Here is a 144,179-nt window from a genome sequence, read left to right on the forward strand (position 1 = left end):
GCACTGGATGTTATTACCATAAAATCAGCACTTTTCTGTTAGAAGGTGTCAGCATTTATTTGGATGTGTGCAACAAACTGACACATGTGCTCCTTTTATTAGTCTCTCGACTTTCATCTTCCTTCATCTGTGGAGTTATTCTTCATGCACATTAATGGAGGATGTGTTGGATGTGTATCAGCTTATGATCTGCAAAATCAGTGACCTTTGCTGATCTCAGGGAAATTGTGATGTACAATAAAAGGCATTACGTTATGCAGACCTAAGGAGGAAGAACTGATGTGGTAATGTCATGGCAATACTTGTTTAGAAACCATCATTTAATCAATGTTCATTTAACTTTCTTTTCATCAAAGAATCCTGTATCACCGGATTCATTTCCACAAAAATGTTAAGCAGCACACCTGTTTTATATAATGATAATAAAAAATGTTACCTGAGCACCAAATCAGGATATTAGAATGATTTCTGAAAGATGTGACACACTAAAGACTGGAGAAATAATGCTGAACATGTAGATTTGCCATCACAGGAATAAATTACTAACATTATTTCAAAATATATTCAAATTGAAAACAATTCTTTTAATTTGTAACAATAGTTCACAATTGTACTGTTTTTACTGTATTTTTGATTAAATAAATGCAGTCTGGCATAAGAGACTTCTTGCAAAAACATAATACATATATATTTAGACTGAGAATATATATATATATATATATATATATATGTATATATGTATATATATATATGTACTGTATATATATATATATATATATATATATATATATTGTTGTTTTTTTACTGCCAAATTTACCAATACTTTAACACTGTATGTCAGAACAGATAACACCATGTTCTAACCTTACAGGCTAAAGTCAAGGTAAACAGCTGTTTATATTGTGAATTGAAACACAAATATATCCTCTGTATTTTATTCTATTGTTACTAAGAAACAGCTGATTGAATTATGCAAATAGATAATTAGAAGATGACTCTTTTTTCTTTTTTTTTTTATTCATGGTGCTTTTTCTGTTCGTATATTTTGTATTTTCACATAATACATGGCAGCTATATTGCATATTTTTGTTATCTTGCAGTAATATCCTTTTGCAAATAAAGTCTTTATTGCAGCAATTCTGTCTCTGTCTTTGTTTTTTCATTATCCGTACATTCTATAAAGCACTCTGAGATGGGTCTTTTTTTATTGAATTTCTGCAGCAAAAGACCTAAACCCAACAAAACAAAAATGTAGAGAGGCTTCAAAAGAAACTGCAGTGCAAAACACAATATATGATCAATACAATATACTGTCTGTTGTATAAGGGCATACCTGACACATAATTCCATCTGATGTTAGTGTTTTTATGACATTGTGCTATGATTGACTAAATCTTCCTGTTGGACGAGAACATATGTTAGTGTTTTGAAAAATTATTTGATTTTGAGACATGTTTGCAGTGTTTTGGTAGACATAGCATTGTATTATTGTATTTTGAAAATTAGTGTTGGAGTTTAGTTTACAATGTGTGATTTTGAGCATGAAATTAACTGTTTTGCCAATTGCGTGTTGTAGGTGTGTTGGTGCGTTAAGAGTTTAGGAAATTTATTAAAAGTATTGAAAAAATTGTCATAGCGATTGTAAAAAACTGTATATACAGAGAAAACTAAAGAGATTAACTAGGCACACCTAAACTGAAGACTATTTAATCAATCTGCTAGGAGACAAACAGGCAGGGAACAGAGGAGAATATAAACTAATATAACATTAAAACCAAATAAGGCCAAATGTAAATTGATGTGTATGAAGCCATTGCCATTATATTGTGTTTAATTAGTAGATGCATGCTTGAAAGGACATCATTGACGTCTCATGCATGAAGTGCAAATGGTGTCATGGTAACACATTGTCCATAAATATGTTCTTGTGGAGTTTTTGTACACAAGTTGGAACTTGGGTGCATAAAAAGCAAAGTGAATAAACTGGAAAACACAAACTATCAAATACTTGACAATCATTGGAAACTCTCAAATATCTATATTTGCTAAAAAAAAACAAAAAAAACAAAAAAACAAACACAAATAGCAATTGTAGAAGACACACTTATTGTAATCTGGTAATCATGTGTAGGTGCTACACATGTAGGTGTTAAATATTATATATGTTCAACAGCAGATGCTTTAACAAAATTAATTTGGCTACAAGAATTAAAACAACTGAGAATATACAATGCTTGATGTTCCACCAACAAAAGTTTTACACAAAACACATCAAAATCAACTGTTGAGTAATGATATAAATAGGTTGAATGGTTCAATAACTAACTCAAAGAGTGTTACTATATACCTACTACCATAAAACTTACAGGAAGTCTGTTTTTCTGAACAAAACAGTGCTATAGGCCTACCAAAGATTACCATGGCAAAAAAAAAAAAAAAAAAATATATATATATATATATGTTGGTGTACCAGTGTCACGGTGTGGTGCAGACAGAAGACAAGGGAGAGTCAAGTTATAATGCAAACTTTTACTAACAATATAATCCAAACAGGTACAGATAGGCAGATATACACTTAATACAACAGAGATCAGACAAGGACAGACTGAACAGAACGGAACTAAATACAAACACTGATGAACACTGATTAACAGAACACAGGTGAGACAAATGACAATGACTAAACAGGTGATACAACTGAACTGATAACAAGAGTAACCATAGATACAAATGAGTGGTGGGAAAACGTGACTAAAGAAAACAAGACTGAGACAGAACACAACTGTGACAGTACTCCCCTCCACGCAAGGCACGTCCTTGCGCTGTTGGACCAACTGCGGAGGGAGGGAGCTCAGGAGGACAAAGAGTAGGTGAAGGGCAGACAGAAGGCAGGAGGGACCAGGGTGGAGCAGACCATGCAGGTGGCCAGGGCGGAGCAGACGGAGGGAGGAGCCATGGTGGAGAAAGGGCTGACGACTCCACGGAGCCGACTGATGGGGGCGAAGCAGGTGGGAGAGAAGACCACAGTGGAGCCGGAGAGCAGACGAGCCCAGGATCTGGTGGGACATGGCAAAGCCGCCGGCTCTGGCGACTGAGGTGCAGGCGGGGACACAGAAGGGTGCAGTGGAGATAGAGGGAGTGAGGACCTAAGAGGAACAAGAAGAGAGGGAGGAGTCCAATGGAGCCGGGGGGACGAAGGGACAAGACGTAGCCAGAGGAGTGCAGTCCAGAGGTGAGGGATCGTCAACGAGCGACCAAGGTGGATCCAGGGGGACGAGGGAGCCTGGCGAAACTTGTGAACTGATGGGCCATGGTGGAGCTGAGGGAGGTAGGAGCCAAGGTTGAGCTGATGGATCGACAGGCCGAGGTAGAGTCCCGGTCGCGGAGGTTGGAGGCGGAGACCAGGGATCCACCTACCAGGCTGGAGCTGCAGGCTGGCAGACCCACAGCGACCCCACCTCTCCGAAGGTTGTTTGAGGAGTTGAGGGGCTGACAGGCAGTGGCGGAAGGGTTGAGAGGTGGTAGATGGGAGAGGGAGGCTGGGTGGGAGTTCAGGAACAGACTCAGGAACAGATTTCAGGCTCGGGAACAGATTTCAGGCTCGGGAACAGATTTCAGGCTCGGGAACAGATTTCAGGCTCGGGAACAGATTTCAGGCTCGGGAACAGATTTCAGGCTCGGGAACCGATTCAGATACAGGCTCTGGGACAGAAGATACAGGCTAAGGGACAGAACACACAGGCTCGGGGACAGAAGACTCTGGACGGGCATCTCGGGTGGGTGGGTGGGGGGAGGGGGGGGCGAGACTCTGGACGGGTGGTCTCAGCGGGACGAGACTCTGGACGGGTGGTCTCGGTGGGACGAGACTCTGGAACAGGTCTGGGAATATGGACCGTCCTTGGGGCAGGAACAGGTCTGGGAACATGGACAGTCCTTGGGGCAGGAACAGGTCTGGGAACATGGACAGTCCTTGGGGCAGGAACAGGTCTAAAAACAGAACGGGGAACAGGAATTGGTGTGGCAGCGGCCATCCAGGCTGAGGGCTCAGGCGGTGAGGCGGTGGCCATCCTGGCCGAAGACGAGGACTCAGGCATGGCGGGCATGATGTGAAAAAGCCTTGGGTCTGGCTGTGTTCCGGATCGAGGCACCGGATGACGGTCTCACTCCAGTCCAGTCCAGTGGTGTCTGGGAGGTTGATTGGATGGTTGAATGTGGCCCCGATCCAGAACAAGGTGCTCAGGCTCACGTCATCAAGGGTGCTGGTGACGGCAAGGCGGCAAAAGTCCTTTGTAAAGGAAAAAAAAAGTTTTTGCTCTCCTGAGCCATGATGATAATAATATTTACCCTATCATCCATTTTGGTCCAATCTTCTGTCACGGTGTGGTGCAGGCAGAAGACGAGGGAGAACCAAAAGTTCTAATGCAAACTTTTACTAACAATATAATCCAAACAGATGCAGAAAAACCACACACACTTAATACAACAGAGATCAGGCAAGGACAGACTGAACAGAACGGAACTAAATACAAACACTGATGAACACTGATTAACAGAACACAGGTGAGACAAATGACAATAATGACTAAACAGGTGATACAACTGAACTGATAATGAGAGTAACCATAGATACAAATGAGTGGCGGGAAAACAGAACAGAAGACATGTGACTAAAGAAAACAAGACTCAGACAGAACACAACTGTGACATACAGACAATGTAAATGCCATTTTCATATGAATATGATAATCGTCAGTACCTTGTTGTTGTTGTTTAGCTGTTTTACCATGGTATTTTCTGAACCACCTTTAAACTATGTAATTAGCACAGTTCATTATAAAGGTAGTGCTGTAATATTGTTTTGTTCATGTTTTGTCTTGACAGTATATGCATCTTGTATGTGGTTTATTATTTTAATCACTCACTTTAATTGCTCATTATACTTAATAATTAATATTTTTTTCTCCCAATACACATTTTGGATGTTTCCCTGAACTGATTTTAACTTGAACCAGTCTTCTATATTTATACAATTCCTCACATATTATGGCAATGGTGATGAAAATAAAAATGTTTATTTCAATAGTTTTACACCAAGTGTCGTCAGACCAGAGCTGCACCCCTGCCCATCATTCTTAATGATCAGGAACTCATGTGCCCTGAAATTGCAAGATTTGGAGAAAATTTTTTCTGGAGCAAGTTAAATTAATTAGATTTAATTAAGAACTTAAATACAACTGGCCTTTGACTTGAGATGCTAGGCTTTGGCCCTCCCGTGACTAAATCCATAAAATGATCCTATGATGGGAACCATTAAAAAATTGTATACAGTATATGAAGAGTGTACAGAGGATGTGAAATGGACAATGAATGAACTGATGGATATTTCATCTAATTCGTTAGTAAATGTTGTACATTTTATTGGTGCAGAGATGAGTATGTGTATTTTGTAAAACGTTTGCAACTGCTTTTATCACTTAATTAGAAGCACCACATTGTGTTGTTACATAGTGACTACTAAACATACATGCTTATGCTCGTGTGGTCTTCACTTGAACACTTGAGTCAAATACAGGAAATGTCATGTAAGTATAGGCAAGTGGCCAAATACAAATACCGCAATTGTGGGTATTGGGACAGGCCCAAACAGTGGAAAGTCCAAGGGCTGATAGACTCTCAGCCAATCAAATTCAATGAATGGACCTAAATGTTGTCCAATGATACATTTAATTTTAGAAATAGATGTAATGTAACCAAAAACATAAAAATTGTGTAATAGTCTGGTTGCTTTACATTTCTAGTTGGCTGCATTGAATTTTATTTGAAGGCATTTATTATTATTATTATAACTATTAGTAGGAGTAGTAGCATTGTTTCTTTTCTCCTTATGACTTTAAATGCAGAAATACAAAATAGAATTTCTTACAAGATACGTATAAATAAATCTTACAAAACTGGAAAACATTTATTATTATTATTATAGATAATACAACAAAAGTGCAGTCCCCAATAGCACCTACTGCACCTTATTAGATTTATTAGAAACGTTTCACCCATATAAATCACATATAGCAAAACATATTGCTAGAAACACTAATGATTGCTCATAGATTTTTTTTTTATATTAGTACTGATTATTATTAATGACTTGCATGGCTAAGAATGAGAATTGAAACATGCACATCACACCCTCTCATCCTCCCTACACACGATTTTATTCCAAAGCTGTTGACATAGCACAAAGGCATGATCCTGTTTCTGTGTGTAACACTCTTTACACTAACACAGTGGCCATGGTCTGAAGCAACACTTTGCATATCAGTATTTGCACATACCAGGTGCACTGTGTAGAATGTTATGCTCATTAATGATTGCTTACACAATATAACATTTGCTATGCAACCTCTGTCTCCTTGATTCTAAAGGGAGAGTAGTTGTGTTCAACAAATTGAAGGTTTATGAGGTTTGTTTTGTTCTGAGACCTTGAATCAGGTTTTTAACTGAATCACAGTTTGAACTGTGGCACAAAATCTGGTCCTCCTGTAGAATTGAAAATAATCCAAGATATTTTAAATGAACAAAGATATTTGCTTGACTGTTTTTCTACCCCCTCTTCCTACCACAATGACCATTTGGAGTTCCTAAGGCGCAGAGGGGCTGATAGTGATCTAGGCCTGCAGGCCAAATGTTTGTACTTTGGGGGTCGATGAATTGTCACACCTTTAGTACAGTGGTGGAAGTGTAATTATCTGATTGGTCAGTTTGAATGTCTCACATTTGGGTTTTAGTCACATGGTCAAGGAAAGGATAAAACAAGATTGAAACTGTTGCTCTCTTTGATGCTCTGGCTCTCTTCTTCACTGCGTCCCTTTCTTGGGGCTCTCTCCTTTTGCCTCCTCTTCTCTCTCTCTCTCTCTCTCTCTCTCTCTCTCTCTCTCTCTCTCTCTCTCTCTCTCTCTCTCTCTCTCTCTCTCTCTCTCTCTCTCGCTCAGGTAATATTTTATATTCTGGGTATAATTAATGGTATAAGTTATCATCATCTCATACATCTATTTTGTAACTTTTTTAAGTGTAACCATAACCATATTTTGTCATTAAACCTGTTCAGTTACAACTAATGTGCTAAATAGTTTTGATTTGGTATTGACTTTGAAATGCTACATATTGCAATACAATATCGTCACTCTCTATAGCAACGCTCTCCCACAAATATTAAGCTATTGTAACTGCGCTTATTTCCGTCGTTGGTATAAGTGGCAGTGGGTGGTATAGACAAGAAATGTGCAGTTTTCTACCATCTTGCTAATAACGTTTCTTTAGTCATTCGGCAGTTCTTGCAGCTTGAACCACTTCCACCCTTACACTCCCTGCAGAACTGCCTATACTTTTACAAAAAGAGACTTTCCGGACCATCTGAAGCTGAAACTGAGGGTACGTTTATGTCTCATGTGCAGAAGACAACATTGCCAAAACAATCCCCATTCACACAGATCCACAAAAAAGACTACAAACGCTGTATTATGCTGCCAGAAGCAGTTGGCGATGTCACTTTGTAAAGAAACACTAATATGCATGCGCATGATGTCATTGTTTTAACAAATTCACATTTTGTAGTTTATATTTATTACTGTATTTAGTTGAAAACGGTGTCGCGTAAACGCCCCCTGACTCTTTTAGGATTTTCTGAGTGTATTCATGTTCCAGCTCAGCTTTTTATGTTTATTTAAAGTAAATTAAGCTTTCATGCATTTGTGGGATTGATCTTTTAAATCGACTACATTTTCTCTTTTTGAGAGTCATAATTCCCTTTAGGTCCCCAAGAGCCCTCCAGCCATAGATCTCTTGTATAAACAGAATTAGCCCTAGAAAAATCGACCGTGCTGTCCATGAGTTGTGTGATAGAATCAGAAACATCCATATCAGATTTTACTCATAACTAATGCTTATAGTGTCCAAGCAGCCGAGCATATAGGAACCTAACTGACAGTGATGTGTGAATGGAATATCTTCTAATGGCCCAGCGCAATCTTGGTTTCCCTGGTGACTTCTTTTTAGTAAGCAGCATTCAGTAACCTTTTATGACGTGACAAGCATGTTGCTGAAAAGCATTCCCTCACTTTAAATTACAATTACTTGTTTTTGCTCTTCCATCCCATCAAATGCCCAATTCTCCTTTCTAACTCTGGAATTTTATAACATCAAGGATTAGTGCTCTCCATTATACATTAAAAGCAAAATTATGTGTAAAAGTACTTCTGATTCAATTAAGGGAAAGGATGTCACAACACGTGCATGTAATACAATGAACTGATGACACAAATGAGAAAATCTTCATATCCTGGCACTATTCTTAACAGGTAATTCTATTTAAGAGATCGACCGGATTTGTCAGGTGAAATCAGTTGACATTGACTCCACCCACAGTGCTGAGCTTTATCTGCATAATGAGGCCATCATGCAGGCAGCGCTTTATTGATTTAGAGTCAAGCATTAAAGCATTTCCTGTGCCTGTAAAGCAGTGCTTGCTGATCACATGTCTGCCCTTTCCTGCGTCTTTGACAATGCTTTGTGAATTCAGCATGTGTTGGCTGTGTATTCACAAATTCGCTTTGTTCTAAATCAATGCAAGGGGCTTCACAATGACAGCATGGATATGAAAGAAAAAAAGGAAAGAGTTTCCATCAAAAGAGAAAGCAAGAAAGAAAAAGGAAGTGCATATAAGAGCATGGTGGGTGCTTTTGAGAAGACAGAATAGGATATAGTTTGAAAGTGACACAATTAGTTATTAGTTGTTTAACTGAAATTAATTTCTTATCTTTTAGATATGATAGCTACATACCAATTTAAGTCATAAAGTGGCAATCACAACCATTTTTATCTCTGTAACCACACGTTTTAGAACATACCTTAGTATTAGAGATTTTTTATGTGTCATATTGGATCATTTTTATTATGCAACTAATATCCCCTTCTTTAACATTTAGATTAGGCTATATTTTCTGTCATGCTCACTAAAGTAATTCTTCAAAAAACATACTGTCTAAACTCACTTTGCATCTAACATGGGTTAAAGCTCCAGGAAAGATCCAGTCAGGAAGTCATTTATCTCTGTATGGGAAGAAAATTAATATTATAATTTCCTGTAAATGTTTACAGTGAAGCCTGATGCTTAAGACACCTAAAGTACTTAAATCCAAGTGTATTAGCTGTATGACAGCACAGATTTATCCCAAATCACTTTTACTTATCAAGTCTTAAGGAAAGATTTCATTAGAAGCCCTGCTGTGTTTTTTTTACTGTTCCTTCACTTATGGTTTATGATGATGCCGTGAAAGACACAAACAAGCAGTCTCATCCAGGTTTATCCTTGTTTGGTAAAGGGAGCAATGTAATGAGCTGAGGTCTATGGCTCTCACACAAGCTCACAATGAGGGAGAGAGAAAGAAAATGTATTGGATATAGTTCCAGTCAAGAGATATTTATTTAATTGGTTTTTCATTGAAATGAAATCATATACAGTAGATAAACACAGGAGAAAGCATGTATAATGAATGGATGTCTAATAAAATAAATCAAAATATTTTAGCAGATAATTTATTACACTGTGATTACAAACCGTATGGCTCACAATGTTATTCAGTAGCCAGAATCTTTATACAGAATGGACAAAAACCACTAACACTTGAAAATTAAGATCAGCAAGTCCTCAACGTTTTATAGAAATAAAATCTTTATCTTGTCAGTATTCAATTTAAACAAACATATCTTGACCCCCCCTATTCTATTAACGAGAATTAGGCAGCAAGCTACAGTAGGTCTGCTCACAGTTATCGAAATACACATTTGAAAATAAAATATAATTTTTTTTGGTAAGATTTAAGAGAGTAGAAAATGATTGTATTACTATTTCTTATATACATACAAGGCACTAGTAGGAAATGTTTTTCAAGTCCAAATTACTTAAAAGATATCAGCTGCATCATGAATGTACCGCCTACCCAGGCAATGCCATATGGGAAACTAATTCGACAGAAAGCGGAAATATTTGACTGATAAATGCTCAAATACGGAGCAGAAGCAATAGTTTCATGAATTCTCTTGAATTATTATTACTAGAATCCATTACTAAGCATAAGTAATAAGATTCTCATTTATTGACGTGTACGTGTTGATTAAATCATCGATACAGAGACATGCTCTTGCTCTGATAAAGGTACATGTAACCGTCACAAAAGAGTCGCTTCGCCACACCTTCCATCTCTCGAGGCACTTGATTTGCCAGCTGAGCCAGAGACATATGTAGGTACTGGCCAACCTCTGGACATGCCCGCACTTCTGGGATGTTATAGCCATTGCTTTCACCTACAAACAGATAAGTTTGTGATTAACGTCCAAAAGTGTTGAACTCAATCCAAGCACATTCCACACACATTCACTTACCAACACGGTCAGCCATACTATCAAAGAAGATCCAGTCAGTATCCCGAGGTCCGTACTTGACGAAAGAGACGTAGTGGCTGGTCTCTATGCACAACACAGCAAACAGCTCTAGTTTCTCCCGTGGAGGAGTGCGTGGATCAGACCCTGAACTATGTGAGTAAGAGAAGCCCTGAGGAAGATGCAGGCTTCTGGTTTTGTGCCATCGACGCTGCTTGTGAGAGTGAACCTACATAAATAAATTCCAAGATAGTTTATGATTATGTTGCAATAAAAAGTAGGAAAAATATTTATTGTGAAATCTACAGGTCAAGTGGCATGCTTAAATGTGGTTTTAACAGTACCTTTTAACATTATTTTTTTTATAATCAACTGATTTTATTGCATATATATGATCAAGCCTATGAAGATGCCCCTAGGAAAGGACTGTATCTATGCAACATAAATGGTAAAGAATATTCAGATAAATGCAGAATGTTTGTTTAAAACCCTACCTGAGTGGAACATTTCACACAGAAATATTTGAATCCTGTATCACTAAACAATGTGTCTCTGAAGCACTCAGCACACTCTTCATTTGCTAGCTGACCACACAACACACACGGCTGAGGACCTAATGGACAAATGTGCATAAACACACACCTCAAATGACTTATAAGAACACATAGAAACCGGGAAATACATTAATAGGAAACCCCCGAGACATTCATATATGTGACCCTGGATCACAAAACCAGTCACAAGTCGCACAGGTAAATTTGTGGCAATTGCCAACAATACATTGTATGGGTCAAAATTATTGATTTTTCTTTTATGCCAAAAATCATTAGGATATTAAGTAAAGATCATGTTCCATGAAGATATTTTGTACATTTCCTACCGTAAATATACAAAACATTTATTTTTGTGAGTAAATGCAGCACAATCGTGAACATAAATGGACAACTTTAAAGGTGATTTTCTCAATGTTTCGATTGTTTTGCCCCTCAGATTCCAGATTTTCAAATAGTTGTATCTCGACCAAATATTGTCATATCCTAACAAACCAAACATCAATGGAAAGCTTATTTATTCAGCTTTCAGATGATGTATAAATCTCAATTTAAAAAAATTTACCCATGTGACTGCTTTTGTGGTCCAGGGTCACATTTGTATAAACGTTTAAGACAAGTTACCATCAACGAGAAGACCTGTGATGTCCAGTTCTATAGAAGGAATGATTTTTGGAAACATTTTGAAACTCTTCCCTGAGCGAGGCATAGTAAGAATCAGACAGGCAGGCACCTGGAGGAATAAGTAACAGTTTGAACATACAATAACTTACACATCTAGATTGTGGATCCATTTAAATTAGATTTCAAGAAAAACACATATAAGTTGTCTATCCATTTGGGTCACACCAGAAATATTTACGCAGAGAGAAACAGTACCATCTGCAGGTCATGCATTGAATGTCCACGCAAAATAGGACAAAATAAAGAACTGAAAGCAGAATCTCAAACACAAAACATGCAAAGAGACGAATGATACCTCTGCTAGTTTCAGACTGTTGCTGAAAAACGAATGTTCCAGTAGCTGTTGAACCGTCGGCAGGACTAAATGGTGGTTGTAATCCATAAAGATTTGGTAGTAGTAACAGCTTTGCTCTTTATGTCCATTTGCCGATGGGCTGCTGAAGGCAGATAAAGTGATACATACAAATATATTAAAACATAAACTTGTATAAACTAGAAGGCATTCTCTTGCCAAGACATATTTTGCAGAAGTAATCTAAAAATTAGTAGGAAACAAGAAACTGTTCACACTAACGGTTTATACACATACTGAAATATTTGTTGTTTTCAATGGGTAGTTGAAGGCTACACAGTAGGAACAGAGATTTGGTGTAATAATATATTGGGTAACACTTTATTTTACAGTGTCCTTGTTAGATATGTTACATGTACTTACCATAGTAATAACAGTAAATTATGCATAATTACACGCATCTAACCCTCAACCAAATCCTAATCCTATCCTAACCCTATAGTAAGTTACATGTAGTTAATTAATATTACTCAGTACTTAAATGTATAATTACACTGTAACAATGAAAACACTGTACACTGTAACAAAGCTTAAAATAAAATGTAACCATATATTGATACTTAAAGGGTTAGTTCACCCAAAAATGAAAATTATACCATAATTTACTCACCCTCAAGCCATCCTAGGTGCATGACTTTTTTCTTTCTGCCAAACACAATCGGAGTTATATTAAAAAATATCCTGCCTCTTCCAAGATTTATAATGGTAGTGAATGAACTCCAATGGTGTTTGGCTGAAAGAAGAAAGTCATATTCATCCGATCGTCACCAAATTCGGTCAGCATGATGTCAAGACACTGAGGATGCTAAATTGCGAGGGGATTTTTGATATCTCGGGTGAGTAAATTATGGGATAATTTTCATTTTTGGGTGAACTCACCCTAAGGGCATATTTACGCTTGGTCACTTCATGTGTTTTTACTCATCAGATAGCTTTAAACTGTTCATTTTCCATTTGGACACAAAAATGCATTTTGGAGGTCATTTACACCTGGTCTTTTCACAATCGGATAGCTATCTGATCAGAGAAAACGCATTAAGTGAACAGTTGTAAATAGGCCCTAAAATATTGCCAATTTTTTTTTTTAGTAGTGTTTATAATATAAATATATAATAGTTGGGATTATGTATTTGACACTACCTCAAAAAGTACAAAGAAAAATGTATGAAATCATGAAGGAAGCAGAATAGCTAGCCTAAATTCCGCAAGATTACCATCCCTATTCCCTACTAAAAAAAATCAATCAATGAAAAAGTGCCCCACCAGAGTTTAAGTGGTGGATCTAGAGAGAGAATCTCTTGCATGATGAGAGAGAGGAACTCTTCAGGATCTGCACACATCAAGAAAAACACTATGCTTAGTCCAATTCCATGAAACAGCCAAGAGATCTTTTATAGATAATGAGATATAAATAATTTGTGCAAACAGCTGTGTAATATTTTGGATCTGTGTTTTGATGACTTGCAGATAAATGTAAAGTTGGACATTTTCCTTCAATATTCTGTTTGAAATCTGACATAGTTAACAAAGCTGAATGCGGCTATGACATCAAGAAGAAAGCGTACCCTTCTCATCTGTGGTGTAAGTGGGGCAGCGTTCCCGATTTTGTAATTGCTTCCGAAGATTCATCACACTGCGTTCTGGTACAAAACCATGCCTGTAAATATGAGAGAATATGTGGTTATTCAAGCTCTCCCATTATGTATATATGTGACTGTGACTGAAACTTCTTTCAAATTTTAATTTTACAAAAAATGAAACCAAAAAAAAAAAAACATTTCAATACAAAGCTGAAATCTCACTTGCGGAGAGGATTGACAATGCTTTTCAGTAGGATGCTTTGAATGGTTGGATCTTGCGTGGACTTAAAAAGCAGAGAATCCAGAACTGATGAACAGGAAAACACACTGGATAAAAAAATAAAACAGATTTTTCTTTTGTAATTGCTTTTGGGGCGATTCACATCACACTTAATATTTGTGAAGTCTGTACATTGTATACATACTTTAAAGTGTATTCATATATTATGTACTTTATACAATTTTTAAAGGTTTTCTGTAAAGACATTGCATTTGCATGTAATCAGCAAAGTTTATAACTCTTTTCATCTTCAGCATAGGGTCTATAAGTTCTAACCTGAACAGGGCAGAGTCCATATAACAGGAGTTGCAGTGACCCTGAATGCCCTTCATCCGACCAATCAATTGCTTTGACACATCTTCTGTTCTAATAGGTGGTACATTCTCCTCTTCCACATATACAGATGCCTTATCTGTTACAGAAAAAAAAGAATGAGGCACAAAAGTTCCACAAGTTGCACTACAGTAGGTGATGACATATATTGTGGCCATAATCAACCAGTGCAGTCCTTGAAAATGTTTCACTTTCTACTGATAAACACCTGACACACCCATTTCAGGTGTGTTGTCTCATTAGATAATCAGGTCTTACCAGAGTTCCCATTAAACTCCTTCTCCTTTGCAGCAGAGAAACGATCATCAGGCCGACAAATTGACAGTTTCACAAATAAACCACTTTGAGGAGGACATTTAAAGTATTGTTTTCCTTTATATGTTCCATCACTCACTCCACTGCCGTCCTCCTAAGAACAAATACACAATTTTTTAAAAGAATACAACAATTGGCTGGCTAGTTTTCTTTTCTTTCAGAACTGCAGGAATTCCTCAAAGATGCCAACTGATAAAGTTTATAAAGAATATTATAGCCTACCACTTCCAGCAAAGCACTCTTCTCAGGATAATCAGGTAAATATCCAATCCAGCGTACAATTCCATAAGATATTTTTTTCCCCACAATAAACTGCACTAGGGAGCCAACAGAAATGTCTTCAGTATCAGGAACACCCCCCATCTCTGGGCTTTGAGAAGTGTCCATTTTTTCGGTTTCATCTGGTCACGAAAACAAAAAATGAAACAAAAGGAAAAGCATTTTTAGGAACTAACTCCATTATATTTAATGGATAAAAATAGTTGTTCATGTAAATGCCCATGCCCTAATACTTGTGTTATAAGTACATGTGGCAACACATACAGTACATATGTTACCTTTATTTAACAGCTCCTCTTTAATTACACAATCCAATGGGACTGATATCTCTCCTCCTTGCTTCCCCTCTTCATCTTTATCCTGAGAAGAGGAACGTTTTAGGAAATCATTCTGACCTTTTATTATAACACTGTACTAAAACTCATCTTTGTATGACAGATTGTTTTTTTATACACAAATCTTTACTTAATATTTAATAATCAGTGATGCAGATCTGTAATATTCTTTTAATTTAAATGTAGTTGACCAGTAACGTTAGTGCTATTTTTATGCTGCTGTTACATATCAAAATTTCCCTCATGGGATTAATAAAGTATTTCTAAGCCTGAGTTTTATCTTCAGCTCTAAGGAAAGTGTTCAATGAGAGTGTTACAGAAATATTTCGCTCAAATATAAAATTTCTGTTGTTATTTTATCACCCTCATGTGTGAAATTCTTCAAAATTTCTCCTTCTTTGTTTGACCGAACAAACAAAGTCAAACAGGCTTAGAACCACAGTAAGTTACTTTTGGGCAAACTATTCATTTGGATCACTCTAATGAGAGGTCAGTACTCACGGTAGATATGAGAACCATTTTACCATCTGGGCTGTCCTTTATAGCCATAACCATGCCATGGTGAGCATTTTTGTCACCAAAAAATGTTACTCTGTCTCCAACATTGAGAGGCTCAGTAGATGTCATGGATGGGGAAGACTGAGTAGGTAATGGTGGTGCTGAAGGTTTATGATCCACTGGTTTGATTCTTGTAAAAGGGGCAAAAATGCCTGAGTTTTTGGGACATGTGAAGTAGGGCTTGTGGAGGTAGGAACCATCATTTTGACCTTTTCCTGTATCTTCACCCTAAGAATAGAAGAGAATATAGGACTTTCATATTACCCTTAGTGGATAGTTTGTATTGCTCAACCTTTATTTTCTCTTTAACACAGCTACAGAAAAATTCTCACTCACACACACAAACTACTCACCTGCAGTTCCACCCCAAAGAAGACTCCTGTTATAGGATCAAAGCTACAAGATTTGACATTTCCAATGTATCGAATCACACCTTTGAGCCATTTCCCATTAAACTCCACATAAACCCGACAGTCTAAGGACAGATTTGAAGCCTCCTCTAAAGCCTTAGGGTCTTTCAGTGCAACCAGTCGCTCTATATTGGATTCAAGAGCCAGCAGTAATTCTGCTGATCTGAGTGTCAATGGTTTCAGTAGAAGTGCATCAATGTCTGTATGCATTGATCTGCCCATACGACCTACAGGTAAAAGGTTTGTGTTGTTTTCATTTTTCCATTCCACATATAGATCCTGATCAATGAAGCATATTTCACCAGCTTCTATGTACCCAATTGGCGGTTTTGCAATTATGATGAAGTATATATTCTTGTCGGCTGAAGCCATTTCTTATGTCACTTGGAAAACTGAAGTATTGTCAGGCTTTCAGGTTGACACCAGTGTTTCCAGAATGGGCAAGGGAGTCTTCAGTTATTTGCTCACTTCGAGCAAAGCTTATTCTTCCCGTACAGGAACGTCATTCAAATACCTCCAAGTTAACAAAAGTAAATGATTTAAAACAACTGCGCTGGTAGATAGGAAGAGCTGTGTAACGTTAGACACTTCCTGCAAAACAGTCAATAGTTAGAGATAGTCAGTTTTGTATGTTAATAGTTCATTGATAGCCTATAGCCTACCTATTGACCTGGTAGACTAACTTACATGGCTAATGAAGTTTTTAAATAGATGAACTACTCTAAAGCGACATCATTAAATGAATAATTCCCAATTAAATTGCAAAAACATCCGAGCTTATTATGCAAATTACTTACCGATGTCAGTTAGTACTTTCGATTTCTGTATCTAAAAATGAATCTCGTTAAAAACTGTCAATCTTCTTCCAAATAAGATATACAATTCAAAGGTTGGTAGAATAATGATGTGATTGTCGAAAGTTTAAGTCTAAATGAAACTACTCTCTAGACATATCGTCGGTATGTAAAGTTTCAAACAACCAGGCGCAGGTTTTTTTTTTTTTTTTAGCTCAAAACCAAAACTATAGAGTCATCTGTTGGAAGGCGTGTTGTGATTGGATGTTGCTTCTACACGTAATCACAGGCGTCGTCGCAGTTTTATGACAGCCGTGTTTTGGTGTGAAGATGGCTGAACGTGAAGCGCTAAAGAGAGAAATAGAGGAGCTGCAAAGTAAGTGTGATATTTTATTTATATATCGCTCTTTTAGCGTAATTCAACAGTGTTTTCAGCATTTCCCCAAACCCTACGTTCGTTATTAGCCACATTTAAATGAGGGTTCAGTAACAGTGTGGCTGATCTAACGGTTTTCACTAAAGCTAACTTAACGTTAACTGTTCTGTGCCTGGAGGAACACCCTTTGAGATGTTTATGTTTTTCTTCTCCATATGTTGATTTTCATTGTCCTCGCTGTTGGTAGTTATTTGCTGTAGAACATGTTCAGAAACTATACAGGGCAGTGGCAGAAACGACAGTGACACATGTCCCTTAAAAAATATATGATGAATGTCTCTGTTCGTTTCTGTTATTAACATTTGATATTTTTAATAATATTCTATTCTTTATAGTATTGTCTTCAGATTTCTGTCACATGTCTTTGCTTTCTTGGTAGCTGTTGAATATGTAGCCTAGCTAATAGAAAATAGTTTTGTTGAAACATTAATGGTTGAAAACGATGATCTCCTAAATTTGCAAACTTTGAAACCACAATTACATCAACATTTCTTGCCACATATAAGGCAAGGTATAGACCTTTAGTGACACATTAAATTAATCCAAAATATTCTAGCAGAGTGTTTATTGGCTAATTTGGCTTATGATTTATGCATATATTCTATAATTTTGGTTTAATGATTACATATGCTCTGCATTTGATTTTGTAGTTATCAACTATACTATTTTACAAAGTTGAAATTAATTTGAAGTATTTAGCATAAATTGATAGTTTACAAAAATTGCCATTGAAAATGGAAAGATACCATTAAAAAATCTATTCCAGGATATATATCTTGCATTGACTGACATTTATATTGTATCTTATCTTGTCAGTTGAGCTTGAGTTTAATCTCATGACTTTGAATGCCATCTAATTTCACACTTCTTGACTTTGCAGACCTCATTAATGACTATAAAAGCACTCACGGTGACATTCCCTCAAGCTCTGCCCAGTGGGATCATGCCAGACACGGTTCAAGGAGGGGCCAGAGTCAGGGTCATGCCTCACATTACACACAGTCAAGTTCATCAATGCCACAGCCGTATGTGCCTCATTCTTCTGGCAGCTGGAGGAAAACATACTCCCTTAACAACAAGACAAACAAGGCCGTTGTGAGTCATGAGTCTCACCCAGCTCTGGACCACCTGAACCAGCCTCCTCACCGCATCGCTACATCTGGAGCCACTGCTACTGGGGAGGATGTTGGACTTGTTGGGAATAACAGTGTTTTATTTAAAAAGTTGACAACAGAACAAACGAAGAGTAAATCTGCAACATATTCGCTCGGTGTCCAAAGTGATACTTCAAAGGAGAAGAAAAGTGACGCCAGTGGAAAAAGGACTGTTCTTATATCTGCAACAGAAAAAAACGATCATGGCTGTTCATCTACCAATGAATTAACTGACTCGACTTTATCATCAGAGCCTGAAAGGAAGATAAAACCCACTTTTAAATCATCCTCAGCTGTGAACAATCCCTCTATCCCTTCAACTGTTAAACTTCCAGCTCAAATTCAAGTCAAACCACACCTCCCCACTGCTGTCATATCCAATAGGACTGTCGTATTGTCATCAGCCAATAAAGATTCTTCTATGGCTTCTTCTACTTCTAACCTTCAGTCTCAGGCTTCATTGAGTCCCACAAAGCTCATTCAGTCTCAGGCTTCATTGAGTCCCACAAAGCTCATTCAGTCTGAGGCTTCCTCGAGTCCCGCAAAGCTCATTCAGTCTCAGGCTTCCTCGAGTCCCGCAAAGCTCATTCAGTCTCAGGCTTCCTCGAGTCCCGCAAAGCTCATTCAGTCTCAGGCTTCCTCGAGTCCCGCAAAGCTCATTCAGTCTCAGGCTTCCTCGAGTCCCGCAAAGCTCATTCAGTCTCAGGCTTCCTTGAGTCCCGCAAAGCCCCAGCTTAAGATAGACTCAACTCAGACACGTATAGCCTCGCCATGCCGTAAGAGATCTCGGTTTACTTGGGTGAAAAACCAAGAGATGGTAAACATAAAAAGCACACCTAAGCCAGTGAATTCTCTCTCCCCAGCCACTGAATCCTCTCCTGGTACAGCCACTGTCAGAAGAGTCTCCAGCTCCAACAAGAGGGTGTCTCGCAAGCCTTTGTCTCTCTCCCTTGGAGATCCTAAGACCTCAAAGTACACATGGGTGTCTTCATCTTGTTCCCTGTCAACAGCTGGGAAAGCAAATACTTCAACGAAAATGCTACGCAAGCCTCTTTCGCCCAAATCTCTTAAAATCCCTGTAAGAACCTCTCAAGGTGGACTGGAGGGACCCAAAAAAGAAAAGCGATACGGCACAACCTCGACAACTTCATCCAAAAAATCTAGAGCAGGGGGTGCTACTACATCCCATGCTGGAAATACTAGCCGCTATCGCTGGAAGGCGGCTGGGCAAAATGCGACAGCAAATGCTAGCTCAACTTCTAGGACTACCCATAAGAGCACAGTGTATCGATGGACCGCTAATAAGAATGCTCAAAAGGGGGAAAAGGGATCTGCTGTGTCCTCAAGCTCAGCCCGCATTAACCCTCCTACCACTCCACTGTCAGCTGGTGCCTTCAAGCTCAGGAGCCAAACCAAGATCATCAGAAAATCTGTTAGCAAGTGAGTTCTGCTTTAAGACCAGTTCACACTGCACCGACAGACGCCAACCAGCGGCAACAGACACATAGTCTGGTTTTGTTGGATCAGTGTTTTACACTTGTCGGTGTCTGTTGCCATTGGTCGGTGCTTGTTTCTACTGTTTGTCGTGTCGTGAAATATCTGAGGGGGCGTTTACCCTACAGCGTTTTTAACTAAAAACCAAAAACTTTTTATGCGTTTGGCCATTCATTAACACGATAGTTCTGGGGCCTGAAAACACAAACTTTTGAAAACGGGTATCAAAGTGCAAGTTTTTGAAAATTATACCATTATACTGTTTCCTTAAACTACAAAATCGCAAAATTGTGAAATCGGAAAAGAGAATTAGTTAAAGGTTGTATCAGCGATTTCAGGCCCAAAAAAAGCCCAAACATAAATGATCACATTCATCTAATCTTTCCCAACGATCCGCTAGCTGCTCGCCCCATAAGCAGTCCGTCAAAAAAACGCGTCTCTGTAGGCAGTCTAGGCTCTGAGATCTGCACACAAAAACAATTGGTTTCACCAACCACTCAAAACCAAAATAAATAGTGTTCCAACCAATCACCGACAGGGGGTGGGTGTTGTGAGGTTTTGCGCTCGTGTTCTCCGACTTTGCGTGTACCACCCCCTGTCGGTAATTGGTTGGAACACTATTTATTTTGGGTTTGAGTGGTTGGTGAAACCAATTGTTTTTGTGTGCCTAGGCTGCCTACAGAGACGCGTTTTTTTGACGGCCTGCTTATGGGGCGGGCAGCTAGCGGATCTTTGGGAAAGATTAGATGAATGTGATCATTTATGTTTGGGCCTGAAATCGCTGATACAACCTTTAAAACTGCGTAGTGTTTCTTTACAAAGTGACATCGCCAGCTACTGGCCTGGCATGCATACAGCGTTTTTAGTCGTTTTTGCGGATCTGTGTGAACGGGGTTCATTTTGACAACATTGTTGTCTGGATGCGCAAAAACGCAAAGGAAAAACATTTCCATTTTTAGTTCATCATTGTTGTTAAAATGTACCCTGAGAAATGACATACTATAATCTGGTGATTGTGTGCGTTTGTCAGCGTCTGTTGGTGTAGTGTGAATCGGCCTTTAAGATTGGAATGGAATGTTCCATAATGCACCGATATAAAAATTCTGGTGGCCCGATACTATAAACAGATCATTATTTTCATGTTATATCCAATATCTGCTAAATGCTTGATATTAAAAATGATATACTGTTTGACTAAATAAATTAAAAATAAAACGCTTAAAAAACTTAAATCACTTATTTTAAATGCTACAGATACCATTGCAATGTACAGTATGAACAGTTATTTGACTGTTATTAAACTTTATTTACTTTAACTATAAAATTGAAAACCTTATATATAATATAAAAAATAATATATATATATAAATCTATAAATATTTCATAGGCTGCGCTTTGTGAGTACAGTCTCTATAATTAGAGTTTTTACAAATTCTAAACGTATTTTGCAACATATTTTATCAAAAAGTGGGGGAAACCCTGTGTATTATATGACCCCTTTAAAGTCTAAAATGATTATTATTTGCAAATGTCACAGCTGGTTGCAGTATTGTTCTTAAAATGTCCTCTAGATGGCAGCATATAGTGTTTTAAATTTATTTTGCACTTCAATTGAACAAACTAAGGATACACTTATTTTTGTATTGACTTTTGTAACATAATAAAAATCATAATTTTCATAATTTTCATAATCATAATTCTTACAGCATTTAATGCATGTTTGTCTATATGCAGTCCCTCCTTAGAGAGAAGATACAGCCCTATTGTGGAGACTATAAGGAGCCGGTATTCTTTGTGGAGACGGACACATGCTCAGGTGAAGAGTCCAACCAATGGCAGGCGAGCACAGCCCAAAGTGCTGGTTTCATTTGGCAGACACAAGCTCCGCCGCCTCTCTCTCACCGCCACCTCATTAGGGACCTCAAGATCAGGTCAGTTACTATGACTGCACATTCACAAAATGCTTTGCAACTCTCAAAACGCAATGCAACTTTACCTCTGCCTTTTTAAATGAACAGATTTTGTTTTTACCCCCTCTGTGACTAATAGGCTTAATTAGTAATTAACGAAAACAATCTCTGGAAAATTAATTATCGCTGCTTTGTTTATATTCCTCTGAGAGGGGTTGAGATGGGCTTTATGTACCCTTGGAAACACAAACCTTCAGCATAGATTAACTGTACACTGGGGGGTACTGTTGTGAAAATAAAGTCTTAAATAGATGATAGCATGGAAATCTTTGCTTCTTCCTGTCCACCTCAGAGACTTGCCTGCACTGTCTAGATCAGTGGTACACAGAGTGCCCTCATGTCGCAGCCTGACCCTAGAATATAACACATTTTTCAAATTGTTATTTTTTCCATGTTTTTTCTTCTAATTTGTAATTTTAATTAGTTCAATATATCCCTATGGATATACCAGACATTTGCTTACCCTTTTATTGTTCTTACTACTTATGCATTTCTATTGTCTAAAATACACTACTCAACTTTTGCCCAGATTTTGTCATAATTTGCATTCTGGACATGTTGCCTAAAGACAGAGCCAGTCTTCAGATTTTGGGGGCTCGATGGTGTTTTAAGCCCCCATTGGCTGGCTCCTTAGAGGCAGCTAACCCTACCCTCAACCTTAAACCTACCCATCCCCTCGCTGCCTGGAAGGCGCCGCTGGGGGCTTAAAACACCAAACACCATTTTGGGCAGTCTGTATTTGACAGATTTTGCAAGAAAATTGCATAGTATATGATGGTCACAAGCTTGAGTTCTATCCACTATAATTCTGTTCAGTCAGAGGTTATCAAGCATGTCTGATATTTTGAGCCGATTTTATAACACATTCACTGCTTTTGTTGCATGTTTCCACGTGAGTTTGAATGAAAAGTCTGGTAGTTTGTGATCCTTAGTTGTTTAATGTATAATGTCCATTTAACTCTAACAATTTACAAAGCCAGGAAGTGTACAAAGCCTAGAGTTTAAAAACTGTTCAGATTTTAAATGTTGTGTAGCATGTTCCTGCCTTTAGAGTGAGCATTGGAACTAGGTAGTACTTGGATGTTCTGATTTGATCAGAGGTGGTAATGGGCTTTGTGAGCCACTATATTATATTATTTATGACTAGGCTTGCATTAAATATTGTGCATTATTGCTGCAAAATTCACAACTTCTCTACCATTGGTAGCTTTTGAACTGCAAATGTATGGCTTTTAACAGTCTTTAAAACTGTTTAACACATGTGACCGTATTTAGTCTCTGCAGAGGTTTTTCTTTTGTCTGAAATCTCCTAAAAGGGGAATATCATGAATTAAGTCTATTGTCTGACCAACAGAGGGCAGCATGATCTCAACAGCCTGATTGGTTTAAAAGGGAGTAGGTTTGGGTGTGATGGCCCGTATCCGCTGGGGATAGGTGGAGTTAATTAATTGCCCAATCGGGCCGTGATGGTGTACATGTGCCGATAGCGGGTAATTTGCAGCAGTGGCTCGCCGTATACGGCTACACTATCAAACCCTGCCAGCGCTCTCGCTCAGTAGATAAAAAGGAGCTAATGCGTAATTATCCCTTTGCAAATTGGATTGTTTTAACGAACTGGAGAATATAAGCCCAACCTGATGGAAAGCAATCACTGTTTTTACAGCCAACTCCACCCCATCCCTATGAAGGCAAACCGACAATCTCACTGTATTCTGTTTCTGCGCACATTAGAGTGTCAGTATCACTGCCTTCCTTTTCTATACCTGTAAATTTGCCTATGTCTCTCTGATATTATTGCCACCAAGGTTTTGAAATAGGAAGTTTTGTCTTGTTCCAGTCCAGCCAGGTGATGCATCTTTTTGGTTGGATATGAAGAGAGAGGGGCGAGCGGGAAAGACAGGGCGGGTGATGGAGGGGTTAGCCAGAGGGACTCTGTGCAGGAGATAAGAGTGGCTAATAAAGAGCAAATTGAATTACTAATGAGGAGAAAGAGGGCAGCCGCGTTAAAAACCACCACTAACTGCCTCTCCTCACTGCCATGGCCACTGCCGCGTGACATCTCTTAATTCCTTCTCTGATGAGTGCCCACCACATGTCTCTTTCTCTCTCTCTCTCTCACTCCCTCCCTCTCTATCTGTTTACCGAGGCTGGTTGGTTATCTGTTGGGGGATTTAAAGGGGCATAAACCTAAGTGAGCAGTTAGGAGCGTAATGAATTGCGGGCAGGGGAGAAGCGCCTCGATAATCCCATAAAATAGATAAATGACAGAACACAATAGTGAGGAGATGAGAGGGAGGGAGAAAAGGAGAAGAGAGGAAATGAAGCCGCCTGAAGCGTCTCAACAGAATTTTGGCTTAGGACTCTTGAGGGTTCATACACAAATAAGGGCAACTTAGTGTGCACTGATTTGTCTTCACTCCCTACAGAACAGCTTCATATATTTGTGGATACATTTACATCCTTAGTTATAAGGTCTTCCCATGGTTTGCTGTGGCTATTAGGGATGCTCCGAAATTTTGGCTGCCGGAAATTGCATTTTTGGTTTTTGGCCGAAAGAGAAAAAAGGCCAAAAATATGAGCCGAAAAAATATCCCGGCCCTCACTATTCAGCGCTCAAGTTTCATTCTCGTGCAGCATTTTTGGTAACTTTGCAATCGGCACCACTTCCGAAGATGCACAAAATAAAATTCCACAGGAAGTGGTGAAGTCAAGCAGTGTGACACACAGATCGTTAATGGCGGGTCCTTGTGGTAATTACAGTATGTGGACAGGAAATCCAAACGCTCATCATCTATCAATCTCAAATATGGCTTATCATTTGAAACATGTAAGTAGTAGCAACTTTACATGGCCGCTCACTCTAACGTTAACCTAGATTAAAGTGCGCTATTACAAGTGTTGGTGTGGAGTATGTAAGCTGAAGTATCGTGTGCTGACTGCAAGACACCGAGGCATTAATTAAATATTAATTTAATTAATAATCTATATTAATTAAATGAATATAGATGTGCGATTAGTCGACTAATGGCTTAAATTAACGACTACTTGTCAACTAGAAAACTAGATCCCTCTGATTCTACTAATCAACTAAAGGAAGAATAATGTATTGATATTTAATATTATTTTAATATATTTTGTCCAATATTGGTGTGTTACTTTAAATAAAAGTGTGGTTATTTTAATTTATTGGCTTGTATTTTTTAAAATTCAGATTCAGTAAGAATATTGAATTTAATTAAAAAGTCGAATAATAATAATACAAATAAAAAAAAAAAAAAAGAAATGTAAAATAAGAATTTTCGGTTTCGACCCAGAATTTTTATTTCGGTGCATCCCTAGTGGCTACATATCGTCCTATACCGTTTTTCAGGTTTTCACAAACAGCTGTTTCACAATCTTAATTTTTTACTTTCTCCTCCTTTTTTTTTTTTAAATTAGATTTTTTAATTAAATAACCAAAACCTGTTTGTTTGCTGAACATTTTGTTCATAGGATATGTAAGTTATGTAGATTCACTGACGGTAAAAAACATGGGATGGGCATTTTGAGTTGGTTTTGTACTATTTTTCTTTAACATAAAAAATGTTGACATACATGAAATTAGTCAATTACTCATGTATTTTTCAAAACAGTAAACACATTTATTATGTTACAAAATATTTCCATTTACAATAAATGCTGTTCTTTTTGTCTTTCAAATTCATTAAATAATCCTGTAAAACAGAACAACGGATTTCAGCATTGATAATAATAAGAAATGTTTCATATTAGAAAATCAGCTTATTAGATTTTTAGATCATGTGATGCGATAGACAACCTGAAAAAATCCAGAATCCTGGTTTTAGTATTTATTTTTGTTTTTACTTAATTATTATTAAATAGTAAAAAAAACAAAAACAACAACCTGTAATCTTTTTTTTTTTTCTTGTAGACTTTATAGGAGCATTATATTGGTAATGTGCAATGTGGTGTACATATCTGAGTGTGGCTTCAGATCTCCTCCTCATGCGTGTTTGTGTAGGCAGCCTCTCCATGTGTTAAAGCGATTAACTTAAGGGAGAGTTTCTGTGGCTTTATTTGGTAGGATGTATACACCCCCACCCTACCCCTTCCATTCCACACACTCAAATACACACTAAATTTCAGGTCAAAGTTTTAACATCTCTGCAAATGATTGGGATTTTAATGTGTAAATCAGAGGGCAGTGTGTATCTTGTTCAGGTGGCAATCTCAGGTATACATTGCATGCACTGACCTGCTTGTGCATCGATATGGAAGGTTTACGATTAAGTTATGATTTAGTTGGACACATCGCTCTTCTCGTAAATGCATACTCGCATAGTCATGTTACCTCAATTCCACAAACGTGCCTATATTCACACCTTAGCCCTGACCACCTCCATAGGGGTCCTATTACAAAATTTGCACCTTTTTATTTAACCATAAATCACTTGTCCGGTCTTTCACAGCTCTGATCTCACTGACATTTCACACTCTTTCTGTTGGTGCCGTCCCTCACCATCTCATGTAAAGTTTACATGCATGCAGGCGGTGGCCACACATGCAAATGTCAACAGCGCCTAAATATAGGCTTGTAACCTTAATCTTTTAGGTTTTACCTAGTTTTTGTATTTTTGTAAAAAAAAAAAAAAAAAAGAGCAATGCAGGATTTATGATCTGTGATCATGTACATCACGTCATTTCAATTTGGAGGAGGTGTGCAGAGGCATTTTAATCTATGCATAGCTGTAGCCTTATTCAGAGGGTCCCTACACAGTGCTCATTCCTACCTATACAACAAGCAAGGGATATCTATAGAAGTTCAGGTCATTCGACAAAATTTGTTTTGTCTCGTAAGCATGTATTATGTTCGTTGTAAAGTGCAGTGTAAGGAAGGTAATGTTTTACATAGGGTTTGTGTATATGTTGATCCTGTCTCATTTATTTTCCCCCCGATTTTTATCCTCATGCATTACATTCTGTCACTTTATTGGCAAATAGTATAATTTCCATTGATTAACGCAGTGCTTTACCCCTCATTGCACAACTGCACACTCAGTCAACGTTAAAAAACGTGCACACGCCTGGCAATTGGGGGTACTCTAACATATGGCAAGCTATCACATGACCCATTACAAAAAAATCATTAAAAAAATTATGGTAGATTTTTAAGTGTTCTCTTATGCTCACCAGGGATGCATTTATTTGATTAAAAATACAGTAAAAACAGTAATAGTGTGAAATATTATTCCAATTTAAAATAACTATTTTAATGTATTTTAAAATGCAATTGATTCCTGTGATGTAAAAGCTTAGTTTTCAGCAGATACAAATTATTACAAATATTACAAAATTACATACAGATTCTTTGATTTATTAAAAAGTTCAAAAGAACAATGAATATTTGACATAGTAATGTTTTTTTTTTAAACATTTTACAGACCTTTTTCAGTATGAATGGATAGACAATCTCTTTCTCCCTCTCCCTCTCCCTCTCCCTCTCCCTCTCCCTCTCCCTCTCCCCACTATATATAGTTTTTTTTTAAGCATTAGCGCTGGAATGTCGTTTTGTATTATCCCATCCCAATTAAACCCCCTGCTGGCAATCATACACAGATTGTAAATTTTAGAGGTGACAGCCAGTGCGTCAGTCTCCACTCGCCCTTAAGCGTTCATTCCTTATGTGGTTTGTTTGTTTATTTTAGTTTGTTTTTTTGCATCACTCACTAGTTCACACTTCCTTTAGTTTCTGCCACTTTTTTTCACACCACTGCTGCTCCCTCATCTGCTGGATCTCATTCCCAGCTCTCCCACACCTCCTGTTCTTACATGTGTCTCTTCCATATTGAGTAAGCATCCCAGCTCCAGTCGTGTAATATATACCCTGTTTATGATAAATGTGTGTCAGCCGGCCCTGGTTTACTTGATCCACATGCCCTCCTGATCCTAGGTTAGCACTGCGATTAAAAAAGCAGGAAACCTACTGTGGAACTCTGCGGTATTTGTATACTGTTAGCGATGGATATGCGGTTACATTGCAGTTGTATGGATACAACTTTGTGTGTGTGTGTACCGGGTGAAAGCGAATAGGGAAAAGAAGCACAAATAAAACAAGTATAATGTGAATGGTGGATGAATCTGAGTGCAAAAGAAATAGTAGTTATTTTTGAGGGCCTGCATACTGTCACCCGAGAGATATTTGCTCTAAATACCATAATGCCACAGTGGTTTCATCAACTGCATCAGTCACGCTTGCACTCGCACACCGTCGACCCTCAGTCTCTGGGATGAACATTCTGCTCATTCCACCTCACTTTCTCAGGCCCTGCATGTCAAGCAGATGGGCCAACTTGCACTTTAATGGTTGTAATCTCTTCCCTTCACCAGTGTCCACTGAATAAACATCCAACTACTCAAATTTGTGCTCTATACGGGTCCTGGCACGCACACACCAACCTGCTCGTAATGTATCCAGCAGGCCTGTCTTTGGGAAGACCACCCACCACCTGTTAACAGCTATTGTGTGTGTGTGTGTGTGTGCGCGGATTTTCTGCAGTATATCTCAACTTGTCTGTCCCTCAGCTGTCTGTTGTCAGTTTTTCCCTGTCTGCTTGTTGTTGGTACAATTGCTAATAACTTTCACCATGTTCTCTGCATCTACATTCATATTTAAAAGGTGTCATCCCCACAGTCCAAGATTTTGCAACAACTAAGTTAGAAAGGCAATTTTTGAGACCACTGACACATTAAAGGAGAACTCCGGTCAATTTTAACATTGAGCTCATTTTTTTGTCAATTTGGAGTGCTGTCAATACAGAGAACAACGACAAAAACTTGACTCCCTGCACGACAAAAATCGGTGTTGCCTACACCGTGTTATCCTCTTTTTAAAATTTGATTCCTTCAGAGTAAACACGAGTGAATCTGACTGCAGTAGATGTGAAAGAAATTGATAAAAATGATGTTATTTAAGCCAGCGCAAATACCTGTATTTACATCCTGTTTTCGGTTGAAGTCCAAAGTAGTCGATTGCCGAGTTCACTGCAGTCAGATTCACCCGTGTTCACTCTGAAGGAATCACTCACATGACCTGTGCACTTGTAATGACACATCAAGGATGTTAAGAGGCTAAAAGCAGGTTTAAATATTGCCCCATTGAAGTCAACAGGGTGCAAATTTTAAAAAGAGGATAACACGGTGTAGGCAACACAGATTTTTGTCGTTGTTCTCTGTATTGACAGCACTCCAAATTGACAAAAAAATGAGCTCAATGTTAAAAATTGACCGGAGTTCTCCTTTAACACTAAAAGTGCAGTACTGGCTCTCAGGACACACAGGTTGTATTTACACTACAAGCTTAATGTGGAGTTCAGTTTTTATTTTGGTATTCCATTTTTTTTTTTTTTTCATTTGTTTATATTCACTTAAGACTTAACAGACTGTGTTTGTATTAATGACAAACACTAGACCGTCAGTCAGTCTTTAACACGAAAGCCACCATACATTACCGTTCAAAAGTTTGGGATCAGTAAGATTGTTTTTTTTTTTGTTTTTTTTATAAATGAATGAATTCTAGCAATTAAGGGCACATTAAAATGATCAAAAGTGGCAGAAATATAACCGTTATTTTAAATTGTGATAATATTTCACACTATTACTGCTTTTAACTATTTTTGATCAAATAAATGCAGCTTTGGTGAGCAAGAGTTATTAAAAAATATTTAAACAACCCCCAAAACTTTGAATAGCACTGTCCATATGATTTATTTGATTAATTATTTTGTTGATCATATTTGATTTATTCTTTAGATTTGTTGTAAAAATTCATGCATTAATTTTCTTTATTGCATGTGTGCTGATTGACATCTCATACATTATTACTATGTTTTAGACATGCACAGATACAAGTAATTTACAGTGGATATTAATTAATTATAAATCTAAATCTTAAGTTAAAATATATTTTAAGATATTCAAAAATCAGAAGGAGGAAATTGGTTGATCATGTTATTGTGGCAATGGGCATCATAGAACACAGAAAATATTTTAGCATGGTAGCTTCTCTATATAAATAGATGTTTACAAATCATTTGGTCAGAATGTAGTAGCATACCACAGCAACACCCAGTATACAACCACAGGACAACGGATCAACCTCAAACTGTTTAACCAAAAGACCTCTGTGCTCGACATGGATTCCCAGTGTGTAATGTGTGTACAGTCACTGACAGACGTAGAGAGACATTATCCAGTGCTCTTGTGCCTTGCTCCTCTCCTCTGTGGTGGCGGGGCTCCAGGCTTCTGGCTGCTCTCTTGTCAAACTGTCAGCTGGCCATAATTAAAGCTTCTCACGGTTCGGCCTTGCGTGACACACCCAGGCAGCAACGCAACTAACAGCCACCTGCCAGGCACACCCGTCCCCTGCACTTATGTGTAAACTGCATGTGAGCACCTGCAGATTAAGTGGAACTTTGAGATGAGCGTCTAATATAAGCTTACATGGGAAATGTATAAGGACAAACAGAAATAGAAATTGTGTTTATTGTCAGAGTGGAACTGGTTTTGTGTTTGTGCGGTAAAGGGTTGGTGTGTGAGATCATTTGTTGAGTGTTTGTGCCAGCAGTTGAAGGCTAAGTGATGAAAAGTGTAATCTAAACTCCAGTGAAACGGGACACTGCGCTTACAGTCTTTCCTTCCCTGTTTTGGGGGTAAATGTTTTCTTGGTATCCCGAGGGGTCTCCAGTAACCCAAGGGACAGAATAAATCAGAAACCTTAAACAGACCATGACTGCTAATTTTTAAGAACATACACGCCATTTTCTGCCACCAACACATGCATTGTGTGGGTATGTGTCCAGGTTCTTGGGACTTAAAACATGCATTTGTGAAGTGTCAGTCCAAATATAGCTTTACTTGACTAATTAATGTTGACACGAGTGATTGTCATCATCTAGTTTCTGTGGCGATTATAACTAATTGCTGTATATCAATTACCATGTCCAGTAATCGCCAATAATAATTATGATTATAAGCTAAATATAATTAGTTCTTAATTGTAATAAAATGCATGTATATAAATACAATTGTAGCCCAAACCACACACACATATTATAAAATATTATATATTTAAAAACATAATGTGTGTGTACACACACACACACACACACACACACACACACACACACACACACACACACACACACACACACACACACACACACACACACACATATATAATGTATATGCAGCAAATCAGCATATTAGAATGATTTCTGAAGAATCATGTGAATTTATTCAAATAGAAAACGATTATTTTAAATTGTATATATTTCACAATATTACTGTTTTTACTGTATTATTGATTAAATAAATGCAGCCTTGGTGAGGATAAGAGACTTCTTTCAAAAACATAAACAAGTTGAAATGTTTCCAAACTTTTGACAGGTACTGTATAAAAAATATAATATTTATAATAATGACGATAATTATAATAAACTTATAATCAAACTTATATAATCAAACTTTTTTGCACTAATATTTTGACCAAACTGCCCACTTTGCTGTTATTTAACTGTACTTTTTGTTGCACAACATTGGTTTTAAGACCATGGCAAGTTTCCTACAAATGGCACGTTATAATATTACCTCTTGCCCAAGCCCTTTAAGTTTCCCTTTTCCAGTAATCTGATCTTAGCAGTCCCTCCCATGCACCCTTCATCTGTCCACACGGTGTGAAGTGTTACCATAATAATCACAGTAAATTGGTATTACGTAGGAGGCAGACTCTGCAGTCTAAGGCCAGCCAAACATATCTATAATGAGGCTTTTTGGCCCTCTCTGAGAGTGGATAGGATTGGAGTGGGTCAAGCTCATGGGGTTAAAGGTCTTCTAATGGTAGGTGTCACAGAAAGAAGACCTAGAGATTAAAGGCCCGGGTATACTTCTTTCTCCGGGTTCCTCTCCGTCAAAGTATAGTCCTTTGACTGTGAGCGCAAACTGATTTCTGATCTATTATTCAAGCGCCCAAGTCTCTACTTTGGGCTTAAAGGGATAGTTCACCCAAAAATGAAAATTCTGTCATCATTTACTCACCCTCAAGTTGTTTCAAACCTGTATGAATTTCTTTTTTTCTGCTGAACACAAAAGAAGATATTTTGAAAAATGTCTGTAACCAAACAGTTGATGGACCCCATTGACTTCCATACTAGGAAAAAAAAAATACTATGGAAGTCAATTGCAGTCTAAACACATTGATGCTAATTGCCGAATGTCAAACCTAGTCTGCAGATTTTGGGCAGTCAGAGATGACCGTTTTCACAAAAAATAAATAAATAAATAAATAAATCACAATGTCTAATGGACACAGACGTTTAGCTTCAGACTGTGATTGCATCCAGTCGGAGGATATCAAACATGTTTGATATTTTGAACCGATCTTTGAACACATTGTTTTTATTTGTCATCCTTCACCTACCAATTAAGCATGTTTCTGCGTGGATTTGTTATGCTCGGAACAACTCGAAAGTCAACCATTTATAAAGTGTATGAAGCCTAGTGGTTTCAAATCTGTTAAAAGTTTAGAAGTTGTGTAGTGTATTCCAACCTTGAGTTTTTCAACTTGTTTCATAGCCAAGGTTATGGACTCATAATATCTACATTCTTTTTTTGTTCTAAATTCTGCCGATCTATAATAAAATCTCAGATCTATAAGTAAAATCATTAGTTCATTTATATGATATGAGAGATGACTGATGAAAGACAGGTGTGTGAAGAAAGAAGAGGAAGTGTAAGAATTAAGTGGACTGATTAATATCCATTTATATTTTCGGCTGTGGTTATGTGAGCCCACATATGTTCATATCATTTTTAGTAACCATATCCGAGAACAGTTTCAACACATCGCAGTCAATTACAGGTCTTGCAGGCAAAGTATAGCCATTTACACCACCTTCTCTGATGCAGTCTCGCTCGGTTTTTGGCCTTTGATCTGCCTTGTTCATTCTGTCCAAGTTGCAAGTGACCAAGTTGCCAAGTTACTTCACAAGTTGCTAATTACAAACCCAGAAGCCCATGTAAATGTGACTCTTAAAGCTGTGACTCTTAAACTTTGACTCTGAAGTGTCAATTTCTGTGCCACTAGTGACCAAACTAAATGGCAAAATATATATATATATTTTTTTGTTATTTTTTTAAAGGGGTGATGAACTGAGAACTCAAATTTTCCTTGAGCTTTTGACATATAAGAGGTCATCATACTATAAGAATATCCTGTTCGTTTCAGAACTGAAAACTTGCTTGTTAGTCCAATAAAAGCTTTTATTGACACCAGGCACAGCGAACGACAGGTTTTTCAAAGTGGGGATCTATGACTTAAAAGGGTATCAAACCCCGCCTCCGCAGAAGATGATCAACGCCTACTTCAACACTGCCTGTTTAGCCCCGCCCACCGATTCACGCATTACACGAAACTCATTATAATATGCAAAACTGTTATCCAATCATAGCAGTGGCCGTTTACTTCCAAGTCTTCAATGCGGCACGCCCATAAAAACCGAGCGTTTCAGGAGTGAGGCTCAAAACCAGGGTAGAAAATAGCCTATTACTTATTCATTTTGATGTTTTTTAATGTAAAAACCAAGCGAACATCATAAGTCGACCTGAGACAACAATATAAAAAAATTAAAAAAGCCAGTTCATGACCCCTTTAACCTACCACTGGCCACTTTCACACAGCTGCAGAATATGGTTGTCAGTCCTGTATTTGAGTCCTTAATACGGTTAGGTTCACACAGTTCAGCAATTACGAGTGTGACAACCACACGGCACATTCTGTAACCAAACTCATGAGTCACAGATGTCAATTTTCAGGACTCACAAACATATTCTCGGAAAACGTGCTGTGTGAATGGAACCGGACTGGATAACTAGTTGTCTGTCCCGTCATACAGTGCAAGAGAGCTGCTCTGCGCACAAACACGTGTCTACCATGTGTTGTGGGTTTTCGTGTGTGCTTTCTTACAGTGATGGAGATATCAGCTGTGTGTCGTCTGAAGTCACTGTTTTGCACCGGTCATTTGTGTGTTCTATGCGTGAGCGGCGTGAAAAGACTGCCGGTGTAGTGACAAATTGGGTCCCCCCTGAAATCGGGTCTCCTTTAGGACCCCAAGCGATCCCATTGGTTCAAATTGCTTTTAACTTTTTGTTTCAACTATTTAATAATGACCATTTATGCATTATATTTGTGTTTTCGTACGCATTATATAGTAAGCTATGCATATTTTAAATTAATATAATTTGTATATACTTAGGAAAATCAGTAACTGACAGTTTGGGGAGACCCGATTTCGAGGGAGGACCCGATTTTGCATGACACCGGTTAATACAAATTTTATCGCTGAACTTGGACTCTTGTCGTATCAAAAGTGTCGTATATGGACGTCGCCATAATTGATATTACTTTGGCCACTGTCACTATGGTTACTAAGAAAATACGGACTTGACTCCCATTACACGTTCATACAGACAGTTTTCGAGGCGCTACCGTAAATTGCTGTTTGAATGGGACATTTCGAGACTCGATCCCCCAACTGAAAATGTGAATGTAGTTAATATTAATTATAAAGTCAATATGTAGTTGATAATGGATTTCTCTTTTTTTACACATTTATATTGCATTCTTTGTTGCACACTACTTTTCAGAAGTTTCGGCTCAGTATTTTATTTTTTTGTTTTAAAGAAGTTAGTACTTTTATTCAACAAGGATGCATTAAATGCATTAAATTGGTCAAAAGTGAATGTAAAGCAATTTAAGATTTATTTTTCAAATAAATTATATTCTTTTGAACTTGCTATTCATGAAAGAATTTTCAAAAATGTTAACTATTTTCAAACACTGATAATAAGAAATGTTTCTTGAGCACCACATCAACATTTAGAATGATTTCTGAAGGATCATGTGACACTGAAGACTGGAGTAGTGACTGCTGATAATTCAGCTTTGTCATCACAGGAATAAATTACATTTTAAAATGTATTAAAATAGAAAATAGTTATTTCAAATTGTAACAATATTTCACAATTTTGACTGTATCAAATAAATGCAGCCTTGTTAAATAAGTGACTTCTTTCAAAAACATTATCTGAAAATCAAAAATCTTATTGACCCCAATTTTTGAATGGTAGTGTCCATATACATAGGATTGTGTTCCCCCAATGCAAAATATTATATGTACTTCCATTCCACAGTGTGTGAAGAGGGTGATTGACTTGTTTACCATAAACAAACTTGACCCTGTGGCCCTAAGAATCTTCTAGAATTGCTTCATTTCACTGCACATATGAATTACATGGTTTGTGGAAAAGAAAAATCTAAACAATCAATAGGGGATGTCAATAAAACAACCGCAGTTCAATTCAACTGGAGCTTGTGTTACTCTCAACGCCCTCCATATGCTTGAATCAACTTCTGCGACCATAGGCTAATGGTATATTTTTATCCCTTCCTCTCCCTCTATCTTTCCTTCTTTATGACGGAGTGATGAAATTCTCCTAATTAACTGGCTGGCTGTAGCTGCCAGAAAAGCCATCCAGGGGCTAGAGTACACACATACCTCCCAAACCCACAGTCCGCTACACCTGGCCCACGGCCCATGACGGAGGGGTGAACTGGGAAACCCGACCCTAATCACTCTCAACTTTCCAGTGGCCCAGACATCGGAGCTCACGCTCTATTCTGGGCTTGAGAAGTAAGCCAGCAAACCATGCAGGCATCCCTTCATTCGCCTTTCTCTGTCCCTGCTGTTCTTAGTGTCTGACCCGGCCCGTTTTCTGTCTGTAATTCCGCTTTTTTTTCTTTGTGATGGTTTTCTTTTGCACAGTCCTAAGTTTCGCTCCATCACACCCCCTTTCTATGCCCCCCCTCACTCTGTCTCAATCTTTATTTTGCTCTCAGGGGAGCAGTTAAGTACCTTCAGACCTCTTAGAGGCTCCTGGCCACGATTGGCATGCAAGTTCCATGGCTCAACATCCCCTATCCAAGTAAGCTCCGTAAACCCTGCGTGTACACACACACACACACACACACACACACACACACACACACACACACAGAGACAGAGAGAGAGAGAGACTACACCAACAAGCTATCTCAGCCATCCTCACAGGTGGTTGTCCAAATTTAAAACCGCAAGCTGTGTGTGTGCGTTATGCTGGGAAATGTGTGGGAGCTTGTTTAACACACAAAGCTCACAGACTGATAGACAGATGAAATCTGGGAAGCGAGTGATATGTCAATGGAAGCCCCCTCAGCTTTCTCTTTCACTTTCTATTCATCCAAATTTTTGTTTTTGCTTTCTTTTTTTCCTGATTTTAAACTTCTGTATCAGTTTTGTAAATTGTAATAATTGTGATTGTGCAGTGCTTTTTAACTTGTTTTGCTTCAGGTTCAGAATTTCTGTGGGGCATCAAAGGATGTACCAAAACCGCAATAAAATTGTTTATTGTATACTATTAATCATTATTTTAATGAATTAAACATTTTTGTTTTATTTTGCTAATTTGTTACCATTAATTTTTATACATACAATAAAAATATTACAAAATACTAAATTAATATCAGGTCAACACTGGCCTTGTAGTCAGATTAACCAGTTTTGACTTCTAAAGATCTTGAATTTTATTTTATTTTATTTTATTTTATTTTATTTTATTTTATTTTATTTTATTTTATTTTATTTTATTTTATTTTATTTTATTTTATTTTGCACGTGCACACACACACACACACAAAAAAACCTTTTTTTTACATCTATATTTGTGAGGATATTCATTGACATAATGCAATCTCTAGCTCCTTACCCTAACCCCACCCATCACAAATACGTGCCTAAGCTGAACCCTTACCCTAAACCTACCCTTAACGTAATAAACTTATCCCTAAAACCAAGTCTTGAGCCTAAATGTCCTAACTTTACTCACTTTGTCCTCACTCTGATAGTCTAATACTAAAACTGGTTATCACAAAGATAGTTGTACAAGTACACTGTAGTGTGTGTAAGTAAAATCAACACACTAGGAATGAACTACTCTTTTAGATACCAAGTATGAATGTTATACCTACATGGAATTATACTATATGTTCAAATTCTCTGACCATGAGTACACAAGTACATACTGGAGCCTCACTAACACCGAATGCGGTTCTCAACTGGAGGGCCACGACCCAAAAAAACCCCACATAATTAAGCATAGGATATAAATAAACCGGCTTATTAACTAAAAATGAAATAAATACTTAAAAACCCTTTGAATTTGTTTGTGTGTGTGCGCGCACACACTTTTTCTGTGTGAGTCTCCATTTAATTATGGATGATTGTTTGTGTTTGTCTGTCAGCCTGCACTGTTGTTAAAGGACTTTAAGATAACTGCTAATTCCACTCCTGCAGTATCGATCTGCTGGGTATAGTTTTATAGGCTCCCACTCAAGCTACATAATTAATGCTTAACGTATTCAATTAGTAAGCTTTGCTCTGAACTGAGAGAGTAATTGAGTCCAGTCTAGCAGGAAGGGCATATTACAGTATGTGTTTGTGTAATTATTATTTTTTTTCCCTTGAGTTGGAGTCTTGACTCCCTGCACATGTTCGATGGGATGGAGGTTTGAGTCGGACATATATCATGTCCTGATTCCATTGCCTTCATCTCCTTACCACTTTTTTAAAGGCAAACTCTGTGCTAGAGATTTTACCACTATAATGTAGCTCATCTATTAGTTTTATTCCCACTGGTGAAATCATTGCACCTGTCTCAGGACATGATTCCGGCTGCTATTTCTGCACCTGTATCAGTTCGCCGCACACCATCCAGACATCGGCACAGACTAGGTCAGGGAAATCTGCCAAAACAATTGCAGATCCTCTTTCATTTCTCTGAGTGTTCCAGAGTTAGTTAGTTATCCATTTCTTTTTATGCTCACTGTCTCCATGCTGCACTTTAAATGACCCACTACATTCAGCCTTGTTTTAGGTGTTGATTTTCCTCTTTTTGATGTCCTTTCTCATCTTTTGAAATGAATCAAACTCATCATACATACATCTCTTTCTACACGAAAACACTATGTATTGTGTTGTTCTATTATATCCAGTATTACCAAGTATGAAAGAACTTTTGTATCAAGGTGTGAAAGATCTTTTTTGATCATTACTAATCATCACCTGCAGAGGGAGCTCTTTTACAAGGGCCCATTGGTCATTTAAACCAGTTGATGATTTGGTCAGTACATACTGAAAGACTGAAGCTTCATCTGTTGTACCCGTTTAGTAAATTTGTCTTCTGAAGTAACTTATTAATTGTTCGCAAAAACGTTTCTTGACTATGATTCTTGAGACATGGGACAAATATGTCCCAGAGTGGCAGTGTGAATGACAATAGTTTGGCTGAGAATATGGTCGAGGGTCTTTCCCACACCTGTGCACTAAGAGCGTTCCTCTCTGTTGACAGGAATCACATATCTCACACACTCATGCACCATCCAAATAAAGAATCTCGGTAATTAGAGGAAGACATGAAGCACACTGACCACATGTGAATTTAGAGATTGTGATCTAAAGATAGTCTTTGTCACTTTTTAAAATATATTGGTGTCTCTCATATAATAAAGTTTACTGATATATATATATGAGTTCCTTTAAAATTAAGGAATAGTTCATCCCAAAAAAATAGAATTCTGTCTTGTTGTTCCAAACCTGCATCGTTCTTTTTGTTTTGTTTTGTTTTTTCTTTAATGGAACACAAAAATTTAAACAGCCATGGTCAGCGTGAAGATCTGCCTGAATATTCTTCAAAATATCTTTTTTTTTTTTTCTCAGAAAAAAGAAAGCCATACAGATTTTGAGGAACATCACAATAAGTATGTAAATTGTGGTAAATAATGACATTTTTGGGTAAACTTCCTTTAATGTAGAAAACCAATTGCTTTTACAGGTTGTGATTGTCTAATTTACTATGAGAAGGGATTCCGTAACATATGTGGATTAAATAATAAGAAACCATAACCTTTTTGTGTGTGTGTTCTGGTGTGACACAATTATATGTGGTTTTGCACATTATGCTGTGTGTTATAGTATGTGTGCATTTGTTGTTCGTTTCCTCTGTGAGCAGCACCAAAGTACAGAGATAGGGAGAGAGAGGAGCTGGATGGTATTGATCAGGGCCAGTTCATTTTCTGTTGTCCCCGGTGAGTTGCTCTGTGGGAAATAGCTAGTTTGTCTCCTGTCAGGATGGCTGTAGAGCGACCTGGGTTTCATCCTGGTTAGTGATAGTCACTTATCTGGTCAGGCTTTGCAAATATACTGTCTGTGATCTACTGCTAATAACTTCACACACATCACTCATTATATATGAATTTACTTCATTTCTATAAATCATATCAATCTTTAACAGATGCACAATAATGCTGGTCATGTTCTTAACAAGAAACGTCAGCCAGAACAGTGTAATGTGTGAAGAAACCTCTATTATTTCTTTTAGATTGCCATTGAGACACCATCACAGTAATCTTCAGAAATATAATGTAAAAGACTACTTCTAGGTATATTGTATATTTTGTGTTGTGTACATGGTTCTGCTATCAAGCTGGCAAATGGTACACCATTCAGTATGGTGTATTATTGCCTGACACAGACTGATTTATTCACAATTTTATTCAAATTCATCCATAAGTGACAGCAGATCCCATGTGGAAGAGTCACACTTTTAGGGACAGTGGGCGACGTTATATCGATTGTGTGTAGTGGTGAATCGGTCCTAAACACTAGTGGCTTTAGTGGTTAAATGTTTTGCGTTTTCCTTTCCTCACACCACTGCTGTGCTTTATGTTGTTACACTGTCCAATTCCTTTTTTCATTCTTTATTATGCATACAAATATTTTTTAATCAAATGAAGCTTTTTATTTAAATTTTTTCAATATATATTTTTGTTGCTGAGTTTTGTGTGTGTGAGAGGTTAATACAGCATTAGTTAATATTATATTTGAGCGGTTTAATAAATATAGTCAGGCAGGCTGTCTCATTATAAGTCCTGTGGCATGCAACCGTCACCCAATCTAATGTTGCACAAGTCATGGCCTTTTCACATGGAACACTGCCCGCAGATTTTAAGAAACCATTGAGAGAAACACAATTTATGATCATCTTTTACAACAGGACTAGACAGACAACTGTGCAGGTATGAGTATAGGAGGGGATATCTAATAGAAATATTATTTTGCTGCATGCTGCATATTGAGTTAAAGTGTTTAAGACAGTTGTAAACTGATTGTGTGATATGTAACAAGATATTTTTATGGTCTAAACGATAGTGTTCCTTAATGCAGCTCTGCGGTTAGTGTTAGTGAATACCACCTGGCCTATTTTAAGCTGCACTGATTTGTCCCTCTCCCTGCCCTGCCAGGGCACTTGTCATGTCCCGGATCCCCTTTCATGGCATTCTCCACTTAACGAGTTTGTGGATTTTAATGACCAAAGTTTGAGGTGAAGCCTCTGGACACTGTCACTCTTTTTTTCCTCCCTCCCTTTCCTTTTGCCTTCACCCTAATGAAAAAGTTGTAGATTTTGTCATTGCTTGGCACAGATCCCGTGCCTGGTGGGTATCCTGGTGCTAGATCTGGTAGTAACTCCTCCCGAATGACACGTCTGAGGTTAGCTGTGCAGATAAACTGAAGGTCAGTGGCTTACCCTTTTTCAATGCCCTTGCTGTTGTCCTGGTGACATTGAGGGCAGCTGCTCCAGCGGTTTGGTGCCATCCTCTCTGCCCACTCTGAACAGATGCCTGTTCCCCTTCGTGCCAGCCTTACCCAGAGGGACCAATTAAAGCTACAGCAGCTGCTGGCATCGATGCCAGTTAGAGCGGAAGGAGGAGTGTGAATTGATGATGAGATGTGAAGGGACTTGAGACGAGAGGGACAATAACACGTCCAGTACTTTCTGTCTTCTTAACACCTGCTTGACACTGAAAGGTCCAGGTGTAAAGACAGGTCTTTGCACTCACCAAACCTGGCATTCCAATACTGACCTTTCCCCTGTGATCCCATATATATATATATATATATATATATATATATATATATATATATATATATATATAGGGTTTGAAATTAACACCCGCCAAATGCAGGTAAAAATCAACTGTGGCGGGTAACGCTGTCAAATCACTAGACAAGTTGGTGTTTACTTATTATGTTTACTCACTTTGCTGGGGAAGTTCGTGTAAGCCAAATCTGCTAAAATTTAGCGCAAATACTCAACTTGAGTCATCATGATATATTAAATACAGCGTATTGCGCAGAATCTGTGAATATCTGGCTTACTTGAACATGCACGTCATTACGCAACAAATAACGGCGCGCTTGTTCATTTTCATTAAAGCAATAGTTAAGATTAAAAAGCATTTGGTTAACAGAAAAGACATTGTTATTTTCAAACATCCTACATTTTTTTTATATTATTTGTACTGTATTGATCTGTCCACCTAAATCAAAATATTTTTTTTTGAGGAGGATGAAAGAGAAAGGGAGGAGATGGCTGGATGACAGGATTTTTATATATATATTATAAATATAAATATTAATATAAATATATTTATGTTAAATTTGGATCAAGTAACACTGAAGACTGGAATAATGACTGCTGCAAATTTGGCTTTGCCATCACAGGAATAAATGACATTTAAAAAAAATTAAATAAATAGTATTTAAAATAAAATTGTATTAAAAATAATATTACAATAAAAAGTAATACAAATTAAAAAGTTTAATTTGTAAAAAATAATATTTTAAATTGTAATAATATTTCACGATGTTGTATTTTGTTCAGTGCAGCCTTGGTGAGCATAAGATAACTTTCTGACCCCAAACGTTTGAAAGGTAGTGTACAAACATTTAAATTGGGCTCTTTAGTTAGATTAAACAAAGAAATAATTAATGAATTAATAGACAGATTCGTCGATTGCCAAAATAATTGTTAGTTGCAGCCCTACTCTGAAACAATATGATAGCTTTGTGTGAGGAACAGCCCAAGTTATAATCTTTTCCCCTGTTGTAGCTATCCGATTTCATTTAAATGCGGTGGCTCAAGGCATGTTGCAGCGAGTGCAATGATTTTGAGAACCACTGATGTTTTATGTGATTGATGTTAAATTTGGTGTGACACAGAGTGAATAATAATCCGATCTCCAAAAAAGAACAGGCATCATTGCATCACAGGTCTCATCCAATGGCCATAATTTACGATCCCGCTTAGTTGAAACAGAGCCCTCAACAAGACCGTCTCAAGCTTCTGCCCCTCCTACTAGGTGAGTGTTTACCACAATGACACTTTCACGACCTCCATAAGTCACTCAGGGAGCCATCGACACTCACATGTGCAGGGTTAGTGACTGCTCGGTCACGCTCAATGTCTCACTCATTGAGTGGAACCCAAGTTTTTTAGCCAGTCGAATGCTCAGACTTGATTGAGCATGGACAGCCAAACACCAACTCCTTTTAGCAACACACTTATTCACACCCAGTGATTAACGATGCCCTGCAAGGAGAATGCCGCCCAGGGTTTTGTCCCGACTCTTAGGTGCCCTTGGTGGCGGACAGGTGGCTGACAGGTGAAGTGTATGTTTGAGTTTGTGAGAGCGTCTTCTGCTCTCAGTAGATGTACTCTCTAAACCCAGAATGCATCAGTCAAGTTTATTCGTTCTGTCACCACACAGGATGTGTACACAACATAAATGCACACATGTATGTAACCAATGTCCATTTTGTGAATATATGCAGTTCTGTTGTCAGCACATGGCATAATCACACCCGTGGATTTGTACTCTAACCTTATGTCTTCTAAATTTGTTATCCCTATTTTTGTCTCTCCTTTAGACACTCATGCTTGCATGTTTTTATAAACATGCCTCAATCCCTCAAAAGATATACAGCTCTCAGCTGTGATGGGCAGTGTTTCAGATCCCAAGTGCTTTAATGTGTGCTGGGTCCAAGGGCACTTAACCTTCACAATTACCCCTGTGCAATAGACACATGCCATAAAGGTGTTACTTTTTAAATCTTTGGCTTAACTGACAAACACTTGTTTCTTCTGACCTTAGTAACAGCCCTGAGGCACTTCCTTGAAATGTGAGTCTCATGGGACTCCATCTGATTTTGATAAATAAGGTTATGGGTCAATGACATGTTTTTTTTTTTTTTAACCTTGATAAATGTCTTTATAAGAATAATAAAGATTAAGTTGTGTAAACTGATGTGTTCAAGGTGAAAGGACAATGTCATTACTTTTTACTTGCTAGTTACAGTAAACCTTTCTTTAAAAAAAATCAAAACAACATGAATACAAAGAGTATAAGAGTGCATTTTAAACTAGAGTTTAAAGTTTTTTTTTTCTTCTTTATCATAGACATTTTTATTTGTCATTGACCCTTAAACAAAAAGTCCCTGAAATGATTATCAGAAATTATCATCACAGTACATTGCTCTTTAAATGAATACAGCATCCCTACAAACATATGGCTTATTTAACAGTTTTGTTTTGATAGGAGTGCAGTGCTCTCAGCCAAAGGGCAAGGTCGTAATGCTTTCCTCTCATCTCTTATTCATACCTTTTAATGCTACAACTGGATGAAAACAGTACAGTATACAAGGAAACTGGTGTCATAACGCATTCAAGTTTTTCCTGTTTGGTCTCTAACCAGCAGTGACACACAGCATCATGAATGTAGAGAGAAAGCAATGCTGGAATCCCAAAGGAGTAAACATTAGCAATATGGAAGCATTTCCATGATGTGGGCTCTATGGTGTTGACGGCCTATGAGAGGCTTCTAGCAGAGTCCAAAATTAACTTAAATGTTAACGCACAGTAAAATTACAACAGGCGTGTGAATTATAACTGTCAACTGTCCATTTCTGGCTTTATAAGAAGTCAGGGATGCTCAGTGCAGATCGTGTTGCTCTTATTAGTCCCAGCCATCTTGGGTCAAGTCCTCAGTTGATGTGGAAGCAGGGTGAGTATTTATGTGTGTTAATGTGGTGTTGGTTTCCGTGACGATAGCATCACACCAATGACTGATGAGGTCTGGCCTTGTGGGTGACACTTGAGCCTCTCCTGATTTTGACTGGTATGGCACCATGGAGCCGTCCACTGGTCCATGGTACATGGTGAGGAGGTTCTTGTACTCTCTCTCCAAAGTACATCAACAGTCTTGCTGCCCATCTCGCTTTCTGCATTAGAGGATCCTCTGAGCCTCAGAGGGCTCTTTTTATATTTCTGTACCTTCAAACTTCCCAAAGTCACATTCCGTCCATTACACATGGATAAACACTTGGCTGAACAACAGCTCTCAGAGGTGGGCAAAGATCTTTGTTGGCACACTTTACCTAAGAGCCACATACGTATACATTCAGATGAGCTCTGTAGTTTGTGCCAGGATTGAAAAGAAGCATCTTGGTATTTTGGGTTGGGGTGCAGTGGCCTCCCTCCAGTCGTACACTGACTCTTTCTCTAATTCCTCACACCCGTCCTAAGAGAGCAAATGTCACCATATTGCGCAGTCTTGTTTGCTTACATACCAGATTTAGGGACACTAAGGTCACTTCTTACAGCATGTTTTCCTATTAATTAAAAGAACTATAAAGACCTGGGTATACTTAGTTTTCTCTCTTCCTCTCTGTCTAGTGCACAGTTGAGTGCCCACACTCCATTTACAGTCAGCACAGATGGATGCGTTCGGCGTGTAAAAACTACCTAGTGGACCTTTGTTTTTGAGTACTCAAATCACTTGCCTATGCACTGTTTGTGCTCAAGTTCGAGCAGACAAAAATTGGGTTGCATGCAGACAGTGGGTCTCATTCACTAATAATTGTATGGATTATTGGTATTCATAGAAATACAACTCTAATGCAGCCAGATTCCCATTATGTCTGGGAGTGTCCCTAAATCTGGTATGCAAGCAAACAAGGCTGCACAGAAGAAACTCCTCACGGAAATGTTTGCATACACACATGAGTTTGTTCTTATTCTCGTTCTAATATTAATGAATTTGGACCATTTGAAATGAGTGACTGTGTGTACAGAGGCTAGTCATTTGCATAAAACACACCCAAACCATCTCCATAATAGGGCTTTCCACAGAGCCTTTCCTTTTTACAGTCTTTCATTACTCTCAGCAATATATGACATACTCTAAAGATGCACTCTCGTCTGAGAGCATGTGCATCAAGATCCTCAAGCAATGCCACAAGTGTGCCATCCTCAAAACAGTTTCAAACACAATAAACACCTTTTATACAGACCCAGATTACAAACCTCTAATTAGCCAGCTGTAGCTACACATGCATTTTTATTTATTTTTATCCAGATGGAATTTGCAGCAAAAAATCTTTTACTGTTTATGCTAAAATATACGTCAATAAAATTTCATACTGGCACATTTATAAGGCCACCCAGAGTAAGTGTTTTTTTGCTTATATGTGGTTTCAGTCATTACTACATTTTTGATTCATGATTTGTTTGTGAAAACATTTGAACACAGATTTCACGCACAAATTTGTTCGTGAACCTGAGCAGAACGCAGACAAGTGAGGTTTCCACCTTATTTTGCAAACATGGAAATAAGCTGTTTTCAGTGAAGCTGAGACTTCAGATTCATTAGATGTTATAGGTTAATAACTATAAGAATTACAAAGTGCATTAACTACTTGTGCTACAAATTATTATGATAATTGAAAATATGGAAATAATACGGGAAGCCTTGCACAATCAAGTTACAAATGGCCGCTTTCAACTTAATTATATTAAATTTAACCCATTATTTTTCTTTCCAGGACCTTGAAATGGGGAATTCAACTTCATCCCCTTCTCTCCATTTGGCCTTATTTTGGTTGCCAAATATGATACAATGGCACTGCCTTCACATATGGTTTCAGCAATGCCTGTTAAACAGCTGTCCCATAACACAGGCACTTAGAATCATTGACGAAATAGCTTGGAAGAAAAAGATAGACATGCAGAGTACAATCAGACTAGGGGCATTATGACCATAATCTTATATCATGAAATGAGTCATTTTAATTCACGATAACAATATATATCACAATATAGTGAATTTTGCTTTAAAAATGTTTTTATATTATCATCATTTGATACCATTGAAATTTCTTAATTCTTGTCACCAAGTTCAATATCACAAAAAACTAATACTAGCCTATGAAAAAAAAACAAAAAAAAACAAGCTAAGACAATCTAACTACACAAACAACAATTCAGTGAGCGCAACTGCGATAGAGGCAATTGTCTACCAAATTTGTACTGGTTAATCGTGTCTACCAGCAAATCGCCCACCCCTAAATCATCCTTACATTCAGTAATCAACAACTCCCAATTCCCTTTGATCCAGTCCCTGGCAAGAGCATTCCGTAGCTATGCCACACTCCACTTCGGCTACACTTGTTTTGTCCCACAAGATTCTGCACTGCCTTAACACTAGTTTGATAGTAGTGTTAAGTGTTGCTGGTTTACTAGAGAAGCATTTAATGGCAGCTGTGCCATCCCACTGGGAATCAGAGGATGAGACCCTGGGGGATTGCTGCAGAAGCAGGAGGGGTATCTCGCGCTGTCAATAATGAGATTAATGATGTGACAGAGATGGAACGGTAAAGAATCGGACTGCTGTTAAACGGAATTAGTTGTCAAATTTGGAGACGGGATCAGAGAACATGAGATGACACATCTTGATAATCCCTAAGAGGATGCAGGGTGTCACTGCTGCCCTGTCATAACATTTGATGAGGAGCAGAGGGAACATTCCAGAAGTGTGAAATAAATACTATAGCAGTTGTCACACTATGTGTATCTCCATTTCAGTTCCAGAGAACATGTTAGGACAAGTAGTGCAGCTTGAAAGTCTGTATTTCCTTTTCTTCCTTTCCAACTTTTTTTTTAAACATATATTTTTGCCGTTTCAATCTTTATTTGGAGAGAGAGAGAGTTGATAGTAGGAAAGAGAGAATGGAACAAGATCGAAAAGGACCACAAGACTCGAACTCGGGTCAACCGAAGAACAACTTTGACTGTTCCTTTCTCTTTTGTTCCATACTACTTTTTTTTCCTACCATAAATCCTTCTTTCCTTCCCAGATACTTATCTACATAATTTTCTTATCTTTATCTTTCTTAATTCACTCCTTTCCTTTTCTTCCTTCATTTCTTTCCTCATTTCCCGCCCTTAAACCTATCCAAATGTCTTCCATCCTTTCCTTCCTTCTTACCTATATACCCACCTTACTTTGCATTCCATCCCTTCCCACATCTGGGAAAACTGAACTAGACGGCCACCTTAAAATTGGTGACTACCAAACCTCTAATTGGGTGTATGCAGATGTGCTTTTCCAAAAAAAAAATTACATATATATATATATATATATATATAGTTTCCTGTTAACGCTAACATCACCACTCAGTTATCCCAAGCAGCCCGACATAAAGTCCAGAGAGTAGACAGAAAAATAACATGGGAACCTGTCAGAAAAATGAGTCTGTGCATGTGACAGAGAGGGATAGATAAAGGTGTGAGCTCGCAGCGCTGAAGCCGAAGTGAGTTGAGTAAATAATCGGCCGTCTGAGGAGCCGCGGGTGCGGGGCCGGTGTGTCAGCAGGCGATGGATGAGTCCCCAGGCCTGATTGTAAAGCCCAGCAGGTTGTGTTGGTTGAGTGAGTCTGTGCCGAGTGGAGTCTCAATCTTCCCTCTAATAGGCCACTGACAGGCCTTTACCACACACATATACACACACTTGCGAGTACACACATCAATAAAGTGTCCTGACAGGGACCATAGCCTCAGCTTTGGTACCTAGCGTGCAATTCTAGACTAAACCGGCCGCACACATGCTCTCAAAGACATGGGCGGCATCAATTCTGCGGTGCTATCATTAAACAATAGGTAAGGTGGAACAATACAGTGAAGTGCGTAGTATACGGCTGGCTGTGTAAGACACAAGCTCTCTGACAAGCCGTATTTGTCATCCGCCGGGACACAGGCAGGTCCGACATCGGTGGTACAGATGAGAGGTGTGTGAAAAAGTGACTTTGAGCCAGACAACTAATCTCGCAGCCTCACATACACGACCCCTTGACAGAGGCCCACACGTGTGTTTGCTCCCTCACTTATGCAGTCTGGTCATATACTCCACAACTCAAACACTCCTTCATATAAAGCGCAAATAAACACTCATAAATGGTCCTCCATATTACACACAGTTGTACTGTCGGACACATCCCTCTGCTGTGCTCTATTTTTAGGCCATATTGTGCAGAGATTTGATCATTGGTAAATGTTTGTCGAAGATGAATTCCCCGGCTGATATGGAAGTGTGTGTGTGTGTGTGTGTATGGGTTCGGTGATAAATGGAAAGGGGCACCCTGGAGTAGAAGACAGGGAAAAATAGGGGGAGGAAGGTTTTCTATTGGTACAGGAAATGTGAGTTTCTATTGTAACATTATGGAATGGCCATTATAAAGACCAGAGGAAGAGTAACTGTTCAAATAACCAGGTAAAGGAATATTATCAAAAACAATACATTTGTATTTGCTTTTCCTTATTCATATTGTCTCTTTTCCTGCCCATTCATCCTTACCTTCATTCCTTCCGGCCTATCTTTCTTTCTTTTCATTTTTTCCTACCTTCCGTTTCTTCCTTCAATTCCCATTCATTCATTCATTCATTCATTCATTCATTCATTCATTCATTTATTCCTTTCTTTTAACATCCCTCCTTTCTTGTCCTTTCATTTTTACTTCTTTACTTCCTTCATTTCTTTCCTTCCTTCCTTCCTTCCTTCCTTCCTTCCTTCCTTCCTTCCTTCCTTCCTTCCTTCCTTCCTTCCTTCCTTCCTTCCTTCCTTCCTTCCTTCCTTCCCTCTACATTAGTTTTCTTCCTTCCATCCCTTTTTGTATTCCTCTCTTTTCTTTCTTCCTTCATGCCTTTCCTCTATCATTCCTTCCTTTCTTCCTTCATTACTTCATTTCTTCTTTCATTCAAGTGTTCTTATTCTGAGACACATTAAAGGAGCACAACTGAGAATTTATGTTTAATTTAACTCGTGCTAAATCTGCATTCCCTATAATTAGTTTTAAAGTAAATACCATCTGTTAACAAATACAACCTTTTTGTAAGCAGTTGTAAATGATTAAATTAAAGTTTCAGCCAAAGCCTTTCTGCTTTGTCTTTTTCCTCCACTAACCCTCTCTGATTTTCTTAAGATCTTAAAGTAATTCCATTCTCCTGTTGGCTTGTCTAACATGCTAAATTGTAGCTGCTGGGAATAAATCTTTGGTGTTTTTACCTCTTGTGTACAGCGGCAAAGAGGGAAAGCTGCCATGCCGAGTCCATCTTTTACTCAGCCCCCATACATGCATGTCACTTCAACCCAGCCACTCATAAAGCAACATGATGGATAAATGAATACAGAAATAAATAAATAAAAGCCACACTTATTCTCTCCCGCACATCCTTTCCTCCGCCTCTCTGATGGATCTGTGAAATGATATAAGGAATAAGACTTAGAGGGAGGGAGAAAGAAAGGGTTGGGGTGGAGAGACGGATATGATTTATTAGGCTGATAAAAATTCAGCCTTTGTTATTCAGTCATTTTTCCATGTGCGGCTTATTAAGGAGCGCACCTGCCAGAGGAAGAGTTTGTGTGCGCCTGTGGGTGTATGTTTAAATGTGTGTGTCCCGTAGAGTAGGAAGACTCAGACCTCACAGAGCCAGTTTAGATGACACCCTCTGCGCCTCTGTGTTCAGTGCCGTATTTTTATGTATATTAATGGCTCCCTTTACATCTAGTATTATCATGAAATTTCAGTGACCAAATCACATTTGGTGACACTTAACCCAGTGGTTCCCAAACTTTTTCTGCTGGGCCCCCCTAGACGCAACAAAGTGAATGTCGATGTCAGAAGTTGTACAAACGGGGCATCAGTTTAGTGTCTGTGATTTCCGTGTCTTGTCAAGTGTTGGACAGCATTTCTGATTATAGTGGGGTCTATTTGCTTTTGTAGTGTTGTGTTGTTTAAAAGTAATAACCCAATCTTAGTCAATTATGTCAGGCATTACATTTGAGCTGAAACTGAGTGAATGAACACCAGTAAAGTGAAGTGCTTTGCTAGAGGGTTAATAAAGTCAACCAAACGCATCCCAATATGAGATGAATCATATATATACAACATAAAAGTAATATTAAAACTCACATATGCACAAAAGGACATGAATGCGCACGTGAACTGAGCATGTTCTGAACGCACGTTGAGGATACGCTCTTCCCGTAACAACAACAACGCTGAAACACGGGCAACTAAAGCACAAATAATTTGCAACATTCAATTACAATAGTGTTCTCATTATAATGTTATGTAAATGGCAGATTGGCGCTGCACGTCTTGCACTTAATTGTATTTTCATGATAAAAGTGATACAAGTTATCCAGATACCAAACATGTTTATACTACATGTAGGTGTTAAAGCATCTGATGATAATGTGTATGCGTGTGAGTGTGCATGTGTGTGTGTGTAAAATATAAAAAGTATCTATCTCTAGCTGGAGTTTGTGCAAACTACAGGCTGGCTAACTAATGACTCAGTTATAGCTTATGCGAGCATCATTAGGTGATTAAGCATTATTGATCAGCGAAGTGACATGTCAACCATTAATTCCCTTCCATGATTTGTCTGTTCCTTTGCAGGCCCCACCTCTTCGTCAGTGCGAAGCCCGGCATCACATCGGGTCATCAAAACACGCTACAAGATCGACACACGCAGAGCGCATACAATCCAATCCTTCAGGGTCAAGAGAGTACATTCTACCAGGTAAGTGATTGGGTGCTTTTCTGGTGGAGGTGGAAATGATCAGCACTTGATCCACTTCCTGTTTGTCTCCTCCTCAACAAGGCTCATTTCAATGACTGTATCCCATCATAAATTTTGCATTTGCACTTGTGCGTGCATCCCACTCGCAATCTCAGTCCGGCACAACCAATTACCAGACTGATTAAAACCTCTCTGTTGACATTCAGTGTTTTTATCAGTGTCTCAGTGCCTAATAAAAGATTAAATAACCGCCTGGCCCTTAATAACGCCACACAGAACCATAACTAACTGCCTCATCACCGCTGATAATGACAGAGAGAAGGTGCCGCTCGTCATGGTAATCTATTACTGGAACCATAATATTACACCATAAAGATGTAAAACGGGATGCTCATGTGTACATGTGGGTAGTCACTGAGACAGGCTTTTAATGGCCAGTGGTGCCTTGAAATATTTTTTTATATACGTATAACATGTTTAGAACGAGAAACGACTGCAACGATCAAAGAGGTCCGTCTAATGGAGCGCAGTGGAATGCAAAAACCTGTTCTGTGTGAACAGAAGTTATATGAAAAGCTTTTCCTGTCAGAGCTGTGGCATAACAGTTTGCATACATGCCTTAGACATGTTGATACAGTGGTGCTCATGGAAGAAGAACAGGTTCTGATTCAATTGGCAAACTTTCTTTATTTGCGAAAGAGAGTGTCTTGCTGCTGCACTATATGAGGTGACTAGTTCTCACAGCACAGGTTTCATTCACACAGCACAGGTTTTCCAGACTCTCTTTCAAAACTTGGTTGTGAGTCCTGAATATTTGAAGGAGTCAATTTAATTATAGAATGCGTTTGTTGCTCTTTTTCATAATGAAAACTGATTTAACTAACAGTATTAGAAAACCTTGCATTAACGTTGCCATTGTGAAAAGGGTCCGACATGACTGAAGTATATAGAGAATCTGAGTACGAGACTTTAAAGCAAAATTAAGACAGCTTGGAAAGCTTCTAGATTGTGAATGCTTTATAGAAAGACAGAGAAGGAAGATGGGTCACTGCTGTGTCTGTATGGCATTAGCTTTTGTCTGATAGGAGGCCACTGAGAAATCCTATTCACTTAAGGGTGTAAATGAAGCACTCATGCGTATGGGTGTAAATTTTTTATTCCCCCTCTTATCTACAGAGTTAAAATGATCTTCATAAATCCCTCTGCTGTGTGGCCCTGGCTTAGCCATGTATAAAAAAAAGAGACTGTGGATTATAGGTGTTATATGTTAAGAAGGGTGCCACATTAAACAAAATAACCTTCTCTTTTATCTCTCTTGCTCTCTTTTACTGTCTTTCTGGTCTGTTCTGCCTTAGTGAGGATTGCTTTACACTGCCTTGAGTGGATAGCTCCTTTCAAGCCATATCAGTGCATGATGTCACTCTGAATATCTGATTGTCTGGTTAAGCAGCTGTAACTTTGTGTTAATGAAGAGAGAGGAAGTTGGGAGAGCTGATCTGTTTATGTCCATGGGTTTTAAATCTAGTAATGTAGTGATCCCTGCTCATATCGTACGAGCTGATTATAGTTTCTTGAGGATAAGTGCCTTATGTGTTTGCACTCATTTAGGTTGGACATGATTGCTCAGAGATAATATAAAAACATGATTTTTTTTTATTGAATTTTAAATGGCAGTAATCCTGCTAAGGAACATACATGTGCCTGATTAAGTAAAACTACGGGTACTGTATATGTAGTCATCACATGGCAGTTGAGAACATTTTGGCCAACAGACGTCTAACAGCTGGTCTTCAAATAGATGATTAACAGGTCTGCAGGTCAGACTCTCATCCGAGCTCATTATTGAAAAGATGCTGACATTTTGACCTCCGTGGCCTGCACACAAGTATTCAACACTGTTTCTGTATAGTTTGGATTTAGATATATTTCTGATAATACACATTTGAGTTTCTAGCTCTTTTCAGATAAATCTGTAATTAATTTGTGAGAAAACACTTCATTACTACATTACACTAATGAATATTATACTGAAAGTGTAGCCTAATTGCTTTGTGGAAGAGCTACTAAAAAACTGTGTAGTATATAGTAAGTAGATTTTACACCCTCGTATTAATTGAGAGACTACATTTGAACATAATTTTGCAGATCACGGAAATTTTGCTGCAAAAATTAATTTACAAATGTTTGTAGTCTCTCTCTTAAAGGTGATTAAAAGTGGTAAAAAGACACTAACCAGTAAACTGTGACCAGTCACAGCATTTTCAAAATACTGTACACTTTTTATATCTGTCCAAATTTTACACTAAAATCTAAAACAGTATTTTAGAAACTAAAATATTTAATAATATACAGAATGGGCAATTTGTGCAACTTTGTGTGCAGGTCGTTGATACTTCATTTATGTCATTTAGATTTGCTGGGGCAGTGCTCTTGGGATTTTAATGGGTAAACGAGTGTGTGTTTGTAGGGCTTCATTTGTGTAATGCAGATTTTGTGAGATGCGCGCTTTGCTTCAGACTGCCTTTGAGCTGCGGTGACTTACCGCCATTCATTTAGCTGCCTGCAATAAATATTGATTCATCAAGGGATTTTCAATTTGAACCTCTGTGACGCATTGTGAAATATTACAAGAGAGAGGGAAATAAGAAGGAGAGAGAGATAGCGTGGGGGGTGAGAAGATAAGGGACGATTTTTAACGATCCATCTCTCTTTCTTTCATTCATTCATTGGTGATGCTTATTTTTAGAGTATTTTAGAGTATGGCCATCTGCCATGTTCTTATTACATTTACACATTTGGCAGACATTACATATACGCTTTTATCCAAAGCGACTCACTGTGCATTCAAGTTGTTCAGTTTGCCAGTACATGCTCTCCCAGGGAATCGAACCTGTGATGCTGCTACACAACATGCTTTACTTAATGAAGAGAGACTCTTGGTGTTGTGGCTTTTTTTTAGTTAACAAACACGCACACAGATGGCCGATCACAGTCCACCAACCCTGAGCTCAAGCAGGAGAAGAGCAGAGCCGCTCTCCTTCTCACACATGAGCAGACAGACGCGGGGCTCTTTAGCCCCTCACCCTTCCGTGCAGTGACCCAGCGTCCGGCGCAGCGAGCTGGAGAGCGGTGGGTGTGTGTAGTCAGCAGTGCGGCTGTGTCTGGTGATTGAGTGTTTGAGGGGACCGGGTGGGGGAGGAAAGGGCCTCGTAAATCCCCGGCAGCCACCAGAAAATAGATATAATCTTAACATTAACTACATTAATAGTAGCTGGAGTTGAATTAAGAAAGCCGTAAAGCATGGACGCCTGGGCGTAAATTACATGAGTCTGTGTGCACACACACACACACACACATATGCACACACACACGCATACAAACTGCCCTCCCCCATTACACACTCTCTGTTTTGTTCTTTCTTTTCTGGATTTTTGTCTTTCTCCTTTTTCTTTTTTTGAGTGTAAGCGTAGATTTTGTTTTTCTCTTTGGATGTGGCCCACCATACCACCACTTAAGATACAAGGGATGTATAGGGATGCATTATGACAAAAATCATAATTGTCAATTATTTCTCTTGAATTTTAATAACCTGAATTTATATTTTATCATTAATATTGCTATTAATATTAATAATGATTCAAATCATATCAATGGTAATATCATATTTAAATGTATTAATAAAATATACATTTAAATAAAACACTTTAAAAAATATTAAAATATTATTATATTAATATTAATGTTGTTGATATCAATAATGATTAATGTAATATCAATTATTATTATTATTATTATTATTATTATTATTATAGTTAAGTATAGTATATTATATATTAAGTGTTATTATATCATATTATATTATTGAAATCGATTAATATTTTTGTATGTTTTTTTAAAGAATTCTCATGTTTACCAAGGCTGCATTCATAAAGCATTTATACATAAAAAAAAAAAAAAATTCTGTGATGGCAAAGCAAATTTTAAGCAGCCATTTCTCCATTCTATTGCTTGAATTATATTATATTATATTATATTATATTATATTATATTATATTATATTATATTATATTATATTATATTATATTATATTATATTATATTATATTATATTATATTATATTATATTAAAATAAAATACTTGTGATATTGATCTCTTCATATTGTAATCACAAATATTAATTTGATATTTTATTAATATTTCTATTTTTTATAAATATGAATATTGTTGACAATAATTATTCATATTGATATCAATTTTATTTATTCAATATAAATATATAAATAATATAAATAAAATTAATTAATAAAATGTACATTCAATAATTAAAACTTGATTGATTAAAATGCTATCATTTATTGCTGTTTTATTTATTGGAATCAATTACACACAGAAATCGAGCAATGACACCGATAATCAAAGCAGCCAAAATCATAATCTCAATTATTTGTTCAGATTATTTGTGCGACCCTTATTTTTGAAGACAATTTTTTTTTTTAGAACACACATTCATTTATTTATTGTGCAATGTATGAAGCCACATTTCTTCCTGATGTTTCCTTGAACTCTAACACCGTTCACGCCTGAGAAACAAAAAAAACAAAACAATAATAACATTTAGCTTTTATTTTCTCTGTTCGACGCACTCTCACACATATGGTCATGCACTCAGTGTGGGTGGAGTGGTCGGCGTGGCCCTCATCAGGTTTAGTGCTCTGGTATTGATCAGCACAGGATATGCTGCAGCGCTGCTCCCCTCTCCTCTTCTTCACCACCTCTCCATTCATCTCATCCACCCATCCAGGGAGAGAAGGGAGGGGAGCATGAGGGAGAACAGGAGAATTGAGAGTACTAAAGGACAAGGTATAGAGCAATAGAGCGTAAGAACTCAGGAATTAACACCCAGAAATGTTTGAAAGTTACAGTATTGCCTTGAGTATTATGAGGTATAAAACAGAGCATGAGCCTGGAGGAATGCTCAGGGTGGGAAATACCCTAAACTGTTTATACTTACCAGCCACAGTGGCTAGTGAATGCCCAATTTTATTTTTTATTTATTTTTAAAAACTTTTTTTGTTTATCCTATGTGTCTACCGTTCAAAAGTTCGGGGTTAGAAATAATTTTTTTTAATGTTTTGAAAGAAGTCTTTTATGCCCATCACCAAGGCTAAAAGTTAACAGTAAAAAAAATATATATATTTTGATTAATTGTCCCTTTTCTCCCTTTTGATTCATTTAATGCATTATTGCTGAAAAGTGTTAACTTCTTAAAAATATATATTTCTGACCCCAAACTTTTGAAAACTAAGCAAATGTTAATTTATTATAAATCAATTTATAAATGAGAAGGGTTACAATCATTTTCTCATACAAGAGCCAACAATATCTGTAATACCGCTATGCTGAAGCTAGAGTTAAGGGTTTTTTGTTTGTTAGTTTGTTGTTTATTGACAGTGTTGTGCACAAAGTGTTCATTACCTGCAAACGGCACTCAAGATCCAAACAGTCAGTAAGACTTGTGCCACAATAGCTATTCATTTCACGTTTTTCAAGATGCAATCAAATGTGTTACTTCTACAAGTGTGCATCACTGATACTAAGCAAGAGCATTTATTGTCATAGTCCAATCTGAAATGTGCCACCCATAACAGTGGCTGGTGGAATAGGCAAAAATACCCACCACCAGACACATTTGGATGTTGCCAAACTTAATTTCCCACCCTGATGATGACAAATGTCTAATTTACCTTATGTCCCTCAGTCCATGACCACTTGTTTGCCCTTAAGCTGTTGATTTTTCCCAAACGTTTTAAATGTTTTCCCTCTCTAATAGTCTTTAATATGGTTATCACTTAAGTTTCCCCTCATTATCTATTTTGCTACAGGCAAAAAACTCATTTACACAAGGAAAATTGGTTAAGTGAAACCAGCTAGCTCATTTCAAGGGTAACTCTTTTTGTCTATTCTTCAGGATGAGCTTACTAATGCTTTCTCTGCAGCCAAATAGACAAGACAAGCATTATTGTGAATGCCCGTGCGGCCTGTGAATTCCTCCCCGTCACCAAAACAAAAGTCACATCGTTAATCACCCTGCCGGAGTGCTGATTCGCTCTCTCCTTCATCTGCGCTCGTCCTGCGGTCGAAAACACTTCAAGACACACATACTATATTGTACATGCATGCACATACTCTCAGGTGAGAACGTGGAATAGTCTGTATAATCGAAAGCGGCCTGGTGATCGACGACTATTTTTTTGCGAGTAGAACCTTTCTTACAATTAAAAGGTTTTAACTTAATTGACGTGAATACACAATAATTGTTTGGCCAGCATATGCATTCTTCTCCTGACCGTCACATTCACTGATGTGCTTTTGTCTTGACACAGGTGTAAGTCCCCAGCGCTCATCCTTGCTGATGGTTGCTTACTGTGCCCCCTAAATATGCCACATACTAGCAAAACAGAGATTTGTGTCTAGTGGGAGTGATAAAAATCATGATGCCTCAGAGATGGTTGCTGTAAAAGCATTTATTTTGACAGAATGAATTAAAGGGACAAAAACACAGATTCGCTCCGGCCCCTCGAGGGATGGGTCATCATCAGCATATCCGGTACTTTTTTGCATTTCATGCCTTCTTATCATGAGCACACTAATAAATGAATTGTTGAGAGAACTTAATTCAATGCATTTTGATGCGTTCAGATTTTTAGTTCCCCTCAACTATTGTCTTAAAAATGTGCGTAATTAACAGTCGTACGCTAAATGTAAAATGACTCAATCAGCCACGAAATGTTTTCTTTTGTATCTAAAAGTGCTTTCACCTTGCAAAGCAAATATATCAAGTTTTAGAAGGTTGCATATAGAAGGCTTCACTCTCAAGTACCTTAACTATCAGGAAATGTAAAAATGAGCTCTTAACATCACAACATAACAAATAACAAAAAGACAAAGTATAAGCAAAAGTCAGCAAACGGCAATACAACAATCCTATAACACTAACCACATCATTTATTCATGTCGCAATGCATGATGGGGACTCAAACCCTTTTTGCAATAATGTTTATTTCCAAATTCTTTGTTCTGACAACTGTTTGACTAGTTGGAACAACATATGGGGGAATTCTGTTGGTCTAACATGGGTTTTTAGCGCAATTTTCCACCGGACAAATTGCGATTGTTAACTCATGATTTCTGTTCTGTGCGTCTGTGCGCACCAATCTTGCACTTCTATCTACTCCTCAACCAGACCACCTAGAGACTTCGGGTTTTCGGCATTATGTTAAGGAAGGTCTAATCTCGGGAACGCACAAAAAAAAATCCAGGAAAAGATTTACTATCTCTTAGTGTTGTGATCCCATGAGGTGAGAAAATTGCGCTAAAACACTCACTGAGTTTTTATTACTTGTTTATGTTGGTTCAAGTAATTCACCTTTCTTAGTATTTGTGACTCAAAAGGTCCCGGAATACAGTGCACCTGTAAAAAAGAAAAAAAGAAATTTCTGTAAAAACTTCTCCTCTCTTTTATCCTAGCAGACCCTCAGGAAGAGCACAAAGACCTTTTTATATCATAGCCTCAGGGTCAGAGCCCCCAAATGCTAAATCACGTCCTACTCTAACAGTGCAATTACAACCCATCGTGTGTCCCATAAAAATAATTCCCTACTGCCATTCAAGTGATACATGGGACAACGTGATATGTCCCTCCAGACCCCGTGTTTTAGCACGGCCGGTTCACTCTGCCTCTGATATCAGATCAGCTCTTACGCTTTCTAGTCTGAGTTACTGCGGTAACCGGAAACACAAACATAACTGATACCAGAACAGCAACTAAAGGTACGTATATTATGGCGACCTGTGATTTAAAGAGTGCCGGTTGGCTGAAGATAATGTATTGGCGTTATAGGGTCAAGGACAACTGGCTGAGAGCTCTAAGGGTGATGGAGCTCTTCTCTTTGCTTCCTTACTTTTATTTCCATCTTTTCCAGAGTTAAAAACGAGAGACCCAAGAGGTCACGAGGCATCTTGTGTTTACAGCTTCCCTCTCGCTCCATCTTTAAAAAAGCCTAGCGGAAGAACATTTGCATGCTATACATGTACTCTGCTTCCGAGTTTAGGCCTTAAATATTTTATCCGTTTGTCACACAGGCTCACTAAGACTGGGGTTAACTGCCTTGCATGTTCCATGTCCGTGTCATGGCTACATTAGGCTCCATTATGGCTCTTGGGTGCCCTGCCTGAGCCCCAGTGAGGGCAGTAACTGTTCTCCCATTACGCCTCATTATGGCTCCCATGGCTGCTGTCACTAAGCCGTTGTGGACCTGTGTGGGTTATGATGTATGTGCGACATATGCTCTTACAACTAAAAGGATGTAGATGCACTACACTTTGATCTTGTGTCTTTGCGTGTGTTAAAACATAAAATATGATATTTTGAAGAGTGTTGGTATACAAAACAGTAGGCTTCCATTGTACTATAGAAGTCAATGGGAACTAAAACAATTTTCTTATCAACGTTATTCTAAATATCTTCTGTGTTCCACAGAAGATAGAAAGTCATTCAGGTTTTCATTCAAGTCATTTAATTTCAAGTCAAGTCATTCACAGGTCATCAGAATTTCCGTTTTTCCTTTTAAAGTCGCAATGCAATAGAAGTAGCGATAGATCTTTTCTTCTATATCGTGACGTGTATATCTATATTGTGACTTGACGAGTGTAATGGATTATTGAAAAAGAAAAAATGTAGGATGGGGACTTGGTTCTATTGCATGAGTTGTTGATTGGACAGATGTAGGCGTTGGTCTCAAAAGTGGATGCAGATAAACGCAAGCTTGCAGAGGTGGGATTTAAACGGACTAAATGGTTAAAAAAAAGTCTTGCATACGTCACCAGAGAGAAGACTGTCATTTTTATTGGAAGGATTAAATATCACAATGTCAAAATTCTTCAGTTCACCCAAAAATTAAAATTCTGCCATCAAATATGATAAATGGAAGCTTGACAGTACATGCTTGACATGCAAGAACAAACCTCATTGGTTCTTGCATGTCAAAGATGGACATTTGATCTTCCGTTTGCCATATTTGATGTGTTCTATGTATGTGCATTGATCAACATTTATATGTGAATCATATAAACCAATCGTGCCTCTTCAGAAGACTTGAATATGACCGCACAATTTATATGGATTACTTTTAAGACGTATTTATGAACTTGTCAAAAGTGTCAAAGTTTTGGTGAAATTGACTTTGAATGGAGTGAAAGTAGTATCCTCAAAATATCCTCATTTGTGTTTCAAAGATAAACAAAATTCTTATGGATCTGGAGTGACACAAATATTGATGGCATATTTACAATTTTTGGGTGAAATAATGGGTGAACTAAAGTATGATACTTTGTCTCTTAACTCGTCCTGCTACATTGAATGATTTTGTCTCAGGTATAGCGATCCTCACTTCTGTGGAAGTTGGTGCAAAACAACTGTGAAAGTAGACATATATACAGTGGGGAGAACAAGTATTTGATACACTGCCGATTTTGCAGGTTTTCCTACTTACAAAGCATGTAGAGGTCTTTAATTTTTATCATAGGTACTCTTCAACTGTGAGAGACGGAATCTAAAACAAAAATCCAGAAAATCACATTGTATGATTTTTAAATAATTTGCATTTTATTGCATGACATGAGTATTTGATCACCTACCAACCAATAAGAATTCCGGCTCTCACAGACCTGCTAGTTTTTCTTTAAGAAGCCCTCCTGTTCTCCACTCATTACCTGTATTAACTGCACCTGTTTGAACTCATTACCTGTATAAAAGACACCTGTCCACACACTCAATCAAACAGACTCCAACCTCTCCACAATGGCCAAGACCAGAGAGCTGTGTTAAGGACATCAGGGATAAAATTGTAGACCTGGGCTGGGATGGGCTACAGGACAATAGGCAAGCAGCTTGGTGAGAAGGCAACAACTGTTGGCACAAGTATTAGAAAATGGAAGAAGTTCAAGATGATGGTCAATCTCCCTCGGTCTGGGGCACCATGCAAGATCTCACCCCGTGGGGTATCAGTGATCATGAGGAAGGTGAGGGATCAGCCCAGAACTACACGGCAGGACCTGGTCAATGACCTGAAGAGAGCTGGGACCACAGTCTCAAAGAAAACCATTAGTAACACACTACACCGTCATGGATTAAAATCCTACAGTGCACGCAAGGTCCCCCTGCTCAAGCCAGCGCATGTCCAGGCCCGTCTGAAGTTTGCCAATGACCATCTGGATGATCCAGAGGAGGAATGGGAGAAGGTCATGTGGTCTGATGAGACAAAAATAGAGCTTTTTGGTCTAAACTCCACTCGCCGTGTTTGGAGGAAGAAGAAGGATGAGTACAACCCCAAGAACACCATCCCAACCGTGAAGCATGGAGGTGGAAACATCATTCTTTGGGGATGTTTTTCTGCAAAGGGGACAGGACGACTGCACCGTATTGAGGGGAGGATGGATGGGGCCATGTATCGCGAGATCTTGGCCAACAACCTCCTTCTCTCAGTAAGAGCATTGAAGATGAGTCGTGGCTGGGTCTTCCAGCATGACAACGACCCGAAACACACAGCCAGGGCAACTAAGGAGTGGCTCCGTAAGAAGCATCTCAAGGTCCTGGAGTGGCCTAGCCAGTCTCCAGACCTGAACCCAATAGAAATTCTTTGGAGGGAGCTGAAAGTCCGTATTGCCCAGCGACAGCCCCGAAACCTGAAGGATCTGGAGAAGGTCTGTATGGAGGAGTGGGCCAAAATCCCTGCTGCAGTGTGTGCAAACCTGGTCAAGAACTACAGGAAACGTATGATCTCTGTAATTGCAAACAAAGGTTTCTGTACCAAATATCAAGTTCTGCTTTTCTGATGTATCAAATACTTATTTCATGCAATAAAATGCAAATTAATTACTTAAAAATCATACATTGTGATTTTCTGGATTTTTGTTTTAGATTCCATCACTCACAGTTGAAGAGTACCTATGATAAAAATTACAGACTTCTACATGCTTTGTAAGTGGGAAAACCTGCTAAATCGGCAGTGTATCAAATACTTGTTCTCCCTACTTTTTTTTTTTTTTTTTTTTTTGTAATGCACATTTAGCAGTTTATTAAAAAAATCTAGGTAGCAATATCATAATTTTTTTACTATCACATTGCAGTTTATGGGGCCTTTTGGTTATCACTGTGTGTTTGTATTGAAGCAGTGATGGTTTCTGTGTGTGTAGGAGTGCTCGGGCTCAATGTTGGTGCTGTGCTGTACGTGTGGGCTGGGGTTGGACATATTGGCCGAGGCAATAGATTGTGTAGTTGAAGCTCTTGTATTGGGTGTAGATTGATGTTGGAGGTGATTTGCTGTTGGGCTCTCGAAACGTTTTGTACTAAAGTTCATGTCTCCTAATACAGAGTTGCTACTCTCATACACTCCTTCACATACAACTTCTCCCACAATCAGTCTCAAATATATACTTTGAAAGGTGGAAAAGACTATATGGTAGAGCTGCACGATTAATCATTAAAAGATTGCGATCTCGATTCAAACACCCCCGCAATTTTTTTTTTTTCCCTAAATGACAGCGATTCAGCTATGTCTATTAAACCTTTGACAAAATCACGCCGGAACATTCAAATCTGCGTTGGCGATGCCGCTGATAGATCAGTTGTCATGTATAGGTATGAAACAGCTTCAGTCACAGTATTGTTATCACAGAAGTACTGGGATAAAACTAAAGTTTATAGTTTGGATATAAACACTGATATATACGGTAGCAATCAAAATAGAGCAAACCACCTTTTGAAAGTAACTTGGCGCTTCAAAAAATAATTGTACCACAACATTGTTATGCCACTAGGTGGTGGTGACAACAAGTGACTGTTAAAAATGTATTTGTCATTGAATCATTCAAGAGATTCACTCAAACTCAGTAATGAAATAAGTAAAGTATTTATTTAGTGTTTTTTTTTATTTATTTTTTTATAATTCATTCAAATTAATTAAACATTTTTAAATAGATTGTAGCAATTAACTTTTTGTCAGAACCTCTAGTAAACTACATGTGATTTTGTTTAGTTGTCTGTTCAGAATTGTGGGAGAACCGTGATCTTTATTTGAAACTAAAACAATCATGATTCTAAATGTATTCATAATCGTGCAGCTCTACTATATGGTATTGGGTCTATAACACAGAGTATGTTACTGAGCATGTAGCACTGACAGAAGTGTAGTTCTTTATTTATAGCAGTGAGTATGTTATATTGAATTAACATTAGAACACTTCTGTTAAAAAAAAAATGTAATTGAAGAAAACGTTTTTAGAAGTGATTAACCTTTTATAGGTTTTAAGCATTCTTATTTGTTTCTCTCCATTTTACACATAGATTTCTTAATAAACGAGAGTGTGTTTGTGTGTCTGTGTGTCTGTGTGTCTGTGTGTCTGTGTGTCTGTGTCTGTGTGTGTTTGTGTCTGTGTGTGTGTGTGTGTGTGTGTTTTGAGAGGAAGAGGAAGCATCAAGGAGTATGTTTGGGGGGCAGTCTCTCTGCTCTGGCCTCATGCCCTGGCAATTATCTCAATGATTTCCTCCTCTTTTCAATTCTTTCCATTTCCACACGGCCGTCCCCTCCATTAAAGGAGCAATTTACCAGAGTGCTGTGACACAGGAGCCAGGAGAAAGAGAGAGAGAGATAGAGAGCGCGTGAGAGTGTGGGTATGTTTGGGAAGGTGAGGATGAGATTAGAAAGGGGTGTTGAAGGAGGGACGGTTAGAGCAAAAAAGAAAAGCTGCCTTGCTGCCTTCATTTAGCGTTCAGAAATGACGTGATTCTTGCAAAATAGATTTAAAGTTTCTTAATGAAGGCAGATGGTGAGAAATCAAATTTTCCTTGATGTTTTGAAGTAAAAACTTTTTTTACATAAAAAAATGCTGTTCTTCTATCAAAGAATCCAAAGAAAACAAATATCATTGGTTCCACTTTTTTTTTTTTCATTGGTTCCAAAAAAATTTTCATCATTGATAATAATAAGAAATGTTTCTTGAGCATTAAATCAGCATATTATAATGATTTCTGAAGGCTTATGTGATTTCATGTGAAAATTCAGATTTGCCATCACAGGAATAAATCACATTTCAAAATGAATTAAAATAAAAAAAAGTTATTTAAAATTGTAATATTTTGTTAATTGTAATATTAAAGTAAATTGTTAAAATAATAATATTTTGTATTTAATATTTTTGATAAAATAAACGCAGTCTTGGTGAGCATAAGAGACTTTCAAAAACCTAAAAAAAATTACCGACCCCAACTGTGCATTATGTAATAAGTGTACCAAAGGGGAAAAAATAAAATAATAAAAATGTGTGTGTGTGTGTGGTGGTGGGGGGTGGTTAACTCTTGTAGTAGACAAAAATTACTTGAAATTTCGATTATAATTTGTGCAAATGTTACTGTCATCCCTTTGCATCATTTGTCTTTCTGTTTTTGCAACTTTTTATTCAGAATCCTCCTGCAGAATCGGCTAAGGACTAGTCCAGAAAGGCAGTGGAGGGGGCGGAGCATGAGGTGGATAGGCGGAGCCCTATATAGAGTCTCAGCCAATAAGCTCTCTCGCACCCAAACCACCTCCACACCTAACAGTAGACCAGGTAACCATTTTGCAGAGATCATTGTTGCTTAGACATACAGAACTGTGCAAAAGTCTTAGGTACGTTAGTATTTTCACACACACACACAAACACACACACACACGCACACACACACCCACACACACGTTTACTTACTTGCTACTTACTTTACACTACTTGCTATCTAAATGGGGACATTTCATAGACGTAATGGTTTTTATACTGTAAAAACTGTATATTCTATCCCCTTACACTAACCCTACCCCTAAACCTACCCATCACACAAGACTTTTTTACATGTTTAATTAAAACCTTTAATTATTTTTAAACCAGATTTACAAATGAGGACATCCCTAAATGAAGGTTTTTGGAGATTTTGTCAGGTTTTGGTCACTTCTGGGTACAAATTTGTCCCCAAAATATAGTTAAATACACACACACAAATGGTTTTAAGCCAGTTATTTGTAGTGTGTCAGTAGGAAATATCCGTTTACATTTCCATACATTCCCTTTGCCATTAATTGTAATAATCCATTGAGATTGTTGAATGCACAAGGAGTCTGACAACAGCCGGTATGATCTGATCTCACCATCATCGAGTCTGGGATTACATGAGGAAACAGAAAAAAACTGAAAGACTAAATCCAGAAGAATGGCAACGTCTCCAAGACACTTGAAGAAACCTTCCTGCAAAGCTACCTGAAAAACTGTGCTAGTGTACCGAGGGTGGTCATACCAGATACTGATTTGATTTACCTGAAATTAATTGATAAATAAAATCTATTTATGACATTATTTTTGAAAAACATCTTCACTTTACAACATTTTTACACAAGTGCCTAAAACTTTTCACAGTAGTGTAGCTTTGCAGGTCAGTTTCTTCGAGCGTCTTGGAGACATTGCTGCAGTTTAAAAAGACTTATAAAAAAAAATTCAGTTTCAAACCACTAAAATCTGATTTTATTTTTTTGTTTTGTTTACATGAATATGTGCCCCTGCGGTGTGTTTTTGTGGGTTTTAAATGGTCAGTATTTATTGGTTGTCTCTTAAATACACGGTCCAGATTATCAACCCATCCAGCAAGAGAGTGGAGGGGGGCTACAATTCGCCTTCTGAAATAATAAAGCTGTCATCTGTCACTGGCTACAGGTTGAGAGAGAGACACAGAGAGAACAGGAGAGATGGGGAATGGCCTAGATTAAACCTTAAAGCCCTAGTCAGAAGTGGAATTAAAGATCAGCTCCTGCTCTGTGACAGGAGTTCCACACAAACACACACGTCTATTTATGATCTCCCCAACAAACTGTAGTCTCACCACACACAGGTCTGGTAGTTAAAACACAGACTCAATCTCCCATTCCCTTTTTCACATGGACTTTACAATTGCATCCCACATAACCAGCGAGCCATTTCTCACATGCACTCAGATATTACATTCCTTGTGTCTGCCCTCATTGCTCGATCACTCATTGCTACATATAGAGTACAGTGTTTATACCTACTTCTCTCTTAGATTTCCATTTGGCTGTGGTTGATGGACCCTGGCATATAAATAAACAGCATGGTATCTTGTCTTAGTTGTACTTGCTAGCCTCCGTCACTACCAATGAACATGATGACCTTTAATTGCATGCTATTAGTCTGGCTTGTTATAAATAAATATGCTTGTTTACAAGCTTGGATGAGGCAAGAGAAGCAAACAAGCACTGGCCTACAGCTTACTTCAAGCTATAATATCTACATTCACAAAGACATGTGTATATAGTGTTTAAATTGGGTACAAATAATAACATACACAAATTTTTCTTTCTTCTGTGAAAAACAAAAAGCGCAATTTGAGCGGAATACTCATGCTGCTCTTTTCCATACATTGAAAGCATTAAGTATCCAGGGACTGTCAAGCTCCAAAAATGCCTATAAGTACTATTGAAAGTATTATAAAATCATGAAGGTAGTCCATAAAACTTGGAAACCTTATGATAGCTTTGCGTGGTGAACAGACTGAAATTTAAGTTATTTACTGCTAAATGTATGCTTTTGTGTTCAATAGAAGAAAGACATAACCTTTCATAAATCGGTGCATAATCCTAGCCTGGCAAGCCAGACCTACATCAAGATGTTTGGTCTGGCAACTCACCATAGACACGGCTCAATCCGAGGGGCGGGATAAACGGCTGTCTTTCAAATTCCCTCTGCACGCAATAGGACAGCGCTTCAACCAACCAGAGCGTTTTCCCAACAGCGGAGCTAGTTGATAGATTCAACTTTTGCCATATCTGGCCGGCAAAACTACGAACACATCTTTCTTTTTTAAAGAATGACTTAAGTGCCATTCTTTGCTCTTTTCTCAAAGAAAAACTTAACTCCAAGTCCTCCAGAGTCGCGGACAAAGCCGATTCGAAAGATGTTCGCCAGCAGCAGCCGCCATTCTTTGTTTTCAAGTAGCAGGGAACCGTCGCAACTCTGTCGTCATTATGTTAAGCCCGCCCCGCCTACTCTATACGTGATTGGCCTGACCCAATTTAGGTTTTTGCAGCTCGAAAGTCAATGGAGAGTTGCTAGACTGCCCTGGCTGCAAAATACACTTTGCTGCCGCTAGGGTGCGTCTAGATTTCTAGGCTAGCATAATCCTTGATCTTTTGTGAATAATGAGTCTTCCTGGTTACACTTTATTTTAAGGTGTCATTGTTACAGTGTAATTATATATTTAAGTACTGAGTAATATTAAGCATACTTACTATAGGGTTAGGGTAGGATTATGATTTGGTTGAGGGTTAGTTGCATGTAATTATACATAATTTATTGTTATTACTATGGTAAGTACATGTAACATATGTAACAAGGACATATGTAAAATAAAGTGTTACCGTCTTCCTTCTATAATTTTCTGTCTTTCCATACTACAGGAGAGTGGTACAATCCATATGTTTCCTCGACTAGTAATCAGGGAAGAACATCAGCCACACGTTATGTAGCCAGGTTAGTATTTTAAGATATGGTTCATTCCACAGCATAACAATACATAACATATGAAGGTGAATTTGTTTACTGGTTCTGTGAATTGTATTTTTTTTTTTTTTTTTGTGAATCAGTCGTGCTGTGCAGAGGAGTTTAGCTATAATACGACAGGCCAGACAGAAGAAACAGAAGGCCAAGCAGTACTGTATGTACTATAACCGATTCGGCAAGTGTAACCATGGTGACACTTGCCCCTACATCCACGACCCTGACAAAGTAGCCGTCTGCACCAGGTACTGAGTGTCTGTGCACTCTCTCACAAAATGTCTAACACTTTGAAAGCTGGCTTCAAATTAAACTCTTGATTGGTTGGCAGGTTTCTCCGAGGCACATGTAAGCGGACTGATGGGACTTGTCCTTTCTCGCATAAAGTAGCCAAGGAGAAGGTAAGTCAGTATACTTTTAAGGGTTCTTCCAAAAACAGGACAAAGATAATGGACGCTGCAAAGAAAAAAGAAAATCTAGCGCAGCTGTCGGCAGCCTTTTCTTGTTGCCAAGTTTTGATTTGATTTGATTTGTAACATAGAAATTTAAATGTTTATGAAGCAATTTTCCATAAATATTTCATTTAAAATTGTCAAAAGATAGTTTGATTTCAGGTTTAAATTAGACTGAAATACTTTGAATTTGTAACGTGACACTTCTGAACCCCACACTGTAAAACATATTTTTTTGAAGTTGTAAATAAAAGAAAAAAATATTGGAGTATGTTGTACAAGAAAATACTATTTCAGTCTTTCTACTTCAGAATTTCATATTTAATTCAATGCATTGCCATTTCTTTGTAATTAATTATGAAATTTGCTAGCAATTTCTAAATGAAAATTGTTTCTACACCAAGTTTGCACATCATTGCTATTGTGTTTAATAGGACTCTCTATACTTAGTTGAATATCTCCGAACTTTATAACATCAACTTTTTTTTCACAAAGCTAAGCACAACAAATACAGCAGAACAAGCTGCAAGCTGTCAGTCAAATGGACTTAACTTGTGTGATGCATCTGCTGTCCTGAACTGCTGTCCTGATCTGCGCTGTGCTTTCAGTGTCTCATGATGCACAGCGGTCAGAGCTGCAGCTTTCATTGACTTGTGCAGTAATAGTATTTATAGCTCCTAACTTAATAAAACAAGCTGTGTTACTATGATTACCTCAAACTGTAGATATCTATGCAGGTGCAAGTTTCTTTATCTAAATGAAATACATACACTTCTCTTGCTTTTGCTCACGTGCCTGCGATTACCATAGGTTGCCGACCCCTGATTTAGCGCATGTTTACATACACTGGGAAAAAGGAAATTGGTGTAGAAACAATTTCCACTCAGAAACTAAACGACTAGTAAATTTAACAACCAATTACAAAGAAACGGGATGTAACACATTAAATGAAACGTGAAAGTAGAAGAAGTAAAGCAGAAAAACTGTAAGTAGTATTTTCTTGTATAACGTAATTTTTTTTACAGTGTAGAAAATCAAATCAAAATCGCTGTGGCTCTGTTTATAATAGCTTTCTCTCAATCGAAGCATAGTTGAACTGAATTCGTCCATCACAGGGCAGATCATGATCTAATAGACCTGATTTCAGTCATAACTCAAACATAAAATGTGCAGCTACTGTATTTTATCTTTGTAGGACAGTATTGACAGTTGGATTTATGCATAAAGCCATAAGAATCTTAACATAAGTCATGACTGGCCGTATGTGGTGGTTTCATGTTACTGTCAGGGCTTGCAGGCCTGTGGGGTGATAATTAAAGATACTATGTCAGGGACTTAGCTTCCTCTCTCAGGTTATGTTGGTGTGTTACAGTCTCAATATCTTTGAGGCAATCCCACTAGATTCCAGAGTTACATACTTCGAGCTCTTTGCCTAGGCATTGCCGTCATGGAGACAGGTGGCGATGGGATCAGTATTGACGCAACGTGATCCATCATATACTAGTCTAGATTCTCCTGAAGTGAACATTACGATCTCATTACTTACCTACCTCTCGCAGACGGACATACACGTGTATGGTCACATTTTTTCATGCCCGTGATTCTTTGCTCTCCTTATCTTGTTAACCAATTTAGTTTTCAGTACCATTATTGAAATATTTTATTTGCAGAGATCTGTAATTCATGTTGCAAACTTGCAACCAAAAAATATCTGACAATAGCTGGGTTGCTGAGATAAAGTGAGTAATATCAAAGACTGTAGAATAACACAAGACGCGTCACTCGTATTGTTTTGAATGGGGAAAAGTGCAGCGCTCAATATGGCGGAATAAGTCCCGCCTTCTAAATAAGAGCCAATCACCGATTCCGATTCCTATAGAAACAGTATTAGCTTGATCCAGCCCGAAAAATGTCGTTCCCTGTCATGATTCGAGCGTTTAGAAACAAAATGTATGACAGTTGTCAAAATGTTATTGATTTCAAATATGAAATTTAATCTTAAGCTTTTCCCCATTCAAAGAGATAGGAGCTGCACTTGCAAAGATGGCAGGCGAGTGAAATGACTCGTCTTAAAGGGACTTTGGTAATATTCAGCTTGTCATGTCATTCAATATGGCAGCCACCATGAAGGGGAGACCAAACTTATGTATACTCCTCATGAAAAAAAACAGTCAGAAGTCTGTATATCATGTAAGTGTACACAATTTGTATTAATTTATTTCAGCGGAAAAATAATTACTTGGTCCACTTTATATCCAAAGTTTTCTTCAGGGTTCCTATGATCATGAAAAACATGGAAAATCAGTTTTCCATGCCTGAAAAAGTGATGTAAATTAATAAATCTTGAGTTTTTTTCAGTGAATTCAGTGACAAAACGCCCTTTTGGTATAATATGGAAGTAATATAAATAATACAACATTTATAATGACTGCATGAGTGGCAAATGAACAGCGTATAAATGACAGGACTAGCAGTGGCATTCCAGGTATAGAAGGACACTGTCTGAAACTTTCCCCACACTTCCTTCTCACAGTGAGATACCCTTTTCCCTTGTTTGTTTGACACAGAAAAAGCCACCCCTCTGAGTGTTCACTTTCTGTAAAACACACATACACTCTCTCCCTCTCCGTCTCTCTCTCTACTCCACTCTCTCCCTCCCTCCCTTTATATTCTAACACTTGTTCAGACTTTTGCTTGTATTTGGTCCAAGGCCCTATTCAACCAATATTCACGCCCCCCACACACACAAACACACTGAATCACTGCACCTGTGACAGTCGTCACCCTCTACACCCTCCAGTGCACCAAGAGTCCAGCTGTCTGCATGTCTTAAAGGAGCAGAGCCACCTCATCGCAGCGCAGGCCCACCTGCTAGTCCCGACCCCATAAGCCCCCCTCCTTCTACTCCTACACAGCCTTGCTTGGGGCTCAATTTAACCCCGCACCCTGTGTCATCCATGTATATGCCATGAAGCGCGGCTTGAGTTCACGCCTGCAATTGAAAACGATCCAGTTCCCCCTCCAAATAACTGAGAAACAAGACCCCCAAACCCCTTCACCCCACTCGTGGCTAGCGTCCATTCCCCTCCCCTGCACATAAACACATCATGCAGGTGGTACGACGCCCCGCTTGGGTCAATATTTCTGTTGCAGTTAATTAAGCAGAAATGATATGACCCCCATGGAAATGAGATTCCACTTAAGAGGGCAGCGTCCATCCCCCACCCCCACCCCCCCTTCCGCTCATCGTGTGCGCGAACCTCACATTCTATTTTAAACCCAGAGAGCACTCAGTGAGCACTCAGATTATTCATACATGCAGATTATATTCACGAGGAGTGCAAATCTGTGCCATTGACACATGCACATAATTACTGATTAGACAATGTGTGATTAACTGCGTGTTTTGACAGGAACTTCAATAGATATGTGATTTAATACTGGTGCCATATGTGTGTAATTCACTTATGTTTCCCATCACTTATTCACTATAATCTACACACATCTTTTAGAAAGGGAATTTAAAGGCTAGATGGTTTTGTTACTGCTCTTATTCTTTTATAAGTTCTTTGGTGTTTCAAACTAACCGTATTCTTTTAGTCACACTCACTTTTGTTCAGTGCTGGAAGTTTAATTTTTTAGATTATTTGAGGTTTTATGAAGTTTGATTTATTTTGGATTGTTAGCATTTTCAAGCTCTAAATTGATGTTTTTTTTGTTTTGTTTTTACTTCTTTGTAGATGCCTGTGTGCTCATACTTTTTGAAGGGGATCTGTAATAACAGTAGCTGTCCATACAGCCATGTCTATGTCTCACGCAAAGCCGATGTGTGCAAAGACTTCGTCCGAGGCTACTGCCCGCAGGGAGATAAGGTAAGACAGTTTATATTAAGGGAAGATCATTTCTGTTCCAAAAGCATGTTGGTTGATTATTCAATTAAGGGGTGTTTGACTATTTGAAAACTTCAACCAATATATGTATGTATGTATGTATGTATGTATGTATGTATATATATATATATATGTATGTATGTGTGTGTATGTATGCATGTATGTATGTGTGTATATATGTATATGTATATGTATATGTATATGTATATGTATATATATGCATATGTGTATATATATATATATATATATATATGTCTGTTTGTTTGTTTGTTTTTTATTAATTATTTTTTTGAAAATTATATTGTTCTCTGAAATGCTTGGTGTGATTTAATGACAGCAATATTGGCTATCCCTAAGCTATTATTCGCTATAAAACATTATGTAGATGAGTAGTACATTAAAGGCACAATATGTAACTTTTTTGCTTTAAAATTAGCAAAAATCACTATATCTGTTATATATTTTTTTTTGTTGTGTACTTACATTATCCCGACTGTTTCCAACAACTTTCAAACCAGGAGAAATTTTAATTTAATTTTTAGAAACGGGACGTTTCTTTATTTCCGGTTTGTCGCAGTCAATGGCGTCATATCCGCGTTGTCCCTGGTTTCCGCCTATGATTTCCGCTCGTACTGCCATGGTAACCAGAGCTATGAGCAGAGCCCTCTGATTAACCAAAGCGACAGACGCAGACAACTGTGGAGTTCGCAATGTCTATTTGCACGCTGTTGTTGTTTCGTTCAAACATTACGGACCATGGCAAGCAGACTTTGGATAAAAAATGAGAACTAAAACGAGAATCAATATCAGCGCGGTGTTTTCAGGATGCCTAGAGCTCCCATAGACAGTATATCGAGAGCTCCACGTCCGAGACTTCGACCGCTTCTACATGTACTTTATTAAACAGGTGAGCACATTTACATAAAACTAATCAATGTTATATAGTTCAACAATGATAAAATGTTAGAATATGATCTGTATGTTATTCTAATGTTGATCTAGCTTACTGCTAGTCTCATATAGACAAACTAACACATACATTTCAACACATTCAAATGCAGTTTAGTGTGATAGTGTAATGTTAGACCAAGTGAAACAGCACTGCGTTACCTCACAAGTTTAATTTGTCTAATAAACTGACCTGTGAGTTGTAATTCTGCACTTGCGTGTAGTTCGGTAGAATGAAATGTCCATATTCCTTTTATATCCGCGGGAGCTCGCGTCGCGTTTGGAGCTGATAGCTGTCTCTTAGCAATCCCGAACTGCTTCATATCACAGTCATGATAAAAGCATCGATGTATTCAGTCAACCATAAACATTATTAGATCGGTCGGCTTGACGTTGACGACAACATCCATAATTCTTAGCATGTGTTGCGTCATCAAACTACGCCTTTGTTATTGTAAAGAGGTTAGCGACCTAGTGGAGAAAAATTCCATACTGTGGCTTTAACTGAAAATATTTTTACTTGAATATATTTTGCTTAATTTAACTTATTAATTTATAATGTATTATAGAGGGGTAGTTAAAAAGCTAAAAAAAATATTTAGCCTTTCAACTCTCTTCATTCTTTCCCCGCCAGCGTTTTCGAAAAAAGTTGCCCGCCACCGCCATCATTTTTGGTCATTTTCACAAAAGTTTCATGGCCCCCAGAATATTTTGTTGTATGTATATCTGAATATGCAATATATCAAAAGAAAGATCAGATCCTCTGCCTTTTAACAACAACAACAACAACAAAATTATTCTAGCCTAACGCATTCTTTTTTTTATCAACACTTGAATTTGGGTAAGTTTCATAAAACAGCAACAGTTTGAGCAAAAAGCTGAGAAAATCGCATTATTGTCAAAGACTACATCTGGATGGGATTCAGAACGATGATCAAATCATAGATGAGGTAGATCGAGTCCATTAACACCCCCAAAGCTTTACAGTCCTATAGCTTGTCCTGGGCCTACATTTCATTCAGTAAAATTAGGCAGTTTTTATTTATATGCTGTTGATGATCATGTTATTTTACACATGCATACGCATATCGCATATAGATATCGCTTGTTTCTGCTTTTTCTTCGCCTATGTTTTGATCAGAGGATTCAGTACTCTTTCAGAAGATGCGTAATAGGGCCCCTTACTGTATAACAGTGAAAACACGGAAAGCCGGAAATTTCCCTAATTGAGGATTCATTCTTTAATTTTGTATACACTTGTATTGTAATCAAAGAATTCTGTGGTGAATAGTGTTGATATAGAGAGCGAACAACTGTGACATTTGGCACGTAACGTGGTTCAGTGTTTCAGGTCAGCAAAATGTATCTTTTACATCTTCTAAATGTTTCCCTTCTACTTGCATCCACATAGATGCAAAGTACATGTGGTTTGACATTCATAACAATTGTTGTATTATAGTGCTTTGCAGCCGTTTTATAGGTCTTAATGAATGAATGCCATGTATTGGTGATGACATTTTGCAAGAATTTTAAAATAGAGCTCTTAAAAGTTGACTGTGTTCTGAATGTTAATCTGAACCATCATCCAGGTGTTTTTGACATATGCATTTGGTTTCCTCCATGTTTGTGAGTGAATGACGTATTGGGGGCAGTAACGAGAGGACGACATGACCCACATTTACCAAGTGTCCTCATTTGCCCTTAATCCAGCAGGTTCTAACCCATCCATGACCTCTATCCTCACCCCAGCTCTCCCACACACACACACACACATATGCTCCTGTTGTCCCCGTCACACCTGTCCCTCAGTCTCATGAAGCCATACAGGAACGTACAAACGTATGCTTGCATGAGACAGATGAAGCCACTGTCATGTTGTACTATCTATTACATTCTTCTTCTCATCAAATTTAATTTACATGACATCACATGACTTGTGCTAGTCTCGTTCTTATTAATGTTTATTTATTTAAAAAGAGTTCTTAACACTTTACAGTAAAGTTCCATTTGTTAACATTGGTTAATTAGACATCATGAACTAACAATGAACAATACTTTACAGCATTTATTAATTTTGGTTAACTTTAATTTATATATATACTAATACATTTTTAAAAGTGTGTTGCATAAATAAACATTATTTAATGTATTATGAATGAACATGAATGAATGAAGGAAAATGTATACATTTATAAATTAACATTATCAAGATTAAAAATGCTGTAAAAAGTTTTCATTGTTAGTTCATGATGCTTAATGCACTTTAAAAAAAAGTCACTATAAAGTTACCCCCCCCCCCCCACCCCACCACAACCACAACCACAACCACAACTACAACATATATACACTGGCATGAGAAAACTGTCATATCAGTAGCCTAATAAACGCACTTTAATTTCCAATGAAGTAGGTCGCCCCATGGACATCACACGACCAACTGACTAATTATCTCTGTAACCACTCTGTCAAACAATTTCCAAGACAAGTCCGAAACAACTACTATATTGGCCAATTAAAAAATTACTGAGTGCATCTTTTTTTTTTAACTATTGTGTCATTTTGCTACAGATTTAAAGCGGGAAGCTTTTGAGATAATAACATAATTCATATATGCCAGACCAAAAGTGATTTATTTTTTTTAAACTGACAGTATGCCTGGCTTTATTGTTCTTCCGCAGAAACTTTCATCGCCGCCCCTATCAGTTTCTTCCTCTTTGGATTTGTCTCATTCTAATGAATTGTTTCTCTGCAGTGTTTTCTGCGTCTCCCGTCTTCTCTCTTTGTCTCTGTCTGTCTCTCGCTCTGTTTTTTTCCCCTCCATTTGTTCTTCCTTGCTTTCCCTTCATCGTAAACAAATGCATTCTCTTGCTGTCAGGGCTCATTTAAATATTTGGGGTGAGAATGAGAATATATAAGAAGAGAGATATTAATATTTATTCTATTAGCCGAAGTGCTTAGGTTTGTAATTTTGCGCCGTCCCAAAAGCACTGTCTTAGATATGATGGATAGCACACCATAATTATGGACGTGAAAAAGTGCTGATGACAGCAGTACAGGCGAGAGGCCAGCAATGGATACGCCAGCGGAGCAAGGGTTAAAGCACACTCTCATCCTCTTCATTTCTCCCTCCCTCTGTTCTTTTTCCCCTTCTTCTGCTCTCTCTTTCTGTCTGCCATTTCCCATGTTTTTATGTCCCGTTTCTTCTTTTGTTTGCTGGCCACATCCATTCACACCTCACCCGGATCACTCTTCTTTTGATTCTCCTACCTTTCCTCTCATCCCTCTATCACTCTGTCACTATTCTCATTTCCAAGCTCTTTATCATAGCTCACACCACCATTCTATCTTTCTGTCTCTCTCTCGCTCTTTCTTGCTCACTGTCTCAGTAATGTAAAATGTGCTGACTCTTTCTGCTTTGTGGCCAGTAGAAAGCTCTTCTAATAGGCCCCAGAGACTTCCCAGCCTTTCTTAAATCAAGTGGAAAATTGTTAACTTGCACTGATATAAAGATGTTCCATCCACTTCTCTTTTTTTCTCTCACACACTTCTCTTTTCCCTCTATTTTGCTGCTTTTATGTAAATTAAAATGTATGAGAGAGCATGGTTTGAGAGGATTTGGGCTTTTGTGTTTTCTTTGCCCGGATCACAGCCGTTAACATCAAAGTTAATGAGCCTTCTTAGTACTGTGTCCACTTCCCGTCCAATCAGTAGGATTTTCTTCTAATTAAATATGATTCCAAATAGCCAATCAACTTATACGTTTATGAATCGACTAGTATAGGTTACACTTTTGTATGTAATTTATGCAAACCAAAAATGCTGTCTGCGTCGAATACTTCAAGCAAATACTGGTGAATAATAGCCTTTTTAAGTTGATTAATTGACCTGCTTTATTGCACTCTATATCAAATGTCCATTTCTGATTTTATGATGACCCATCATAGTTTAATCTGTCCCGCCACAGTTTTGTAATGAACCTAAAAGATCACTAACGTTATGTTTTGAGCCATTGCTTTGGCAAAGCAACTGTCAGCCGAACAGAAAACTGTGGTCTAATTAAAAAGGTTGCGGTGGGCTTCAGAACGAAGCATTTACGCAAACAGCTCATATTTCGCGTCTGAGAACGGCTCCATTCACAGTAAATGCTGCGAGCTCCATCAATGCAAGTGCTGTGAGTTTAACATGCATTTTTGACTACTCTTGTATTAATTTAAGTTGCATACATTTTGTTCTTGCATTGATGTTTCATTTGTAGCAATTTTGCACTTTGACAGTCAGTTTGAGAGTAGCTTCCCCAACCAACACTGGATTGATATCACCCTTACTTCTCATATTGTAGCTTTCACTAATTTGAATAAATCAAATGTTGGTGGGCGTGAAAGGAATATGAATTAAATTTTAGGGATAGTTTTCCTAAAAATCAAATTCTGTCCTTAAAATGAAAGTCATTGAGGCCAAAAACAATATTGGACCCAACTGCCCTTTCACTGAATGGAGAAAAAAAACTCAGTGTTCACTTCTATCAGAAGTGTTCTTCTTTCAGAAGTGTTATTTCTGTGTTCAGCAGAAGAAAGAAAGTCAGACAGGTTTGGAACGACTTGAGGGTGAATACATGATGAATAATTTTTGCGTGGACTAACCATGTTGGTCTGGCTTAAGTTGGTCTTATAAACCAGACTTTGGATTCTTCAGGCCAGGAACTCCTCCCGCTTAAGAAGGGGATGTTGTTTGTGGTTTTTATGTGATGAAAGACGCAGGCAAACCTGTCAGGGCTTCCACAATAATATACTTCTATGCAACTAAGTATTAGCCCTGGCAAACAATAGAGCTGGAGGCTTTACACAAGATTATACAGACAGCAATGAGGAAATCTGAATCTTTTTTACACTTGACAAAACTCTTGAAAAACTCCTTTTTTCCGCCTGAAAGATTAAAAACGTGTGCACCCTGACTTTAGAATGCATAGCAGCCAACCAAAAAGTCTGAAATTGGTGGGTTCAACCAGCTCTGGCCATCTTAGTGGTCAATATGCATCAAATGGTCTGTTGACACCTGAGAGTAGACTCTGTGGATGCAATCAATGTTGTTGAATTATAAATGCCCTGGAGATGCCAGTACATTTCCCTGCAAAACAGTCCGGGCCCGTCCTAAATGGCATATTGGTGATGACATAGGGGCCCAACAAAGCAAAGCCTTTTCTTTCTTTTTTTTCAACTTAAATGCACACTGAGCGTAATTAAGTGACACAAATGTCAAGTCAAGTCACCTTTATTTATATAGCGCTTTTTACAATACAGATTGTTTTAAAGCAGCTTTACATGCAGAGATAAATAATGCAACAAAGTTTGTTTCCAGAAGAAAATAGCATCACAGTCCAGCTTAAGTAAGTTTGTTGTAAAAAAGTTTTTAATTTAGTTCATTTATATATATATATATATATAGCCGCTCTTGTGAAAACCGTGATGTCATCGTCCAGCTCAGTTCAGTTCTCATATAATTGTGTCAATGCAGGCAGATCAATAATGTTGGATATTAAAATGAAATGTCCCCAACTAAGCAAGCCAAAAGCCAATGGCGAAAAAGGCGACAGTGGCAAGTAACAAAAACTCAGGTGACAGAATGGAGAAAAAAACCTTGGGAGAAACCAGGCTCAGTCGGGGGGGCCAGTTCTCCTCTGGCCAACTAACAAACAGGGCCCTATCTTACACCCGGCGCCATGCAGCGCCAAGCGTGATGCAAGTGTTTTTTGCTAGTTTCAGTCCGACACAGTTATCATTTTCACGTCCTGCACCACGTTGTTTAAATAGCAAATGCATTTGCGCCCATTTGTGCACCCATGGGCGTGCTGGTCTGAAAACGAGGCGTGTTCTGGCGCATTGTTGGCACGTTGCTATTTTGAGGGAACAGAAATAGACTGTGCCATTGACCAACTGAAACCTTGTGTAAAGTCAATGACGCAATATTTTTTTTGGTTATTTAAAGAGCGCGTTAGTAATGTGCGCCTATAGGCGGGTCCACAGCGCGCGTACACTTTGCTTATTAAACACACAGGGACGCACAGCAGCACACAAACATGCCAAATATTTAAAATAAAAGGATTACAATGTAAAAGATTATTATTGTGTACATAAAGATATGGTGAAATCTGGCTTGTCCTGTAGATGGTCTGCTTGCGCACTTTTACCTCGCACACGAGCAGTTCCGTTTGAGCTCTGGAGGCGGCTTCGGTCTTTCCACTATCAAATTCCATCATGTAAATAGCAACTGGCATTTAAAGGGAATGGGAGATGAGACTCTGATTGGTTTAACGCACGTAAATCCCAAAACACACCCATTACTCATTAAGAGAATAGGGACAACACTTTTAGACCATGCGCCTGGCACGACGACCATTTTTCCCATCGTTAAACTAGCAAAAGTGGATTCGGACACGCCCTATGTGAACTTGCACCCTGCGCTTTAGACCATGCGCTTAGATCGTTAAAATAGGGCCCACAGTGTATGATTATGATTCAGGCAGTATTATAGGTCAGAAGTCAGATTGGATTGGAACATTCAGAATATTATCCAGTTCCATCTGGTTGAAGATCTGAGTCATCACGCCGGTATGGAGACGGGTTTGTTGAAGATAAGTGCCGATGGCTGTCGTGTCGATAAGGCCTTCACATGGGAGTCTTGACACAATCTCTGCTGACACTTCAGGGATGTGTTGTGGTCGTGTTTAGGAGCAGGAATGTACGTCGCAATAGCCGCGTTTCCATTACACATTTGCGCAAAACTTTTGCGATATTTTCTAAATGTCGATAAAAAACTGTTGCGAGATGACGCCGTTTCCATTAACCGATGTTATGCATCTAAAACGTAATTTTTTCCTCTCGCGAAGAGTCATTCCAAAAATCATGGCAACAGATGTTGGTAGCTTTAAGCAATTTTCCAGGGCGTATATCCTTTTTACGTATGTCTTAGCTACCGCACTAGCCATTATTTTTAATCGAAGGAGACGTAGGCGTGTTATCCAAACATTAATGGCAAGGAAAGCCCCTTATACTTGGGAGTGGCACATATGAGGTGTTTCTCCCTCCTATCTGCTTCAAGGTCTTGATAAATTGTGTAATTTCTTTGTTGTTTAGAATCCAGTATTTTCGTAATACTTTTGTCTGTTATGAGTTTTAATGAAGAACTGTCTCATCTTCTGTCCAAACATACCGCACCATCTACGTCAGATGACCTGTAAATGCGCAAAAACAATTTCCCTTGCAATTTTGCAAAATATTCCTTTTTCGAATTGCCAGAAAAACCACTCCATGCGAGCATAAAAACTTTTTTGCAATATATGGGAGTTTTTGCAAAATTGACGTGTTTCCATCGTGCGTATTTTCAATTTGCGCAATTTGAAGGCTAATAGAAACCCAGCTACTGATTCTCTTGAATCGAAACAATAGATCCCTATGGAGCTATTCACACCAGGTGCGACCAATTGCAGTGCAATATAGCGAGATTTTGTTTTCTGATCAGTGTATTTATTTATTTATTTATTTATTTTTTTTGATGAAACAAGCCATCCAATTAGATTTGAGCTTAGCCGAGCTGCTGCTGTTGCACAAATGTGTGAGAGTGGTGGTGCTGTTTGGTAAACCTGTGCAAACACCAAAGAAAAGTATTCCGGAAGAGAGAAGATAATTGATGTTGAGTGTTATCATTGGTGTCTGAGAACAGTTTATTCTTACATGTTCTTTATTCAGATAGTTTCTATAAATTTTCCACTGAATTATGCAATCTGTGGAGCTTGAAACGGCATAGAGCGCTGTTTTCTTCTGTGCATGTCTGTTATGAGTCAGAGAGCTCATTCTCTCTTGAGCTGTCAGTCATATTATGTGATCATAACTCCTGCCCTTACAAATGATGCTGTTGTGTTAATTCACTCATTCTGAGTTCCACAAATAAACAACTGAGAGAAACGTTTCTAGGGGTGAAACATGAAGCCAATATATTATGACAATATATGCTCTGTATGTTTTTAATGCGGCTTGGGGTATTTTTGTAACAATAAAGAATGAGAAATGCTTAAATGAGAAATTCTAAGCAAGTGCATTGTTTCATTTATTATAAAACACTACAAATAATGCACGACTGCCCATTATTTAATCAAAATCCACTTTAGATCACAGTCGGAAGTCGTTACATGCACCTGATTATGGTTTCTGTTTAGTACTAAACTTTATTTATCTAAATTTCCTGTTGTATGTTGTGCAGCAGACAAGGTTAAAGCCAAATGGGAAGACCTATGAGAAACATACATGAGGAAAAATGAATTCTCGGTCAGCGCCACCTATCGTGCAGGCGTGAATCAGATGAAGGCAATTAGTCGTTTCGCGCTCAGTGTGAAAGGGCCTTTACACTGAATTCATTATGAGCTAGTGAACAGTGATGTTGGTTCTATTTTTACAAAATATTTTGCCGCACGTCAAGATGACTTTATCAGTTGTCTGATGATTGGGAATTCCTGGTATTCATATTTAGCTATTTGAAATAGATAACTGGTAACTAACATCATGAAAAAGGGGAAACTTTGAATTAAATGTAGACTTTTTTGGGGGGGAAAGTATGTGTAACTTGACATTTTTCCCATAAACATTATTCAAAGATCAAGCACATCAGTAGTAATTGTTCATATTGTCGTGAATATGGAAACAGAATCGGTAGAATTACATATGCAGTATACTTATGATCAGATTATCCCACTTTACCGTGTTTGTAATTTCTCACAGTTTACACATTTGCCTTCACCGGACCTTTGAATGATTAAAGTGCGACATGGATGTTATCAGTCAAACAAGAAACAAATGGGTGTTTAAAAAAAGAAAGGTCCCAAATGCTCTTCTGAAATGGGGTGGAATTGAAATCGACTGAATTCAAGTGGCAAGGGATTTAGCAAATTGGGCCAATTAGCCATGAGTGTGGTGAGTGATGATGTTGTCTATAGGATGATTTAGGGGGCATTAGAGACCCAGATTCATTGGGTGCGATAATCCAGTTACACTGGACTGTGTGTGTTTATATATAAAAAATTCTTAAAGTGTTTCCTGTATATAAAATATAGCAAAAGCTGTCCTCTTGGACTTAAAAATGCCATAGCCACACTATGTCTGCAATTAGTGATAGATTCTATGTTCCTTAATCTCATAATCTAGACATAGACTTGAATGTCAACCTGTTAAGCCTAACTATTTTTTATTATTATTATGATTTCATTTTTGTTGTTTTCAGTTTTGTTTTGTTGTTTTTCATTATAGCTGGCTAATGTGCCATTTACACAGGATACATTTAATATAGGGGTTTACTGAGGGTCTTGAGATGCATTTTGGCAAACTACTTTTCACACAATATCTTAAAAATGTGGTGCTATACACTGAAAAAAGGCAGATGCATTTGTGCAACAATTAAAAAAGTCGCACAGCTGGATTACAAGAACATGTTTCCTGTGTGAACTGTCCCTGAGGGTTTAATCTAACAAAATCTGTAATTTCATTTCTAAGCACCATAAAATGAGATCATCTGGTGTTTCACTGTTATAACTGTATATTTGGTCATTTTAGGCCACTTATGGCTCTGACCTGATCCCTGTTGGGGGGAGAGTGTCTCAGGGCGGTCTGCCCCAAGGGGTGACAGGGAGTCCACACTGTTCCCGGACACACGATCCTTCAGCCACCCTTCACTCCCACACACATACAGACACACTCTCTCTCTCTATTTCTGGAGCAACTTGTCCCACACTTGCCCAGTCCCCCTCTCTCTCACTTATACACGCGTCTTGCGCTCCTCACCCCATAGTGGGGTATAATTAGCTCCTCTGACAGGTGGGAGGGATCAGGTCTCCAGAAGAATGAAGCTACCAATTTACGCCCAAATTACACAGGCACACAGACACTCTCACCTACTCTCACTTACACACACAAACACATGCTCACCTTCTCTCACTTATCAGATGCATGCACCTACTGATGTGTGATCACACACAAACACTTACTTTTGCTAACTTCAGTGCACTCCTACTGAGTGTGGCACACATGTTCATTACCAACCCACATACATCCACTTCTGAATCTGGGTGTAAAGAAATAAAGCATTAAGAAAGTTCTGCTCTCTCCACAGTGTAAGAAGAAACACACGCTGGTGTGTCCTGACTTCTCCAGTACCGGTGTGTGTCCACGTGGATCCAAATGCAAGCTGCACCACAGACAGCGTGTGAAACGCACCGGCTCTAACACAAGCTTTGGACCGGCCAAGAAAGCCCGCACCAGAGACATTATAAAGAGGTCAGGAAGAGGAACTAATCCCACATTGGCCTTTACAATTCTTAATTGCCATCTGTATATAAGGGTTCTCTTTCCACTTTCTGCACTGTAGTTATAACTCAAACAGTTATAAATAAGTTATTATTGTTATTATTATTATTTATATCACTATATTACTATTATTTATAGGGAAGAGACCTGAATAACCATAGCCACGTTTCCACCGAAATTACCTGAAACAATTTGTCCCGGAACTTTTTTCCCCCAGACCTGTAGCTGTCTGCGTTTCCATCGTGGTCTAAAGTACCATGAAGATTATGCATATTAAGGCCCATTCACACCTAGAATGGTAACTATAAAGATAACTATATAAGTGCCCACACCAGTGGACGATATCGTTCTGTTTATTCTAATCGCGGGCTTGTCTGCCACTTTGAATGCTCGAGCTCGTTACAGCAGGATGGATTCTGGTTGGCTGTAAATGTTTTTATCGTTCATCAGCTGGATAAAATCGTTCTGAAAGTGATTCCAACTATATCATTTCTCGGTGCCGTTATCTTGATAGCTGTGGTGTGAACTCTGCTATTCTTTTATATTGAGAATGATTTTTAGAAATATATCTTTATTGTTATCTTTATAGTTATCACACAAAGGATGTCACCTTTAGTCCGGTGACGTAGGACTGTGCGCGGCTCTCCAGTTCTCGCTGGATTTCGTCAGAGAAAGTCTAATGAGGGGAGAAGTGCCACTCAACAAACTTCCGGTTGCAGTTCCACTCTTGTTCCGTATGAGGGCGCTCACATGACGAGTGCAGAATGAATGGAGGTCTATGGAGCTATACCGCTCAAAATCCACTTTTCTTAGGATATAATTTTTTGTCTAGTAATTTGAATGTTGTTTTCGAAAGGGGATGCAAAGAAATTACACATTGCTTGGTGTTAGATTTTGTAGAGTCACTTATTTGCTTTAAAAAAGTCTTTCAAAATGTCAATGACGTCAGAATGCTGACGTCATTAGCAGAATGTTAGCGTGTTATGGGCAACAACAACTCAACCTGTAAGAAATCGAAAAGAAATAAGTACTCGTTCATTCAACTTTCGATCTATAACCCATGTTGAACTTGCAAAACCTACAATCAAATCTGAGATTTCTCAACGGCAATCGGGTGAGGGAGACAAATTTAGCCGTCTAGCCCCATTGACTCCCATTCATTTTGCACTCATGGCGAGCACCCCCAGTGGAACTCTGATTGGAACTACAACCAATAGGACTTAATAGGGCGTTGGAGTGAACAGGCTTTCCGTAGACTGGCTTTGATTTCGTCCTCTGCATTCTCGAGGTCGGACATCCGGGACTTGTACTCCCATAATGCACTGCACGCGCATAGCAACGCGGCGAAGGGTAAAACAAACAAGCGCCCGCCATTAAGCAACACGAAGCGGAAGACAAACGAGCGCCGAGCTCTTTTCCTTTGGTTGCAAATCATGCCGAAAAACTGTTGTGTTGTTGGTTGCACCAACAACAGAGTAAAAAGGAGTGACCTCTCCTTTTATTTGATTCCTAGCGAGGCAACTGAGCCAGAAAGGAGAGAGAAATGGCTCCAGGCGATTGGAAGAGGTGTTAGTTCACACTGCACAAATGCATGTCAATCTTCACGCCTTTTAGTATTTCACAACTTGTGTAAGAAACAATTTCTCATTACAAATTTTAAAGTCTAGCTGTTGTCATTAGACACTACATTCAATAAAATTGAATCTGATGACTGGTTAATGCAAAAAGTGTGAATAGAGGGTATGCACATACCATTTTACTTTAAATCTAAATAGAAATGTAATCTCAAATGAATGGACAAATTGAGGGGCAAATCAAAGAATAACAAAATAATACCATTGCAGAGATGGCCACTCAATTTTCTGTTGCTATGTTATGACATTGCTATGCATAATGGTCGGCAGCTCTACACTGATAAGCAACAATGAAAATGCACTAACGTTAGTTGTGTGGGGAATAAGATAAATTTCTGCAGTTAGCCTTTTTTGGCTTTTGAAAAAACTGTCCCCCTCACTGACACTGTACAAGCTGTGCCACTGACAGACTGAGCTCATATAGCGCCTTTCACAGACATGTAGCTAGTCACAAAGCGCTTTACATGAGTGTTTTATTACATTCACTTCTCACCACCGACATACATTCGCATACACAGATTTCAATCATCATTAATACAAAGTAGTCCGTTAGTATCCATAACTGACATAATCCACAGCAAAACTTCTGTGAATAGATACATTTTTGATTTGCCTCGGGCTTTGCCTTCGGTTTGTTTTACCAATCAAACTTGGCGGCGGCTTGTTGCTACGCAGGTCACATGATTTGTGACGTAACGCCGACCAAGAGAATATAAGCTTAATAAAGCCTGAACCTCATCGTTAGTCCATCTTTTGTATTTTTTTAAAAATCCATTGTTGATTTGAATAACAAACAACTTTTAAAAACCGCAACAAACTTTTAAAAATGGTGGTTGAAAAAAAATGCTTGTTCAGCACCCAAGTCCCAGCCCCGTATGTTCCTGAACTTTGAAATAGTACACTACTTTCTGAGGGTGATTTTGTTTAAAAAAATTTTACCCGGAACTTCATTTAGACCCTGGTTCCTGTTGTCGAAACACACCGAGTACCACCCCAATGTCCCTAGTTCCTGGGGAAAGTTCCTGTGGTGGAAACGCGGCTAGTGCAAATCTCCCACGAGCATGCTGATCATTTATAAATTCCTTTGAAAATATAATAAAATGAAACAAATGAAATCTGTTTCTTTGTTATAATAATTTGCGTTTTGCCTTTTCAGTTCGGAGGAAGTTCAGGCTCCGTCTACAGAGTCCATACAGGCAGATGAGGGCTCGTCCTCCTCGGGTCCTGAGAAGCTGCCCTCCTTCATATCTTTGTGCAGCTCTCCTGACATGTCAGAGAACCCTGATTCCCCAAAGATCCCTCCTGCGGCAGGCTTACAGGCCAAAGGTGTGTACTGTGTGTGAACAGGAGGTTAGATTTAAATAATAATAACAATAACATACAGTAGATGAGATGCATACATTGGCCCTACAAAGTATTTAGGTACTTAAGCTACACATAATATACAAATATTGTTGAAATAATTAAGTGTAACCAAGTGGCACTTTAAAGAAAGATAGCAAAACATTCACGAAAATAAGTTTATTGAGTTTTAATTGAGAATTAAGTATTTGGGCACATAGTGATGACAACTACACCTGTGGTTACCCTGCTGGGACACCTATGTGAAACTGAGAGGAAATTACTTCATACACCCACTAAAAATTGGAGTTACTGGGAAAATAAAGTTAGCTCTAGGTCTGGTATTGAATGATTTCTTTGTAGATGCCACTTGGATTGATGTTTTGCATCTAATGCATTTAAATTGCATGACACATTTGTGTGTGTGTGTGTGTGTGTGCGTGTGTGTGCGTGTGCGTGCGTGCGTGCGTGCGTGCGTGCGTGTGTGTGCGTGTGCGTGTGTGTGTGTGTGTGTGTGTGTGTGTGTGTGGCTATTTTTTAATAGCCTTTTTATGTGTGGCTTAAGAGTTCAAATACTTTTTGGTCTCACTGTATATATAAAGAGTAAGGAGGTAATAAATATGTATGGAGTGAATAGTTGTGTTATTTAATGCACAGTGACAGGGTTAATAATATCGAGGGGGGTGAAATTATTTAAGAGCGGACTACATGAGGTATATAATACTTACTGAGGGGTTACTAATATTTAGGTTTGTTGTTAAGGACAGGCACAGCTGAAGCTGGTATGTCAGTCTGACTGATAGAGGATTAGAAGAAAGGGGCCCCTATATCCTCACACACACACACACACACACACACACACACACACACACACACACACACACACACACACACACACACACACACACACACACACACACACCAGCCGTACCCTATGGAACACTGTCTTTCTTTCTCCACACTCAATAAGACAAACCTTATATACTGCCTTTACGCAAACTCATGCAAGAAATGAACTGGTTCTTACTTTTAAGAAACCATTTGAACTCTCTTGATTTTGTTTTCTCCTTTCTCATGCTTTCATGCTTTCACACTTCCTTTCTTAAATGAGTTACTGCAGAACAGAAACCACTGTGATTAACCTCTGACCTTGCGTGTTTTCGGTCACATGGACATTCTGAAGCATGGCATTGGCTCTTTCTCTTCTCTATACGTAAACATTGAAACGTTTAACTCCTGTTTGCTCTATTTTTGCTCTGTTTTTTTTAGCTCATGTTCATGCATCTTTGCTTTCTATTCTCAAAGCTTTCATGAGTGATGGCAAGTTTATTTCTGTCATGTCTGCATATTTATACAAATTTGTGCTTGTTGTGCATACACACTTCCTATTTCTCTGATGCCAAGTTCCAGATCAGTTCCCCGTTGGGATCATTGATGGCAGCCCTGTGTCTCAGAATAGCACAGGTGCCCACCAGACCACCATGGCTTTTCACATGTCACTTTCTCATCCTGTTGCCTGAAATCATTTGCTACATACAGACTGAACAATTGCTGCTCTCAAAGGGAATTTGACTTTTCTGATTCAGTTCAACGATCTGGATTCCTTAGTGGTTCTGTTAATATGTATCTTGGTCATTTTGAAGACGAAACCATGGATAATGTTTGGCAAACAATACTTACTGCATTCATTATCCTCAGAAGTATGTTGTCAAATTATTAACCCTTCAATTTCTTTAATTTTTAAGCAAACCAATAAGTCTTGACTAACTTTACTTTTCTAGTTAAATAAGTTATACATTTTAATTTTAAATATTAATTGATTTGAGTTCTTTGTTGTGATCAATTTCTAATTGTAATTCATACCTCCTGTTTGCAGCCTCAATTTAAATACAGGAATTTAATTGGAATTTAAAACACATTCTATTCTGAGGCAAACATCCCTGATTATTATGACAGCAGCTCCGATGCTTAAATATCATATTACAATTTTCTATTTGCATCGGCTGTAAATAGATGCTCCAGAACCAGTACTTAAACTGAAAGTATTTAAAATCATTTCTGTGTGTGTGTGTGTGTCCAGGTCAATTTTACGTTGTGAGGACAAAATGTCCCCACAAAGATGGCAATGTACAAAATCCTTGTCCTTGTGGGGAAATTTTTTGGTCCCCATGAGGAAAACAGCTTATAAATCATACTAAGTTATGTTTTTGGAAAATGTAAAAATGCAGAAAGGTTTCTGTGATGGTTAGGGTTGGTGTAAGCAAATAGAATATACAGCTTGTACAGTATAAAAATCATTATGTCTATGGAATGTCTCCATAAAACATGAGAACCCAATGTGTGTGCGTGTGCGTGTGTGTGTTTAAAGAAATTGGAGCTGGTGGTCTTGAATAAGAACTAACTCTTGATTCCCAACCACAGTGAGGTTCCCAGCCACACAGACTCGCACTAAGAGCAGTTAATTGTTACTAATGACAGTGTAGCTCTCACTCTAAAGATTGTGGCCGTCCAGACAAACTTCTCTCTGCTTTGCATAAATTAGCCCAGAATCTATGCATCACTGCCTGCATCTTCTCCTTTCCCCTTCGGTCTATGTGCTATCACTCACCCTGAGACAATCACACACTCATGTGTCACTCCTCTATCAGTAAAAACAAGTGATAGCGACTCCTGTCATTACGTAGCAGGTGCTATATATTTCTTGTCTGTCTGTCGGTCTTGTTTTTCCGAATCAAAGTTTCATATACTTTTAGCATCAGTTACTGCTGTATAACCAAAAGACAATCACAATTCACTTCCTTGAGTACGTGAAATAAACTCTTCCTTTACGGATAACATGTTGGTCTTTTCCTTTTGCACCGGACAGTGTTTCTTTGTGGAATTTTTCTTCTCCTTTCTTCTCTCTGTTACAGGAAAGACACTGCATATCAAGCCACGATTCTTATCTTCAACACAAACAGAACCCTCGCCAAAGGAGGGCTAATGGTGGGTGTTTTAATCAGTAATGAATAATTCAACTTTTTTTAACTTAACTTTTATTTTCGAAATAAGAAATTGACTCCGCCTCTCTTGAACAGTTTACAAAGACCTCTGTACATTAGACGTTCACAACTATTTTTTGGTATCAAATCACTTTTCGTTTCAAGAATTCCAAGATGCAAATTCTAAGAATTGATTATACAGATTTCTTAGAATATATTCATAACTATTCACAATTGCAGAACTGAATATATGCATTATAATCAAATACTGTTCTGCAAAAAAAAAAAACATTTACATTCCAAGAGAATGGAGTTAGTTTCAAAGTGTAAAGTTATTCTCAGGGGTTTTTAAAACAGTGTTTATGTAGTGGTTTGTTGTTCAGAGAATTAGTTTTATCATTTAGAATGTAAGCTTGTGAAAATGTATTTTCAAAGAATGGAAAACTTCTTAATAAAATTTATTTGTGATTTCTGCGAATGCATCTCTCTTCATTTGTGAGCACGTTTGCCTACATGTGTGAGAATCCCAATGCAGGATTGACTAAAATCATGACTAAAGAAGAAAAAGTATTAAACCAAGTATCATCACAAACCACTTCACTCCCATGTTGTTTTCTGAATAACAATGTTTAGCGTGGAAAGTATCGGCATTCCTCGACATGTGTTGTGAAGCAGGTGTATGTAAAGGACATCGCTCATGAGTGTGTGTCTGTCACTGTAATTGAGTCTTAAGGAATCTATAGGAAAAGAAAAAAACCGTAACGCCTCCCTTACACTCTTCAAAACTCATTTTTCTTCTCCTCTCACTTTTTCCTCTCTAACTGCTGTCTGACCAAATCCATCACAACTAATTTCTGACAATGTCATTTTCCTTTTCTTCTCCCTGTCTTTTCCTAAAATTCGCAATTGATTGAGGAGCCGTTCGTAGATGAGCCTGCCTCTTGCACTCCTCCTCCTCCTCTCCCTCTTCTCCGTCGGGTAATGTAATTAGGATGTTGGGTGTTAAACAGTGGTACACAGAGGATGATGGGAGCTGTAATCCCTTGAACGCCCCTCACTGTGCGGAGACTGCTGATATTCAGACTATTAATGCTCCATTGAACCAAGGCCTCGTGCTCCGTGCTCTGTGACAAACGACTGGCGGTCGCGACGGGAAACCTGGTTAACCGTCGCCGGCAGCAACGACAGGGGGCATTAATACACCGTGGCGAGGGTCTCGCTGCGGAATACGACAAGCCTGCCGCCGTGTTAACGAGATAAAGGCTGTGCCCATGATGCGAGCCACGTTTACGATGACATCGAGAGATGGTGGGAAGGAAAACACTCCTTCATTTGACTTCTCTGTCTATCTTTTCCCCCTATTTAATCGTTCATGCAGGGAGGAATACTTCACAAGAATGCATGTTGATATGGGTGTTGTAAAATCAACTAAAGTTCTCATACATCACCTAACCCCTTATTTATCTTTTTTGCATTGCAGCTCTTGGTTTTAGATTTTCTTTTTATTTTAAAGGAATGTCCAGGTACAGGTTAAAGGGATGAGAGGGTCTGATGTTTTCAACCTGTATGAGTTTCTTTGATCTGTGTAACACAAAATATATTATGTTTAAATGACATAAAATAACTGATATTTTGATCATTTTTGGTTTCTGGTCCCCATTTTCTTTAGTATTTTTTCCCTATGGAAGTCAATGGGGACCAGCAACTGTTTGATTACCAACATTCTTCAGAATATCTTCTTTTGTGTTCAACAGAACAAAGAATCTCATACAGGTTTAGAACAACTTGAGGGTGAGTAAGTGATGACAGAATTTTCATTTTTGGGTGAACTATCCCTTTAACCTAAATCGACTTGACATAAAGTTGATTACCATAGAAAATGTTTTTATTTGAACCTTTTCTTGGAAAAAAAGTGACGCACTTATGTTAGAAGTGCATGGGGCCAATGCACTGTTAAAAAAAAAAAAAAAAAGGTTTCCTTAAATTTTTTAAGTACAATCAACTTGGATGTTTAAGTCATTTCAACTTAAATTACATTAAACTGTCTTAAAAAATGAGTTGAATCTTGTATAACTTGTTTTAAAAAGTTGAAAATTGCTTAATTTATTTTGATGAGTTAAAGCAATGTAAACACATATGTTGTCTTACTCGTTGATCATATAATTTTTTACAAGTGTGGGTAAACTTTAAAATAAAATACTCAGTTTAAAAAATATAGCCACAAGACAAACAATATGCATGGTACATGGTTTAAGTTTGATTTTGTCACTTACTAACCATAGCTGTGTAAAGTTAAGTCCAGTTTTACAACTTTGTTGCCTAAATGTAATGCTTAAAACACTAAAATAACCATTAAAATGTCAATTTAAACAACTCAAATAATACATGTTTTAACACAAAAATTAATGTAATGCTTTTATAAAATAAGCTTCACATTTCTGCTTTTAAATTTCTTTGTAAGTGCCTCAACGTAAGCTCAATTATTACTACTTTATTTTTAACATCCATTAAAGTTTCTCAAATAATTCGATGCTATTTTTTCTTCTTCATTCATTCAGTCACTGAGATGCCTGATGAGTCTTAATTATGAAGAATATTCATTAACCTTATAGATTAGGTTAGAATTTGTAGGTTAGAAATGTAGAAAACATTTCACTGCTTTGAATGAATTACCACAGAACTCAAGAAAGTTTGTACAGTAAAGTCATAACCCATAGATGCCAAACGATATGTTGCTTTAACTTAATACTTTTGTACAGGAGTGCGTCCGGGGAAAAAGATTATATCCGTATTCATGATGCTCTTTAACTATGGTCACATACCAGTTTCTGTTATCTGCATGGGAAGAGAAAGAGAAATTCATGGAGCAATCACTCTTTCTTTTCTCACCCTCCCTTTCCCTCTCGTTCCCTCGCTCTGACGGCGAGGATGTAAGTGCCTTAGACAGATGTCTGCTGCCGCTTGTCTCAAAGCTCAACGTGAGCTGCTGAGCTCGGCAAACTCTAATTAAGATCAATATTTCAATTTTTAGTAAAAGCGCATGTGAAAGAGAACGAGGAGGGGAGTGAGAGAGAAAGAAGGAAAACACATTCACATTTTTCCGAGGACAATCTCACTTGAATGAGAAAAAAAGGAAAGAATGAAAGGTCAAGTGTAATTTTTCTCTACCTCAATAGATCGCCTATAGGCATAAAAAAGACAAACTTGTTACAGCTCAGCAAAGAGTCCAACCCATCAATAAAGATCATACTTCCACTGCAAGATGTCATTAGTATAACTGTCTTCTGTCCTTTTTTCATACAGCTCGCTTTCTCCCATCTTTCTGTTTGGGCTTCATTTCCGTTTACCGTTTTTTCTTCTTCTTCTTCTTCCATTGCTAAAGCTCCAAGTTTTAGTACTTTTTGGGGGGAGGGTGGGTTTACTTGAAGGAATCCATCAAATGGTCTTTTTTCTTCTCTTTAAAGTCACCATGAAATCAAAATGGCCAATTCTTGTTTTTTGGGGGGGAATATTGCAGTATTTATTATAAATGATTTATCCGTGCACATTATTTATTTTTAATTCATGTGCTCTTGTAATCTTTAATTAAAATATCTTCCTCTTGAAACGACATCTCTTCTCTGATGACGTGTTTACTGGCGTGAGGGCGGGACAACCTGTCACTCACATGACATCACAGCAATAGCAAATGATCCAATCAATTCCTGATGAACAAAATCAAGTACATTTTTTCCTATTTCAGAAGCTGTTTCAATCATATATACGGAAGATATCGCAACTTCCGTTTCGTGCCAACTTAACACTTAACATGCTCTTTTCTGTCCTCTAGCTCTTTCTAACTCACTTTTTTGCTGAGAACTTCAGAGAAGTTTGTATACTTGTTAGTTTGTATGTAGTCAAATGCTGAGTCTTTGAATGGGCATTTGTGAGATTTTGAGGCCTACAAAAACCTCCTTTCCAAACCTGCTTCCGATAACCCCCTACTCCACCTCGCACCTCTCAACTATTTTGGCTAAAGACGGGTTAACCGGACAAATCCGTCGCAGTCATTTTCGCACATATCTAGTCAAAACCCCCCTTCTCTCTTTCAAACTATCATACTCTTTCTCCTTGGACGTGCTGATGTCCATTTTGCTTAAATCGGTAGAACTGCACAAGCAGCTAACTCCCAATATGCAAAGGCACAATGAAAGCCCTGACTTCAAAATTTATGTCTCAAGCCCTCGGCCACATCCACACCCACCAATCTCCGCTCACTTGAATGGACGATGGCAGATCTTCTTAAATGTGGCATTTTCAAAGCGGACTGCTTAGCTTGGACTTTGGGGTCCACTCATGCTTATTTGATAAAACCCCCATAATGACTTAGCGCACCTTAAACTTCAAATACCTTGATATGATTTGTCCCGTCCTCTTAGCCCCCCCGTCCCCCCGTTTTCTTTTTTTCCTTCCGTTGGCAGATTTGAGCCTCAAGCGTGTCTGTATTTCACTCATTGGCACCTGGAAAGAAAGTCTTAACATGTCATATAAAGTTAGCAAAGGTCTCAGATGTAGTAAGAAGTAAGATATGCAGCAGATATATATATATATATATATATATATATATATAATATAATATAATTTTTTTAATATATATATATATATATATATATATATATATATATATATATATATATATATATATATATATATATATATCATTTATATATATACGTGTGTGTGTATTTATAGATAAAGGCACATGAATCAAAGTTCATCACAAGTAGCACACGTACCACTAACATAATTCCCTAATGTGCATAACTGGTAATAAACAAAATAATAATGATGATAGAAAAAACACAATTATTAAAATTGAAAAACATTGAATGTGGTCACACAAGTGAATTGTGGGTTTGGCAGTTCAAGGCAATTCAATGTAAATTATAAGATAATTTGTTGTTTTTGCTTCCAAAAAGAATACATTTAACTGTATTTTACTGAGAAATTACATGAAATGTAGGGTTAGATCTATTACAGTTTTCCCAGTATTAAGAGAACTTGCTGTTAACCAGTTAACAGGTTTTTACTGTAGCATTTTTACAATCTTTTACAGTTAAAATGGCATTTTTTTTATTTTTACTGAGCAGTGCATCTGACTGTACAGACCTGTCAAATACATAGTTATTAAGTCTCCTCATTATGTTTTTTTCTGCCTCTCCTATCAGATATTGATCTATATTCCTTGGCATACTTACACTTCAATAAGGACCTGGCCTCGCATAGGGTGTTAGACTGACCCTCTTCTTTGGGGTAGCCTACTTCCTTCAGCGCGAGACTGGCTCCTCTGATTAAGACATATGCTGTGGTGATGAAGGCGCGCGCTGCGTGGGGCTTAATTATTTGTCGATCCGCGCAGATGAGTCGAGATGCAATTAGAGGTTAATTGCGAAAGAAATCCGGAGCGTGGCTGGCACTGGCGTGTCGGATCATAATTAACTCACCCGCACAAATTGCGCATTTTTCCCTATCCGGCGGAAATGTGGATTGATTTTATTGCTGGATCACGCGTTATTGAGTTCATCACCGCCTATAGGTCATAAGCGGGGAGGAAAGTTGCGTGTGTGTTATCCTATCAGATCAATACACTGAATGGCTGCTCGCGGGGTTACGCACATCGAGGAGGAAATATGCAGTTTAATACATAATTATCTAATCAATTTAACTTTAAACGGTCTGTCAAAACACACAAGGGAGTTTTTGGGGTTTTTTTTTTTTTAACAATTGTTGTGATATCACTCCTGGATTCTGAACGATAGGTTGCTTTTGATATAAATAAATATAACTAAATAATTGTTAAAAAATAATAATAATTGTAAAAGGAAAGGCTATGATGATGTGTGAAATGCTTTTAATTGATGTTGTAATATAGTTTTTAAAAAGCACATTTACATTATTTAAAATGATCAAATAAATTAGCAAGAGTTAAGTTCATGATTTTCCTTCCTAACAAGTCTATTAATTCTGCTCTCATTGTAAGATATTGCTCATAAGACACTCGCGACTTTTAGTTTGGAGTGAAAAGATGAACTATTTAAATCAAGGCTAAATATAGGCTAGTTCATAATTTAATTAGCATAGTCATATTAAATGTATTTCTGTCAAAATTAATTTCTATCAAATAGGCTATCAAATTCAATTGGTCATAGATATTTTACAATGTGCAATCCGTTTTATAAATGTGTTTTTAGGTCATCTCTAAAACATTTGTGTTGATAACGTCTTAGAAGCGTTTGCTCTTTTCTAAATAAACATTTTCTAAGTAAGACAAGCTGGGCTATAGGCTATTGCCTTTCCTCGCGCTCACCTTCAGCATGCGGTTGCAGGGGAGGCGTCGCTAGGGGGCGTGAAAAACACCTGTTTACGTGCGCTCTCAGCTGCTGCGCGTTAGCCTCAGCTGCCACATAGTGGCGTTGCTGTAGGAATATGCATGTCTACTGCTACGCCTCCTCCCATTGGTCCGTTCCCGTTCTCTGGGTTGGACGCTCAGATGGGCCATGTGTATAAAGTGGTACATTGCCCCTTTCAGTGCTTCAGTGATACTGCGTGTCAGCGGTGGACAACGGTGCAAAAAAAATAAGCTCAAGCCGTAAACGTAAAGCAACGGTGACAGCAGTCCATATAACTTCAAAACTGACCACGGAAGGAGGTGAATTGAGTAGCCAGAATTCCCTATCCTTCGTCGGACTGCGCTGGAGCGTCCCACAAGAGGAACTTACTCTGAGATTTGTCACACATTGTTGCGGTCCGCGTTTGCAAGTGACTGTGTAAAAAGCGACAGCAGCAGCAGCAGCATTTTCTGAACTTGACGCGCGCGTGCTGTGTGGCGGACTATTCTCGAAATGTGAGGAAAGTTTTCGCTTTCTTCGCATGAAAGCTTAAAACTTTGTTGCCTCCAGTTAGAGGGGACTTAAAACACGGAGGTGAAGAAGGATATTTTAAGTCTCTGATACTCAAAGGACGATTTATCTGCTTTGTGAAGCGAGGACGAGTCAGGTTGGTGATTTTGAATTCACGAGTCTCAAGTTTCTGCCGCCCTGGCCAGTGATATTAACGTGTGAATTTGACCTCGGATAAGTTGTCAACAAGAAGCAAACTGGCTGGTGTATGCGTACATTTACATGCATGGGCATACGTATAACTATATATAGAAGCTCGTGCCTATGTATTAAATCCTGGCCACTCATCTTCATCATTCACCTTCATCATAATCCCAGTGAAACCCACGGGTGTCGCTTTGGCTGTTAGGGTAGGTGTCGCATGGACTGACATGGCCACCGATCTCGCCATGAGCGCAGATTTGCCCAACAGCCCTTTGGCTATTGAATATGTCAACGACTTCGACCTCATGAAGTTTGAGGTCAAGAAAGAGCCCCCGGAGGCCGACCGCTATTGCCACCGCCTGCCCCCGGGCTCGCTGTCCTCCACCCCTATCAGCACGCCCTGCTCCTCGGTGCCTTCCTCGCCCAGCTTCTGTGCCCCCAGTCCCGGATCTCAGCCTGGGCAGAACCTCGTAAATGGTGTTAACAACAACAACAGTGGAAACAACAACAACACCCAAGGCTCCTCGGGCAAGCCGCAGCTGGACGATCTCTACTGGATTCCCAACTATCAGCATCACATAAGTCCAGAGGCCCTCAACCTGACGCCCGAGGACGCGGTGGAAGCACTCATCGGTAACGCGCACCACCATCATCACCACCACCAGCCCTACGAGGGATTCCGCGGTCAGCAGTACGTCGGAGAAGACCTCTCGGCGCCCACAAACGGTCACCACCACCCGGTGCACCACCACCACCATCATCACCACGGCCACCACGCGCACGCGCGCATCGAGGACCGCTTCTCGGACGAGCAGCTGGTGAGCATGACAGTGCGCGAGCTTAACCGGCAACTGAGAGGCTTCAGCAAAGAAGAGGTGATCCGCCTCAAGCAGAAACGGCGAACCCTGAAGAACCGCGGCTACGCGCAGTCGTGCCGCTACAAGCGCGTGCAGCAGCGTCACATGCTCGAAAGCGAAAAGTGCACGCTCCAGAGCCAGGTGGAGCAACTCAAGCAAGACGTGTCGCGTCTCATGAAAGAGCGGGACCTGTACAAGGAGAAGTACGAGAAGCTCGCGAGCCGAACCTTTAACGGCGGCGGCGGCAACGGAGGCGGCAACACTCGGGACCCGTCCAACGGCACTCACGGCAAAACCACTTCCACGGAATTCTTCATGTGAGAGTGATTCTTGTTAAAGACTTTTTCCCACACCAACGTATTCGTTTTTTAAACCTTATTATTATTTATTTTTTATGATTTTCAGTGTGAAACTTATTTGCAGTTATTTTCTTAAATACTCAATGTCCGTTCTAGAACATGCACTCATGAAAATAAAGGTTTTACAGTATAATGCCATAGGAGAACCTTTTTAAATTCCACAAATACATATTTTATTTAGAGAAACATCTAGCTATGTGCTGGTGCTTTAAAGAACCAAAATCTGGAGAACCCAGAATGTAACATCCAGAACTTTTCGTTCTCCAAAGAACTAATCACTTTTTACAGCCAAAATGGTTATTGATAAGAAGGTCAAGTCCTTTGCTGAACTTAAAGTGCTGAAAAGAAACACTGAAGAACCTTTATTTTTAAGAGCCTAACATTACAGCGCCGTATTTAAAGTTTTCACCCATTATTTGTGTATAACTGCACCATGAAAGTCTTAAGGTTAGTGTGATGTTAGGATTATCTTCCACAGATACTGCACGGACCCTTCTACTTCATAAAACCTCCGATCTAAACATGGGATCACTCATAACCTCCAAAGACCTATCAGTTTTGGATTCTGTAAATTCGTATTTTTCCTTTGTCTTTTTAGTAATATAGGCTAACTGCAAAGTCCGACATGTTTAGAGGCATACATACGCTTCCTTAATATTGTTTTTCTTGTCTTAACGGATTGACGAGTCTTAATGGCGATGAGAAAATACTGGAAACGAAACTTCAGCTTGTGAAGGAACTTTGGAAGGAACAATAATAATATTAAAACACTTGTAAGCAAGAAAGGGAGATAGCAATACATCCTTGACTTTTCTGTCATGAACTGAGGTTGAGGGGGCTTGTGAACTTTGAAGGCCCTCAATCATTGCTCATGTCTGCATTACTAATCCTGCATGCGGGACATGTATGGTACTCCAAACGCGCCAGGTCCTTACTCTCTTTTCCCCATACAGCACTTGGATGAAAAGCATGGCCCTTAACCACTCTCTCTTCTCTAATTTTTTTGTTCCTTTCGTTTCATCTGTTCGACACAAACCGTGTGAAGGACCTCATGCGTACCTGCGAAATCACATGAAATCATTTTTTTTTCTCCATTGTTTTAAAAGTACTACAGAATAAGAACAAAGAAACAAAAAAACCGAACTGAGCCAGAGTTATTTATTACCACTTGTACATATGTAGAGGTCGATTGGTGTGTTAATTTAACTTTCTTTTTAAAGTCATTTTTGCTTGATTATTTAAAACGTCTTAATACGATGTTTGTATGTAGTAGCATGCAAATGACAAAGATATTCTCATTCTATTGAATATGTACAATTTCAAAGGAAAGCCTACTGCACTACGATTCAAAGAATTGGGGTTTATATAACATTTCTTTTCCTCTGTGTTAATCAAATTGATGTTATGGTGAACATAGTCGATCGTCGAAAGTGCATATAAACACAAGGACTTTAATTGCTGCTAATATTCTATGCACCAAATTCGAAAGCAATTAACAGAAGCTCTGATTATGAATTTTGTAGGCCTACTTCAAAATAAATGAAGGTATGTAGAAAACTGGTTAGACTTGGATATCAAAAATAACTATCATCTCCTAAAGAAAGTTGTTTTATTTTATTTTCTTTTTCTGAATGGCCGGGATGATAAACGACAAAACTGTTAACTTCAAATATACGACAACCGTCGTTAATAAGGCTAGAAGGGTTGTTTTAACTTTTTATGACATAATAAAACTGTAGCATATGCTGTATAAAGCAATTGCCTATTGTTTTGCATTGCAACATTGTGATGATGATAATAGGCTTCCGACCCTCAGTTACACTACAGGTATAGCCTAGATTAAATGCTGAAATAATTCAAAAATTACAGAGAGACTTGTGTGCAAACTTGGCTAAAAGTAATCGTGCGCATTTAGTTTGTGATCATTTGAGGTTGAAATATAGCCCATCTTGTCCCGGCTAAAGGAACAAAGTTGCCAAAGTGGATTATCTAATGCACGTAAATTATCCGTTTTCAAATTATTTCCGATCTGTGTATGCTTAGTTCCCTAACAAATCTATCGACCAGACTCCAAAAATAATGTCTTCAAGTATGCTCCTCTACCTGGGTTAGTATTTGCTTGATATTCTCACATGAAAACCACTGTTAACATTGATTTATTTTTTGGGGATAAATTATGAATTATGATGAAGTTCGTTATGAAGCAATCTCTCTGTCTATTGGTCTAATTTGAGGCACAGCGGCTTGAGGTTACATAACCACATGTGCTGTCCTGTGTGCTGTCTTATGTAAACAAATAAATAATAAAATGGGGGAAAAAAAAGAAAAAAACTGTACATAGCCTATAATTTCTATATATTTATCGAAAATATAAATGTCCTTACGTGTCAGTAAGTCCAAACCAAAATGTTTCGAAATGGAATGTTGTTCAGAATCTTGTTTTCATAATGTTTAATAAAAACTTCTGTCAAATGCTTCAGCCTGTTTTCCACTTACTCAACAAGTGTCTTTTCAAAGCTAAAACATGTGATCTATACAAGTGGTATAAAGATATTAGGCTTACAAAATATCAGGTATAAAACAAGAATTAATAATAACAATAATGCACGAAATAACGAAAAATAATGCACATTGTCCGGGGCTCAGCAAAATGTAAATAGTACAATTTCAAACGTTCAACTATTGATATTATGTTTGTTTACGATTTTTTTTTTTAAAAGAATTAATTTAAATAATTTATTATAATTGTATGAACTATGATGAAGGCTTAATACTTATGCGGTATAGAGATTTATTTTAAGTGTACAAATGCTTACAACGTGACATTCGTTTATGACATTAAAACGTTTTTTTTTCTTTTTTTTACACAAATGTTTAAATAGCCTATTATTTAAAAGATTAAAGGAGAACAAACGAGCAAATTTCTTATTAAATTAAATTATATTATATTGCTTGCAAACTTCTCACAATGGAACAGTATAAGAAGTAATTAATGTTGGGTGGCACTAAATGTTCATCTTTTAATCAGGGTTAATTAAACGTTGTTGTGGTATTGGTCGCAATCAATTTTTACTTTACTGGAGTAATAATATTAAGGCGAAAATGATGAAATTATGATCAATTACATTTTCATAATGGCAAACATTATACTCTCATTTTCTGTAGGCTGTAGCCTAATCGTTTGGAGCGCGATTTACTGTTTCAGGTTATCCACACTTAGCCAAAGTATTCTGATCACAGACAAAGCTTCCTATTCGTTTTCTCTTACTCCTAATTATGGTAAACCAAATGTTTCTTAATATATAGTATTATATCAGAATGAACAGCTTTCTAATTCTAAATTCTTTGAACAAGACTAAACAAGATTGACGTGATTAACGTGAGAGTCTATATTCTAATCCTCCCCCCCCCCCCCCCCCCCCCCCCCCTTGAACTGGAGTATTGTTTCCAGTTCAATACTCTGTGTGAAGATAAAAACAGCCTTTTGGTGGTTGAACTTGAGTTTTTCTTTAAGTGTTCTGACCTCTGCACTTGTTGTATCAAAGGCTAAACTGGATGTGTCACTTAACCTCTTTTGCTTGTGGCATTGTGTGTCAGAGGCAACAGAGTTTTAGAGGTTCGGATGAGTTCAGATTCAATATATGCGTGTATGGGAAAGATCTTTATATTATTAATATTGGTTCTTTTTTTCTTTTTTTTTTTTTTTTCTTTTTTTACATCATGTGCATGAGAATCTACAAAACACTGTGCCCATCACACTTTCAGGCTTTCTGCTCTCCCCTCTTTTAAAGAACCATCAATTCGCCCCTTTAATTGTTTGAACATAATATTATATCATTCAAGTGCAACATATTCATTGGCATTTTGAAACCCAGTGGAAGGTCATTAATTATGTTTCAGTGGGTGAAATGTAGCATTACTTGCTCTCCATCATACCTGCCACTTATGAGCTATTTCAACCAGCATATTAAGATTAATGGAAATCCCAAATGTTCTGAATTTTTTACACAGTGCTGTAACCAAATGTCAGTATAACTCTCTTTCAGAGTTGCTCTGCACCTTTCCTGTTCTCTGTCCAGTGTCATTTGTCATTTTTACATTAATTCGTCCTTTTTTAATCCATGAGGTGACGGTCATTTTGGAAATAATGAAACCTGCTTCTTGAATGGTGTGACTTGTTTGGTCTAGTTTGATGCAGTTTAGTGAATTTAAAGTAAACCAAGGTCGGCACTGGGGTCGGCATCTCTCTCTCTGATACCAATTCACCATCCCGACTGTGCTTTTTTTGTGTGTGCATTTGTATGTCTGTAATAAACAGACAAAATGTAGCAGATATTTGACAGGCCAAAGAAAGCTAAGAGGTTCTCTGAAGAGGGTCGTCTGGAATATTTGTCCAAATCATAGAGGAATAGTCACTTCAATTGATTGATTAAAAAAAACATGTAATTTATATTCTTTACTTTTCTAAAGACTTTTTTTCCCCCAATAATATGCAAATATAAAACTATGGAATGCAGTTTTATACGCTGTATTTGAATACAGGAGAGTGTGTCATTTTTCCCTCAAGCATCCAGAAGTCTCAACACGGTTAGAGACACTATTTTATATATTTTATATCTTTCTTTTTTTTTTTTTTTTTTTTTGACTGTGCAGCCCAAGGGGTGCATTTTTGTTTGCCACTGTCTTTTTGTGAAGGTTTACTGTATAACTGACATTGATACTTTTCTTACTTTTTACGATTAAGAGTAGAAGACGGGAGGGCCTGCATGTATCTTTCTCAAACAGAAATTCAGCCTGGTTGACACACACTGAGTTGCTAAACATGACATTTGTCATGTTTCCGTGCTATGCACACAACAGGCCACGTTTGGTTGGAGCAAGAGGTGGCCACTGAGATGCTGTCTGTCCTTGTTCAGTTCGGCAGCATCCCAGACTCAGTCTCAGTGCGCTATCTCAAACCCATCCCATCCCCCACACTTCCTCTCATTTCTGCTGTGTCAGAGGAGACAATGTGTGTGACAGCCATCACTTCATCCAGACCATGTACCTGACTGACACTCACACTGTTTTTGTTTTAATAGCACTGGTGTATTTATTTGAATTTATTCATTATAATGCCTGAATGCATTAATGCAATCCATAATGCCTTGAATAGTGTGAATGATGACAATAGCCTACCTATTTTTTGTTTCTTTAATGCCTTTTTCCTCCTTTTTTCTTCTTCTCAGCGACAGTGCATTCATGATGAATGTATTGTACCAAAAGGCACACATTTGATCTTGCACGTTGGTAGCCATAGGCCAAGGTGCATTTAATAAAGCGGTGAGAAGAGATGGAGGCAAGTAGGAAGTGAGAGTGAGAGGAAGGTAGTGAGTTCTTTGGCGTCTAGGCTGCATTGCCGATGAGATTCCCCTGTAGTCAGCGTCTCTATGGCTCAGCTTACAAGAGAGGCAGACGCACGTTCACACACACACACACACACACACACAAACACACACAATGCACTTCACACACTCATGAGGGCACTTTGGAAATTGTGTGTAGCCTACACTTGAATAAACGACATTTTATACGTGGGCCTGATTATCTAAGATGCAATCTATATGCCACCATACAAAATAGGCTATTGGTTGTCAAAGAAAACAAAATTAACAATTGGATTCATAATGGTCATTTTCGACAGATTGCAATAAAAAGCCTCCCCTCTAGAGATCTGTACGCTGGCCACGTTTATTGGACGTGTTTGAAATCATAGACACAAAATGTCGCAACCCCTAAAATATATCGACAGCTTGATGAATCGCCTATGAAGCTCTATTAACGCTTAGCAGGTATTAATAATTATTTAGAACGCTCTCAGGATTGAATTAGTGACCCAGGGCGCGCACCGTGCGCGATCCCCCAAACGCCGACAAACTCATTACTGCGGAACGGCTCCCTCCACACAGCGAGCGGAGCCACGGCGCTGCACCGACCCGCTGAAAAAAAGCAATTTACAGATGGTGAGTGAGCGACCCTTCGCTGCTGCACAACCGGCTGTCACACACACACAAACGCGCGCTGACACGCTGTGTGCTGAATAGACAAAGCGAAAAAACATGCTATCACAGGGAGAAAATCTGCAACGCAAGCGATTTTTTTCCTCAGTTTTTCGTGCACCCGAAAATAAACAAATAAATAAACAAACAAACAGACAAACAAATGGCTCCTAATGTCGAACCGTGCCTGATTATGAAAACGGAGTGATGAAATGCCAGAAGATTTGAATTTTTCAGACTTTGCCACTCTGCCAATTACTGAGTGGAAAGAGCTCCTGTCAGTCATGTCTCACCTTGACAGCCTACAGCTAAACAGTGAGCACGTGGAAGTCCCTCTGGCTTTGGGTGAGGTGAACTTTGGGGCCCTGCAGAAGAAAAAAAAAAACGAAAAAAAAAAAACTATTTTTTTTCTCTCTTGTGAAGCACATGGAAATATGTTGGCTCTGAATGTCTCATTTCATGAAAAAAAAAAATTGTTCAGCACATCGGCAGAATTATATTTGAGGAAACTTGAGGTGTTGCCCATAAGATGCTTAAATTCAAGAAATGGTTTGAGAAGTAACACACTGTAAAAAGTGAACAGTTGGATCAACTTAAAAAAATTACTTCAATTGGTAACACCTAAAGAAATTAAGTTTTCTCAACTTAAATTATCACGTTTTTCACGATAAAACACTTTTTACAGTGCAATGGTGTTCATCTGGGGGGGGGGGGGGGGGGAGGGGGGGGGGGGGGGGTGGGCGGGCTTAAATCCCATAGATCGTAGTGTATACAGCATATTTAGGCCTAATACACTGAACACTACACCGGGATGTATAGATTGTACAGTCTAAATGTCATCTATTTTTGCATTACATTACCTTTTCACCAAATACTCTAGAAAGTCATATATTCAAAGCTGCATCAGCTGAATGATCGACACCTTGGTACACAACAGTGTAACACAGTAAATTATCCTTCACGTCCCCTCTCTTTCTCTCTTCTCTTGATTTACTGCCCCCTGGTTTCTGTAAATAAAATGTTGCAAAAAAAGCAAATAAACTGTTATTATGTTGGCTCATGGCTCAAAAAGCCAAAATAAATAAAGTAGTAAACTAAAATCACTTTACAATAAGGCTTAATTTGTTAACATTTGTCATTAGCTAACATGAACAATAAACAATACACAACATTTATTAATCTTATAGGTAAACTGTAAAAAATTATATGATTTATAAGTTATGACAACGTATGTTTTACATTGCTTTAACTCATTAAATGAAGTTAAGCATTTTTCAACTTTTTGTTATACAAGATTCAACTCATTTTTAAAAGTCAGTTTAATGTAATTTAAGTTGAAATTACTTACAACCAAGTTGATTGTACTTAATTTAAGGCAGCAACTTTTTTTTAGTGTAATGTTAATTTCTACATTTACTATTAAAATCAGAAGTTAATCTGTTAACATTAGTTAATGCACTGTGAACTAATATTAACAAACAATGAATAATTGTATATGAACTAGCACCAACAAAACTTATGTAACTATGAGCAAAATATATTGTTCATGTAATGCATTAACTGTTGTTAACAAATAAGTGTAAAGTGTAACCGGCGTCTTTTCCAAATATAAATTTTCCATATATAATATATATTATTTTTTCTACATATTTGGAGAGAAAGTATGGTCAGTCATCAAGTTTGAATTATGAAATTATGAAATGACTGAGATGAATGTATCGGTCAGCCTGTCCTTCACTGCCCACTCTTTGTTTTACAGGCGCTCATTGACCTGCAGTGACCTTCAGAAAGAGGTTGTGTTTTCGCTGATTCACTCTGATCCATCCGTTCGGTTCTCCACACAAGTCTGCTGTGTTTGCACCCTTGATCACATGTGTTTTTCAGTTCCCTCCACTCACTCTATCAGCTAGTTCTTCAGAGCAGGTCAGTTCAAGCCTTTGCTTGTCGGTGACTCTTGCCCTCATAACTTCTGGCTAAAGAGTATGATGCGATTGTTCTTTAGTCTCACTCTCTTGGCGTGCTCCTTTTATACAGTGTGTCATAGTCCGGTTGGTGGTTGCAGGTCTCGGTTTGTGTGGCCAAAATGAAAATAAAAGTAATGCAGTGGCTGAACAGGAAGAAGTGTCCTTAGTGACACTGGGGTCAATCAACAAATCAATTGCTCCATTACTTTACTGGACCTGGCCAACAGCCATCACACACATACACACACTTTGAACTCCTCATCCACAAAATTTTCCCCTCTGTCTTTCTTTCTTATAGCCTGTGGCCCATTTCACACCGCATGCATAAGAGACACAACAGCACAACTGCGACAACAGATTGACGACGTTGTTCACACTGAGAGCTTTTCCACTGCATAACCGATTTGCAAGTGGTTTGTGGATACATTAAGTATTTCTTTTGGCTGTGAATTAGAAAATGTTATCGAGAGTTGGCCATTTTGAATTATTACAAACTTGATTGTTGAAAAGTGAAATCAAAACCATAGTGTAGCAACAAGGTTCTTAATTGCCTCAATAATAATAGACTGATATTTGTGTGAAATTTGTTAAATATTGAATTGATAATACTTTTTAAATTCCAGTTCAGTCATTAATTTAAACTCAATTTAAAGTGAGGGAGAAAACAAGTTTTGAATTAGATTTTAAGTAGAATTAAAAGAAGTCCATGTAACTGCAATATGTCTAATAGAAAGTTTTTCAAGACAAACTGGCTTAATGAATAATAATGAAACTTTTCCTGAGTAAAAGAACAAGACAGTTATGTTTGTAATGTCAGCAGAAATTAAAATATACAATCAATTCATAAACACTGCTATTCAGTTGATCAAAAGTGACAGTAAAGACATTTAATAATACATTCTGTTCTTTTGAACTTTCTATTCATCAAGTAATACTGAAAAAAAGTATATCATGATTTCCACAAAAAAATATTAAGTAACACTGATAATAATAAGAAATGTTTCTTTAGCACCAAATCAGCATATTAGAATGATTTCTGAAGGATTATGTGACACTGAAGAATGGAGGACTGATTCTGAAAATTCAAGCTTTGCTATCACAGGATTAAATTGCTTTTTAAAATATATTAAAATAGAAAAATGATTATATAAAATTGTTAAAATATTTCACATTACTGTTCTCACAATGTTTTGCTCAAATAAATGCAGCCTTGATGAGCACAAGACACTAAAAGAAACATTAAACAATCTGTCTATCCCAAATTCACTTTCATTTAAAGGACCAATATGTATAACATCACTTCATTCCTCAGAATGCTTTCATTGTCCATTCCAATTTAGCTTCCTGATCAATTGAATTCAAATTCACATTTATGTTAATCAGAACCTGATTTCACCAAGTGCGACATGTTCCTGGATAAACATCTTTGGATTTCAATTGAGGGACAAGTTATGTCAAATTTAGTCTTACAACCAGGGTTAGGTGCCTCTACATCAGTGTTATTCACCTATCATTACCCTCTGATTTTAGGGATAATTTAACAAAATAGTTAAATTAAACAAAATATGTTGACCCAGGAATGCGACTTTACAAAATCAGGATGTGCTTTATGTATAATCAACCTGAATATTTTCGTGTTGAACAATTTGAATCCGAATTTAGTTTCACAGAGTAAAAAACACCATGAACCGAAGAAGGCTTGCATTGAGTTTAGCTAGAAACAGATGAAGGGGGAGATGTATATGGGAAGTAGGGAGCGATAGAATGAAGCCAGCGACCAGCCGAGTCCACTGACAGTATCATTACTCGTGTGTGTCAGTAAGTGGGCCAAAAGCGCTTTCCCTGAATGAACACACACAGAGTCAAGGACCAGGATCAGCGCTCATCTGCTGTGGAGTCTCCCCCTCTCTCTGCCTTTATGCGCAGGACAATCATACGCTCCATCTGCACTCGACTGATGCTCCTCTCCATTGGGTGGTGCACTTCAGCAGAGAGACGCAATTCAGCTCTCTGACATCAGTGCAATTGTATTTTAATTCACTTCAGAATGCAAACAAATAAATCTTCATTTTCAAAAAAAAAAAAAAAAAGTATATGGCTTATAGTTATGAGTTGTGTAGGAATGTATGCAAAGGATCTGCAGTTCAAAGAAAGGACATGACATGGAGCTCATTAATTCTTAACGTGTCCAGGATGCCCGGAAGTGACCGGTACATGGTAACAGAGCTTTTATTTTACATCCATTTAGCATAGCAAAGTAAAGATGTTCTGGAATGAGTTTGAATGAACAGTAAAGAGTGCTCTGTTTTGACAGATTACTTTCCCGCAGATTTTGTGTGACTGGACAGAAACACTGTTGGCACATGATAAAGAGTGCAGGTGTCTTCACTTCCCTTTATCTGCTGTTGTGCTCTCCATAGGTATCTCAATCTCAAACTACATTCACACTGTTTTAGTCCATACTGAAGAGAAGTCTGAGCAACTAAACCTCGCTAAACTTTGTGACTTCTTGAACACATCTACTTTTCCCTCTTTTTTTTCTTGGCACCTGGTACAGTATGAACTTAGTATAAAGGTATATATATATCTCTCTCTCTCTCTCTCTCTCTCTCTCTCTCTCTCTCTCTCTCTCTCTCTCTCTCTCTCTCTCTCTCTCTCTCTCTAATATATAAGTTTAGGATCAGTAAGAAGGTTTTATGTTTTTAAAAAAGTCTTTTCTGCTCAAGGCTGCATTTATTTGATTCAAAATGCCGTAAAAAATTATTGTGAAATAATGTTACAATTTACAATAACGTTTTTTTATTTTTTTTATTTTTTTTATATATATATATTTTAAAATGTAATTTATTCCTTTTATGCAATGCTGGATTTTCAGCATCATTACTCCAGTCTTCAGTGTCACACGATCCTTCAGTAATCATGCTAATATGCTGATTTGCTGCTCAAGAAACATTTCTGATTATTAATGTTGAAAACAGTTGTGTAAAAAAAATCAGGATTATTTGATGAATAGAAAGGTCAAATAATCCTGAAAGAATTGTACACAACATTTTTCAACGTCACATTAGGGAAGAAAAAACTATCGCAATTTCCGTTTCATGCCAACTTTAAAATAATTTATGTTTAAAAAAATTAAAAACTATTTATTTTTATTTTTTTTTTTAATATCCTTTACCTCAAATTGTTGTGCTTATTAATTCAATTACATTAAATGCATTAAATGCATTAAATCAAAAGTACAAAGATTTAGAAGCATTTTCTCTGGTGGTCTCAGACTTATTATGTGTGTGCGTGTGTCTAATAGATAATGTAAGTATTGTGTGTGTGTGTGGTCCTGGTAAACCAGCTGCATTATGGGGACAAAATGTCCACACAAAGATGGTAATATCAGAAATCCTTGTCATCGTGGAAAACAGCTTATAAATCCTACTAAGTGAAGTTTTTTGAAAATGCAGAAAGTTTTCTGCTCGGCCAGGTTTAGGGTTAGTGTAGGGAATAGAATATAATTTGTACAGTATAAAAATCATTATGTCTATGGAATGTCCCCATAAAACATAAACTTGTGTGTGTGTGTGTGTGTGTGTGTGTGTGTATGTGTGTGTGTGTGTGTGTGTGTGTGGGTGGGTGCGCGTGTGTCAAATAGATACCCCACTTAAGTGCCTCCTCTTAATTTGGTAATCTTAGATTTAGTGCACTTGATATCTGCTGACAGACAATGCTCCGATATCCTGGCTCTTGGATTGATACCATGTCTTAACATTGGCAGCCTCTGTTGTATACTGCAGCCTTGAGGGTCCTCTCTAACCCTGACAAAGTGCCACACGTTATGCACTGCATTATCCGCTCGTGTTTATGTCTCTTTAAGACCCTCAATTGTTTTTGTTACAGTAATGTTCTTAATGAACCGTGGAAAGTTGTTGGCACTCTCTCCTTCAATCTATTTTTAAGAACCCACTGACAGATTTATAGGATACTGTCGCCAAACTTTCCATAATACAACAAAGTGCCTCTAACAAGCTAAAAAGATGCGTATAATGGAAGAAAATCCAAATCAATTACAATGTTTAGTATAAAAAATGTATAGTCTCTCCTCTCATTTGCAAGGCCTCCAGTTCATGCCCCAGTTTACCCTTGTTCCACTTTATGGGTCCTAATAATACAGAAGAGCGCAAAAACAGAGCAGAAAGTTTTCTGCTAAAGACTGCACACTCAGCTTGACTCTCACAGAACGGTTGTAGATGGAGGGAGAAAGAAAACAGAAATTGTGGTAAGACTAGTCGCACAAATGACAAGAAACTGGCACATAGTGACAGAAAGAGGTGTATTAGCACCAGCTGCTGGTTAGCGTGCGGGCGCATGTGTGCGAGAGAGACTGACAAATCATCTCTCTGGTCTAAATGGCGGAGAGCATGTCTTGTGGTGAGACGCATTGGCAGTATGAGGTCATGGTGGAAGAAAGGCTGACTTTCCTGCATATCCTATTCCTACACTGCATTACTGAGCGCGGCTATGATGAATTATGACACCTCAGTCATCTGCGATTTCCTGTTGTTGTGACCCTAATTTAAACCATTGACAAATGGATCTCCCACACAAGAACTCCTCCATGCTCATCCATCCTTTTTTCTTTCATAAATCCAAAATTTTCCTCTCGTTTTATGCCTTTTTGTTCGCTCTATCCCCCTTTTGTTCTCTCCATCATCTGAAAGTCAAGCATTTCAGAAGCTGTCAGGTAAGTGAACTTGTCTTTTCGTTTTACAATTGATTTCTCATCCATTGGGGCAGACAATTTACCTACCTGTCATGTCTGAGGTCATTTTGAATGAGCGAACATATTCATGGCAACATGACCGAGTATGTAAAGCATGCAAACTATCATTGCACAGTTCTCTTGTGTATGATGCAGGATGACTTGCTGCTCTTGTGGGACCGTGGGGCTCTTTTTTCAATGAAACAAGTCTTTTATTGCCTTCTCTGAAAGAGAAAATTACCTATTTTCTTATCAAATCTCACGTTCCCGGAGGAATCGCGCATACACACACGAGCTCGCCTCGGTAGTGCTTGTTTATGTCACGTGATTGTGTGTTTGAGTAAACTGTGGAGCTGTGAGTGTTGTGCGCCCTTAGCATGCCTCCGGGAGCCAACTGAAGTCAGACATAGACTCCGCTCAGACACCAACACAGTGACACTTGCACCCAAGCTGACATAAACACACACATGTGCAAATACAAACAGGACGGCCCTCTGTAAACCCCACCCTTACAAGATAGGCCCTTATAAATAAATCACTCTTCAGCCCAGCCTCACCTGCTTCTGTTTATACCACTGAAATATGCATGGCACCTTTATTAACATTTAAGCGCGGATGTCAAGCAATTGCATGAGCTCTTACACAACATGTCACATACATTATTAGCTAACCCTTGCACCATCATTTGTATAATCAAATTCTTGCCGTTATGTTATCTAAAAGATTTTGTTACTTGACATACTTGATAATGATTGAACTTTATGACACTGGGCAAATTCAATCTCTTGAAACAGTGCTTTATCAAGTTTGTCACAAACATTTTGGAAGCAGTATTATAGCAGAGAGAAATGTAAGGGATTGCATGATGTTGAGGTTTAGATCTACAACGGGACCAAGTGACTTAACAGATGGAATTTGACTTCATATGTTGGTCAAGCAAAAAAAAAAAAAAAAATTGAATTAAATAAATAAATAAATATACTTACAAAATGCTAATTTCCAACATTGTAACTTTTTGTAGTGTGGGTTTCAGGCATGTTCAAGTCTTTCACGCAGTGTCCAAATCAACTCAAATCAAATCTGTTCAACTCAAATCAAATCTGTTCAACTCAACTCAACTCTGTTCAACTCAACTCAACTCTGTTCAACTCAACTCAACTCAACTCAACTCAACTCAACTCAACTCAACTCAACTCAACTCAACTCAACTCAACTCAACTCAACTCAACTCAACTCAACTCAACTCAACTCAACTCAACTCAACTCAACTCAACTCAACTCAACTCAACTCAACTCCTTTTGTCACAGGTACATGTCAAATCCCTTTTCTTTATAGTTAATATTATTATGTATTATTTAAAATTTCTTTGTTTTATTCTATTATTTTGAGGAATTTCCACAATCAGTCTTGTGTAATAATACTTATCAAGAAAAAAAACGGCACTTAAAATTTGTCATTATTGTCACAACAGGCCATGCACAGACAATGTTGCGAAAGTATTTTTCCTTGTAGACCTAAATACTTTGTTTGTTGTTCGCGTTTTTTAAAATTTAATTTGGAGTCCAAGTTATATCTCAAGTCTTTAAAGTTTTCATTTTTAAGTTTCAGGGGGTGAAAAAGTTTAAATATACAGTATAAATAGGTTTATTGTATATTTCTTAGGAACTTTACATATCATTTGGTGTATAGAAGAATGGCTCTAGAATTTAAGCATGCGGCAGCAAGGGGAAAAAAATAAGCCAAATAAGAGGGGAAAACAAAGTCATAGAGGTGTCACAGTGTTCTTGAGTACACCTCTTGTATTTCTGCCCAAAGAGACACACTTTGGAGAAACTCCCAGTCTACAGTTTGAGGGGGAATACAGATATTCATCAAACCTGTCTGGGGAAATTCCCTTGGACCCGATGTATCCCACGCCTGAAGATGGGGAACCGAGCGACTCTGATGAGTCAGATAAATCTTCAGTGTCCCTGTGGAACACTGAGACTTTGGCATGTCAGAAAAAATAGATACCAATAGAAAAAGTGAATTTTAGTGTAGTTTTAACAGATATTTCCCAAAAAATCAGACTGCATATGTTTTCATGTGATCTAAATTATATGCATATTCAAAGCAGTGAAAGCAGAGGAAGCTAAAGACGGAATCAGATGATTAGTCATTGATAGATCAATGGAAAACAACAACATATTTAAATGCTTCATGCTAAGGATGATTGATGGCTGGAAGGGAGGAAATAATGGATAGATAAACACAGTAGAATGGTGGTCTGGATAACATGCCCACCACACAGTGGACAAATATTGTCCTTGTTCTACCCTTCACCTGTGCCGTACAAGGAATGATCTGTGATCTGTGATTCCTTCAGGGCAGGGTAAACCACAGCCTCAACACAATGAGATGTACTGTGTTTAGTATTCACTGATGAGAAAGCATAAATTTAAATTATTTGTCTGCATACAAGTGCATGATTTTGTGAGCTTGCAGGTATGCGTGGCAAGTGAGACCTGTTGTGTATCACTGAGACATGCGTGCCACCCGTCACCAGGGAGTGAGTACTCAGTTGTCACTGTGAGAAAGTGAGAGAGGTGGAAGACCAGCTGTGCCACTGCAGTTGGAACAGATGGACACAGTTTCATACACATCATGCTGCCTAGAAACGACAAATATCAACAACACGTTTGTCATACACTTGTTCAGTTTGTTCAATTTAATTTAGCTGTTGCTACCATTAGATGTATTGGCAAGATGACTAAACACTGATATATATATATATATTTATTTGAAATATAAATCTTTTGTAAATCTTATAAATATCTTTACTGTCACTTTTGATCAATTTGATGCATCCGCTAAGTACAAATGTTAACTGACCCCAAACTTTTGAATGGTTGTGTATATTTCATACCTATATCTCTGTATAGCCATAAATTAAATTTTAATTGGTCACATCTGTTAGATTTTTGTTTTATTTTAATTTAAACAAATTGAGATCAGAGTTCAAACCAAAATGATTGTATGATTCAATGATTGTAAACAAATGCTTTAACATATTATAATCAAAGCACAAAAAAAAAAAAAAAAGTGATATTTAATAAGTGAAATAAGTGTTTTTAATAGTATAAATACAAAATCAATCAATCAATCAATCAATCAATCAATCAATCAATCAATCAATCAATCAACCAATCTTCCAGGAGGATATAATTTGATCTGGTTGATCTGTATGATGGCATTTTACTATTAGGAATTAAAATTAAGTTTTAAAAAGGTTTTTTTTTCGGATATTGTCAAAGGCTGATACGTTAAACAAGGACTGTCTACAACCTCATGTTTCCTCTGACTGGTCTTTAAGTGTGTGTCCATGTATACTGGATGAGTGGCAGGGACTATCCTTCCACGGTGGACTTTTAAATATGTATTTAGTGTCCACACATTGAGTAAGCAAACAGTCTAGCTGTGAGGAAAAAAAGAAAGAAACAAAGGAAGGGAAGTGAGACACACAAGCCATGTCAGAGGATCTTTAAGAAGAATGCTTGTTTGGGAACCACAGGAACATGTAGGATGACAGTGATTTGCTCTGTAAGGCGGTTCCCCTAAAGCATCAGGTCTATTAAAATTTGATGATTATGTTTCCGCTACGGGGAAAAAAGACAGCCGGACTCCACGTCAATATAGGCATGGTGGATTTGTGAAAGAAGAATGAGAGTGAAGCTTAATGGGGATGTAATGGACCCTCAAATTTAGGCAAAGTGTACAAAACAAACAATTATAACAATGTTAATAGACTTAATTCTACTATTATTATATGTATTATTATTTAAATAATGATTTAATATAATAATAAGCTATTATAATGTAATAATTATTACTTTGCATTCACTCACAATTAAACAGTAGAATCAGTTTTTATATAAACTGCATGGATTAAATGTGGTGTATTTGACAATAGGTTTATTTTACATGTAAAACCAAAATGGTGACTACAGTATATCCCTCTGCAGTCATCGGGCAGGTCACACAACTAAACAGCATGAAATATTCATGGAGTATATGCTTAAGAATCTATTAGCTACATGTGCATGCATATACATCTCCTCAAGTGTGATGGCAGGTGTAACCTTGTTGTGGGACTCTGTTAGAACACCCTGTAAGGGGTCGAGAGATTCAGGGATGGTGTGCTGTTACCGTGGCAATGTTTCACACCCCTCTGGAGTTGAATGTAACCCCCGTGGCATGGATTCACATGTTTAGGACCCTTGCAAAAGGTGTCAACTAGATGTGAGAAGAAATGAGGAAATCATGTGAATGCCTATTAATAATTAGTCAAATAATTACCTTGAAGTCACCATGAAATCCAAAGTGACAATTCTTGTTTTTTTATGGAATATGGCAGTATTTATAATAAATTATTTTCCGTGCACATCTCTTTTTTTAAATTTTATTCATGCTCCCTCGTAATCTTTAATCAAAATAACTCCCACTCCTCTTGCAGTGACATCTCTTCTCTCTCTGATGATGTGTGTATACTGGTGTGAGGGCGGGACAACCTGTCACTCACACAACATCATAGCAATAGCAAAAAACAACAATCCAAACAATTCCTGAAGGACAAAATCAAGTCCTTGCGAGACTATTGCTTCATGCCGACTTTAACTGTAAATGTCCTGAAAACAGGATATCATAATGAATATTTTTATTTAGTTTGTAGTACTTTGTATTTCTACAGTATATAATGCATGCATTATCATTTACCATGATACAAAGACATTATAATTATTTTAAAAAGAGATGATTTTTTTTTTTTTTTTTTTTTTTTTGTGTGGCTTTGCCGGTATGACAGAGCAGTTGATAACGCATTGTTCATTTTCAATTATCAGGCACTGGAGTATTAACTCACCAAAAGCCACAGAACAATTAACTTCCTTCCTGCCTCCAATAATGAGCACAACAACATGTCCCTAGTGCACTTGTGAGTACAATTCATTAACAACCCTCTCTTTCTCTCTCTCTCTCTCTCTCTCTCTCTCTCTCTCTCTCTCTCTCTCTCTCTCTCTCTCTCTCTCTCTCTCTCTCTCTCTCTCTCTCTCTCTCTCTCTTCCATGAAATGGAAAGAGACTGAATCACAGTGGTCGTTTTGTGAATTATTTATTCCTTCCTTTTCTGTACCTGTCCTTTATTTCTACCCTCTTTTTTTCTGCCTGGCTCTCACTCTCTTGTTATAATAAACTTGAATTGACATGTGTAAAGTGGGTTTTGTGTGTATTGAAATCTTGGCCGTGTTCTCTGGTACTGTGACATAACTGTCTTGTGCTCTGTGTCTGTTCATTGAGGTGAATGGAAGGTCAGAGGAAATCATGTCACGGGGTCACAGGGTCAAAGGTTGTGCTAGTGGACAGATGATGTATGATGATGATGATGTATGATGTTCGTAATAATATTTTCATTTTTGAGAGTATTTAAATAATGTGTAAATAAATATTTATATAGGCAATATATGTATATGTACTGGTATGCTGTTATATGAACAAGTTAATTAACTTGCTTGAAAAACATAAAAATCAATCAATGCGTTGTTCCACCCCATACAAGCCACCAGGCATAAGCTGACGCAGCAATTCAACCTTTGTCCTCAAAAATCCATTTGCTCAGTCAGATAATGCCCCTGAGGCGAGCATATGTAAACATATTTAACTTATCATAAAACATTTGATAGAAAAGTGCCTGTCAGCAAGAGTAGCTGTCCATTAGTAACACTTAGAACAATCCACAAGCATTCATTATGCTTATAAGCTATGATTAGCCCTGACAGAAAGTTCACAATCCTTGTAACTATGGATGACAGAGACAATAATCACTATCAACTAATTATTTAATAATTTTTTTGTGATCCATTATTAAAGGGGTCCTATTATGCTTTTTCACTTTTTCAACTTGTGTTTAATGTTGCTGTTTGAGCATTTAAAATATCTGCAAGGTTACAAAGCTCAAAGTCCACTCCAAAGGGAGATTTTATTTACCAGAATCCACTTTTAAGAACTACAATGAATGGCTCGTTTGGACTACAACACACTTTTCTTGGATCTTATGAAGTCATAGTGTTCCTTATGTAAATAATCCCCGCCCACGGAATACGCAAAAAATGTATTATTTGCAGTTGTGTTTTCTATTAACATTTCCAATTATAAGCTTTATGTAGTTGCTATGATAGCTATGATGTAACGAAGTGCAAAGCTTTGCCTCAGCTAGCCTGCTAACTAACATTACAGTAGATGTAGTGTTTACTGTAGCTTTTGTAAGCTCTTGCTTTAAGACCGTTCACCTCCCCATAGGAAAATGATCCATGATTTTGTGATCGATTAGCCTACTGTTTGTATTACCATAGTTTTCTGACAAATATGATTAAATGGTGGATAACATCGTATCTATTAGAAAATTACAACAACAAAAAAACATACCACTCTGAAACATCCTGTGAAATCTGTGCTTGCAAAGTCTGTGCTTGAAATCCGTTCTGCACGATCCTCTTGTTCGTTAACATTGTCAGGGTCTGAATCGGGCTCGAAATGGTTTGAAATTGACTCCATCGTTAATATTTACATCTGAGTAGAGCTTGCGCTTATGAAGGGGCGTGACATTTCCCGAACATGCGCTAAGCTCTGCCAATCACAACACACTGGGCCGGAAGGAGGGGCTTCATAGAAAACCAAGCGTTCAACCAGTCTGGAGATAGAGAGGAGCTGTAATAATGTAAAATATTTGAAAAATAATGTGTTTTTTTTTTTAACAATCAAGCATGAAAACATATTCGAGTACACCCAAAAAAACAATCAAGACTTCGTAAAAGGGCATAATAGGACCACTTTAAGATAATCAGAACATGGTATTTGATTAAGTCACTTTTGAAAAAACAGTATGTGAATTAGTTTCAGAGATGGCAGATATTTTTGTCTGAAACTCCTGACACCAGTCAATCTGTCTATTTAGTATCTTTTGAAAGCTCTTGAAGTGACAAACAGGGCTGTATTTGCTAATCACTGCATTACTTTCTATCTTGTTTATATATTTCGTTTTTTTATGTGTGATGGAGTGAGAAAACAAGAAAAGTCTCCATAAAAGCAGGGCACAATGTATTGTGTGGAATTTGCTCTATTGATTTTTCACAGGTGTTTTATACCCTTATTTTGAATTATGCCTTGCATTATGTTGTGTTTTAGGGTTAAAGGAAATGTCTGTAAACTTAACGGATAATGTCCTGGCAGAAAATTACCAGTACCGTTTCCATTTTTCTACAGTTTTTTTTTTCCTCACAGTGAATGTCAGTGATAGCATCACAGTGTCATCAGCCATTGCAGTCTTGAGGTGACAAAGAACCCTCAATATATCAGTGCTTATAGAAGTTCGTAAATCATGTCAGTATAGAAATGAATAAATAAGCCACTTTATGAGTCTGAGGCCAAATATTTCATTCATCTCTGTGCACTGAAGGGACAGAGGAGAGGAAAGGGCTCCCTAAAATAAGATTCTTCTGTTCTGAATTTCTTTTCTCCATCATATAGGGTACAATGCATGCGCTAAATGCAGCCTGAATTAGATTTTCTCCAAAACAAGTAAGAACAAACACCACCACAGCCTGTTTGTATGCGCTGGGGTGGATTTGTTGCAAAGGATGTGCAGAGTTAGCTCACTTTGCCTGGAGATTTGTTTAGGAAAGCAGAATATGTTCTTTTAAAATACTTAAGACGTTTTGAGATGGCAAAAGTATTTAAAAGTGATTAAAGGTACAATATGTAAGATTTTTTTTTACAAAATATCCTAAAAACACTTGCATAGTGTTATATATTTCTTTCAATTATGTACTTACATTATCCTAAATGTTTCCAAGAATTTGAAAATTCTGAGAAATTCACAATTTTAAATAGTGCCCGTCCCTTCTCACTTGTTGCTTGTCAATGACGTAATATCCGCTTTATCCCATGTTTCCGCTCATACTGCCATAGTAACCATGGCGACAGATGTGGACAACTGCGTAATGTTTAGAGGCATGCTGTTTTTGTTTTGCTCAAACATTATGGATCATGGCAAGCAGAGTTTGGGACAAAAGGAGAAATAAAACGAGGATCAATATCGGCGTGGCGTTTTTGAGATGCAGAGAGCTTCGCTGCAAACTTCGACTTGACAGAGCTTCACGACATGACAGAGTCCTGTACATGCTCCTGTACTTTATTAGACAGGTGAGCAAATGTACATAAAATAAATCAATGTTATATATCTCAATATGATGAAATGTTAGAATATGATCAGTATGTTATTCTAATGTTGATCTAGCTTACTGCTAGACTCATACAGCCAACAAACTAACACATAGAATAACATTATAACTTTCAACACACTCATATGCTGTTTAGTGTGATAGTGTAACGTTAGACCAAGTGAAAAAGCGCTGCGTTACCTCACAAGTTTAATTCGTCAAATAAACTGACCTGTGTGAGTAGTAATTCAGCACTTGCGGGTAGTTCGGTATTAAATGTCCTCATTCCGTTATATCCGCAGGATTCGCGTTTGGCGCTGATATCTGTCTCTTATTAGCAATCGCGACCTGCTTCATACCACAGTTATGTTAAAAAACATGATTGTATTCACTCATCCATAAACATTATTAGATCCATCAGCATGATGGCAAGTTCCATGATTCCGCTTATCACTGCGTCATCAATCTACGCCTGTGTTATTGTAAGAAGTTAGTGATCCCTAGCGGTGAAAAAAAATACATATTGTAGCTTTAAATAAAAAATGGCTTAAGTAGTTATGAATAACTATATTAAATGCTAGTTTTAACATAAAATATTTGCATGACACATTTTGCCATTTAACATTTCTCTTTAAACAAATGATGTTTATCCATCAATATTCTATAAATATATAAATATTTTTAAATAATATATTTAGGATATTTTTATAACCTAACCACTGCTTAAATATTTGGGGTTGCAAAGTTTTTTTAAATATTTTTGAAAGAAGTCTTTTATGCTCACCAAGGCTCCATGTATTGTCAAAACACAGTAAAAAACAGAAATGCTGTGAAATATCTGTATAATTTAAAATATATATACTGTATATATGTATGTATGTATGTATGTATGTATGTATGTATATATATATATATATATATATATATATATATATATATATATATATATATATATATATATATATATACTGTATATGTGTATTGAAGAGTTCAGAAGCAAAAGCCTCTAAGTGCCATCTGAAATTTTCTTCTAGAATGATCATTTTTTATCAAGATCGTATATTTAAGTTCAATAATTTCACTTAAATGACAATAAATAGGTAATTTTCATTGCCATTTAAGTGAAATTACTGAACTTAAATATATGAGCTTGATAAAAATGATAATTCTAGAAGAAAATTGCAAATGGCACTTAGAGGCTTTTGAATCTGAACTCTTCATAAATGTATGTATATATGTATATGTGTATATAAATGTAATTTATTCCTGTGATGGCAAAGCTGCATTTTCAGCATCAGCATTCAGAAATCATTCTAATATGCTGTTCAAAAAACATTTCTTCTTATTATCAACTTTGAAAGCTAGAAAACAGTTGTGCAGCTTAATATATTTGTGGAGACTGTGATACTTTTTTCATGATTCCTTGATGAAAAGAACTTTCAAAAGAACAGTATGTATTTAAAAGAGAAGTCATTAAAAGTCTTTAATGTCATTTTTGATCAATTTAATGCATCCTTGCTGAAAATATTAATTTCTTTAAATAATAATAATAAATCTTACATTATATCATACTATATATCTGACTCTTCACCCCTCTCTTTTTGTCTGTTTGTCACTTCTTGTCATCTCTGTAGAAACAGCCAGAGGACAAGAAGCCCTGCAGCGCCTCAGAGATTCACTGAAAAATTAACTCTGTGTGCGTCTGTACGATTGCCGGGGTGACACTTGGGATCAGCGTTATGAGGAAACGTGAGTATTCAAGAAACCTCCGTTTTTAATAATTAATGTAGTGGTCAGATATTTTCATGTTGGTTCTCTAACATATTCTGTTTGGCAAGAAACAGGTGAGAATAGCTGCAAATGGGTAGATTGGGTTGGATGGAGGGGTATGGATCAGGACGTGGTAAGGTGGTAATATTTTAAACTCGATCAATCCTCCGAGTACACCTGTCTCATTAACTGTGGTCTGTGGTAGCCTCTTCTGAATGCATTTCACTCTCTCAGGACAGACCTTGTGTCAGCAAGGTTATTTAGCTGAATACACATCCACTCATCACACTGTAGGAGGGAAACAAACAAGCGCACACACTTATACTCATGTAATCAAAGGTGTAAAGTGCTGAAGTCCATGAATTCTTTGATAACACCTGATAAAAGTGAGGAGATCTCTTTGACTTGTCTTTAAGAGAGGACAGTAAAGGCAAAGACAAACCAGAAGGCCTGAGGCCAATTAGACGCAAGCAGTTTGTTTGAACTGTGTTGACGGTCTTTCCTCCCTTCATCATACAATCAACAAACCCTCTAGGAGTGAAATGCACATCTTCCTGCTTCAGAGGAGCAACACTACTGCAGAGTGACTGATGGACAGGTCAATGATTGCAGGCAGACGCAGTGCAGTTTATGATTTTAAGCAGAGGTTATGCATACAGGCGCTGTCCGTGGTGCTGGTGCAAGCAAATCTGCATGGCTGGCTGCAGGTTTGAAGTATTGGTGCAGTCTGTGACTGTGATATATAAAACAAAAATGAGATTTTTTTGTCACATTAAGGTCACAATATGTAATATAGACCTACTATTAAATACAATACACAATTTTAGAAATGTTTTGACTAATGAGAAAAATTCTAAGAAGAAAACAAGAATTTGTTGTGATGCATGCAATACTGTACGTCAACAATGTACGGTAACACTTTATTTTACAGTGTCCTTGTTACATACTGTATGTTACATGTACTTACCATAGTAATAACAGTAAATTATGCATAATTACATGCAACTAACCCTCAACCAAGCCCTAATTCTACCCTAACCATATAGTAAGTACATGTAGTTTATTAATATTACTCAGTACTTAAATATATAATTACACTGTAACAGTGGCACCTTAAAATAAAGTGTAACCCAATGTACAGTATGGACGTTGTTAGTAGGCAAACTAAATAAACTTTGGAGTGTGTAAAGTATTGTTTTAAGATATTTATGGTAAGGAAAAAACTTTTTTTTTTTTCCCACCATAAAAAAAAAAAACACCCTGTAAAATACTCTTTGAGTGTGTGAGATTTTATACCAGATTGTACTTTCCACCAGAATATACCAGCTAGTTTTTTTTTGCCTTAAAATGAAATAGTGAGTGTGTTTGAAGAGAGTTCACAGGACCAAACGTGCCACAACTAAACTAAACTAAAAGCAAAGCAAATGCAGTACAGTATTTGAACATTATTTTATTTTATTTTATTTTATTTTATTTTATTTTTTCCTTATATCCTTCCTTCAAAATATGATCACGAGTGGCCACATGAGACACATCTGAGATGTTACTACCAGGTTTAAATGCTGATGTGCCAGAGCTGATCACATAATACCAGGCAAAAAGTGCCTACAGTGTTGCCATGTGGTTTGCGGTGCCCTGGTCCAGCGTATAGGCCGCAGGAGAGGTCCACGGTGCCGGGCAGGTTTGTGGGTCTGGAGCTGCAGTCAAAGCTGCTGATGGCGAAGGCCAACACAGCTCCCTTTGTGCTGAAGCACGGGCCTGAAAGCGCTGCGTCGGGTCTTTACCCACAGCCCACCGAGACATGCCTCCCGATCACCTGAGCCATGAGCTGCCTCCCTCAGCGATTCACACTCACATACACGCACACACACCATTTGACCGCACCCCAACCCCCTTCGCACACACACACACACACACCCGCTGAGACGGTCATCAGCATGGTCATTAATTGTGGAGTTCCCCTGAGGCTGATAGAAAGAGTGAGTGAGGGAGGGGGCCGAAACGAGAGGAGGACTCCTGTTCGATGTTGGCTGAGGGTGCGTCTGCCAGGCCCTTGGGTGAGTTTTGCTCTGTAAGCACTCTTGTGTGTCTTCATGCAGCTGTGTATTAATCTGCTTAGGTTTCTTTCACACAAATAATTTAGATTGTGCGTTTTTTAATTTGCATACGGACAGTCTTATCACGTTAATGTCTATTTGTGCACAGTTAATCACAATGTGCGATTCGTATGTATATGGGATTGTTTGTTTTTCTGTCCTGCGCGTACAAGAGTTTTCTCATGGCGTGAGCATCCAGCGAGCCATAAATCCCAGCTGTTTGTCTCATTTCCGTCTCATTAGAGAGAGGAGACCAAGCGCACGGCTGTGGACCATGAGATTAGTAATTAACACAAGGCCTAACGAAGGCAAAATTAAAAACAACAGCTCTACAAACTCAACCCATCAAGTCGGACCTGCTGACTAGAGAAACAAAACGCTGAGATGTCCAATGAGGCCTGAGACAAACTAACTTGGAGATCTGACTCCTCATCCTCTTCGTCAAACTCTTCGTTCACTTCAAGTCTCCCATTAGGCACTATGAGCACTGGCTGACTGGATTGAACAACAACTTTGGTCAGCTGTTTATGACGGATTATCTGGGGTCAGGTGATTATGAAAAGAACAGGCATGCACAAAGAACATATGCATATAAACAATCACATTGGAACGCTGTGAGAATTAAGGTACGCTCATAACGTCACCTCAGGGAGATAAAACGTGTTTAATGATGGTGCGTTGAAGCATAGTGTGATGAAAGAGAAATAAATCCTACTGCAGGGGATGATGAGGGAGAGGAAGAAGTGGAGAGAATTCCTCTTGACCTTTGACCTGCGTGGAGTGACAGGCTCATTTGCGCGTGGCCGAGTGAGCATGTATTGGCTCTGTGAGTGTGTGTTCATGTCAGAGTGTTTGTGTGACTGTGGGCTAATTCTCTCTGACACCGGGCAGACTCGGAATGCCATCGCTGTCCCTCTACATTAGCCCCTTCTGATCCTCTTGCCACTCACACACTCAGAATGAAGGAGAGGGGAAGAGAACTAGTTGCTGCACACGGTCTGAAATAACCATCTGAGATAAAATCTCACACACTGTCTCTCGAAGAGCAATTTACAGTTGGACACGTTCGGCCCTGTGGACCTTTACACTTACCTTTACAGTATATACATCACTGGAGGACAATAAAAATGTTTTCCTCACACTAACTCCAAAAAAAAAAAAAAAAACTTATATTTATTATTTTCTATTTATTTATTATTTTTTACACAAAGTTCAGAAGTTTAATGGATAATTTTCAGTGGTCATTACTCCAGTCTTCAGTGTCACATCATACTTCAGAAATCATTCTAATATTCTGATTTATTGAAACTATTCTATGAAACTCTGATGCATTTTTTTTCTTCAGGATTCTTTGATGAATAGAAAGTTCAAAAGAACGGCATTTATTTAAAATAAATCTTTTGTAACATTCTAAATGTATTTACTGTCATTTTTGATTAGTTTAATGCATTCTTGCTAAATAAAAGAAACAACAAGAAAATCATACTGAACTCTAAACGCTTGAACCGTAGTGTAGTTAATTGTTCTTTGTGGTGGAAATGATGTATAAATAAATAAATAGCAATCGTTCTAAAAAAAGAAGAAGAAATATTGAAGTGGTTTATGTTTATTTCACTATTTGTTTAAATAGTTTTAAACATTTTTATGATGGATTTTTATGAAAAGTAGCAAAAAATAAAGGATGAAAAGAAATCATAAGATGTTTTAACTTCATATCACATCTGTTAAAATTAACCCATGTCAAGATATTGTGGCATGTATTTACAGACAAAACACCCATTAAATGTCTCATTGAACACACACACACACACAGAGAGAGAGAGAGAGTCATGTAGTATTTTATTTTGATTCCCATATCTGAATGCATAATAGGACTTTAAAATAAGGTTTTTCTGAGGTTTAAAGCATACCCGAATAAATCTTTTTAGATGTCCTGAAATTCAAATTTCACATGATTTCTCAGTTGCCGCTCATGGGCCTAAAAACCTTCAGGAGGAAATATGTACATCACAGGATTAAGCTTTGAGGTCTTCCCCTCCATCATGCTTCTAAACACACACAAACATGCCTGTAGAAGCAGAAGATTATATCCAAATAACAAGAGCATGCTGTCTTGGCTTGCTAAAAGGATTTCAAGCATGTCTGGGATAGAGGGAAAGCTGTGTGGAGTCACTGACAAGACTTTCTGTTGGAAGCTGCCTCTAATGAATGATTCTGTTTTTCCTGTTTTATTGATACATTTTCATTTGTTCTGTTTCTCAGCTCGGTCCTTGCATCACGTCCCGTATTGCCTCTCGGATTTACTGTTCAGAGAATGAGCTACTAGACTTATTATGGTGCGCGCGCGCACACACACACACACACACACACACACACACACACACACACACACACACACACACACACACACGGGAGGGATTTGAGCTAGACTATAGTGGACACAGGACAGGATCAGCTGGTGACATTATTAACCAGTAGGGGCTATCATGCTGCTCCCCTGGATTTCTATAAGCCTGAGCGTGTGTGTGTGTGTGTGTGTGTGTGTGTGTGTAAATTGTATAAGATGTCTCAAAACACATAGGGGAAAAATCACCAAACAGTTTCAGAGTTATAATATTTTTAATGTAGTTTTTATTTTTATTTATTTATTTTTTTCAATGTGTCTGTACAACTGGCATAATTCCTTTGGTTCTTTTTTTATTGGTAACTAGTGTTATTTTTCCGTTTTCATTTAAATTTTAAATTTTTGGTAATTTTGTTGTGTTTTTGTCCTTTCATTTCCATTAGTTATGCTAATTTAAATGTCTATATAGTTTTTATTCATATTTATTTCAATTTTAGTTTGAGTTTCTAGTTAAGATATAGTACATCAAGTAAATGAAAATGAGAAATAGGCTGAAATAAAATAAGTTTAAGTTTTATATTCTTAAAAAGTATCTAGTTATTTTAAGAAACAAATATACAAGTATACTTTTAATTGTTTTATATAGTATAGGTTTAGTTAATAAACCTGTTGTTTCCTGCTTTAAATACTGGCAGGTTGTAACGTTTTCAAGTTGTATAATATACCATGTGTCAAAAAACTGAAGTTTTGAAGAATTGAATAGTCTTATTAGTTGTAGTCTGTAGTTTTATTTAAAGTTGTGTTTTTCCTCATATTTTTTACTTCACTTTAATTTTGTCCTCATGTTTTGAAAGGGTACAACATCACAGCGAGGTAACACAAGGTCTTGGAAAATCTCTGTGGAAAATTCATGACCGCTACGAGTGTAGATGAGGACATGAAGTAAGTAAGACGTTCTGGACTTTGACCACTTGCCATGTTTTTAGCATTTGACAGTGTTCCTTTTTTTTTTTTTTTTGCAGTAGAGTGGCAGCGAGATGGGTGAATGAAAATGTGGAAGAGAAAGGGGAAGGAGGGGTGACGTTAAGCGAGGTGGCCCTCGACTTGGACGCGATGGCCATCAAAGTCAAAGCCAACCTGGTTATTGAAGAGAGGGAGAGAGTGAGGTTAAATAATTGATAGTAAGTATTTCAATAGGCTGCACCCGTCTTTTCTGATGAAGGAAGTGCCATTCAAGTGGGACCTCAGTGACGTTTGAGGGGGGCCAGGAATGCCATGGAATAGGGGTGTGCATTTATGTATGAGCAAATGAGAGGAAAAAATGAGAGCAGAATGTCGGTACATTATACATGTCGGTGTAAGGTGCATGTAAACACGTTGTGGAAGTGTGTAGCTTAATGTGCAGACAGGACTGTGTCATTCATATGTAAAGAAGCTATATTTCAGATCCACCCTCTGCTCCTTGTCCTTGAAAATCCACCCTTTTAGATTTGTCCCAAACGTAACCAGCATATATGTGAACAGTAAAAAAGTAGTAATTGAAAATGGAGGAAAACACTAAGGAAAAAAGTGCAAGAGTGGCAAATCTCAAGGGAACATCGTGTCCAGAACATTCTTGCAGGACATCCCCACCCCAGTGCTTGTGATAGCAGTCTAATGGCCCAAAGTGGTCGCCCTAGACATTCACAGCCTGTCAGAAGTGGAGGACAGTTGAATTGAGTTCTGACAGGTAGCGTCCTTTAGCTCACTAGCTGTGGCTGATATTAATGAGATCTCATGATGTTGCTGCCCATGACGTTAAAAATGATTTCATCAAAATACTCTATAGATTTGAACACATATCCTACACGAGAAACAAATATCACAGGAAACTTTTATTGGAAAAAAAGGAGGCAAAAAACACACACAAACATAAGAGAAGTGGCCCACCTGACCGATTAATTTTTCATTGTGGTAAGTGGGAACCCACTAGTGGCATTTCAGAGCTCTCTAAAGCCTCTGGCTATATTGCATGTCAACACATGAGGAATGCACTAACTGCCACCTAGGGAATGTAAAGAAAGAGAAAGAAAAGACAGAAAATATTTGTAATCAGCAAAACATTTAATTTTCTGAATATTTAACTTACTAGGACTTAATGTCTGTTCTTTTTGTTTGTATGTCTGTCTGTCTGTCTGTCTGTCTGTATGTATGTATGTATGTCTTTCTGTATGTATGTATGTCTGTCTGTCTGTATGTCTTCATCTTCAGTTTGTTGTTTTTTACTCAACACATTACAGAAATTTGATAACATTACAATTTTAGTATTCACGTAAATCACAGTAAAAAATTTAAACCAACATACACAATATTTGCCAAAGAAAATATGCATTTCTGTAATTGGTCTTTTGACTCAAAACCTTACAGACACTGAAATATAGCCTTTGTAACAACTTCAACCATTCTGATACACCAACTATATACAGTAATTTTAGACAAAAATATATATCTATGTCCAGAGTCAAAAATGTAAAACATCCAGTTAATTCTTGAGCTTTTTAATCAAATCTCTCTTTTTGGCTCGCTCTTTCTCTCCCTCCATCTGGTTTGCTTAACACACTGTGTGATCTCTGCCCTTATCATTTATTCATCCTCTCTTCTATCTACTCACAGGGATTTGTGTGACAAACACAGTGTTTGAGTAGTACTAATAATATGTCCAACTCTTTGTAGGCCTCTGAGTAACCTCCCACAACATTATTGATTGATTGATTGATTGATTGATTGATTTGGAATTGAGTTTAACAAGCAAGCTTTCAACTTTTCCTCTTTCATACAGATCCCTCTCTCCCCCTTACACTGTGCGTTTCTTTCTCTCTCTCACTAAACTGGTGAGAAAAGTCTGATGGATCTTTTTAGAAGCTACTTCAGGGTTACCCATCCACTATTATTTCATAACATGCCTTCTCCAATGCAATCTCTAGACTTCCCTATCACTGCAACACAACACGCACACATATATCATCTCTATAGTGCTTTGAGTGTGATTGACAGGTCTTTTTTGGGTCTGGGGGTTTGCTGGTTTGAATCCCAAGGCTTTGGTCTTCAGTGGTCCTTCCTGATCTGGTTCTCATCCGGTTCTTAGTTTGAGTGGAAGGGATTTCCACTTCTCTTGTCAACCGTGGAGAGACTGGGGAGAGTCTTTCTGTCTCTCTCTCTCCCCCTCTTTTTCCTATCAAGGGATTTACAGCCTCTGAAAGTATACAGAAAGCTGTTGCTGGATCACACCTGTTCCAGACATAAAATCACACATTGGTAGTTGGTTCCACCTTCACAAATGGAAGAGTTTGTAAACCATCATCTATGGCACAAGCTGCTGGTTTGTTATATTTAGGCATTCTCGTTGTCATATTATAAAAGAAGCAAGAACAGATAATAGTTTAAAGTTCACTATATTTCAGCATGCACGCTCTTTCACACCATCCCTAATGGACAATGTAGAGATAAGTAATTAATCAAGAAACATTTAGTGATTTATTTAATTGATATCGTTTGTTCTCTCACGGGTCCTTGTTGGCCAAATGGCTTGTCTCAGGTTTGATTCTATATTTTTATTACTATTATAAACCTGCATTATAATGATTTATTCTGCTCACCCAGAGACATTGCTGCCAACACAGCACTTAATTCCAGCAATCAGTCCAGCAATTTTTTCTCTCGAAGTGGCACCAATGGCAAAAAAAGAAAGAAAACTAAAGAAAAAAGAACCTAGTTGTTCTATATAGTTGACTCTGTACATGTTTGAATATAAATACAAAAACTTATTGCTGATATTGCATAGTATTTATGTTAGAATTATATTATTTGAATCCTTATTTTTTCATCAATCTGCATGATTATTGTACATAAAAATACTTTTTATCCTTTTGTACTTCATAGGAAAATAAGAATGCGAATGTGTGATTGTTTATATATATCCCACACTGTACTGAACTGAACAAATTCTCATCCCTCCTGTTTTGTTTTTAAGGTCAGGACATTGACTGAAGTGTAGGAAGTGACTACAAGAGGGTGAAACGTCTGAGAAGTGTGTGTGTGTGTGTGTGTGTGTGTGTGTGTGTGTGTGTGTGTGTGTGTGTGTGTGTGATGTGTGCGTTTGGTTTATATTACATTGTGGGAACCAAATGTCCCCACAAGGATAGTAAAACCTGAGATCACCTCCATTGTGGGGACCAGCCAGCGGTCCTCATGAGGGGGATGGGTTAATAAACATACTAAATTAGATTTTTTTGAAAATGTAAAAATGCAGAAAGTGTTCTGTGATGGGTAGGTTTAGGGGTAGGGTTAGTGTAAGGAGATAGAATATACAATTTGTACAGTATAAAAAACATTAAGTCTATGGAGAATCCCCGCAAAGATAGTGAACCAGACATGTGTGTGTGTGTGGGTGGGTGTGGGTGTGTGTGTGTGTGTGTGAATAACAGGAGTGCTACATCGATAAATACCTCCTATCTTGACCCTTTGCCTTCAGCCATAGAGGAAGCGACAGTATAGATCAGGGCTTGGGACAGGGGCTGTAGTGTGTGTTTGTCTGTGTGTGCGGTGGCAGAGTATAGACTAAAGAGTGGAGCAGGGCCCATCTGTCTTTCCAAGGATTGATCAAGATCAGAATCAATCAGGAAATGATTGAACAAGTGCAGAGGACAAACCGGTTCAGAAATAGATTACTGGTAGAACAGGGGCAGCCATGCACACTTTACCCTGGTCCACCAGTCCCCTAACAGGTCAAGTTCCACATCTACATACCGGCTGGAGGAAAAATGATCTGAGATGTGAGTAGTTCCCTGTCCACTCAAGAGATTAAAATAGACAGGGCTCTTTTTAAACTCTCTGAAAGCTGCCTTCCTTCATGACCCAATCACCTTTGTTTGACCTTCCAGTTTTAGAGCAAACTGTGCCATTGACAAAACAAGCGAACTATCATTCACCAGTGTCAATGATAGACTGCAGGGCAAGTGAGCAGGCAAACAAATGGATGGACAGAAAGATAGAGAGTGTAGCAGTGAGACTCTGGAGGCCTCGGGACTATTCGCTCCAGTAGGAAGATAAATCGTGCTGTTGAACTCCATGAGGTGCTTATGCACTGCCATGGATCTTCATCTTGACCTTTGAACTATAGGAAGAAATTACAACAATTAAAAGTCTGTTGTAGTTCTTGCAGACTGCACTGGTAAATGTGTGCGTTTTATTTATATTGTTTGGGATGCCTATTATTAGTTGGTTACACTGTACATAAAGGTTCCATTTGTTGACAGCCAGGAAACCACTTTGAGGCTGAAAGAATTGTAAGGTAGAAATTGGATTGAATCGTTGAACTTAATATTCTTATAATTCAAATAATATTTTATGATTTGAAGGTTAATCGGGTATAGCAAAAGAAATCATACAAGTAATATCCAGAACTGTATTCAGCTCAAACAAAGACAGTAGTGCAATTGAATTTCTTGTTGTTTTTTTTAAGAATAATGTGTTTTTATTTAAGGAATATATTTCTATAAATATATAATTGTTTATATAATAAAGTATTTATACTATAAAAATGTGTATATTTACATAAACACATTTACTTTGTTATAAAGAAGCATAAATATACATGTAGTTTTCTTTTCTGTGTTTTATTTCAGTTTGAAACAGGAAGTTGAGATGAATTATAAATCAATAATCCATTATGGTCCATTTACTTACAGGAGAAGGATACAGGCTTTGACAATGACAATGTCTCTCTTTCTCTCTCTCTCTCTCTCTCTCTCTCTCTCTCAAAAAAAAAAAAAAAAAAAAAAAAAAAAAACTCCCTTGTGTGTTGGATTGTGTACTTGTGAGTGTGTGTGAGTGTTGACTTGAGGAAGAGTCAGGAAGTTCTTCAGTTGTGGGGCAGTAGGAGAGGCCAGCCTGTGGAAGTCTATCTTCTGCACAAAGACGATAAGTTCCCCTTTAACCTCCTTTTCTCCATCCTCAAGTGCCCGACTCTGTCTCACTCTCACACACTCACACCATCCGGATAATCCAGCAGATAGGGTTAACACAACGTGCTCATCCTATGTGCATATAGTGAGAAGAGACCAACACACACACACACACACACACACACATGCACACAAATTCAGTAATCCAGGAGAATGGGTTTACATATTCCACACACCCCATGTCCATCTTCAGGACACACACACTTTCACACACACAAATTTACATAGATAGCGCTTAATTCGGCACAGGCTGCATCGAAGCAGCCAGGCTGTGGAGAATGGCCCTGACTAAGCTGAGAATTTACATGGCTAAGCAAAGTGGTTAACCCCTGGAAGCAGGTCCAGAAAATAGTGTAATGTGATTTCTCCCTTAATGAAATTTATGAAAGGGAGAAGGGAGAGAGAGATGGAAGGTGTGTGGGGAGGCATTTCACTTTGCAGCCTGCCAATAAGGGAAGAGTTACAAAACTTTACACAACAAAGAAGAACTTCATGCTGGAAATCACTCATACTCATAATAAAAGCTTTGGATTTATCTCAACTTTTTGAGATGCAGACATGTTGTGAAAGGTTTTGAATGCAGTTTACAGTTTGTGTAACAGTCTATGAGAGTTCCAGTGGCAAATTAGCGTGATTTAACCTGATTTGTCTTTTTCCATGGAAACCTAGATCTGCCTCAGAGTGGGGAAAAAGCACTTTATATCTGACAGCTTATCACAATTCCAACTCTTTTCACCCAAAATTGAGACTTTATTCCTGTCTTTAGTGTAACTGCAAATTGATGTCTCTGTTACGTGGATGATTTAGTAATGAGGGAGCGTTGGATCCAAACGCAGTAGACACATTTATTTAAACAAAACAACAAAAGTAAACTCAGGCAGAGAACAGGACATTCCAAATAAATTCAGGCAGGGAACAGGATATTCCAGACACAGGAGAAACAGAAAACAAACGCCCACGTAACATCCATTGAGGGCAACACCAGAACAAAGAACACAAGAAACACAGGGGTATAAATACACAATGAACAGGTGTAGGTAATGAGTAGCTATGGTAAATAAGGAGGGTAACTATGGAAACAAACAAGCGAGTGATAGAAACAAAGAAAACAGGAACTAATCACAGAAAGTGACAAACAGCAGAAACAAGAGGAACAAGAATACAAAATAAGAGTCCCTAAACACAAGACTGGGGAACACGAGACCGGAATCATAACAGTCTCACATTTGTGAATTTATATCTCACAATTGCAACTTTATTTCTCATAATTTTTACTTTATCCCTTAAATGCATATCTCGGGTCTTTAGTGACCTACATGGGACATCATTCACTACCTTCCTTATCCTTCATTTTTTAAAGTTAGACATCAACCTTCGTTCTTAGTATTCCTCAATTAATTAATTATTAACCATAATTATAACAAGAAAAAAACAATAAAGTTATAAAAGAACGCCTGTTTTCCCATAATGTTTTTTGTAAAAATGGTATAGGGTTGCTAGTGACATGATTATTTTACCAATAATATTGTTGTTTATTGCACAAATCTTTTTTTACTTTGAGGAATAAACTACAGAGCCAGTAAAGGGACATAAAAATACGTCAATGCTTTTGTGTTCGCTTTTGTGTAAGCCAAAACATATAAAGAAACACATAAGGGGCAAGGGACAGAACTTTGTGAATGACGAGTGTTTCAATTTAATTCTAAATTATCTATGGAGTACTGCAGTTGCAGTTTTCGTGTGACTTCCTTATTTGTTGTAAATGTAATGTTAACATTTACATTTACATTTACCAAGCCACAGATAAATGGTATAGCATAAAGAATCAATCAACACTTCCACGTTCAACACACTAAGCAGGTGTGTTTACGGCAAAACTTACAGGCATTACATTACATTACAATATATACATGTATATATTGTAATGTAATGTAATGCCTGTAAGTTTTGCCGTAAACACACCTGCTTAGTGTGTTGAACGTGGAAGTGTTGATTGATTCTTTATGCTATACCATTTATCTGTGGCTTTCAATAACTTCAAACAGTACAAAGAGTCAACTTCAGAATTCGTTCAATGCAAAACTTGCATCCAGCCTGATGACATTTAAAAGCAACCATGAGGTGACAATAAATATCTAAGCATGCGATGCTTATTAGTGGACGGAGAGCAGTCCGTTGAGTTATGAGCAACTGTTCAGCTACTCAGCTGTGTTTGTGATGAATATGTAAATATAGCTCTGTGTGTGTGTGTGTGTGTGTGTGTGTGTCAGCATGCTATTGTTTGTTTTTCCTGAATCTGTGCGTGAGAGACAGAAGGTGAATGCTGATCTGAGAGTAAATAGGCCCAGAGTCTGCACATTCGCTCAGGTCCAACTCGCTGTTTTTCGGGGCAGGTGCTGAGGTAGACTTCTTCATGAGCAAGTAGACCTCACCTCCATCTCGCACACACACACACACACACATTATCCCCCCTCACCCCCAGACCCCGCAGCACTCATCATCACAGTGGCGACGCCAATCGATGTGCAACGCCCCACTGAGCGTGTCTGCGGCAGGCCGAGCGCAGGGCTCCTCCACAGGGATTGTGGGAAATCTGATTTATGATGCCCGTGGTGCTGCTGACCACAAACTTTAACTCTTACCCCACTGTACTCCCTCTTTGCTTTCCCCTCTCCCTCCTTTTTTTTTTTTGTTTGTTCCTCCTGTGTCTCTTTTACCCTAGGTGTGGGTTTCCTGTGTTTCCACAGTCATCTCAAAGTTCCCAAACCGTTTTTATCAGGCAGAATAGTCGCAAAGACTCAGTGAGCATGCAAGGCCTACTTACACAATCGTGCTCTCGCTTCCCATAGTAACAGGATGTAGGGCAGGTGAGCTTCAAAGAAGTAGAGGAGATATTGAGAAAGCTTTGCTAAGAGGGATAGAGAGCTGTGAGGTGGATGAGGAGAGGGGAGTGATGATACCGTTTCATTGGGATCTGTGGAGTAGATGGAAAAAGAGTTTAAAGAATTGTGGCAGATGTTCATGGACATTTTAATGCTCAGGCTCCTTCATCTGGTGTTCAGCTCTGCCCTGAAGTTTAGCTAAAGCCCTCAGAGAGACAAAATGAGACGGATGAAGAAAGAACAGGTGCGGGTAAAAGGTCATAAGAAAAAATTATTTCAGCTTAAAGGTGATTTGTGTCATATTTAAGTCAAGTCAAGTCACCTTTATTTATATAGCGCTTTTTACAATAGTGATTGTTTCAAAGCAGCTTTACAGTGATAACAGGAAAATAATGCAACAAAGTTAGTAGAAAACAGTGTCGTAGTCCAGCTTAAGTCAGTAATGGCTCATTTTTGTTGTAAAAAAGTTATTCATTTAGGTAATTTATGTAGGCCAAAACCTGGAAACGAAGTGTTTTTTATTTGTTGTTGTTTTTGTTTTTTTTTAAATCGTTTTTTTGATTAAATGTCTGAAGATCTGTGGTTAGCATGAGCTCAAGATATTTTCATGGTTTATTATGACATAAAATACATCAGTAATATCCCCTTGTGATTTATTTTAAAGCTTTTGTTTAGAAAAAGACATTTGGCTAAACTACAGATTTTGTTGGGGACATATCATGCTAAATTCACTTTTTTACCCCTTAAATGCATTTTGTTGTATATTTGGAGTGTTTAGAAGTACAGAAAAGTTGAAATTAGTCTCTTCAGGCGCTTCGTTGATATCTTTATATTCTGTTTTGGTCATATTTTGCAACCTGTTCCGATTTTTCTATTCTCTATTACGTTTTTTGAACAATTACGTCACAGTATTTGCAGTGGAACTGCCAAATAAGGACATCGACTCCCAGCCCAACACTTCGAGCAATCCTCCATCTTTATTTCTCGCTGTGATTTTGTAGTCTAAGCTCAAGGATGCAGAAGTTACGAGAGGGTAAGTCAAAATGTTCGGTTGTTGGATGTAGTAACCCACACGCTTCATTACACCGTCTCCCAACATCAGAACCTCTTCGTTCGTTTTATTTTTAACGGAAATGTACCCATAAAGTCATTTTTGTGTGCGCGAACGCGAAGCACTTCAAGGATAACTAATGTTACTTCAGCAGCAACAGGGTTTATCTAGCGGCACAGAAACTTTTGGACATCCAAGATTTGTGTCAACACAGAAAACATTTCATCATTGGATAGTTTTTTCGTTTTATTAAAGTGTTGTTTTATGTCAGCTTAATGCCCGGAACGCTTTTCAGAATTGATAAGGCAACTTATTTAGCACAATTCACACGGTAATTCAGGAAAAAAATATCTCCGAATGCTCCACATGAAAGTTTGGTCTTCCGACCTTTTACCACCGTGTCGATTTATTTTGATTAATATGTGCGAGGGAGAGAGAGCAAGACAGCGCCTCTTGTTTACACTTTCGCCTGGCTCGGAAGAGAGAGAGAGCGCGCGCGCGCGCGCGACCGGGTCTCTCTCTCTGCTCGTTCTTTCAGTTAAACATGCGCCCTGTCACAAGCGCAGCAGTTCATCTACATTACTCACCGATCAAATAAGACTTTGGCGGGACAAAAAAATCGCTTTGGTGGGCGCTAAAACAAGTTCAATGCAGGAAAATCGTATCTCTGCTATCAAACTACAAAAATGGCCGAGCGGGGGGGAGTTGAACCGAGTGTCACCTCTGCAACCTGGAGAGGGGGCGGGGTATGACGTGTCTCATTTGCATTTAAAGAGACCGCACCAAAACGAGTTGCTCTCAGACGCACATCAGAAAAGGGGTAGAAAAGGGGCCTGTGGAGCTATAATAATGAGGAATTCAGACCCAAGCATTGCAGTTCCGTTTTATATAGACCACAAATGTATGATTTATATGTAAAAAGGAACGATTTAAAAGCATGATATGTCTCCTTTAAACATCATCATGATGAACAGGTAAACTTACTCACTGGCACTCTTGCAAACTATTCTAACTCAAAAAAATTTGGGATATATATTTTTTTTTTTAAATAAAGACTGAGAAAGTTGTCGGAAGCTTAATGGTGTTGACGTTAAAGTCATGCAATCGTTGTGTAGTTTGTTTATAGCATTTAGCTTTTTATTTATGCTGTATTGTAATTAGGCTTGAAAATTCATAAAAGCTGTGTTTATTTATGAAGATTAACATGATTAATGTGTCAGTCACATAGTGAAACAATTGTAACAATCTTTTGTTGATCCCGAAGCTTATTTTCTGAAATAATCCAAAAGGCAATTGAAAAATCCAATCGTTTTTTTTGTCAAGGGAACCAGGGGTGATGCTAATTTGTGGTCTGGCCTACAAAAATGTGTCATCACTGCGAGCCTCTATTGCAGGGATAGGCAACATTAGTCCTGAAGTGCCGCTGTCCCGCAGAGTTTAGCTCTGACACACACCTGAACAAGCTAATCAACGTCTTCAGGATTACAAAGGCTACAGGCAGGAACATTTTTTATCAGGGTGATCAAGACCCCAACACGATGCAGATGGCTCGTTTCATTCTGAAGGGGGCTAATATTGTACGCCTACTCACCAAATGTAAACATATGGATATGAAATATTAATTTAATTTGAAATATTAAATGATTTGACCAGAATCAAGTATTCATGAGAGCTGTGCAATTAAATAATAAACAATAAGAAAAAGACATAAACGAAGTGCACAAACATATACAACATTGTTTAACTTTATATTGATTTAATTGACTGATAAATTGATATTGATTAATGACTGATAATGATATTTTCTACCCCTTCACCAATCAATCAAATAAATCTTTTGCCATTTTTACATTACATGATATGCTTTTAAGGCATTTTCATGCTTTGGACAATTGGCTGTATTCATATTGAAATTGATTTAGTCCCAACAAAAACCTGACCCTCACACACATACACACTCTCTACTCTGAGGGCTTTTGTGGAATAGGTGACTGAGAGAAAATAATTGCCATTCCCTTTTGGTTTGTGTATTACAGAACTAAATAATACACCCAGATTTCCACATCTCATCCATAATTACCCTAGGGGCTGATACAATACAAGAGAGACACTGGGAAGAAGAAAGAAAGAGAACAAGGGAGAGAAAATGAGAAACGGAGAGTTTATGTGTTTATTGTGATGTGTGTGGAAGATTTAAACTGTCCCACAGAAGGTTTGGATCTGTCCCATAGGTCCTTATTAAGTATTCAGTGACTCTTAGTGTACGTGTGTATTTGTGCGTGTGTACGTTGTCGATGCAGGTAAATGCTATTTGTTTTTTTTTTCTTTTTTACGCACATGTACATCTATGACAAACACTAATCATAACAATTTTGTCTCGTACATTAAAATGCATAATCTCTCAGAATGCGGCTGCAGAGATTAATTTGCATTAATGTTGCAAATTAACACGAGTCAGAACAGAATCAATGTGATACTCAACTCTCTGTTAAGTGTGGGCCCATGGGAGAAAAGATCAAAATAGCTCTATGATTGAATTCATTTTATTCTTGAGCTGAGTAAAAATGGAAAAAAGTTGTATGCATATGATAAACTATAATTGCATTATTGTATTTAGAACAAGCTAAATGGTAAGGATATATAAAGGTCTGAAGGGACAACATGATAATGCTGGTCTGTATTGTGAACACAATGTAAAACATCAGCACTATGAGAAACATTACATTCACTGATAGAGTGAATGATTGCTGTATCTGCAGGGGGTGCAGACTTCCTACTGTGTGTTTATGTCTGCACATACTGTATGAATGGAAATATATGGGTGTTTTCCTTGTGCCAGCAAGAACTTTATATATATATATATATATATATATATATATATATATATATATATATATAGACTTGCTAGCTTTTTGCTTAATTTTTGGTCCCATTTTACAACCCCAAATCAGAAAAAGTTGGGACACTGTACAAATTGTGAATAAAAACAGAATGCAATGATGTGGAAGTTTCAAATTTCAATATTTTATTCAAAATACAACATAGATGACATATCAAATGTTTAAACTAAAATGTTTGAGAAAATGTATAATTTTAAGGGAAAAATAAGTTGATTTTAAATTTCATGGCATCAACACATCTCAAAAAAGTTGGGACAAGGCCATGTTTACCACTGTGTGGCATCCCCTCTTCTTTTTATAACGTCTGGGGACTGAGGAGACAACTTGCTCAAGTTTAGGAATAGGAATGTTGTCCCATTCTTGTCTAATACAGGCTTCTAGTTGCTCAACTGTCTTAGGTCTTCTTTGTTGCATCTTCCTCTTTATGATGCACCAAATGTTTTCTATGGGTGAAAGATCTGGACTGCAGGCTGGCCATTTCAGTACCCGGATCCTTCTTCTACGCAGCCATGATATTGTAATTGATGCAGTATATGGTCTGGCATTGTCATGTTGGAAAATGCAAGGTCTTCCCTGAAAGAGACAACGTCTGGATGGGAGCATATTTTGCAGATGTGCACTTTCCAGATGTGTAAGCTGCCCATGCCACACGCACTCATGCAACCCCATACCATCAGAGATGCAGGCTTCTGAACTGAGCGCTGATAACAACTTGGGTTGTCCTTGTCCTCTTTAGTCTGGATGACATGGCGTCCCAGTTTTCCAAAAAGAACTTCAAATTTTGATTCGTCTGACCACAGAACAGTTTTCCACTTTGCCACAGTCCATTTTTAATGAGCCTTGGCCCAGAGAAAACGCCTGCGCTTTTAGATCCTGTTTAGATATGGCTTCTTTTTTGACCTATAGAGTTTTAGTTGGCAACGGCGAATGGCACGGTGGATTGTGTTCACCGACAATGTTTTCTGGAAGTATTCCTGAGCCCATGTTGTGATTTCCATTACAGTAGCATTCCTGTATGTGATTGCAGTGCCGTCTAAGGGCCCGAAGATCACGGGCATCCAGTATGGTTTTCCGGCCTTGACCCTTACACACAGAGATTATTCCAGATTCTCTTAATTCTTTGGATTATATTATGCACTGTAGATGATGATAACTTCAAACTCTGCAATTTTTCTCTGAGAAACTCCTTTCTGATATTGCTCCACTATTTTTCGCCGCAGCATTGGGGGAATTGGTGATCCTCTGCCCATCTTGACTTCTGAGAGACACTGCCACTCTGAGAGGCTCTTTTTATACCCAATCATGTTGCTAATTGACCTAATAAGTTGCAAATTGGTCCTCCAGCTGTTCCTTATATGTACATTTAACTTTTCCGGCCTCTTATTGCTACCTGTCCCAACTTTTTTGGAATGTGTAGCTCTCATGAAATCCAAAATGAGCCAATATTTGGCATGACATTTCAAACTGTCTCACTTTCAACATTTGATATGTTATCTATATTCAATTGTGAATAAAATATAAGTTTATGAGATTTGTAAATTATTCCATTCCTTTTTTACTCACAATTTGTACAGTGTCCCAACTTTTTCTGATTTGGGGTTGTATATTAAGTGTCTTATATATACTAGATTTAAATTAATCATTTGATGCAATACATTTATTGTGTACATACATGTTCTTACAATTGTACTTACTTTTTAAAAAATACCTGCATATTACGGTGACCGAGAGGGAACATGTTCGGTTTACTTAGTTTTGTCGTGGCATATAAACTCGTAGGAATGTGATAATATATGTCGTTGCCACGAGATATTAATTTGTGGGAACATCATATTAACTCGTGGGAACATGATAGTAAGTCGTGGCCACAAGATAATTTTTCAGAGAAAACAAAAACAAGAACACAGGAACAACTAAACTGACAAACTGACATCTGTAATTAATTTCTGTAAATACATCATTATTACACTCTTGACCCTGCACCTACCCCTTAACAACCCTTAAACCTAAGCATACCATGAAACCTGTCTCTAACTTTACCCGTAAGTAGATTGTACCAAACTTTTTTTTTTATAGATTATTTTTGTATAACTTTTAAAAAATAACAATACTGGTACAATAATAACAGTAATCGCCATTATCATCCATCCATCTAAACAATCAACTATAGAGAGTGACAGTATCAAATAAGATGGGATCAAACATTAATTCCTTCCTCATTGATCTGATGTGTGTGTAGGAAAATGAGTACACTGAAACACTCTCTCTCTCCATCTATCTCCCTCTTTCTCTCTCTCCTTCTCCGTGTAATTCTATATTCTCTCCTAAGAGGCTTATGTTTAATATCATAGATGTGCATTTGATGAGATGGCAAGTTGTGAAATGTAGCTTTGATAGCTATATCAATATCTCATCACTTTTTCATATCATTGACAAAACACTGTGTGTGTATCTGCCCTGCAGACAAATAATTTAAAAAGACCATGGCTCATGTTAGTACATTTCTGTCTAGTTGAGATGTTAGTATATTATCATGACATACTTCATGGTTGACTTTCATGGCCCTCTTTGTTTATCTTTGACTTATGATACAAAAAAAAAAAAAAAAAGGAAAGAAAACTTCATTTTCTACTCACGTCTACAATTGCTAAAAACACAGTAAACATTTGCATTCATCTCCAACCAATCTCAGGCATTACTGTCTTGTCTCTATGCCTCTCCATTACATTAACATAGTTTACATCAACCTGGCTATGAAAGGACTGAATCCCTGGCCTGGACAAATATAAACAAGGCACAGGTAAGAATTAAACACCCTAAAGATAAAATAAAATAATAAAATAAAATAATTATTTTTTTATGCACCAACATTTTACAATTTTCAGAGTTATGTTTTGTTTTGTGTTAGTTTTCATTTCGTTCAGTTGCTATTTTCCTTTGACCCTTTTCCCGTTTGTCTCATTGATTCATCCCATTCACCTATGCCTTATTAATTAAATCATTAGCTCCTTTGTTTTCCCTCTAAACTCAGAAGTCCTCAGTTTGAGGGGACGTTTACACGACAATGATATACCTTTGAGTTTTCCGCGCACAGACGACACCATTGTTGAAATGATCCCCATTCACACGGATCCGCTAAAACGACTAAAAACCCTGTATTCTGCTGCCAGGCCATTAGATGGCGATGAAACACCGACTGAACATGTAATACGCATGTGCATGACGTCATCGTCTTCAGAGATTCACGTTTTTGTTGTTTACATGGAGACCGTTTTCAAAAACTTGCACTTTGAAACCCGTTTTCAAAAGTTAGCATATTCAGGCACCCAAAACGCCATTGTTGTGTAAACGAACGGCCAAAACGTATAAATGGTTTTAGCTGAAAATGGTGTTGTGTAAACAGCCCCTCAGTCAGTTCCTTGTCCTGTATTGTCTAAGGTGTATGTTGTAGTGGTTGCTCTATTCCGTGTTTTTTGTTTACTTCCATCACTGTGCTCTCTTTACAGCCACCCAAACCGTGACAGAATACAGGACCTACTAAAATGGAATGGTCTGAGCAACAGAGACTGACAGAGGACAGCCTGCTAAACATCCAGCAGCGAGGCCGACCTCTGGAGCATTATGTGGGTGAATTCCTGGAGCTGGCCCATCTGGTGAGCTGGTGCGATTCTATGCTCATTGCATGCTTTCAGATGGGACAGGATGATGAGTTATTTCAATTTCAATTTCAAATCTCCTGGTGATTGTTATATACCCTAGTTCAGGGTTCACCAATCTCGGTCCTGGAGGGCCGGTGTCCTGCAGAGTTTAGCTCCAACCCCAATTAAACACACCTGAACCAGCTAATCAAGGTCTCACTAGGCATACTAGAAACTTTCAAACAGGTGTGTTGGAGCTGGTTGGAGCTAAACTCTGCAGGGACAGCGGCCCTCCAGGACCGAGATTGGTGAACCCTGCCCTAGTTGATTGCATTAATCATGTCCTCTGGCTAAATGGTTCTGATTTCGTTGTTGAGGAAATTAATGAGGACATCACCTGCCATTATCCAGTCCCATCCCAAAAACATTTGGGCGAGAGTGAGCACACTTCAGAGAGTGATACCAGAATCCGTTCCAGAGAGTAAAATATCAGAATCCGCTCCAGAGAGTGAAAATCCCAGAACACGCTCCAGAGAGTGAAATACCAGAACACACTCCAGAGAGTGAAATTACAGAATCTGCCCAAGTGAGTGAAATCCCCAAATCCGCTCCAACGAGTGAAATTCCCGAGTCTGTTCCAGTGAGAGAAATTCCTGAGTCCTTTCCAGTGAGAGAAATTCCGAGTCTGTTCCAGTGAGCCAAATTCTAGATCCTGCTCTTCATGGCTGTCCTGGTGGGATTGAAGAGGTGGTTTTTTCTCTGTCCGTTGCTGCTGCTGTGTGTGTCTGGGCCACACACATCGGCTCCAGCCCTGAGCACAGTCCAGTGTCTTCTCCATAAGTCCCCAGCCACAGTGGCCAAACCGGCTCCCTTGTAAAGTCCACGGATGCCGATCCTTTCTGACTCCTAGCACTACCGGCACCTCCCTTGCTCCCTGAGCTACTAGCACCTCCCTGCCTCCCTGCACTGACAGCACCACTCTTGTTCCAATAGTACTACCCTGGAGGATCCCTAGCCTGCCGGCACAGCCTTGGTGACCTACCACTACTCCAGGGCGCCCTCCCTCCCTCCCCCACCCCCGGTTGGACTCCTTTTGGCGCATTGTGCGCCTTTCGGGAGAGGGGAGTAATGTCAGGGTTAGTATGTTTTGTTTTGTCTCAGTTTTCATTGTGTTCAGTTATTATTTTCCTTTGACCCATTTTCCCCATTTTTCTCATTGATTCATCCCATTTACCTGTGCCTTATTAACTGTCTCCTTGATTCATCCCATTCACCTGTGCCTTAATAATTAACTCATTAGCTCATTTGTTTGCCTCTGTACTTAAGCCCTCAGTTTCAGTCTGTTCCTTGTCCTGTATTGTTAAACGTATATGTTGTAGTGTTTGCTCTATTCCTTGTCTTCAAGTTATCTCCTGCGTGTTTCTTTGTTTTTTAATTTGCAGTTAAATACTGTTTTGTTTACTTCCATCATCGTGCTTTCTTTACAGCCACCCAATCCGTGACAACATTAAGTTACCATCACTTAATATTACTTAAAGGGCACCTATTATGCCCCTTTTTACAAGATGTAAAATAAGTCTCTGATGTACCCAGAGTGTGTATGTGAAGTTTTAGCTTAAAATACCCCAAAGATATATATTTTTACAGCATGTTAAAATTGCCATTTTTGGGTGGTAAGCAAAAACGTGCCGTTCTTGTGTGTGCAAATGCAAATGAGCTGGTGCCTCTGGCCCACTTTCAAGAAGAGGGCGGAGCTTCAAGGGCTTGCGCTTCAGTATCAGGACAATCTCATCTCATGGAATGAAAATGTCAGAACAGTAACTATACTAGCAGTGTTCAGTTGGACCCAGAGTCGGACAATAATGCCTACAGAGCCAGAAAATATATGCTGTATGGAGATAGAACAGGTATAGTTTAGTTTCATTACAGTTATAACGTATTTGTCATCTTGCTTTTATCCACTATTAGTACAAGCCTGTTGTAGCGAATTATATCCAAAAATTTACTGATGAGTTTTATTAAGTTTATTGTACTTCCCACAAAAGATGAAGCATTTGTTTTAGTCCAGAAAATCACCATAAGAGCTGAGTAAAACAGTACAAAAAGTGCAAATTAAAGTCTTATCTATAAACTCTCTTTCTCCCTTGCATTATCATCAACATATAGTAAACAGTAATACAGACCTTGTCAGTGGGTGCTTAATAAACTGATAAACTTTATATCTGTAAAACAACTCCTATGAACTGTAATAAAGTGTGCCCTCTCCCTTTCATTACTGCCATGTATCAGTATCGCTCCGGAGACTGTAAGCTGGATCACGAACACAACAGTTGGTACAGATCCATCCTCGAGTAACAACTTTTTAGCAAGCCTGCTGTGTACGGACCCTCATTCAAAAAACAGTCTGGTGTGAAATGATTCGCGCAAACATAAACTCGTTTAGGTAGATTGGGGGCGCATTCCCTTCAAAAACAAAAGTAATCCACTGCGTCTTCAGCAGCTCAGATGTTGTGAGTAAATGATGACTGCTATGTTCTTTCTTACATCCAACAACAAAACACCTACATCGCTTAGAAGACATTCTTGTCTACAGCTGCTCAGGCATCAAAACAATGGCGGAATGTGTACAGCTTACTCAGGGCGGGTCTATGCTAAAAGGGACCGTCAACAGTCGTGGGAGAGGCTTGTGCAAAAGTACGTCACATTGCCCAGAATCTGAAAACAGCTTGTTCTGAGACACTGCTTATGATTTATGGGGATTAAAAAAACAAAAGCACTGGGTGGATTTTTATCATTATAGGGTGGTTGTGTACACACACTGCCAACACACATTTATGTTCAAACATCATGTAAAAGTGAATTTTGCTTATTGATCACACTTAAGATCACACTTTATTTTAAGACATAGTTACATGTTTCATGTACTTAGTAATGCAGTAAATTACGTATAATTACAAGTAACTTACACTATAGCAAGCCATAACCCTAACCTTAACCCTATAGTAAGTACATGTAGTTAATTACTATTACTTTTGTAAATTACTTATTTGTGTAATTATACTGTAATAGCACACCTTAAAATAGTGTAACCATA

At 38.0% G+C, this 144,179-nt stretch overlaps 3 protein-coding genes across 4 annotated transcripts; 2 read left to right on the forward strand and 1 right to left on the reverse strand.

Annotated features, from left to right (window-relative positions):
• Positions 1-9,446: 9,446 nt before the first annotated feature.
• On the reverse strand, positions 9,447-17,146 carry cyldl (cylindromatosis (turban tumor syndrome), like). Of its 2 annotated transcripts, none has more exons than XM_079884378.1 (15): positions 16,909-17,146; positions 16,055-16,702; positions 15,645-15,929; positions 15,087-15,168; positions 14,752-14,930; positions 14,473-14,623; positions 14,158-14,293; positions 13,824-13,928; positions 13,587-13,678; positions 13,285-13,351; positions 11,965-12,106; positions 11,610-11,718; positions 10,929-11,047; positions 10,438-10,663; positions 9,447-10,359 (listed from the first exon to the last, which is right to left on the reverse strand). In XM_079884378.1, exons 2-15 carry the CDS (start codon positions 16,481-16,483, stop codon positions 10,175-10,177), a joined length of 2,307 nt encoding a protein of 768 aa, XP_079740504.1. In that variant the 5' UTR covers positions 16,484-16,702; positions 16,909-17,146; the 3' UTR covers positions 9,447-10,174. The 2 variants fall into 2 exon arrangements, with proteins under 2 accessions (XP_079740504.1, XP_079740505.1); XM_079884379.1 differs by having other exon boundaries at positions 11,965-12,103; positions 16,909-17,136.
• A 58-nt stretch (positions 17,147-17,204) lies between these two features.
• zc3h3 (zinc finger CCCH-type containing 3) lies at positions 17,205-89,579 on the forward strand. The gene is made up of 12 exons (XM_079882541.1): positions 17,205-17,281; positions 18,222-19,935; positions 21,724-21,920; positions 50,741-50,864; positions 64,384-64,529; positions 67,415-67,487; positions 67,601-67,759; positions 67,843-67,912; positions 71,704-71,835; positions 82,954-83,117; positions 85,938-86,107; positions 89,035-89,579. Exons 1-12 carry the CDS (start codon positions 17,236-17,238, stop codon positions 89,103-89,105), a joined length of 3,066 nt encoding a protein of 1,021 aa, XP_079738667.1. The 5' UTR covers positions 17,205-17,235; the 3' UTR covers positions 89,106-89,579.
• Positions 89,580-95,666: 6,087 nt separating this feature from the next.
• Positions 95,667-99,872, forward strand: mafaa (MAF bZIP transcription factor Aa). Its single transcript, XM_079882831.1, has one exon. The coding sequence runs from the start codon at positions 96,413-96,415 to the stop codon at positions 97,361-97,363; it is 951 nt and encodes a 316-aa protein (XP_079738957.1). The 5' UTR covers positions 95,667-96,412; the 3' UTR covers positions 97,364-99,872.
• The last annotated feature ends 44,307 nt before the right edge of the window (positions 99,873-144,179 follow it).

Source organism: Squalius cephalus (genome assembly GCF_949319135.1).
Source record: "Squalius cephalus genome assembly, chromosome: 10".
In the NCBI taxonomy this organism is placed as follows: domain Eukaryota; kingdom Metazoa; phylum Chordata; class Actinopteri; order Cypriniformes; family Leuciscidae; genus Squalius; species Squalius cephalus.

Bases quoted from the DNA above. Each gene is read 5' to 3' on its own strand.
- zc3h3 (XM_079882541.1), top strand. From the start codon at position 17,236: ATGGCTGAACGTGAAGCGCTAAAGAGAGAAATAGAGGAGCTGCAAA. The intron at 17,282-18,221 runs GTAAGTGTGATA...TTGACTTTGCAG, and splicing joins AGAAATAGAGGAGCTGCAAA to ACCTCATTAATGACTATAAA. The intron at 67,488-67,600 runs GTTAGTATTTTA...TTTGTGAATCAG, and splicing joins GCCACACGTTATGTAGCCAG to TCGTGCTGTGCAGAGGAGTT.
- mafaa (XM_079882831.1), top strand. From the start codon at position 96,413: ATGGCCACCGATCTCGCCATGAGCGCAGATTTGCCCAACAGCCCTTTG.
- cyldl (XM_079884378.1), bottom strand. From the start codon at position 16,483: ATGGCTTCAGCCGACAAGAATATATACTTCATCATAATTGCAAAACCG. The intron at 14,624-14,751 runs GTAGGCTATAAT...ATTTGTTCTTAG, and splicing joins AGAGTGCTTTGCTGGAAGTG to GAGGACGGCAGTGGAGTGAG. The intron at 13,929-14,157 runs GTTAGAACTTAT...TTTTTTATCCAG, and splicing joins ATGGACTCTGCCCTGTTCAG to TGTGTTTTCCTGTTCATCAG.